A 144179-nucleotide genomic window follows, 5' to 3' on the forward strand; every position below is an offset into this window, starting at 1 on the left:
CTCAGCACCACATAAGCAGAAAAAAAAAGCCAGAAGTGGTGCTGTGGCTCAAGTGGTAGAACACGCTAGCCTTGAGGTGAAGAGCTGAGGGACAGCGCCCAGGCCCAGAGTTCAGGCCCCACAACCGGACCCAAAAAAGAAAATAAAAAGAAAAAAACCCAACTAAACAGTGCCCTGGACCTACTCGGGTGAAATGTACTTAATTTGGTAGGAGATGTCAAACAGGACGATTTAAATAACAATATTTTAGTGTCACAGAGATCTGGAGATGAGAAGTGGAATATCAATGTGTCAATAGATATGATCCCTTCTGAGGGCTGTAAAGGAAGAGCCTTCGTTGGTCTCTGTGCTCTGTGGGTGATTGTGGGTAACTGCAGGTAACTGTGGGTTTCCAGTCTCTTCTCTCTGTGCATATCTGTTTGAATTTTCCTTTCCTTTTATAATATTGTTTTTAGAGTCTTACTATAGCCCAGATTGGCCTTCAATTTGTAATTTCTTGTTTCTACCTTGTCAGTGATGGGAATATAGATAGATTACATAATAAGAGTCACCAAACAAATCTTCAATTTCTATAAAGACACTAGTCATAATGACCTCACTTCACCTTAGTTAGTTTTGGAATGGCTTTATAGTGTGTGTGTGTGTGTGTGTGTGTGTGTGTGTGTGTGTGTGTGTAAGAGAGAGAGAGAGAGAGAGAGAGAGAGTTCTATGAACACTTCCGCATAAGATTACAGTCTAAGGTACTAGAGGTCAGGATTCCAACATAGGTTTTTTTAGGGGGAAGATATAATACCCCCACATATAGCACACACCCACACTAGCATAACTCCAGTTTTCATATGGAGTTTTCTCAATGTAAGCATCTGAGTCCAGTTCTTTTCTACCTTCCCCTCCTTTCCTCTCCTTTCCCCTTCCCTCTCCACTCTTCCTGTCTCCTCTCCTCTCCTCTCCTTTCCCCTCCATTTTCCCTCCCTTTTCCCCTCCTTCCTTCCTCTTTCCCTTCCCTCTCTTTCTTTCTCTGTGTCTCTGTCTCTCTCCATCTGACTGTCTCTTTCTCTCTCTCCACTTACCTCTTTTTCTCTCTGTGATTTTTGCAGTACTAGACTTTGAACTCAGGGCTTTGAACATTGTATGCAAATGTGTTTGAGTCATGCTCTCAGCCATTTTTTTTCTTTAGCTACTTTTTTGGATAAGCTCTTGTATTTTGCTTAAACTGTCCTTAGACCATATCCTCATCTCCTTCTACCCACACAATGCAGATATCTGAGATGACAGATGTACACCACTGTACCTCGCTTGTTTGTTACAATGAGGTTCTCCCTAGCTTTCTGCTGGGCCTGGTCTTCAGCCATTTTCTGTGTATCATCTTTTCCTTTTGCACTATGGTCCTTAGCCACATGAATGATCCTATTCATGGGATCAATCTTCTTTCATTTCATTGGAAAAAAATTATAAAATCTCAAGCACTCTAAAAAAAACACAGTGAAAAGTTTCTTCTTCCAGAGTTTTCCCTGTTTGAATCCTAATTTTATCAAGTGAAAAGTTTATCCTGATTTGTTTCAGTTCTCTTCTGGATATGGACAAGCATCTGTGCTTATTTTCATTACTCATTTTATTGTAAGTGGGAGTGTAGTGTGTACTCTTTTATAGTTCATTCTTTACCTAAGTTCACCAAATTTTCCCACTGCATACTGATCGATATCTTTTCTGTGACACTGGGGTTTGGATTAAGGGCCTTGTGATTGATTAAGCAAGTCCTCTGCCACTTGAACCATGTCCCCAGCCCTTAGCTATCAATTTATTAAACAGTAATTTGTATTTTTTGTAATTTACCTACCTAAAGGAAAAAAATTCCATTTAGGAGATTGAACGAGGAAAAAATATATGACCACAAGATGGCACTAGCACGCAAGTTATTAAGGAGAACTAGAGAGATTTGCTCACCTCGGTAGAGGATTGGGCAGGCAGTCTCTCAAGGCTTTGTATCTTCTAAAAGCCAGAGTGCAAAGATCAGAGTCTGGAGAAGACGCCGTGTTTGTGTGATGCCACATCATATGGTAGAGTCTGTACAAAACTTGAGTAACGATGGCTTGGAGTCTGTCAGATCCCAGCTTTTGTTCATCTGTGGTATCCATAGCTACCAGATGTTGAGTGCAGATTGAGGGTATGCAAAGCAGGCAGGCTTTAAATGACTAACAAGAGACATTTTTGGTGCTGTATTTATGAATATGTAAAATTTTGGATTTTTGCATCCACAGGTCTTTGAGTGAATAGGCCCAAGCCTGCTGCGAAGTACACATAGGTTAATATACAGGGGCCATCTTTAATCATTTATGTTTCAACCAGCTTCATCCTGAAAGACATCTTTACAGTAGGGGCATGGAGGAGTCATACAAACAGTTCAAAATAAAACTCACTCTTTTATATTATATATGACAGAAGGCTAATTTTCTGAAAATAATCTGAGCTCCTAAGGGGGGGGGGGAGGAAAAAAAGTAGAAAAAAGTGATGAGGGGGAACAGGCTTCACTGAAAATGAGCCCTGAAAAGTGAATGAAGCATAAAAAAATAGATTGATTGGAAGAAAAATTCCAACAGTGGGAAGACAGGAAAGAACCAGTGTGATGACGGAGGAGACAGAGGAAGGTCTCAGGCATTGCTAGCGAGGAGCTGTTCTGGACAGTCTGTAGGCTCTGCAGTGGTTAGACTTGTAGATGTTTCTCTTGGACTTTGTCTTGAAAATGAGCAACATCATGGTCCCTCGTGCTGTAAAACTACCACCACCTATATTAAGAAATATTGCTTAACTGGAGCTGGGCGCTGGTGGCTCACGCCTGTAATCCTAGCTACTCAGGAGGCTGAGATCTGAGGATCGCGGTTCAAAGCCAGCCCGGGCAGGAGAGACCATGAGACTCCTATCTCCAATAAACCACCAGAAAACCGGAAGTGGCACTGTAGCTCAAGTGGTAGAGCGCTTGCCTTGAGCTGAAGAGCTGAGGGACAGCGCCCAGGCCCAGAGTTCAAGCCCCATGACTGACAAAAAAAAAAAAAAAGAAAGAAATATTGCTTAAATGGGTACTTGTGGCTCATGCTTGTAATCCTACTCAGGAAAATGAGGTTCCCAAGATCTTGGTTGGAAGCTAGCCCAGGTGAAAAGTCCTTAAGATTCCATCTTCAAAATGATCAGCAAACATTGGGGATAAAGTTGTGGCTAAATGGTAGGCCACCAGCCAGACCCTGAGTTCAAAGCCCAGTACCTCCTCCTTCACAAAAAATGATCTCTGTTCCTAGATCAAGAGTCTGCTGGCCACACATTCTTGTTTACCATTTAAACAACTGCTGAAAAGTAGGCATATAATATTCACTCATTAAAAAGATACCTGCATCCCTATCTAAGCATGCCAACTCTACTAGGGTTGGAGCTTCTTCCCGTGGCTGGTTTCCTTATTCAGGTCTCTGCTCACTACCAATTCTAAAAGTTTAGAGTGACCATGAATTATGAAATAGTTTTCTTGATCCTTTCAACAGTTCTATTTTCTTCAGATCTCAGATGGTATTTGAAATATTTGTTGGCTTTACTGTGTGACACCCTGGAATCAGAGCAAAGGTCAGGAGTAAAGATAGTGCTAGAGCATCCAAGATGTGTAGCATGAGGTCACACACAATATTTGTTGCATGAACTGCCTATAGAATGCCAACATTCTGTGGGGGTAAAAACCCACAAACTGGGCTGGAAAAGGCTTGTAATTATGAAAAAGAAACAGATTTGCTTTTTTAAGTTTTATTTTTATAAATTATCTTTAAGTAGTTGTACAAGGGGGTTTCAATTGAATATAACAATTTAGAAGTACAATGCATCTTGATTAATGTCACCCCTTCCATTGTTTTCCTCCATCTTTTCCAACTCAACTCTTCCCCGTCCCCCAAGTTCCCTGATTTTATTTCATATCATTGAACTTTTTACTGTATTTATCCACCTTTCATATTTCCATTCATCTACCCCCACTACCCTAGCCTTTGATTTCTCTCACTCTTGACAACACATTACAGCTTCCTGGTATTCATCTTGTTAAACTATTATTCAACTGTTCAAAAGTTACATCATTTTATCCTCCCCTGTAAATACCACACTTTTAGACACTAATGTCTATATGCTTTTATATATGTTTATAATTTAGATGTAACTTCTACATTTGAGAGAAAAATTTGTTTCCTTGAACTCTTTGAGCCTGAGTTCAATTAATTTTTTTTTACAGGTCCATCCATTTCTCTGTAAATGGCATATTATTATTCTTCCTGAAGGATAAGTGAAAATCCATATATCCATACATACATATGTATGTATGTATTCCTGATCTATTCAATTTTTGTAATGCATCTGGACTGTTTCTATAACTTGGCTATGGTGGATAGTGCAGCCATGAACACTGTGCCCTGACTGTAATCTCGGCCTAGGTATTTAGGTACAAGGAAAGGCAGATGGCAGAGCCTTTCACTGTAGTAAGGCCTGGTGCATATGTCGGAACTTGCCTCATTGAGGGGTTCACTGCCCACGAAGAGGGAGCCCCGCAAAGGGAAGGGTTGTCTGGGAAGGCTAGTAGGCTGTGGAGACAAGCTCCCAAGCAATGGCAGCCCACCCTCCCTCCCCAAGGCCGTTCTCCAATGCTCCTGCTAACCCACTAGGTAGGCCAGCTTTGGCCTAGGGCGAGAAAGTCCACCGCGGCCCAGTAAAGTCCAAGTATCCGATTCCGCGGACGATTTAGAGGGACGCGCTCGCCCCGCCCCTTCCTGTCCGGTGGGCCAGGCTTCCTCCGCACCCATGTGTATCCCGGAAGGAGCGAGCCCGCGCCGTGTTGCAGCCGAGGCGGTGACGTTGCGGGCCTTGGGGTGCGGAATTCTGCGCTAGGACGTCACGATGGTGGGTCCCCTCCCGCTTCCCGAGCGTGCTCGTTCCGTCCCCGGAGAGGCTCGGGTGGGGCAAGGACGTGAAGGGGTTAAAGTCGAGCTGTGGCGCCGTGGGTCAGGCGGCCGGGCGGCCGGGCCCGGGCGCGCATGCGCAGGCACGACTCAGTGTCAGTCCCAGTCCTTGTCCGCCACGGTCTGCGCACCCTGCCTGGCCCGTCACCCCCTCCCTGCCCCCTCCCTGCCCCATCCCGCCCTGCCTCCAGCACGCGGGGGCTGTTCTGTCCTCGTCGTGTTAGAAACCCAGTAGTTACAAGCTTGTCAGAGCAGTGATTGCCTCTAAAGGGAACTCTTCCCTTACTCATGTGACGGAGAGAATAAAATGTAACCGTCTGCCAGAGATGGACACACTCTAAATTCTAGGTTTGTTGGAAGGGCAATCTTCCCTTCAGGAACTCAGGTGAAGAATGTGTTTCCTTCCATTTTTTAACTTCCCCGGGCAGTCCCTTTATTCCTGGTTCTTGGCGTCTTCCATGTTCAAAGCCAGCGACATCGAATCTCCAGTGAAGATCAAGCCTATTCTAAAACTCCTTGATCTTGCTACCACCTTATTACGAACCCTTAAGATTTCTTTTGAGGTCTACATGGATGGTTCGAGCGAGTCTTCCCATCCCGGGATGTTCAGTTGATTTTATGAAGTTCTTTTCTCCTGTGTACAATGACACAGTCATAGGTTCCAAGAAAATAGGGCAGGACATTCTTTCGCCTGCCATGCACACACCCAAAAAGGAATTTTTCTTCCAGGTTTGTTGCCTGCTGCCCCAGTTCACAGTAAGAGACTCTTATCTGTTCCTAGCTATAGGTTCAGCTATATGTGCACATGCCAGCAGATACATAGGTCTTCTAATGCTATTCTAATTCTATTTATATATACAGTGTACTGTGCATGCTCCTGTGCATTTTGCTTTTCTCAACTTTGGAAATGTTTGAGTGTGGTCTCCCCCCACCCCCCCCAATTTCATGTATTGGAAACTTGAGTCCTCTGTGTGGCAGTGTTGGAAGAAGAGGACCAATGACAGGTATTTTTGGTCCTGGAGGGAGAGTAGATTAATGCTGTCCTCAGCCCCTTCTGAGCCGCAGGAGACCCTCACCAGACACAGTTGTATTGATTTTGGATTATCTGTCATCCTGAATAACCAGTCTCAGAGACTCTGTTACAGTAATAGAAATGGGAGGGTTGAGGGTATGGCTCAAAGGGGAGAGCATTAGCATCTCCCTAGCAAGTAGATGGCCCTGAGTTTAATGCCAGCTCTGCTCAAAAAAAGGAAGGTAAGGGAGAGAAAACCAAAACAATAGAAATTGTCCTGACTTGGTTTTTAAACAGCTAGCACCCCATTGTGTACTTTCAGAAATTTTATCAGATCTTTGTTGATCATTTAAACTGTTTCTGTTCAGTACTGCCAGTAATGCAACATGGTTGTATTGTCTTTTTCTTTTGGCATGTGTATAAGTATGTCAGTAAAATAAATGAAAAGATATAAAACCCCTTAGTCATAAAAAAGTATGATGTTTGTCTTGATGGAAACTATTACATTGCTCTTTAGCAGACTGCCACTTTGTTACCCACCAATGTATGAGAACATTAACTTGCCTTCACTAATGTAGTGTTAATTTCATAATGTTTCTTTTTTGTTGAAACAATTTACACTTACTTGAAACCAGAGCACCTATCCTTTCAAATCTGGTTTTGTTTTTAACAGATATTCTTATTAGTTGTACAAGTGGCCTTTCATTGTGATGTTTCCATCTCTTAACATTCCTCCAGCCCCTTCTGCTTTGGTTATTTTTGAGATAAGGGTTCTACTTTTTTGTTGTTGTTGTTTGGTCGTGGGGCCCAAACTCAGGGCCTGGGTGCTGTCACTCAGCTCTTCAGCTCAAGGCTAGCGCTCTACCACTTGAGCCACAACGCCACTTCTAGCTTTTTTTTTTCTTATGTGGTGCTGAGGAATCGAACCCAGGGTCTCAGGTTCTACTTTTTGATGGATCCTGGATCATGATCCTCCTAAATGGAAGGGTGCTTCCTGGTTAGAAAGACAGGCCTGTGCACCACTCAACTTTTATTAATTGGGGAGGGGAAGATGTTAGAACTTTTTTCTCAGGCTAGCCAAAACCATACTTTCTAAATCTCATCCTCTTCAGTAGCTCCTGGTGACTTGCCTGGCCACACCAGCTTCAATTCTTTAAGGCATTTCTTTTTATTTTTATTACTTGTATTTTCCTAATCTTTTATGTTAGATTGCTGATCTTTTTCCTACTGATCGTAGAACTTTTATGTAAAAGGGATTAACTATTTTGTTTGTGCTACAAATACTGTCTATAATTTGGCTTTTGATATGGTCTGTCATATCTTTTGTAGGCCAGACTTAAATTTTCATGTAGAGTTGTCAGTTTTTAAAAAAAATCTTCCAGATTTTATATAATGTTTAGAGAGATCTTTCTCAATCTGAAGGGAGAAACAAAAATCTCAGTTTTCCAAGACCTACATGGTTTCATTTTATGTTTCATTGTGGTCTGTAAGGAATTTTAAATAGACTAAGGAATGTTACATCAAACTTAATTGATTCATAGGCTGTTTGAGTGTTTAAAATGTTTTATTTAATTCAAATCTAAAACCTGAATGCACAGGAGATACTGTACCCTATACCCACAGAAAGTACAGTCAAGCTTTTGAGTTATAAAGGGTGAAAGATAACAAAAGCTATCTGCTATCTTAATGTGCGCTTTGAAAACTGTGCCTTATTGGTATTTTTATGTGTTCATCATTCTGAACCCTTGGCTTGAGAAGCAGTGATTATTCTCTAAGGTAAAGTACATTTGAAGTTCTAAGATCAGATTTAGAAATGAAATAATCCTAATCTGGAGCTCATTTATCCAATTGATAGAGTTTTTAGCCTCTCTCTCTCTCCCTCTCCTCTTCTCTCCCTCCCTCCCTCCCTCCCTCCCCCTCTCTATCTTTCTCTCTCCCTCTCTCCTCCCTCCCCCTCTGTGTGTGTGTGTATGTGTGTGTGTTAGTATGGTCCTTGTGGTTGGTGAATTGCTTTAAACTAGACAGCTCCTTTTACAAGTACTGGGAAGGGTTATTGTTCATCTGTTTGGGCAGTCAATCAACCTACTCTTTTTTAGCACCAGAAATAGGACAGAAAGTTGTTTTTTTCTAGGAGCAACTAATTTAAATAGAAACAGTTTGTCTTGACAAACTGATTGGAGCTGGAGTTTTACTGCTTAGTATATTAACATCTTACTGAATGTTTGACATCATGTTTTTCTTTGGTGAAGCATTTTTTAATTGTTCCTCAAAAATAATGAAAATGTCTGAAATGTAGTAAATCTTATTGCACATATTTCCTTGCCTTATTGTATATTCATATTCTGCCTTGAGGCAACCTTTTCATAAATAAATTACTACCAGGGAATCATTAAGCTACAGCTGAGTCGGAATACAAGTTGAGTTTTGTAACACTTTTTTGTGCTGAGTGTTGGAAGTTCTCTAAAGAACAAAAGCTATGATGATGTTTCCACATTCAACGGTTGTGAGTCATTTCTTTAAGTCTTTAAAGGAAATTTTGTGTGGACTTAGATATGTTGCTGAAGGGTAATGAGTATGTAACTTCAGTTGTAATTCCCTAACAGCTACCAAGAACCTTTGTCTCTTCCTCCCTTCCCCTGCCTTAGGATTTTGTGGGCTTTTTTGTTTTTTCTTTCTCAAATCATTTTAAAGCAAAGCAGTTTGTTTATTATGATGTATTAGGTCCAGATACCTTTTCATTGGATACATCTTTGATTTGATTTGATTTTTTTTTGTCCTTGCATGGATCATTAAATATTCCTTAAGACTGTGGCCTAAAATAGCAATGTAGTTATTTTAGTTACCTGGATGCTTTGCCTTAGAGGTTTTCATGGTTAAGCTGTGATTTCAAGGCACAGCTGGGAGAGAGAAGAAGGAAGATGGGAATCAGAGCCTTTTTCATAACCTGATCTTAGTCACCTAACCAAATGCTGACAGCTGACACTGAGAGGTAAGGAATTGCATGAGGCTGTGAGGACCAGGAGGTGCCAAGGCCTGGGTGACCATCCTAGAGGCTGCCTATCACGTGACCTGCAAGTTTTTACTTGATGCATCTTGCTTAGTATTAGTAGACTTTGTGCTCTTAAAATTGTTACCACATCATCCCTGGCATGCTTCCCCCTTGTGTAGAGATGCATAGGAGACTAGTGTGACATAGGCAAAGGGATGCAACTTTCTAGATCATGTTCTTACACGAATGGCCTGTGCTGTCTGAATTATCTTTCCTACTTGGCATTGACTGGTCTTAAGGTATTTTGGACTATATGGATTATGTAGTCTCTCGCAAGATGGTAGGAGCCTGGATCCTTAAGGGCTCTGTGGAGCACGGCTCTAGCTCCTGCTTTCAACAGGAGAGAACTAAACTTTATGTGGATTGAGCCACTTTTTAAAATTTGTGGTTTCTATTCTAAAGGACCAAAGCTGAGAGTTTTTTTCTGGGGTCGCGGTAGGGGATGTTACTGGATTTGGACTCAGGACCTCACACTTGCTAGGAAGTTTGTCTGTCACTTGAGCTACACCTCCAGTTTTTTGTTTTTATGTTTTTTTAGTTTTGTTTTTTGTTTTCTAGGTAGGATCTGGGCTGGTTTTAGATAGTGATCCTTCTATGCCTCCAAATAATTACAAGTATGCACTGCCATGCCTGGCTTATTTTCTGTGATAGAATTTTTCTGCCTTTTTTCCTGGACTATCCTCAAGCTGTGATCTCCTATCTCTGCTACCTGAGTACTTGAGATTACAGGTGTGTGCCACTATGCCTATCCAAACCTGATCAATAATACAGGTGGGAAAAGATACAGGAATGTGTAGGAGAAAAAATACTGAGATGTTTAGTTAGGAAGACTGAAGGAATTGTGACCTAGTTCCGTGGTAGACATTTAGGGGGGGATAACTGGTTCCCATTTGTATATGTTGATTTTGATATGGCTTCTGTTTTTTCCTTTGTTCCTAACTTGTACAGACCATGAGGCCAGCTTTGATTTTTTTTTCTTAGTTCACTGACCACTCTCATCCATGTGCTATGTCTACACTGAAATGCTCAAATTATTCACACTAATATCTTGTGCTCCCTACCCTTAACCTCCTGAATGGTAATACACATTTCCAGCCCAAGTCTCACTATTTGTATTCTAAGTACCTGCTCTGAAAGTAGAAGTGTTGAAGAACTAAATTTATTGGACTTGTCTATGCCTTTCTTTTTTGTCTTGCATCATTGGAGAATTGCTGTGAATATATCATTTCTGTTACAATATCCTGGAAGCAAATACTATTAGAATTACCAAACAAGTTATTTTTTTTATTGTGAAAATACTGTACAGAGGGGTTACAATTACATGGGCAAGATAATGAGTACATTTCTTATCAAGCATTGTAGCCTCCTCCTTTGTTTCCCCTTCCCATCCCTTCCTATCCTCCCCCGCCCCTCCACTGAATCCTTCCCCCCCTCCACACCAAAGTTGTAAAGTTCGTTTTCGACATAACGACTTGTACATCTCATTGTTGCAATGGGTCCACCTGTATCACTATTTAAACGATTTGTTTTAAATATCTCTTTATTCATAATGTAATGTTTCTGCTTTATTGCATTTTTATTTTTGTTCTTAAAGCTTATTTATTTATTTACTTTATTTTGTCAGTTGTGGGGCTTGAACTCTGGGCCTGGCGCTGTCCCTCAGCTCTTCAGTTCAAGGCTAGCACTGTACTACTTGAGCCTCAGTTCCACTTCCAGTTTTCTGAGTGGCTTATTGGAGTAAGAATCTCAGGACTTTCATGCCTGGGCTGGCTTTGAACCATGATCCTCAGATCTCAACCTCTTGAGTAGCTAGGATTACAGGCATGAGCTACTGGCCCCTGGCTCTTAAAGCTTATTTTTAAAGAAAATTTTTGTGACTAGATTCACTAGATTATGTTATATGTGTCCTTTATTTTTCTGTGTTTTAGCCTAAAGTACTAAAGGGAAAAAGTACAGGACGGGAAAAAAAGGTCATCCATCCCTACAGTAGAAAAGCAGCTCAGATTACAAGGGAGGCCCACAAACAAGATAAAAAGGAAAAGTAAGTATCTTTTCATCATTTGACATAAATTGGGCCATTTCTATATTATTTATTCCTTGATTTTCTCTCCTCCCTTCCTTTAACAAATATGTGTTCAGTGTTTTCTTTGTACCAAGGGAAAACTGAACACAACCTCTACTCTTATAGAGCTTATCAGAAATGGTTAAATAAATTGAAATCGCAGTTTGTGATGTTTTCAATAAAGAAGGATTCTGGAGACTGAAAAGAATGTTGTTTCAAAGATTCCTTACAGTGAAGTAAATACCGTATAAAAGATATTGGCTACAATGCTTGATAAGAAATGTACTCATTACCTTGTCAATGTAATTGTAACTCCTCTGTATGGTATTTTCACAATTTTTTTTAAAAAAAAGGAAAAAAAAATAAAAGGAATTCTTCCTCAGCAAAAAAAAAAAAAAAGATATTGGCCAGCTTTACATTATAATGGATGTTAGATGTATTTGCATACTAGCAGGTGGAAATCTGCGAGGCTATAACCTGTATGGTTATATGTTGATGCTTTGCCCAAGACCTAAAGCCTGTGGCTTTGCCTTTCCAACAAGTTTCCAGATGGTGTGGATGTGGTTGTTGCTGCGGTGGCACTTCCTGATGATATCCACTGTCCTGTACTACTACTTATTAGTATTTGAATTTTTTTCCCCTTGAATATCACTTTTTTAAAAAGATACTTTATCAAGTGTCTACTTTATCAAGTAGTCAAGTGTCTATCAATACTATTTTATCAAGTGTCTAATTTACCAATACTTCTTTATATCCAGTAGTTTTACGAGCTATGGATGGTCTGAGCCTTAGGTATGCTTGTGTTCTTGGTAGTGCAAAGATTGTTAAACTTACGTACTAACTCTTAATGTAATCTGTTCTTCGTGTAATCTGGCAGTATCAAAGGAGGATGGAGGAAAAAGCAACTTGGTTATTAGTGAATGGTTGGTTAATTCTGTGTTTTTTAAATCTACATAGTGACCATTGTGGTGCCAGTGGTATATGTTCAATATTTTAGGAAATATAGGTTGAAAGTATCCTTTATCAGAAATGCTTCATACCAGAAGTATTTTAGATTCTGGCTTGATACAGATTCTAGAATATTTGCATATACATCTATTCAATATGCATATGATGATAATCAAGTCTAAACACAGAATGCATTTATGTTTCATATATACCTTATACAAATAGCCTGAAGGTAATTTTATACAGAAGTTTTAGTGCATCTGTGTTTTGCATGAGATTAGGTATGAAATTCTCAAGGATGATGTGTTAGTGCTCAAAAAGTAAGTTAAATCAATCAAGTTAACACTTAGTGTTAACCATCACAACATTTCATGTATGACCTTTAGATCAAAGTTCTTTGGTCAGTGTTTCTTTTTGCTATTTTGATTTGGAAATTTTCTAATGTATGTACACTTTTCTTTCAAGAATGAAGAATGAAAAGGCCTTGCGGCTCAACCTTATTGGTAAGTGCATTTGCTTATTTGAAACCCTGGCTAGAGTATAGTGCATTTTTTTCCCAATGTCAATTTTTCTTTTTACTTGCTTTATTATTTTTGTTTGCCTGTACTGCGAGTTGAACACAGGGCCTCACACTTGTTTTCTTTGCTAGTGCAAAGAACCCTAGCTAGGATTTTTGCTGATTATTTTGGAGTTAGAGTCTCAAGGATTCTTCTGCTGAGGCTGAGTTTGAACTGTTATACTCCAGATCTCAGTCTCCTTAGTGCCTAGGGTTATAGGCATAATCTTAAAGGTACCCAACCAACTTTGAAATGTTGTTTTTATCAGTGCAGCCTTGATTAATTTCTAACAGACTTGTTTAAGTCTACGCAGAGCTTTATATTTAACATTAAAGTAATTTTGCTTCAGTTTTACACTGAGAGTTACAATGTACACCTCTTTGCCTAAATGATGACTTGTGGGCTAAGCTGTCTTGGTACTTGTTCATAGGTGAAAAACTGCAGTGGTTTCATAATCATCTGGATCCTCAAAAAAAGAGATATTCAAAAAAAGACGCTTGTGAATTAATTGAAAGGTAAACACTGGGCATATGAGCTGAGGATCAGAAAAGGGACACTCTAGTCTGTATTTTAAGAAGATTTGTAAAAGGACAATTAAGTTTTGTTAACAGAAAGTTCCTTGGTTTGTAATCTTTTGTGAGTCTCAGAGAGTATTACAATAGGGTCATTAGAATGACTTGCTAACAAAGTTTCCTACCACTGGCTCCTTGCATGTAGGGGTTGGTAAATAGAGGGAAGCTAAATTGAGGAGCCCAAGAGAACAGCATGTGTCAGACCCAGGGGTGAGAGTGAGCCTCCGAGGTTTTAATAGCCGAAATGACAAGTTCTGAAAGGTTAGCATTCAAGTGCTATCGGTGACACTTGGCTAATGAAAGCCTTGGCGGTCAGTCTAAGAGTTTGGACCTTATTTAAGGATATTAAGAGCTGTGGGAGACTTGCATAGCAAGGACCCCAAATGACCTTATTCGAACTTCAGGAAGGTCAAGGAGGAAAACCTACTGAGAAGGGATTTGGTTTTGCCAAGGAGGCTGTTGAGAGGCCAGCGTCACTGTGCACGTGTGGTGATGGTGGCCTCGGCTTGGTTAGTAGCATTTGATGAAGAGAAATGGAAGATTTCCAGAGAAATTACTCAGGTAGACATTTCACTCTTTAATGACAACTTAAGTGTAGAATAACAGGGAGATAGGGATCAAATAGGCTGTCTACTTCTCTTGCTTGGGCAACTGGATGAATGGGGAGCCCAAGAGTGGAGCAGGCTTAGTGGAGGAACTGGAGACAGACGCAAATTAATGTCAGGTTTCCTGTATGAGGAGGAAACTCTTGGAGACATCTGAATGGAGAGCCAGTAGCTGATTGGACATGTTCACTAGATAGCAGGATGTGATTTGGTCCCTAAAGTTAAAGAAGAATTGAGTAATCCAGTAAAGGGGTGAAGAGGTTTGAGGACATGATTAGCTCAGGAGTGTAAACCTTTAAGAACCGGGGAAGGCTGGGGATTAAGTTCTGCCTGAGCCGATGTGAACTCAGGTAAAGCTTACGTTGACTTTGTAACTCAAGTCATTTTTCTTCTTTTCAGATACTTAAGTCGATTCAGTGGTGAGCTGGAGCAGATCGAGTTACATAACAGCATCAAGGACCGGCAGGGCAGGCGGCACTCCTCCCGAGAGACAGTCATCAAGCAGACCATGGAGCGGGAGCGGCAGCAGTATGGAGGCTATGGCTTTGGTACGTTCTTGGTGATTTCTTTTCCTTTTTCTTTATCTATTTTTTAATTTTCTTATTTTTTTATTTTGTATTATCTTATTCATTTTATTCGTTTTTTTTAAGTTCTTATAATACAGAGTGTATCCACTGTGCAACTCACTTCGTGGATTTAGTTTCCTCTATTCTCTTGATTTATCTTGATCTCCTTTGTGAATAATTTTTGAATTGAAGTTTTTCTACATTCCCAACAAAATTTTCATTTTTATGACAGTGACAGCCTGTCTTTCTACCGTGTCCATAGTATTTTCCTTTCCTCCCTCGCATGAACCTACTTTTCTTTGTTATAGGGTTTTAAACTTGTCTCCAAATGTAACTTAAATTTCTTTAGATACTAACTCCTCATTTTTAAAAATCTTACTCTACACAGCTACTCTTACAATCATTTTTGGAATCTATAGAAATCAAAATTTAGTATTCTAGCATGTCTAATTAAGAGAACGATGCTTCGTTAGCCTGTCAACACTGTCTAATGAAAATTATGTAATAGGGGGGTATTTTGCTACTGGGACTTGCAAAGTTGCAGGTAAGTGGCTCTTCAACGGCTGGATGGCCTGCAAGAAGTAGTTAATTAGCTTATTAATTGTCAATATAAAAAAATACTTCCTGAATTTATTTGAAAAATAAAGGTTTTCTGGCTTCATTTAGGGTAAGAAAAGTCTGATGATTTGGTAGCATAATCAGGAATGGAGTAGCAGCTTTCACTTGTAGACTTGAGCATGTATTCTAATGTTTGTTAGGAACCTAACTTTTCTGTCACTCATATTACTTGACTTAGTGTTTATTGGCACTCAAGTTACATAGGTTTTTCTTGGATAGTATAATAAATAATATAGCAAAGTAAAAATTTAAATAAAACAACATGAAAGTATAGGACCTTAAAGGAAGTGTTCTGTGGATAAAACTAGAAACTTTGAAGAAGATGGTGTTCCTCATCATTGCTAATAAGTGAATTTCTTATAAGTACCACGCGCTAACCAATTGCGCCACTGGAGCTCCAAAAGTGAATTTCTTAACTGAAAAGCAACAAAAAAGTAGCTCTAGAACTAGATAGATCCACACATATATCCTTGTACCCTACTGTGTAATAAAATGAAATTTAGTTAACAAAACCTTGTTTTCCTAAGTTTACAAATAAAGTGTCTTAGCACTCTGGTAGCAGAGTCAAGAGAATTGTATGTCAAGAACAGGCTGGGCTACATAACTTCTTGTTCATGTTAGAATGTATTATTTAATAGCACTTTTCCTTTTATTTTTTGTTTGTAGTGCTGGAGATTGATTCCAGGCCTTTGTACATGCTACGCAAGTGTTTTCCTACTAAGTTATCCACATCCCCAAAGTTTCACTATGTAGTTCAAGATGGTCTGTGATTTAACTATATAATTTGAGCTAGCCTGAAGTTTCATTTTTCTTGCCTCCACTATTTGAATTGATAGATGACAGGCATAAGCCAACATGTCTTCTGCTTAGCATTCTCCTGAAATTGCCTTCTTAAACTAAAACCTGTTTTATACTTGCCAAGCTTACTTTTTTGTTTTAGCAATGCTTAAAATCTTGTTTTAGTGCTATTATTTTGTTTATCTGAAATAGTGGTGAAGAAGTATAAAATGATGTAATTTGGAAATGAACCTAATGGCTGTACATTATTTTCTTGTCCAGAGATACCAGACATTTTAAATGGAAGTAATCTTAAAACTTTTAGGTAAGTATCTTTTATGGTTCTCTGAAAGCTGGATGTAAAACACGTGGAGCATAAATACCTTCCTTTTGAATCAGTACATTAGAGCAGAAAGAAAACCAGGTCTGTCTTAACCTTTTGCATTTATTAGAGAAAGTAAAAATTTCCACATTCATGTTAATTTGAAACACCTGATAGTGAAATAATGATGCTGTACCTTTTGTTTTTCAAATCAGGTACTTTAGTGTCATACTTTAAAGATGTTTCACTTCCTCTCCAATTCTTACTTATATATTCATTTAAAAAAAAGTGAAGTAACAATATTAGATAAGAAGTCATACCAGGGACAGTGTGTTGTCATTAAGCATTCTTTGGTCTAGCAATCTCTGTAATTACAAATCTTATACTCAGTAAGTCCACTGAGTAGGATTTTCAGTTGTTTTTTGTTGTTGTTTTTTCATATAGAAATCTCTGTATTTATATAGTCTGCGGTACCTGGGCTTGAACTCAGGACCTAACAATTACTCTGCTTGCTTGCTCACAGCCTGCTACTGCTTGAGCCTTGCCTTGTTAATTGGAGATGGAGTCTCATCAACTTTGATGTTCAGAACAGCTTTGAAACATTACCCTCCAGATCTCAGGCTCCTGAAATTAGCAGAACTGAAATCCAGACATAATCAAATACAAATGTATTTCTTATTTCTGAAACACTTTATGTTTTGCCTCTTCCAAGGAAAGCCAGAAGTGAGAAAAAGATGGACAGGGTCTCTTAGTATTGATCAGAATTCAGCATTGGAGATAGTTTTTTTTTTTCTTTTTTCATTTCTACTAATGTAATTGAACAGAATTGTCACAGAAAATACTAAGTTTGAAAAATTGGAAGTTTCTCTTACAAGAATATCAATTAATCAAGATTCAACTACCATTGTGTACCATTGTGAGAAGAAAATCTTTTCCTTACTGGTATTTAGGAGATTTGCTGGGTATGACATGGTTCTTGCATTTGAGATCCTCAAGAACATATAGCTAGCATAGGGCATTATTTAGGTTAAGAAGAGAACTTACTACTTAAGAACTTAATACTTCCTGGTTTGAAGTTGTGGACGTGTGGGATTCCTCATGCAGCGTTGACGCTGTAGATTGAGAACAGGCATATGGGTATAGGAAAGCAAGTATCAAGTGTTGGGAGGCTGCTTTTGTTTTTGTAATTCTGCTGTGTTCAGATTTTTTAGCTTATCTTTACCTAAGCTTCAACACTATGTACCCTTCCTTTTGTCTAGGGAATGGGATTTTGATCTGAAGAAATTGCCAAACATTAAAATGATCAAAGTATGTGCTGATGATGCAGTTCCAAAGAAACACAAGAAGAAAACTAATTTACCTATAGACCTAGATTTAGGGGAATTGGAATTAGCAGGTCAGTCTGACTCAGATGAAGAAATGACTCCAGTGCCTTTTTGTCTTTCATTGAGTTGAAAATAAATAATTTGAAGATTTTTAATTCCACTCATTGTTGTAATTACCTTGGTGCAAGAATGTGGTATTCATTATTTCATAGAGTCCCATTTGCAGTTTCAAAAACGGTGTTAGCATTTTTATTTAAAAAACATAGGTTGCTCTTCATTTGCATTCACTTGCTTTAAAAATAGAGGTTGGATCAGTCATTTTTTTCCATTACTATCGTGAAATACCTGACACTGGGAATTCAGAAAAGTTTGCTTCACTCGTGGTTTAAGGGCTGATAGTCCAAACTGCATGGAGCCAGCTGTATCATGTAGTTACTGAGGGAGACGTGACCCATAGGGGAATCCCAGGCAATGTAGGAAGCTTTCTGTTGTCTCCTAACATTGTCACACTGGAGGCCAAGTTCCCAACATTTACACCCTTCTGGGACACATGTAAATCAACAGAGAAGTCTTTAGCATTGCCTAATCTTACATTTGGAGAATAAATCTATTTTTTAAACCATTCTTGGGAATGTTTCTTGAGTTGGGATAATAGCAAAATTGTGTTTTGTCAACCTAAATCTTCCCTCAAACATTACACATGTATTTTCTTTCTATATAAAATAGGAGGAAAACGTGATAGGGAATTCTTACTCAACATGCATTATTGTTGTCTGGTTTATAATTGAATCTCCCACATTTACTCTTCACAAAGAGAATTAGTGATTTTTGAGGTTCACTCCTTTCGATGAATTTTATTTTCTTCCTTACTGTGAAAAGTGTTAGGTTTTATGTATTAAGACAAAACTAAGAATTGGGGAACCAATGGTTTTACCTGTGCTGTTATTGCCAAGAGATGTTTAATTGAGAAGTAGCTTAGTATACAAGTCATAAAAACATGGGTGCTCTGGATATTTGTAGAGTGTAATAAATGTGAGCATCTGGAGAAGGTAGGATAATGGCAGATTGCGGACAGCCACCTCACCTCTGTCCACATCTATGGACAGAACAGGTATGTGGCTTAGGGAAAGGCCAGCTTAGGGGAGGACACCAGAAAAAGTATAGGCAAAAGAAACTAGTAGAAATCAAAATTACCTTACTTTAACCCTTTAAAACAAGGAAGGGAAAAAATTTACCCTGCAGATGGATCCAAGAGCAGGAAAGCCCCCGATGACAGTAGAACAGGAGAGTTTCTGGATTTTTTTCATTCTTTTTATTTTCTTTTGTCATCAGTATTTGAACTGAGGGCCTTGAGCCTGTCATTGAACCATGCTATCAGTCCAGCATTTTGTTCTTCAGTTGGAGATGGAATCCCGCAGACTGTTTCTGTCAGGGCTGTAATCAAAGTATAATCCTCTGTGGTGCAGCATCCTGAGGAGTCACGATTATAGACTTGAGCCACTGACACCCAACTTGTTTTTGTCTTTTGGTCCATTTGGTTTGGGTTTTATTTTTTGTTTTTCTCTTCTTCCTTCTCTATTTTCCTTCTGACAAGACGTACACACATAGAACACCTGTGGAATGGTGCAGCTACATGGAGAATAGTAAGCCCTGCATGTGGAAAAGGCAAAGTTGGGAACAAGCTAACATGAGTCCCTCTTCCCAAGCAGAACAGACAGATCAGGGAGCACCACTGGGCAACAATGCCAGCTTGGTTCAGAGGGTAGATTTGCATGCATGGTATCTCCACAAGATGAACCCCCACGTAAGTGGGTAGAGAGAAGAGCCATGTGCCTTGTGTCACTTGATTGTGTGGGTGAGTGTAAGGGAATGGCAGCAGTGCATCTCTCCTCATCAAGCAGGAGACAAGTGCTTCCGAAGCAGAGGAAAGTGCCACAGCCCACCACTGAGGCTGTCCCTAATTGGAGGACTCCACATCCAAAGCAAAAGCCTAGGGTGGAAACAAATGGCACTTTATTGATTCTTCTCTGTAATTAATGTGCTTTGTCCCTGGAACGCTACCCAGGAAAACCCATGTTACCTCACTTGAGAAATCCTGTAGCAGAGTAAAGTTCCAAATGGGAGACTGGAATGCCACCCATGCTGCGCCCACCAACATAATAGGCACCAGAGAAAGAATGCCAGTGACTTCCTCAGGACATACACAGCATAATCTAAGTAGTGCAAAGGGGGTGTTTCAAGGGAAGCAGAGCGATTTCTCATCCACTACCTGGATTACAGCTGTGAAAACAGGTCTTGGAGCAGGAACTGAGGCCAGAAGAGTGGATCCATTCTCATACAGCCCAACCTGCAGAGCAATTACCCTCCTTGAGGGAGTAAAGCTGCAACAGAGAACAGGCATTTGACTTACAATGGAAAGACAATCGAATAGCAGGTTTGTCAAATGAAGCCTTAAAAGCAAGGAGGGCTTGGGATAATGAGTTTCAAATGCTAAAAGTAAGCAATTGCTCACCCAGAATACTCTACTAAGCAAAACTTTCACAGTAGAACAAATAAAACCATTCCTTAATAAGTTCATTTACCATCACTAAGCCTGAACTACAGAATATACTCAAAGACATCTGCATGCAAAAGAAGAATATAAACAAACTTGAAAATGGTGGAGAATCTATCCTACCAGATGAGCAGATAAGCACAGGAGAAGGAAAATATCTAACCCTAAAATTGGGAAAAGGAAGACTTGTAGGAAGTACCACCTGCCTTTCCATTTTAACAGTCAATATCAATGGACTCAATTCTCCAATCAAAAGACAGAATGGTGATTTGGTTCACCAAAAAGCAAGAGCCCACCATCTGTTACCTACAAAAACAGATCTCGGGAGTGGTGCTGTAGCTCAAGTGGTAGAGCGCTTACCTTGAGCTGACAGAGCTAAGGGACAACGCCCAGGCCCAGAGTTCAAGCCCAACGACCGACAAAAAAAAAAGGAAAAATTATTAAAACAAAACAAAACATCTCATTGACATAGGCAAACATTTACTTAAGGTTAAGTGTTGGTAAAACATCTTCCAAGGGCTGAGAAGGTGGCTCAGTGGTAGAGTGCTTGCCTTGCATTCATGAGGCCCTGGGTTCGATTCCTCAGTACCACAGAAGCAAAAAGAAAAAAGCCAGAAATGGCGCTGTGGCTCAAGTGATAGAATGCTAGCCTACCACTTGAAAAGCTGAGGGAAAGCGCTCAGACCCAGAGTTCAGGCCCCACAACTGGACCCAAAAAAACAAAAAACAAAAAAAATCTTCCAAGCAAATGGACCCAGGAAGAATGGAATAGCTCTACTCATCTGACAAAGATTTCAATTCAAAATTAATGAGACAGTGTCACTTTATATTAATAACAGAAGCTTTTCATTAAGAGGACGTAGCAAATTGGGCACTTGTGTCTCACACCTGTAACCCTAACTACTCAGGAGACTGAGATCTGAGAAACTCATTCAGTGTCATCCCAAGCAGACAAAACTGAGAGATTCTTGTCTTTAGTAAATAAACAGAAATGAAGGTGTGCCTCAAGTGGTAGAGTACCATCCCTGAGCAAAAATAGCCAAACGAGAGCATGAGACCTTAAATTCAAGCCCAGCGATGGTCCACTAATAATAAAGACGATGTAACAATTGTGAACCTATGGCATCAGATTTTGGTGCACCCAACTTTCTTGAACACTATCAGACTTAAAAGCATACATAAACCTCAAACCAATAATAATATAACTTTTCAGTACTCCACTGTCATTAATAGGTCATCCAGGAAAAAAAATTCAAAGAAATCTCAGATTTAAGTGTTAAAATAGGCAAAATAGATTTAAAAGGTATCTACAAAGCATTTCATTCAGTAATTGCAGAATATACATTCAGCAATACACATTCTGCTGCAGCAAGAGCAGAGTTTCCTCCAAAATAGATTATACTCTAGGACATAAAGGAAGTCACAGCAAATACAAGAAAATTAAACTCCTGTATCTGGTCATATTATTATGTAATAGAATTAGGGGTTAAATGCAAAAGAGAACACAAAAGATTCAAGATACTAGATTTTGTAAAGATAAACAAAATTGATTGACTCAGCCAATCTGATCGAAGGGAGAAAAGAAATCACCCACATAAGTCTGACCTAAAGGAGAATCACCTAAATAAGTAAAATTAGGGATAACAGATGGGACAATTACAGTTCATAAGTTCAAATAAAGTTCAAATAAAATGGAAGATCTGGTACAAATCAGTCTAGAGATGTAACTGTGATCATCAGCTTTTGTAATCTGTAAAGATTATAGTTTTTATGATATAAGAAGCTAATAACTTTTTAAATTGTTAGTAACTCTTTGTGACTCATGTATTAAAATGGCTTTAAAGACTTTAGTCAAGAAAAGATTTAAGAGTAAAGAATCTAGTCTGATACTTAAAAGCTTACAGTGATAGATGGATGAATTATCAAAGCCACAGATGCTTCACCCCCTCAAACCTGGTTTTCCCTATTTTTTCTAGTTTTTTTCTTTGTTGTCAACACACTCAAAAAATATGACAAGTAAGATACACTTAAACATTTGTTAAATGAATGGATTTTCCATGTAAGAGCATAATAATCAATATTATATCTTCTTGACTGTGTCCGAGTAGCCTAACAGACAACTTGTCTTTAGAGTGATGTGATGTTTTAATACTTGTTCATAAATCAGGTTCTTTCAGTCTGTGCTGTTACTTTTTTCCCATTTATTTAGACTGTCCTTTATATCAGTAGCGTATCTTCATAAGATATTTTACGTAGCCCTTGGTCATAAAATGAAAAGTAATTGGCTCTGTTTGTGTGTATGTTAATACCGGGGCTTGAATTTAGAGCATGGATGCTGAACCTTAGCTTTGTTTTGTGCAAGGCTGGTGCTCTATCACCTGAGCCATATCTCTACTGGTTTTCTGCTGGTTGAATGGAGATGAGACTCTTAACACTTAATTGCCTAGGCTGGTCTCAAACTATAATCCTCTGCTCCCAGTCTAATCCTAGCAACTCAGCTCCCGGCTGTTGACTTCTTACAGAATTTTTTATAAAACAAAAGCCTATATGATCTTAGCTTTTGAGTTAAAGAATGCAATGTGTTTTCTTCTTCCAAGGGAAAAATCATTCCTACTTGCATTCCAGATCCTTGTATCTTAACAGACTATTGATCAGAAATATTCCTGCCGGGTGCCGGTGGCTCACGCCTATAATCCTAGCTACTCAGGAGGGTGAAATCTGAGGATCGTGGTTCAAAGGCAGGAAAGTCCGTAAAACTCTTCTCTCCAATAAATCACCAGAAAACCAGAAGTGGCACTATAGCTCAAGTGGTAGAGCATTAGCCTACCACTGAAGAGCTGAGGGACAGCACCTAAGCCGAGAGTTCAAGCTCCACAACAGACAAAAAAAAAAAAGAAATATTCCTGTAACTCTTTCTTGTTTTTTTCTCTCTGTCCCTTCTTCTGACCTGGTTTTACATTTACAGAATGAGAGTAAAAACCAAGGCTATCTCCATCTTTTTAGCCCTACCTGAGCTTGTATAGCTATATCGACAGAAGGTCCCTTCCTAACTAGGCTTTCTACCACCATTCTTACTCTTCTTGCTGGGGGTCTGATGATTTGGTGAGTAATTCACTTAGCCAAAGTAAAGCTTTGTTACTTGGAAAAATGTCCCGTGATCTCACTTTGGATACAAGCATCGAGGATGAGACTTTCCATCTCCAGCACAACTCACATACAACCACAGGCCATAAAACTAGAGTTGTAGGGACTCAGCATCTCAAGATTGTGTCTTACCTCTTGTCACTTTGCACGCCACCAGGCTGCCTTGCTGGCTGTATCTTCCTGTGGAAGGAGGCATAAGGAAGGATGACATCTTTCCCACCTTGTATCACCTCGGTGACTGTTTTTCTAATAAGATCTTCTTTCTTTGCTGGCTGAATTGGGTATTCTTGCTCAACATTTCCCAGTTAAGACTTGTTCCCTCTGCCTGCATAGCCAGTCAGAGTTTTTACAAATTTAACAATATCACTTTTTTTTGTTGTTTTCATCCTCGGGTCTGAGCTTAAAGTTAGTGCTTTCTAGTGAAGATATCCCTGCCCTCACATTCTTCCTAACTTTGGAAATGTCCATCCTGTGACCTCTTTCAGGATTCATTGACTGTGATGACTGGTCCAGGAGGATGAATTTGGTAGGAGAAAGGAGGCTGTGCGTTTACATAGCCAATGTGGGCAGATGGTTGAACTCAGACAAACTGTCAGACTAGTGGAAAGGCCTGGAGGCCAATGGAGCCAGGAGATCTGTTCATTCTGATTCAGGATTAGAAGTTGGGGCTTTTGCTGGGCACCAGTAGATCACATCTGTAATCCCGACTACTCAAGAGGGTGAAATAGCCGGGCGCTGGTGGCTCACGCCTGTAATCCTAGCTACTCAGGAGGCTGAGATCTGAGGATCGCGGTTCAAAGCCAGCCCGGGCAAGAGAGACCGTGAGACTCCTATCTCCAATAAACGACCAGAAAACCGGAAGTGGCGCTGTAGCTCAAGTGGTAGAGCGCTCGCCTTGAGCTGAAGAGCTGAGGGACAGCGCCCAGGCCCAGAGTACAAGCCCCACGACCGACAAAAAAAAAAAAGAGGGTGAAATCTGAGGATTGCAGTTCTAAATCAGTCTGGGCAGGAACATCTATGAGACTCTAGTCTCCAGTAAACCGAAGAGCCAGAAGTGGAGCCATGGTTTAAGTGTTAGAGAACTGGTCTTGAAGCCGGGCGCCTGTGGCTCACGTCTGTAATCCTAGCTACTCAGGAGGGTGAAATCTGAGGATCGTGGTTCACAGTCAGCCCAGGGAAGGAAAGTCCGTGAAACTCTTATCTCCAATAAACCACCAGAAAACCGGAAGTGGTGCTGTAGCTCAAGTGGTAAAGCGCTACTACCACTGAAGAGCTGAGGGACAGCACCCAAGCCCAGAGTTCAAACCCCACAACCGACAAAAAAAAAAACAAAAACTAGGCTTGAGCAAAAAAGCTCAGAGACAATGTCCAGGTTCCTGAGTTCAAGCCCTAGGACACACACACACACACACATAAAACACACACACACAAGGAAAAAAGAAAAAGCAGCTGGGGCTTTGGAAAAGGATTTTGTGTGTGTGTTACTACCATCAAACTTCTTTTAGAGGAATAGTGTTTTCATAAGTTTTTTGTTGGTTGTATTGGTTGTGGGGCTTGGACTCATGGCCCAGGTGCTGTCCCTGAGCTTTTCTACTCAAGGCTAGCTCTCTATCACTTTGAGCCACAGCTCCATTTCCAGTTTTGTGGTAGTTAATTGGAGATAAGATTCTCATGGACTTTCTTGCCTGGTCTGACTTTGAACCATAATCCCCGTATCTCAGCCTACTGAGTACCTAAATTACAGACATGAACCACCAGTGCCCAGCTTTGTAAGTTTTTTTTTTTCATCAATGCAATTATCATTCATTTATGATCTCTGAGTAGAAATGTACAGTTATATTACTATGCTATAGAATCTTATTTATAAGAAAATCTTCTAGGTTGTATTGTGATATTTCTTAAACTTAAAAAAATAAGTTTTGAAAGTCTACCTATATTATTTCTTCTTTTTTTTGGGGGGGGGCCGGTTGTGGGGCTTGAACTCTGGGCCTGGGCGCTGTCCCTCAGCTCTTCAGCTCAAGGCTAACGCTCTACCACCTGAGTCACAGAGCCACTTCCAGCTTTTTTCTTTTTGCTTATGTGGTGCTGAGGAATCGAACCCAGGGCCTCATGCATGCAAGGCAAACGCTGTACCACTGTGCCACATTCCCAGCCCCAACCTATCTATATTATTTCTGTGGGTAAATGCATCTATTTATTCTTCTTGATGATATCCAAGATTTTCCAGTATATATTTACTTTAAAATAATTACAGATATGTTCAGGGCCTGCCTAAAATTCCACTCCATTGTTAACACCTTAATGTAGGTATTAAGGGGGTTTGAATGTTGCAAATAATATGTGCAGAAATCCCAGTATAATAGCAAAACGTATAGAAACTACAACAAAGATTTGGATCACTTGTTTAATATACAAAGTCTTTTCACAGACAATTATTTTCTTTAGTTTTTTCTGAGTGCACATTGTTCACACACAGTAAGTTGGTAACGAAAGAGAATTATGTAAAACTGAAAAAGTACAAATGCTCAATCTCTAAAATTGCACACCATTAAAATAATTATGTTCTCCTTTGTCTTGATGTGATATCCAAATTCAGAATGGGCTGTCTTCAAATGTGGAGGAAATGCTGCAGCCCAAAAAAAACAACAGTACTTCCTGTCAACTGTATTGATATGTAAAATAGCACCATTGGGCTGATTTAAGGAAAGAAAAGTTTTCATCTCTCTTAATTAAAGTATAATCCTTACAGAATTATTCTATAACAAGTACAATAATAATGATAGTAATAAGTTTCAAGACTTCCTCTTGTTCCAAAATATTCATTAACAAGGCAAGGAAAGGTAACTAGCCTGGCAGATGGAATAATCTTCCCATTTTTCATTATGCTTTCTCTTAAAGATGTCATTATCTTGATTAGCTTTTGTGTGTGTGTGTGTGATACTGGGGGGTGGGGTGCCTGTCCTGGGGCTTGAACTTCGGGGCCTGAGCAGGAGTACTGTCCAGGAGCTTTTTTGCTCCAGGCTAGCACTCTGCCACTTAAGCTACAGTTCCTTTTCCAGCTTTGAGGGTGTTTAATTGGAGATAAGAGTCTCTTGGACTTTCCTGCCCAAGTTGGCTTTGAACTGTGTTTCTCAGATCTCAGCCACTTGAGTTGCTAGTATTATAGGTGTGAACCACTTGTGTCCCACTAATGAGCTATTTTTTTCCCAGCCATAGTATATATTTGAAGGGTAGTTCCAAGAGTCTTTTGCAAAACAAGAAATACAACTAATGAGGCCATTTTGCCAGGACTATAATCATGTAGAACAGCAGCTCCAAGTAAGTTTTAATGGTAGCACCTTTGAAAAAGATGCCTTCAATTGCTACATGATTGGGATTACTTATTTGTTTTTCTTTTTTGTGCATGCTTAAATTTTATCTACTTTTCTGCTTTACAAATGTTCAAATATTCCTTTTCAGTTTAATCTTTCATTCTGTATCATAAAATTGACAGTTTTTAGTTTAAACAAAGAACATCATCAATATCTGATTTTTGGTATTACCAATGCTATAAATTCATGTAGCATTTAAAAACTAGAGTTTTTAAACACTAAGTTCATTTCTAAATTCAGTCTTTTGTTTCAGTTTCGTTTTATTCTTTACACTAAAAGATTATTATTCTGTACAACATTTTTTCTTGTTAAAAGGCAAATCAGTTCACCAAATGTATGATCACAAATGCAAATCTTCATTGTTTGAAGGGGGCAAGTATGCCACTGCCACATAGAATGTCAGAAGAAAATAGTTAACAGTAGCTTTTAAGTGAATGTAATCATTTCAGATTGCCTGAGCCATAGACATCGTTTTTTTGCAAAGAAATTTGCTGTAGTGAATTTTACTAAGTGATACCCAGCTTAGGGTTTTGGAAGGTCAAATACAGTAGAATTAAATGTTGATTTTTAAGCTGTTAGGGAACTGTATATATTTTCTCACTTGATTAGAGCCAAGCCTATGAAAGTGAATTCCAAAATTTTAGATGTAGTTTTTAAAGCATAATTTTATCCTTTATCATTAATACAGCAGTTTGTCTTTATTTTTCTCTAGAATGCTTACTGTATGCTAAGTGCACCCCTGGATACAGTGGTTTTATTGTAGCCAATCATCTCCCACTGTGAATGAGAGGTGCACTTAATCTATTTTTTGAAAAAGTATTTTCTAGAGTAATTAAGCTCAATAATGCTTTTCATTCATTCCTGTACAAACAAAAGAGGAATCAACATTGTTTATGTGATGGTGACTATACTTTCTCCCCAGGAATATATATTTGCAGACAACATATTGGAAAATCATTGGTTTTCCAATTGGCTAAACCATTGGGAAACAAAATCAACTTTAGTTCCTTGCGGACCATTTTAAAATCACCCACAGCTCTATTGTTCAGGTGTGTCTTGAGTCTTTAAAATGGAAACCTAAGAGGAAGTTAATGCAAAGTTTTAATTTGTTTAAGGTTCATATATATATATATATATATATATATATGAATTTATATATATAACTGCCTCTTATATACTTATTTGGGTGATTTTTTTGGTCCAATCTAGTTATCTCCACTTGTTTGTCTCTGTCCATCTATTCCATGCCCTCCCCATTTTTAGATGAGTTTTAAGCCTTTTCTTTCCTTACTGAATACTTTAACATTTCTCTCCTGTATATACACATGAATACACAGACATATACACAATTGACTCCTTCCTTCCTTCCTTCCTTCCTTCCTTCCTTCCTTCCTTCCTTCCTTCCTTCCCTTCCCTTCCCTTCCCTTTCTTCATTTCTTTAAGTCTAGGAATGGACCATTTTTGGACTCAGTGCCCACCTCTGCTGATATCCATATTGTCTCCTCATTAAAAGGTTATTTCCCACTTTTCCTTTGTTAAACTGTGAAGAACACACACACACTGGTAATTACAAAGTGCATTGATGTGATAGCCAAGTCTGTGCAACATCATACCCATGCTTTGGTTCTTAGGGCCATCTCTGCCCCTTGCATGACAATAAATATGACAGCTCACAAAAATTACTTTTCTTTTTATGTCAGACATTTGTTCTTTCACAAGTTGCTATGTTTACAATTCTTAATCTAGCTCACATTAGTACCATTCATACTCCAGTTTCCTATGAATACTTGAAGAACATCATAGTGGCCCAAACTAAACAACCTAACTTTTTACACACCATAGAATCTGCTGAGTATTTTTGCTTAACTAAGCAAGGGGACTAGGGCCTTGAATTCTTGGTTATATTAGTGATCTGTCAAGTTGACATCTTCTGTGGATTAAAACAAAACCTTATGCCTTTAATTTAATAATAAAAATATTTAATCTTTATTTTCCTATCATAATTGCTTTATTGTAGCAAATAAGTTAATTTCACAATTTGACTAATTTTTCTATGCTTCTGGTTGTTTTCACCCTTGAGAAAAATGGCAGTTTCATTTAGTTCAAACTAGGATACTTCTCTAGTACTTTTAAAAATTATCACCCTTAAATAAAATTGTTAAGTAAAAGAATAGATTGAGCTGCTGTTTTGAAATATTCAACTATTAAATGAAGCAGAGGCTTATTCTATAACTTTAATTATTTACTATCCAATTCAGCTAATTAACATGGATGTGTGTTATAAAATACATACAGGATTTTGAAGACTTGGTAAAAAAAAAGTATAAATTATTTCAATAATTTTTACATTGATAACATAAAATCATTTGTATATATTGTCTTAAATAAAAATTATCAAAATTAAGCCATTTTTACTTTTTCTAATGGTGCTACTAGGAAATTGTGTGTGTGTGTGTGTGTGTGTGTGTGTGTGTGTGTGCCAGTCCTGCGTATTGAACTTAGGGCCTGGGCACTGTCCCAGAGCTTTTTTGCTCAAGGCTAGCACTCTACCACTTGAGCCACAGCTCCATTTCTGTCTTTTTAGTGGTTTATTGGAAATAAAAGTTGCAGGGACTTTCCTGCCTAGGCTGGCTTTGAACCATGATCCTCAGATCTCAGCCTCTTGAGTAGCTAGGATTACAGGCATGAGCTACTGATGCGCTCAACATGTACTAGGAAATTCAAAATTTACATATGTGACCTGCATTCCTAGCTTTTGCCTTTTGGACATCACTGTATTCAAAAGATCAGATAAAATACCTGAAAGCTGATTTCAACTTGGGAGAGGGTATTAAACAAGGCTAGTTTACCCTCAAATTTCTGTGTAAATCTTTTGTTCATGATTTAAACATAATTCCAAATGTTTCTATCTTCAAATGTATCTTGCATCCATTGTTTTTTAAAACATGCATCTGTCAAAATACCAGACACCACTATACCCATAAAAATCAGCTGTCAAAGTCTATCAAAATACACATCCTCCAAGTTTGCTTCCAAGGTGAGAGGGATAAAGGAGACAATTTCAGGTTTGAGACCAAATACATTTGTTATTTCCAGTTGAGGCCCTAAGAAGAAACACACATTGTAATCCAAGTCTGTATTCTTGAACTTTTCTCCAGCTATCCCAAAGAGCATCGTGTCCACTCATTCATTCATAAGCAATCCTTATGCCAATGTTTCCTTATTGTCTTAACAATCACTCTCCAGGCAAGCTTCTTGTTTCCACATCTCACTTTGACCCTGCTTCACAGGATCCTGGTCAGTTGGTTTATTTTTTCCTCCTTTCTTTTTCTTTTGAGCGAAGTAAGGGGGAAAAATGAGTCAGTAGGAGAGGGAGAAGATAAGGGAGTGAATAATGCAGGATCCCTTGTGATGTGTGTAGTGGCTGAGGGGTAGCAAGATATCCTCCAGTGAAGAAACTCCCAGCTAGTTCCATCAAACTGGTATAACCTCAGGGGGCCCAGCTTCTGCGGACGGCAGTGGATTTGTACCTGTTTGTGTTACAGGCACAACCACAGCATCCTTGATGTCCGTGTTGACATTACACGAGAAGTTCTTCTCCAGTTTATTGGCAGTGTCTGGGCAATTCTGCACAAAGATGACACGGTTATAGGCCTTCAGCCTGCGCCACAGCTGAACGTAGACTTTACACTGTACGTACATGAAGACGAGACCTCCTGTGAAGCCAATGGCCACCACAACCAGTTTTGTCCAGAATGGCCATTCAAGGACACCTTTGAAATTGAAAAAAAAAAAGAGGCAATGTTATCTCCTTGGTTTTTGCTTCTCATTCCTTTTGAAAGATTATACCTGTCTGCCACATGACATGGATCAGGGATACATTTTTTTTAATATGCTCTTTTGTTTATTATAGAATTCTTTTTTGGGGGGGGTCCGGTCGTGGGTCCTGAACTCTGGGCCTCGGCACTGTCCCTCAGCTCTTCAGCTCAAGGCTAGCACTCTACCACTAGAGCCACAGTGCCACTTCTGGCTTTTTTTCTTTTTGCTCATGTGGTGCTGAGGAATCGAACCCAGGGCCTCATGCATGCAAGGCAAGCGCTCTACAGAGATACATTTTTAACAACTAGTAAAATGTGTAACCCAAATAAGCTGAGCTACTTTCAGATATCCTAAATATATAGTGTTAAAATTACAGATGCGGAAAACTTGTTCTCATTGATCAATGCAAATGATCTCATTTCTCCCAGTTCCAAGTACATGCAACTAGAAGCCCCAGATCCCATGTTAGACTTTGGATACTGGCTTTGGCTTTTATTTCTAGTTATTATTTCAAATGCTTTTAAGCAGATGAAGGAATGAGTGCCACATTTCCTTCAGAGACCCTAAATGGAAGAGGGAATTAAGATGTAAGAGCAGCACATTTTTCTACCAGAGAATTTCTTGATTGAAGACATGCAGTTAGTCATTTGCATCATAAATCCTGTATCATAACACCAACAAGCATCATGTTCCTAGATGTCTGAATTTTCTCTGAATTTCCATCAACATTATGAAAAATGGACTTTCCTTTACAAAATAAGCCATTTTCCTTTACAAAATAAACCATTTTATGAATGAGTTCATAGGAGCTTTTGTAACCACATAAATGTTCACTATGTACACTTTAGGATAATACAGAGGTGCTTTATGCAAGAGGCTTTCCCATCAAAGTAAGGCTAGTAGGGTGAAGTCTAGGAGGGACTATAGAAGTTGATAGAAACTACAGGTTGCAAACACACAATGGTTTCATGTTGAGTTTTTATTGTAACCATGAATAGAGTCATAAAACTCTACTACTTATATTTTTGTACTAGTGATATTTGCTTTACACTGGACCCTTTTTCTGTGATGGTGAAGTACATTGGTGCACTAAGAGTAATCAGAAGTAATAGGGTTCCCTGTCAATTGCTTGTCTCCAAAACAGTGGGCATTTCTTGTAGGCTCCAGAATCCCCAGCAAAGACAATGCTATTCTTGGGTTTCACATAGCTGATGTGGCAAGTTGTGTCAAAATTTTTCTGGACAGGATAATCCTGTGATAACAGTCTGCTTTACCCTATGAGAAAATATAAACTTACTAATGATGGTCATTTTTCCCCATATTTTTTCTATTAAATAAATACCTGCTGTGTTAGCCATTTGGAAAGCAGATCTTGCATTAAGTCTGACTCCCTTGAACCTTAGAACACAAACTTCCTTTTCCTTTTTTTTTTCTTTTCTAAAATGCTTTACCTCTAACTCTTTCTTTGAACTACTGGGCAGGGGTAGGGAATCTCTCTGAATTTACTTGACATACAAAAACCTCTCACTATGGTTGATGTTGCATTATGCTGCTCTGTTGTACATCGATGTAAAATGAATTGCTTGATGTCAGGAATGAGGCTTAGTTTTCCAGTGGATCAAATCTCTTTAGTAGCAAGGAAGTGCAAGGGATTTTTTTTCCTAATTCCTAATTTTCAAGGATTAAAAAAAATTATTTAATACATAGTAATCAGTGTCCTGAACACACACTTGCTCTCAATGGAAGTAATATCACAAAACATGATTGTTAGCCAAAGCTTACACATGGAGAAATAAATAGTATGTTTATGCCTATGTTAACACAATCAAATGAACAATAACCCTCCAAAGTAGGAAGCAGCAGACACAAATGCTTTTCAGAGTGGATTCTACCAACTAATTAGGGTGGGCTGGATGACTTTCAGTAAATAGAGGCTATACCTGCTCCTGGATACTCTGCAATACAATGCCGAATATACTCTAGGAGCTATCGCTCTAGGAGATATCTCTGGGAATCTGCTCTCTCCACTTACTTTTATTAGATAACTCTGAATTGGTTTCCTCTGCCCAGCACATCCTTCATTTAGATGTTATTGGAAAGTCAAAGCTCCCACTAAATGTCTGGGCTGAATTTAGTGTGGAAAGTGTCTCCTAACTGTACATACCAAAGCCATTTGGGTCCAATGGGCAAGATTTTTCATTGTCAATATGAAATAAGTTATTACTGAGTGGTTATGAGTTTTTTAACCCTGTAAAACTCACTAGAAAGATGCTAAAATGGACCTCACTGGATTTCACTGCTAAGAAGTAGTTGCCTGCTTTTATGGAGACTTAGCAAATTGTCTTCATACACTGTTTTGTAGTTTTAGTTTCTTTGCTGTCTTTTACATAGAGGAAAGAATGTACAAAATAGAAAAGACAGAGATAAAGAAGGGAAGACAAAAGTCTAACATCCTGAGGATCCTTTCTACAACCTTAGGAAGATTTTGTCCTCACTAATATGTATACCAAGCAATAGCCACCACTGGGAAATGTCAAACTTTTTCTATTTTCTAGTTTGGAAGAATTTGGAAAAATACTTCAGGCAATTCAGTCACCAATTCATTTGTGGAACAGCAGACAGAAGCATCTCTACTGTTGCCTTGGTGCTTGAAAGCTTTCTATTGAATTTTCCATAAGTTAAGAGATATACTGTGCCTTTATCTACTTCCTATTCATTAATGGGAAATATAGTTTGGGAATTCTTGGGCAGGAGTGGATATTCTGCCTATCATTGTTTTGGGAAGAAATGGGAACCTTATCTTCCATAATAAATTTAATTGGTTCCTTCCCATTCCAGAGCACTAATTCCACAAGAATGGGCAATTGATTCTCATTCTATGAATATTAAATTCTTCCAGGCCTCCTTTTTATAACTGTGTCTATTTGATTCAGTACTTGAGGACTGCAGCATTGGAACATGCCATCCCAAAGCAATAAACATGCTAATAGGTTTTCCAGGAAAGGCATATGATGCACTGTAGTGTGGTCCTTCAAGATGCTGTTGAATGCTTCAGAACTTAGAGTTGGAGGAATCAAAATGCTACATGACTTCTTCAAAGTATGCTTCCAGAACACAGAAGTCGTTACATGAGTTATTGGAAAATGTTATTTAATGAGCAAGGGACAACACAATACCAGAAGACAAATCAATGGCTCATTCTAGATCCTTGGACTCTTACTCAGACACAAGCAAATGGGAGAAACTGTGGTGTCCAGGCAAAATTAACTACATATAAAGAATTTAAAATGAAAAAGTAAAAATGAATAAAAAGGTTTAAACTCTGTAAATTATTTAGTCACATTCAAAACACCAGCTATCTGCAGGCAAAGTGAATGATTCCAGCCATGCTGCTGGTCCATACCAGAAGAAATACTTAACTGACTTGCAGAACTGAGAGCTAAATGAACAGCTATAGTTTCAAATCACTAAGTTTGGGATTTTTTTTTAAACCATCAACGTCAACTGTGACAACATTTAAAAATGGAGGGAGGGCTGAGATGTAGCTCAGAGGGTTCGATCCACAGTGTAAAACAAGAAAAGACAAACAAAAAAATAGGTTTAAAGAGTATATATTCAGATTATGGAGTTCTTAGTGTTGTGCAGCCAATGAATTAGAAGTTCCTGACCTTGAAAGTGTTCTATAAATGGTTATCGTCATGATATAAGTTATTGACTGTGGCATGTCTTTGGCTGATTAAGCTGGAGATTAAAAACAGAACTTTCACTGATGTCTACTGCTCAGATCTCCCTAATATCCTGAGGCTTCAGCCTGGGAATCCTACCTTGACTCAGGAAATGGAAACCTCCAGAATGTAGGAGGGAACTCCAGTTAGCTGCCAGCCAAGCTTTGCGTCTCCTTACCAGTGCCCCTGCGTGTCCTGTGTAGTTGAAATTCTCTCATTTAGAAAAATAGTTCAGCCAGGTGCTGGTGTCTCATGCCTGTAATCCTAGTTACCCAGGAAGCTGAAATCTGAGGATCACAGTTCAAAGCCAGCCTGGGCAGGAAAGTCTGTGAGACTCTATTTCCAATTAATCGCAGAAAAAAAAAACCCAAAAAACAAAAAACAAGTGGTGCTGTGGATCAAGTGTCAGAGCGCTAACATTGAGCAAAAGGAGCTCAGGAACAGAGCCCAGGGCCAGAGTTCAATCCCCAGGACCAGGAAAGGAAGGAAGGAAGGAAGGAAGGAAGGAAGGAAGGAAGGAAGGAAGGAAGGAAGGAAGGAAGAAGGAAAGAAGGGAGGGAGGGATGGAGGGAGGGAGGGAGGGAGGGAGGAAGGAAGGAAAGAAGGAAGGAAGCAAGGAAGGAAGGAAGGAAGGAAGGAAGGAAGGAAGGAAGGAAGGAAGGAAGACAGAAAAATACTACAGACAACACCAAAAACAAAACAAAACAAAACACCCCCAATAATGTCTTAAAAACTTAAGGAATAATTGCGTGTCCTGACTATGTTAGGGTACATTTATTCCAAGCTTCCAGTCAAAGAACAATGACTAGTTCATTGGAATGTAACCACTGGACTTTTCCAGGTGCATCTGCAACAATTATTCTGTCTCAGGAAATGTATTTCCTTTAAGAATAGATTCTGGTCCCAATTCTGCCCTGGAGGCTCCCAGGCGGGGACAACTATGATGCCTCATTTTCCTGTTTTCTCTTTAAGTCAAAGAACCAAAAGACTCCTACTGGGTCTTTATAATATAGCTGGAGATGAGCAAATCACTTTAAATTCTCATTTGGAAAACAAAGATATGTAAGGTCTCTTCCACCTTTTGAAATCCGCTATGTTTTTCTGTCGTAGCTCATGTGGCTGCAGGCACCTGGTGTGTGTCTAAAAGCCTTTTGAAATCACCAAACAGGAGAAGAGAACCTGCCTCGTTGAGCAGGGACAGTGTATATTTAGACCAAGCATCTCACTGTTAAATGGGAGTGTTTTTGGCTCAGGGCTTAGGTTATACAGAGTTATATATGTATGTGAGAATTTTCTCCCCCACTACCCCTGCTGCTTCCCTCCAATTGAATAAATTAAAGAAAAACAGCCATTTCACCTATCTTTTTCTTAATCTGTTTCAATATTGCCTGGGGGTAAACATGTATGATATATGCATGCTATTTATATGAACATGTGTCAATTTACCTGAAGCAAAATCAAGTACTGACAAATACATTATACAAAGAACCAACAGAAGACACAAAATCCAACATTTTTAGTTTCAGGAATGTAGAAATTGTGTTACCAAGAGGTTATCATATTCAAGCCAGTAAGACAGAATTAGGATTCTGGCCTTCTAACACCTAGCCAGAGACAGTGTATTTATTAGCTTTGGTTTTCTGTGTATTTTACTTGGGATGCTCTTATCTACTGATTCAGCAGCCGCCATCAAATATTCTCAAGATTTTGCCAATGCTAAGAGCTCTCTATCATTCTGGGGCAACTTTTAATATCTGTCCCTACAGTCAGTCTCTTAAAATAGCCTGGGCTTCCTAAACCCAAATGCTCTAAAATTCAAAGCTTTTTGAGCACCAACATGGTACCACAGTGGAAAATTCTACCTCACTAGATGGATTGTGGTACAGAGCAGTTACATTATTATCTTAAGGATACGTATAAAGGGTTCATGAAACAAATGAACTTCATGTTTAGATTTAGGTTCTATTGCCAAAATAACTCTTTAGATATACAAATATTCCCAAATCTGAAAGAAAAAACCTCAAATTCTTGGAGAAGACACAATCAACTTGTAGTATAAGTTGTTGCTGTCATTTTTTCAGTCTTAGAGATTTTTGTTTTGTTTTGACACCAAGTACTATACTGAAGTGTTCATCAACAAAAGTTAAGGCTAAGGTAGGAAGAATAATTGTTGCACAAATTGGGGAATTTGTTCCAGAGTTTCAAGTACCATCTAACTGAGGTGGGGGGATGTCTGTGGGGCTTACCACAGGGCAAAGAAGATAAAGGGAGGAGAGAGGGAGGGGAGGACAGAAGAGGGAGAGGGAGAGGGAGATAGAGCAAGAAAACTTTGTCTAGGGCATCCAACAAATTTAATCTAAAAGAAAATAACATTTGAAAACACATGAATGATGTTGTTTTCTCTCAGCATTGTCATTACAGTTCAAATGATGTTGCCCCTTTATAGTCAACCTCAGTTCTGGTGGAAAAGGACTATTTGTTCCCCTTCATATATTTTTGAAGGTTTTCAAGATGGATTTAAAATATGTTAGCTTGTGAATTATGCAGTGTTCCCCCAATAGCTTTAAAACTAAATTCAGGATCAGCATTTGAATGCCAGAGGAAGATTAAAATCATAAGGACTTCAAGATATCCACACTCCCTTTAAGTGTTTTTGTTGGAAACTAAGGTTTCAAATACAGTTTGAGCAACAGCACAGGTGATGGGGTGCACAGTGGTCGCCGTGGATTCCACCTAGGAATCCATGTGTCCTAGGAAGGCCTGTTCTGTAAGGATGGCCTCAGCCTCTGTCCCAGATTGACTTCTTTCTTCTTTCTTTCTTTCTTTCTTTCTTTCTTTCTTTCTTTCTTTCTTTCTTTCTTTCTTTCTTTCTTTCTTTCTTTCTTTCTTTTTTGTCAGTCACAAGGCCTGAGCTCTGGGCCTGGGCCCTGTCCCTTAGCTCTTCAGCTCAAAGCTAGCGCTCTACCACTTGAGCTACAGCGCCACTTCCGGTTTTCTGGTGGTTTATTGGAGATAAGAGTCTTAAGGACTTTTCTGCCCAGGCTGGCTTTGAACCATATCCTTAGATCTCAGTCTCTTGAGTAGCTAGGATTACAGGCATGAGCCACTGGTATTCAGTGCTTTCTAATTTTAAAGCCCTGAATAACACATTTTAGTTTCAGTGAACTTTAAGGCACTGAAAATAACTTATGAATTATACATATGCCTATGTGTATATGTATATACATGTGCGTGTGCACACATACATAAAAGCTGATCCCTCATCACGACACTTGGGTTTGTTTTTTGCGGTTGGTTCTGGGGCTTGAGCTCATATGTTAAGAGGAAATAGAATTTGATCCAACTTGTGGTTTTGTAATTTGTCATCATTATATTATGGATCATGAGCTGAGAGTGGACAAAACTAGAGAAAGCCTAGGCAAAAGCCTAGGCAAGAAACGTTTGCAGTTTTTGAGTAAAAACATTAGGGCTTGCACATAGATTTTGTCCATGTGGAAGTAATTAGATTCTAGGGTGATGTGAGTCAGGATATGTGAGATTTGGTGACTGATTTAAAGGAAGGAGGGAACAAGAGAGAGAGAAAAAGAAAAAGCAAGAAGAGGAGGAGGAAGAGAAGGAGAAGGAGGGAGAAGAGGAGGAAGGGGAGGAGGAGGACGAGGAGGAGGAAAGCTGAGTATTTGGTTGTCGGATGTAGTAGTGTCTTTCTAATGGTTTCAGAGTGAGAAGTAGCAGTTACTTATGAGTTTGGACCTATGACCCTCAATGAAGGCATTCAGGAAGAAAGTAGATGCATGGGCTGGGGTGCATTATGAGCTGGAGATACCACTGGAAGGTCATCAGCATAGAAATGTCAGCTAAAATCCTAAGAATAACCAGAGCAGTGTACAGAAAAATGCAAGAGCTAGGGGTCTGTTGAGTTCTGGGGCTGTGGGGGTGGCTAACGTTGAGACAATTTAACTATTCACTGTAGAATAAATGATCCCAGCTTCCATGTGACTGAGAAGCACAGCGGAGTAAGTAAATGTTTTTGGGTCCGGTCGTGGGGCCTGAACTCTGGGCCTGGGCACTGTCCCTCAGCTGTTCAGCTCAAGGCTAGAGCTCTACCACTTTAAGCCACAACACCACTTCCGGCTTTTTTCTTTTTGCTTATGTGGTGCTGAGGAATCGAACCGAGGGCCTCGAGCATGCAAGGCAAGTGCTCTACCACTGAGCCACCTTCCCAGCCCCCAGAGTAAGTAAATGTAACAGGGCTTTTCTCAGGGGTGACTTGTAGAGGATTGTGTATGGAGGAAGCGCAATGCTGCCTCTAAGTGGTCTGTAGGAGAAGTGCCTGCATCTCTCTCTCCAGAAGAGAGTCCAGGCCAAGTCAGGCTTGACCACTGAGAGATGATGAAGCTACATCACCTCAAAGCAAACGAAGGTCCTCAAACACTGGGCTGTAAATCAGGTGTGTAAGTAAGAGAAGTAACTTGGTCTCTGGCCAGCAGGTGTGCCCTGGGTTGCTAGGAAAACATCTGAGTCTTCAGGTAATTAGCCTCAGGAAGGGATGTGGGGTGTGGGGGGGATGGGAGAGGGGGGTGTTTTCCATCCACACAAGATTCTGCTGCTTGATTTAGGGCAGTATATCTATATTTTTAAAAACCCTATGGTTTAAAGTTTTATTTTAAAAAGATCCTACCCTCAGGTGTATTTATTTAGTTCTCATGCAATATAACATTTGAAAACCATATCCTCAGAACAGAGAACATGTGGGGAAAAAAAAAGTGTAGTTTAAGTCAAGTGCTGGTGGCTCACGCCTGTAATCCTAGCTACTCATGAGGCTGAGATCTGAGGATCATAGTTCAAAGCCAGCCCAGGCATGAAAGTCCATGAGACTCTTATCTCCAATTAACCTCCAGAAAACCAGAAGTGGTGCTGTGGCTCAAGTGGTAGAGCACTAGGCTGAAGATCTGAGGGACAGCACGCAGGCCCAGAGTTCAAGCCCTACCACCGGCAAAAAAAAAAAGGTATAGTTTAATATAAATGATGCAGTATATAAAAGCGTTATAGTGCAACAACAACAAATCAAACACTTACCCTTTTTCTAGCATTTGGATTCAGCAGTATCTTCATTTTTTCAGGAAGAACGGTGGCATCTGTGTGTCTGACACTGGTTCCCCCTCCTCAGTCACATCAACTGTGTTCACAGTGCGTGTGGGGGAAGGCTCCCCACTCCCCCTCTCCCAGCATCTTCCCTGGCTTTCTAGAACTATCTATCCATGCCAGCACAATGCTGGGTATTGCTGCCACCAGCAGGCAAAGACTGGAAATGTAGGATGAAACCACACCGAAAGCAACACACTTTTCTCTCTCTTTTCCTCTCACTCTACCCCATCTTTTTCCTTCTTTAGTTTTCTTCTTTGGGGGAAGGAAGGCATAGACACTTTTCTAGTACCACAAATGTATGGTATTACCTTCTGAACAGCTTAGCCTTTCAAATTGTTTCTTGAGGGGGTGGCGGTGGGAAGATTTCTCACTGATTTATCAATTGTAATTTACGCTATATATGAAAGCTGTCAAAGGGCCTAAAATGAAAGTGAGTGCAACATTATTTTGTAGCCTTTTTGCTTCCTGGTTTTGCTTGTGTCTTTGTTGTGTATGTGTGGGGGGGGGTGGAGGGTGGGATGGAGAGAGAGAGGGAGGGAGAGAGAAAGAGAGAGGAGGGGTGGTGGAGGGAGGGAGGGAGAGAAGGGGGTGGAGGGAGAGAGAGAGAGAGAGAGACTTGCTATGTAGCCCAGTCTAACCTCAAATTTATGATCCTCTTGCCCAAATGCTGACACTCCATGTACGCACACTCTACCTGACTCTTCGCTTGAGAGAGTGAATTAAATAAGCCTTGGAAGCATTCCACGTGGTGTAACTATTCGCCTTTTATGACCAGGCAGAACCTATTGTTCCTCATCCATCTTCAGGATTCTCAAAACACTGAACACAAACACCACCAATGGGTTTCTCCCTGGTTCAGTTTTACATAGACTCTATGCACCTTAAGCAGGAACCCCATGGAGTCAATGCTTTTTCATGAAAGTTAGTCGAGGATGAGTTCGGGAAAGGCCCAGCGAGTGTTGGCTTTTGTTCAGGCATCATACCTGGATGGAGAGCCAGTGACGAGGCCCCCAGTGCGCTGGGCTCCAGCTGAGGAGACCCTCACCAGGTCGTGAAGAAGGCTCTTACCATTGTCATTGCCTTGCCTGATCTCCTCTGCCGTCCGATCTATCAACACGTACAGAGACCAGACCACGCAGGTGATGGCGATGACGTGGAACGTGACGGAGCAGAATATCTTCCTCCTCTCACTCGTGGTCATCTGTAGTTTTTCCCACTGTGATCAGAGAGAAATCACACACAGCCAGGCTCATCACTGGAACATTTCACTGGAGTTGTACCTCCCACACCTACACAGGTCACTCATAGAAAGAAAATATTGCTTCTGGGGGGGTCATTGTGCTTGATACTGTCCTATTCAAGGAAATCTCTGTGTGCTGGGTGGGTTGGGAAGCCACACAGGATTGTTAAATCTGAGTTAGAGATAAAAAAAGGAAGAGCCAAAGTATTATTTTTTCTGATTCTCCAGATGAATTAAATCAAGGCATCTCTGTTTTCCCACTCACGAGTGGGAGAGTTGTAAGATGGTGGAATGGTTGGGGAACTTTTACTCCATGTTCCTGCCCCTCACTTCTTTGTGGTGCTAAGTTAGGAGCAGGAAACACTGTCTCCTTGGAATATTATATAACTGGACACATTATTGCCTTCTCTCGTTTTCAAATGGAAGTTTCTTATTAGTGTACATAAATTGCACAAAGAGCTTTCATTGCGACATGTCCATCCATGCATATAATGAGTTCTGCTCAAATCCACCCCCGATTATGCTTTCTTACACCCTCTTTCTTCCCTTTTAAACTATTTTTAATTGGTTTCATGTGTGCGTAAAGTACTTTGATTTTTTCAGGTGTAGATTTCATATATGAGCTTTTCATAACCCATGATTCTTTATACTATGATGTCTGTGCTAAAGTGAAGTCTTTAGAGCTTCCTAAGACCTCACTCCCCCACCCAAGCAACAGGGTACAACTCCGTGTGCACAAGAGCAACACCATCTGCTTCCTGAAGGGCAGGGTCAGGACCTGTCACAGCTTCAGCTGTAAATGGAATCGCTCAGTGCTTAGGAGCTCCTGCGCCTCATTTCATGAGAAGGATATTCTGGTAGAGGCCATGACAGGAAGACTGGGTAAGGGAATTGCTACCTTTCATTTTTTCCTTCAGTGGGAGGCTAATCCTGCTAGGGTTGACATTGTGTTCAGACATGCTGCTTTTTTTTTTTTTTTTTTTTACTGTCTTGGTAGAGAATGACATTGAAATTCTTTCTACCAGGGAAATGGCAAAAGATATCTTTTCAGACATAAGAATTTTCCATCTGGGTGTGAGAATGGTTGTTGTTTCTTCTTGGTTACTGAGAAGTCATAATCATCAGAAAGACTATCAGCAATCCACTGTCAGGCTCGAGGAAAACACTTAGGAGTTGAAAGACTCGAGTCTGGCCAGCACTAGCCTGGCTTAGGACATCACACTGTGTGGAAGAAAGACAGAGCTCTGTCTCACAGAACCATCCCTGAGCTCGCTGCCACTTTTTATCAAATGCAATTTTCTGATAATAAGAATCAAATAGATGTTCCATACCTTCCTCTTCAGTCTGAGGGCCAACATGGTATAATTTGAGTTGTAAAAGAGCTGAATACTTAAAACTGGATCTGATTTTTGTTTTCTTTGGGAGTGACAGGCTCAACTTAAACCCAATGGGCCTTGGAATCACAATCCTTGACTCAATCTGGAATAACAGGCATGTGTCACTACATGATCCGTGGGTAGATCTGATCTTTTGGGGTCTGTAGAGCATCTGAAATGTTCAAGAAGAAACCCAAGGTTTTATTTGAAAATATCATGCCCTACTTGCTTCTTACTGACTGTCCATCTCTGAGATTTCCTTACAGGGATGTATTAGGGCAAATTAACAATTCATCTTTCTTCCTCTGTTTTTATCCAATAATAGTTTCCATATTATTTCAATGATAACAATGAGGAAAATTTAAAGCTTGTTTAGGGAATAAGAAAAGTGATTACCTGGAAAATTCTCATAGCATTTGATACCTATACCTAGCTTTCTTAAACAATGTCATGTGCCCACATGACATGATATAAGACACTATTATTGTTAGACCTGTGGAGGTAGCAGATGAGATTTGGACCCTTTGGTTTCTCAAAGTGTGTTCTTTGGCACATCATTTTCAGTGCCAACATTGCCCAAGCACTTGGAAGAGATGAGCACGTTGACTTTGCCAGCAGGGCTTTTCAGAAAATATGAATCATTGTCATGTTACTGATGCTGGGCAGTTCCCACCAATGAGGCCACCAGCAGGGCCACAAGACCCTGTTCACATGATCACTGTGGAGACAATTACTCACTCCTCCGTGTGAAGGAGCATCTATAGCTCTCCAAGATATGCTAAGAGGACCTGATAGAAAACAGGGAGCAGCTCCCTTTCCCTGCCCCAAGGCAGGTTGTTTGGCATGGCAGGTCACCACTGATCAAAGACTTCACCTCACCACTTCTGCTTGCCCTTTACTGCTCTTTAAAGTTTATTCCTTGAGAATCAAGCGTAGCAGCAAAAGTTGGCAAATCAGTTTCACAGAATGCTGGCACCTCCTATGTAGCTGGACTTGGACCTTGATTTAGGCTTTATATTCTCTGGGTCTGCCGTCCCTGCTTTGTTGGTATTTTCTCTCTTGTTGAAACTTTGAAACCATGGAACAAATCCAACAGTACCCTGACTTATTCAGAAATCTACAACAGACTCGTTTTTCTCTGAAAAGATTTCTGATTTGTAATAGAAATCAATGCAAATATTGTTGCTGTGAATTTTCCTGGCATTTATTCTGTCCTGGGAAATAAATTTGAAACTGTTGCCTAATCAAATAGATTTAATTTTTTTGTACATGTGAAGAAACAAGGCTGCTTAGTTGTGCGATATTAAAATAGGAGGCGATGACTACTTGGGCAAAACCATTTCTGTAAATAGCTCAATTTTGCTTCTGTTTTCCAGCAGCCACTGGATCCAGAATCGAGTTGTGAAATGATACTGCCAAAAACCACCATGAGGTGGCAGTAGGCCCCCAACAGTAGCCACACTAAGGCGGCCTAAGCAATTACTTGCAGGAGTTCTCTGCCAGCCAGATCTGCCCTCTGGCTATCATATCATAAATGCCATCATAAATGCAAACCTACATTTTAACTGTATGATTTTTTTCCTGATCCCATTTGGCATATAACTGAAGGGGTCTGTCAGGTGTAAACACAATAACCTCGAATAACATGTTTCAAATGTACTGCATTGCCTATCTACCTTCATTGCTGAAAGTTGTCAGTATGTCCTTCACAGGTTCTGGGACTTGTTGTCTTGGAGAAGTTTCTAGAGAATTCATTTCTGGGAAAACATAGTTCTCAAAGAGTGTTGAATTGTTTTCCAAGAGCCAACCCTGGGATTAGTTAGAAATCTAATATTTGGGGGGTGCCACATCCAATGTGCTGGGTTGGAAAGTTTGGGCCTCAGGAGCTGCGATTGGTGTTCACACACCTTCCGTTATTCTGGTGCAGTCTGAGGTTGGATGACACCTGGCAGAGCAGGGAAGTGGCCGCCAGGAAGTCTGTACTAGAAGCAGCACTTGTCACTTCTCACCCTGAAACGGTGACTAATCCAGGAAGAGGAAGACATCAGCACACAAGCTGGGCTACTTGTGAGAAAATCGCTCGGGTTGGCTGAGAAAAGTCACAAAGCCAGTGAACTGGTTTGAAATAAAATAGTTTTGAGTTAGCTCATTAGTCACTAAAACAAACAATTTCATTTTTAACTTTACGGTTCACAGTATTGTTTAGGTCGGATGAAAGCTTATTAAAATCTAATTGCAGCAGTTACAACTTCAAGGCCACTGGGAGAGAATGGAACCACCAACTGATTATTAACACCGAATAACTCTTAAAAGAAATTGCCAATGCTGGCTGTGCCAATTAAATAATTTCCCTCCTAACAATGTATTTAAAGACCCTGAAAGGGAAATCTGATGATTTTAGATATTGCTATAGACTTGAAATTGCTGCAAACTTGACGATAGCTGGGAAACACAGAAGCTGTATTGAGATTTAGATGATGGACACTGGTTAAGGTCACGGGTTAGTGGAGGCTTTTGCTGCTTAATACAAATCAAGAATTGTACAGGATGCAACTATGTCCTTCCATGGAACTGCAGCTGGTCGTGGACATGGGCTCTAGAGCAAGAAGTGAAACCTCCATTGCTCTACAAATATTCTGTGTGTATGATAATTTGCTAGAATATCTTTACCTTTAGTTCTCTTCCACTTTAAATCCACCCATAATAACAATTCCTTGACATCTTTTCTACATGTTCCAATCTGAAAGGAAAATGTGTGTGTGTGTGTGTGTGTGTGTGTGTGTGTGTGTGTGTGTGTGTTGCTTTCTGGCTGAATGTAGCCTCTATGCTTCCCTTGGTAACAAAAGCAAGAGGAAATCGCCTTGCACTAGCGGAAGTTAGGACACACAGCCAAAGGAAATTGAAAGTGGGAACAGGGAGCCATGGGCCCTGTGTCCAGATTCATCTCTTAAGTATTCAGTCAAAATAGAAATATCAGATTGCCATCCTTGGGATAGTTAAGTTAGAATTGGGGAATGTAGGAATTGATGTTCACGTTTGGGCAAAGATAATACTGCAGGCAACTGGCAGATTTACTTTAAAATGGCAAATGAGCTTCTCTAAAAAAAGAGGAATACTTAAGAATGTGAAATCAATTATTGTTTTCTGTCAAGTTTTTATGATAGATGAAATTCCCTAAAAGTTATGAGGTAGGTATTTGTAATATATATTTGCTGAATAAAGACATCCACTAGAGGGTGTAATGGCACTATACATGAAGATGATTTGAGAATAAAAGAAAAAGCAAAGGGAAAAACACATATAATATGTGGTAAGTAGCATATTTTCTGAAGAGATAGTTAAAACAGCAATTATTATGCTTTCATGCATATTAGGAGAGAGAAACTTAGGAATCTATTCTCTTTTTTTTTTTTAACCTTTTATGCTGGTCTTGGGGCTTGAACTCAGGGCCTGGGCACTGTTCCCGGGCTTTTGTGTTGGAGGCTAGTGTTCTACCAGTTGAACCACAGCTCCGCTTCTGGATTTGTGGTGGTTAGTTGGAGTCTCATGGACCTTCTTGCCCTGCTGTTTTAGCATCAATCTTCAGATCTCAGCCTCCCAAATAGCTAGGATTACAAGTGTGTGCCATCAGTGCCAGGTGGAATGTATATACTTTTTATAAGCATTACAAGTGATTTGTAATCTATGCTGAAGTTTGAGAAATAGTTTCCTAAGAAAAGGTTTAGGGAAATATTTTAGAGAGACACTATAACATCTCACACTGTTTACTAAGAGTTAACACATGTGTGTCTACCTCACCAAAATACCCCAACCAAAATCCTACTTCTGAGTCAGTTGCTATTATCATATAAGAACAGAAATTCATCCAAAAAATAATTCATGGTTGTATTTCAGACAAAAATATCTTAAAAAATCTTTAACCAGTAAGTGGTTGTCTGTTTTCTCTTGAGGTGCTGGTGAGAAATACCATCTCATCTCCTCTGGAAGAGAAGCCAGTTGTTTCTGTGCAGACAAAACAGTAGTATCATATCCATGAGAACACAACGTCATAAAGAAAACCACAGGAATAATTGGGTCACAGATCCTAAAGTGGCTGTTTCTCTCCTCCCTACAGATTGAAGCCTGAGACTAAGACTCTTGGAATGGACATAACCCATTGCTCAGTTTCATTTCCATTGTGTATGCATCCTTGTGTCCTCTTTACTGAGCACCCATAATCTATATGCCTTTATCCTAGGCAGGGGTCCCCCTCTATATGTAAGGATCATTGTAGCCACACCATCTGGGAGGAAGTTTTCCCATGCACTAAACAGAATCACAGAGACTGAAATATATATATATATATATATATATTTGTTGTTGGTGGTGGTGGTTGTGGGGCCTGAACTCTGGGCCTGGGCACTGTCCCTCAGCTTTTCAGCTCAAGGCTAGCACTCTACCACTTGAGCCACAATGCCACTTTCAGCTTTTTCTGTTTATGTGGTGCTGAGGAATCGAACCCAGAGTCTTATGCATGTGAGGCAAACACTCTACCACTGAGACACCTTCCCAACCTGAGACTGAAAATATTTAAGAGAGAAAGATTTTTCTTTTTTAATTTCTGGAGATTGAACCCAGGGCCACAGACAGGCTAGGTAAGTACTTTGTCACTGAGCTATATCCCCAGCCTGTGGCAAAGACCTTTGAGATGTCCTATTTGAAATGTCTCGTTTTTCTAGTGGAGGTCTGGAAATCAACCTAATATGCTCAGGGTGGTGCAATACATTATTAGCTGGTTGTTTTAATTTAAGAACTAATTATTGAAGTGTCAGACTTTGTTCAAGGTGTTGGGAAAGAAGATAGCTAAGATTCCTGTTTGCATGAAATTTATATTAAGGTTGAAATTGTGAAATTTTGTATGTCCAGAGACTGTGTAATGTTCATTTATAAGAGACACTCCCAATTGTGTGTGTGGGTGTGTAGAAATATCTTTCTAGAATATTCCTTTGGGTGGCAGCACACAAAATAAGTTTCTGCTTGGAACACTCAGTTTTTTATACCAACTTCAACCTCAATTCTATTGTCAGCCCATTGTCACTATTGATTTTCCTTCCTGCATCTTATTCCTCCCAGATTTAAGAGCAGTGTGATATCTGAATATTGTGTGTAATATGATTGGACTGAATTTTTTCTCTTACTCTCAGAGTCTCGTAGTCACAAAACTATTTGAAGTAAATCTGATACATGTATACACTACTTCATCTTAAAATGGCAGCCAGTGAAACATTAACCTCTCCAAGTATTGGCTCAAGATTTAAATGTAACAATACTTTGAAACAAGTAGTATTTTAGTTCCATAACTAAAATTAGTTTTGAGGATTTTGATGCCAAGCATGAATAACTGGCCAAATATACTCTATTGGAACACACTTTTGGCATTTATATTGACCAATCCTTTAAAATTTATTTACTAAAAATGTCTTTTGCTTAGAGGTAAGATGTTTTTGGTGGTTTCTAATAGTATATAAATTCTTTAAATGGCATGTGGAATATTGTGTGTTTTTCCTTTTTCTGTGAAAGGCTCTGAATTTCTACTGGATTCTCAGAGATCTGAGATCTTTTCCAGATTAGTGACATAGCCATTTACAAAGTAAGGAAGTCTTGGCCCAGAGAAGGGTTGGAGATATAATCTCAGAAGCTAGAAATAAAACTTGAGGTTCAGGGACTCCATATGTTTGGAAAACAAAGAATGACTCTGCAGCCACCCCTGGCCAGGTTTTCTTATTTACAGCACATAGGCTGGTGAGCACATTCCAGGGCTCGTTCCCGCTCAGTGGCAGTCAGAAAATGTACAATTTGCACTTGTGCTTATATAAGAATATTCAACTTTGTTTCATTATTTGGCTGTATAAGAAGTTATACTCTCATCCCATCCTGCCATATTCATATTGATTTGTTTTGTCCAATTAGGGAGAAGTTGGTTTGGACCAATACAATTTTGGGGGTGTAGGGAGGTGCAGGAGTAGCTCATTGTAATTCTGAGGAAATCAGAGTGACTTATCAGAGCCTTTGAGATTTTTTTACTTTCTTGTAATGTTCCTTTAGATCCACATGTCCTTTGTGTGGAATTCCTGAAGACACAGGTGATAGTCATTCATTTTCTAGAACATATTTTGTTTCTCTTCCCAAAGTTTAAGGGTGAGAAGTGATTCTGAGTGGAACTGTTATTCCAAAGTCTTTATTTAATAGTCTGTTATTTCTCTTGGCCTTTTCTTTGGTAATGTAATAAAAATTGTGTGGCTTTGCCTCTTTGCTTATATCCTTCCTTCCCAGATATTTATTATCATTTATTAATCTTGATAACAAACTCCAGATTCTTTGTCAATTTCTTTATTACCTGGATTCCAGCAAGGAGGTAGAAATTAAATTGCTACACTAATCTAATACTATTTTTACAATTTGCTCATATTAAAACAAAGAGGCAAAGTTTATCAAGCTGAAAAAGGACCAGGAATCATTAGTGCTCCCATTTAAGTCTCTTCTTTCTATTGGAGGCCATAAAAACCTTCTGATGCATGAGGTCAATCAATGCAAAGTAGGAAAGAAGAGAAGAGGACTTTCAGTGATATGAGAAGACATGGAATTGTGCCGAAGACAGATTGGTCACAGGAACCAGAGAAGAGGAAGTCTGAGCTCAAGGAGAAAGGATACACGGTGAGAAAGAAGAGCTATGATCATCAGAGGGACTGGGGGAATAACAAGTTCACATGTAGGGAGAATAGACAGTGTTCTTCCTAGAATTTGTTCAAAGAAAATTCTTTGGGGTATGAAACCAAGACCACAAGGGACACAGATGTAGGCTGGCCTCTCCTGGATAAAACAGTGGAAGAGAACACTTGAAGAGTATGCGATGGAGGAAATGGGAGAGATAGGGGAGGAGCTGGGGAAGAAGCAAAAGCTCTGGCTTTAGCCAGGGATTTCTCTTCTGCTAAAACCACAGAGGTAAGAGGATCTAAAGATGAAACCTATGAACTGATGAATCTTTGAACTCAGATTTACATCAACAAAGGACAGAGTATGTAGAAACAGACAATAAAAACTCCAAGCCCTTGAAGAACAGATGAGGGAGCTGTAATTTCCCACACCATGGTTGTGATTGGAACTAACTTGAAGCAAATCGCCAAACCCCGAGGGAAAAAGGCTTTGGGGTTGTCAGAGCTTTGAGAGGGTCATTCTTGGAGTTGGGAAAGATGAAACAGAGAACGATTGGCTACCATGTCCTACAGTGGTGCAGGGGCCAGAAGGGACCTGGGTCCTGACAGAGTATTATTAAATAGGACTTTGGTAGTCACATGGGTCAACTCCCTTAGCTGCTCATCCTGAGACTAAGTTTAACTGCTCTCTGCCCTTCACACTTCCTTTCTTCTTTGCTTAGAGAACAAAAGATCCCACGACCGCCCAAAGAAATCATTCCTCCAAGCTACTGACCCTCTATCTCTTCGTTGATTTATTTCTATTCATTTATTTATAGTTTCTTTGTAAAATTTATTTTTAACTTGTCTTTCTCTTTAGATCCCTTCCCTTCAACATGAAAATGTGTCCCTCTGTCTCCCCTACATTTTATTTCACAATAAGCCCTTACTTTCATCAATGGCCTGTTCATTGTAGGAAACTCCTAAAATATGGAAAAAAAATTAAATAGATGAAATGATCCATACTCTCATTTGCAATGTATGTCTTCTGTCTTGATTAGTGTGCATGCACACACCCATATACTGGCATATGAACATTCAGACCATGTTGAGACTGAATTTTAATTCTTGTGTAACTTTATGTCTGTGAGGCACTGGCAGAATGAGGCGGGGAGAAATGGAGTAGCTGAAGACTAGGATAAAAGAAAAGATGATTCCTTTGAACTAAGCAGAGGAGAGAGTATAGAGAGAGAAGAGCAAACAGTTTGAATGATGGCTGCAGGATCTCCCTGCACAGCCTCATCGCTCAGAAAGAACTTGCAGAACAGGTCTAAGAAAGGGCCACTTTGAATGACAGCATTAAAGAGAGTCACCCAGGGACTGAGTCACATCTCAAAGACAATCTTCTTTCCTTTCTTCAAGAATCTCTGATTATCTGTTGTCTCCCATGCTGCCTGCCATTCCCTACATCAATGGTGCCTGGGAATAGAAACTCACCCTTGGCCACCAGGCAAGAATGTCACCATGCCTTCCTCAGTAGCTATCTGTATAACCAGCACGGACAATTCCATGTCCAGTGCCCCAGGGTATTTGTGCCTATAGGAAGGAGTTCAAACTTGGCTATCTAGAGGAGTAGTGCTGAGAAAATCTTCTGCTCTATAATTAGTCAGAAGTAAGAAGGCAGAATGGAATAAATCCGAACCACTCAACCCCTGCTTTCTCCTTAGATTATTTGTTGCTCAAAAAAACACCTTATCAAGATATAATTGCCTCATATCCTGCACATGTTTGAAGCATAAAAGTTTATAAAATTTTTACGAGCTTATATTAATTGTACAAAGTGGTTTCGTTGTGAAACTTGCCTGTGGTCATCTTTCTGGTAAAGCCGGCTATTTTCAATGTCTGAGTTGTTCTTCCTTTGTGTATGTAAATGTACTATTTCCATGTCTGCAGCGTCCTCAAGTCTCTAAGTCTCAGTGGGAAGTGTTCAGTCACAGATCATACACAGTTCCAACAAACTGCTGCTCAGAGAAGTACTGTTCAACCCACCCAGGCAGGTATGGTCTCCCTCGATTCTGACCATAGAGCCAGTGGACAATAACACTGTCAACCATACACTTGAACATCACATTGATTTAATCTTAAGTCCAGCTATGTCAAACCTGGGAAGACTTCATCCAATTCTTTAACCTCTCTCACCCACAGTTTTCTCAACCATGACACTATGCAAATAATATTTATCTGGAAAGGATTCAGTGGGTCTATGTATACACAAAGCACAGTGCAGGGTTGGAAAGGCAGTAGGATCAGTGCCTTCTGGCTGATGATTGTGGCCATTAACGTAGTGTACAGTTGCTACTGTAAACCACAATTCCTTCTACTTAATGAAACCCCACGAGGAGTGTTTCCTTAGGATCTCTGTGACCTGACAGTCTGCGTGTTGACATTTATAAACATTTATAGTTATCTACTATAAGTCATTTAATGGATGACATTTCCCTCTTTAGTTTGGATGCTAAAGGTTTAGGAAGCAAATGACTCTTTCTATGTAACTGTGTCCAGGACCCAAGTACTCCTCTGCGTATGTTTGCTGTAGGACTTTGCACTTCCTACAACCTCCCTCACCGATCACCTAACATTTCGGTATAGATTTCTGTAATCGAGTTTAAATGCTTTTGAGCATTGGGATAGAGTGCAAATAATCTCTGAAGGATACAACAGGTGTGAGCTGAGAGAGCAACCTAAAAGCCTTTTAGTCTGACTGACATTTAAATGTCTCGTGTGTCAAATCCAAATAATGGAAAGAAAATAATGCCAGTTCTTTCCAAAGTGGATATGATAATTTGTACTAGTTTATCTGGAGGAAAAAAAACATTCCTTGGTTTATTGAAAGAAGAGTGACAGCTGGAAGGAGCTGAGGTATGTTTTATCTAATAAATATGCAACATGTAAATGCTCTGGACCATTAAGCCACAGACCGAAACTTCATTGAAAGCCACATATTTGTATTCTGAAGCCTTTGGGAATCCTGAAATGAAACATGATTCCCCTTTATGCAATCAACTTCCCAAAAGAAATGCAAGAGGAAGACAATCTTATAAATATTTGAAAAACTAACTGGAAGTTTAGACCCGCAGTCCTGGGTGGTTGATTAAGAATAATCTGAAATTACTATGCAGGCTAAATGTGGCTGGCGAAGTGTAGTGTGGACATTCATTTCTAAAAAAGAAGTCATTAGCTCTTCAAACCTCAGGGAGAATCTTAACCAAACCCAGATTTCCTGTACAGGGCAAGCTAGCAGAAAACTTCCTTCAAATATTTCTTACTGTCATTCCTTTGGGATTTTCTGTTGAAGCAACCCATCTGCAGCAGGATCTTTGAGGAAACATGTTTTTTTTTTATTCTTTGCATTATATCGTCTTTACGTAGTTATACAAAGAGATTTGAGTCCAGCCAGTCCATTCATGAGTATACTGTATCACCCTCTCTATTGCTCCTTCATCTTTCCAACTCCACCGCTGTCCTCAAATTCTGTGGTTCCATTTCCACATATGCACATTGACTATAGTGCGTGGGTTGGGAGATGGGGGGGGTAGAGGAGAAGGGGGGCAGAGGGGTAGGGAATGGAGGAAGCACTTCTGTTTGAATTCAGGTGTGATGCTGTTGAAATGTCTCTGAAAACTGCAAACCGGTTCCGTTTACATGAAAGGAAAAGACTCTCCAAATGAGGCTTTTACTCTTAAGAAAAAAAGGAGAGAAAATAAACAACAGGTGGGTAATATGAATCCCAGAAACTACTTTGTCTTCGTAGAGATGTGATTTCAAAAACTACGAGAAAGCAGTTGATTGCAGCCAATTTACATAGAGATTAGTCAAAATATGCCAACATTGATACCTCAGCTCCAAAAGGAAAAAAAAAAAAAGTAACTGCTTAGAATAAACAGCCTAGCATCTCCTGGGACCCAAGAGGCACAATCTAAATGTTATGGGATTATTTTAACTTGAATGCTTTAATATACACTTTATCCCCCAAGTCAAATTCTCTCACTGTAACACTAGGATAGCTCATAAAAGAAGGAACAGTTTTGTGCATATAGGAGACGTATTTGACCCCGAGTAGTCTAAGAGATGATTGTGATTTAAGGTTTGCAACAGTGGAGATGGTTTTCCAGAGGGAAGAAAACAGTGAAGCTGGTTGCCTTGGCAACATGGAACCGTTGCTTCAAGAAATCCATGGCGATGCAGGACCTTCTTCTGGTATGTCAAGATTTCACACTATTTACCAAATTAGGTTAAAGGAAAACGAATTCCACAGCAAACCAGGGTTACCTGACCTCTGCTATATTAGTTCTCACTTTTTGATCATGAACTTTGTTAGAAGAGAGATGGAAAAATCCCCATAGTTAAGGCAGCAAGGAGAGCAGGAGTAAAATGTCTGATCTTCTCCCCTTTAAAACACCACACCCTAGCTGGGGATCCAGGAGGTTCCTGCATTTTCCCTGCACATTGATTCTGCAAGGGGGGGAGGGGGAGATCTATTTTTGCCTAATTCTGTTGATTTTCTGAGCCCTCACCACAGAGCTGCTCCCTGGGGACTATCACTGTGCCTATTGGCTTTTCTTAAATAATGCATATAAATAATGATTTCTACAACAAAGCTGGTTATGAATGCCAGAGACAAAAAATAAACCATCCTGTTAACATATGTAACCTCTAGTCCAAGTACACTGGCAGGGCCAAGGAGAGATTTATTTGTAAAGTATCAAGCTTCAAACACAAAGCTTTGTTATTGCAAACCTACATTATTGAACAAGCTCGTTTCCATTGCCCAGCAAGGACCTCTCTGTGACATTGTTCACAGTTCACGGTTTTGTTGGCTTGCTTTTAAAAAAGCACCGTAAAGCAATTCTGAATAAGAGTTTGGAATGTCATCTCGCAAAATGGTATTTCTTTTAGGAAAAAAAAATCGTAAGCAGAACTAGGTTTCTCTCTGACTTAACTGCAGTATGAGGCTGGCTAGTTCTCATTACCGTTTCACACTGTGCTTCATCTGATATGATCAGAGATGGGCCTTGGGTGAAGGAGACACTTTGGGTAGCTGGGCTATCCTTGGCTTTTTTAAAATATATTATTTCCTGGCTTTAAGATTGTAGAAATGAATTGGGATCAGAGGGATACGTACTAGGGGCAATTGCCTTTGTAATATTGCCTCTGTTATAACAAAGTTGAGAAACACTAGGGAAAGCTTCTATGATTTGGACAGCATGCATCTGAAGACAATGGTAACTCCAACACATACAGGGCCAAGGTAACCTAGCAGACTGCACCATTGACCATGAAGGCTAAGAACAAGGAAAGGTTTTATTCCAACCAGCACTGAATTTCCTTTTCCCGGGCCTTAGAGGGATGCCTAAGTGGCGGATCAAGAACCTTCCTTCCAGGTGAGTGATACTCATTAGCTTTTATGCCTGATGGAGCAGCCCTTCCAATCCTGTGCATAGCTCAAAGTGATGCTGGATGAATGGAAGCTTTGCTTAAAAGTTCACTGTCTTAAAAGTGAACACACTGCATCAATGATGGCTCCCAGACTATAAGGCAGAAAGCAATATAGGCATCTTATTTGGGATGCATGTCTAAGAAGTACTCATAGGTAGCTTCTGATTTACAACTAAGCATTAGAATTTCTTCCCCAGGCTAAGATTGCAGAAAATACACAAAACAAAACAAACAAACAAACAGCTAAAGGCATCATGTATGCTAGCAAAGTCTTTGACATTGCAAGTTGACATTCTCACAAGTGCAACTTCTACACAAACACAGTTATAGGGCCATAGGACCAAGTTATTTTATCTAAGCAAGAACTCATTGTATGTCCTCTGGTTCACTTGGGGTCCTATGACATGAGAGCCATTTGGGTGACAGAGCTGAGTTCACTTTATACTTGCACATTTAAGAAGAGCTCTACTTCAGAAAAGAAAGTAGGCATCTCTAATTAGAACCTAAGGAAGTCAATAATGACTTACAACACAGAATATACAACACAGAATAAGATCATTTTATATACATGTATATATGATCAACAATTTTAATAGTCTTTTGACTCTTAGGAATTTTTCTCCCCTTCTTATACAATAAAAAGTTAGATTCAGTGAGTTCCAAGTTTTTTGTTTTTAAAGAGCACAGGACTTTAGAGTTCTTGTGGCTAAAGGACTAGAGTTTCAGGGGCTGTGGCAAGCCAAAAAGAAATGTCTTTAGGTACTTTGATTTTTATGCTCTTCACTCATCTGATCAGAGCATTTTGCCTTTTTCTTAAATCATTCTATTTAATACTGTAATCGGTGATTGCTTTTGGTGCTGGAGATAAAATCCAGGTGCGTACAAGCATGGTATCTCCAACACAAACCTTCAAAGCTGGCAAAATAGTTCCCATCACCACCCTTCCCTTCTATTGATAGAAAAGGAAGCTGCCTTGGGTCGCATGACTCATATAAAACCATAGATCCTGGTGCAGAGACATAAAACCCCATTCTTCCACACAATCTAGGTTCTTCCTGCCGCATTCCACTGTGCCCTATAGGTAAATATTCACAGAGCGAGGAGGAATTCTTACCCACAGAGATGGTACATTCTTGGCCTGTGGGCTAAATCAAGTCTTTAGAGATCTCTTTGGTTTGTTTTTTTTTTCTGTACAGCTTTCATATTTGAAGTGATTATCATTCATTAAAAAATTAAAAGTGATGAAATTAAATCTACCATTCGGGCTTCCTTTGGAAAGGTACTTGATGACACCACTCTACTGGGGTGGTGGGGCTGTGTTTCCTGTGTGTGTGTGTGTGTGTGTGTGTGTGTGTGTGTGTGTGTAGATGAGTTAGCATACCTGTGTCAGAACGCCACAGTCTTTCACTGCTTCTTGGGTTACCTGCTATTTGTCACCATGAAACCAGAATTCGTTAGTAATTTATAGGAGTTCGCTGGCTCCTAATGTAGAAGTAAATTGCCTCGGAGGAAGTGGCTTCTCATAGCCATTGTCAGTCATTTCTCTCTGCTAACCTGGACAAGGTTGTCTTTGTGCCTCTTCCTAGACTGGTCTCCCTACATGCATTCCCAAACCTTTCATCTTAATTTCCCTCCTGTCATGGAAGAGAGAGGCAGCTATGACATGGAATGTCCTTTTTTTTTTTTTCTCTTTTTCAAAAATTCCTACAGATTTCCCTTGAGTTATAATTTAGTCGTTGGAATTCTATTAATCCTGACTGGAGTTAACTAGAATGGTCCCCTATCCCATTTTCAAGTCTATTTTAAGATAATATAACCAATTCATTTTCAAACTCTCTACCTCCATCCTCATCTCCCTAGAATAGAAATTCTCTGAGGTCAGAGGACCGGTGTCTTACTCAGCACTCTAATTTTCATGCTAGGAATAGCGACTGTATCACTGTGGTCGCTCAGTAAATAGCTGTGCGATGCTAAACTGGGAGGAGGGACTCATTACTGGGCGGCCCTTGGGCCTGTACCTGTGACCCTAGAGACTCACCGGCTGTCAATGTCATCTTATACGTGACTAAAGTCTATTGGGAGCTGGACAGTGTTTCAGGAAAGAATCCATTTCCCACATGCATAAAAGGATATGGCTTCAAAACTTGTTAAATTTGTTTTTAACAAAAAGTGCTTCATCAAAGTATCACCTTTTGTACTGCGAGAGGTTAGTTGTATGTTTATTTAAACTCTGGCCTTAAAGAAAATAGGGATCAAAAACAAAAACAACAAAAAAAGAAAATAGGGATCAACTTTTTAAGAATCCACTAAACTGACTTACTGAGATGTTAAATGTGCTTTTATTTTCCATCCTGTGCCAAGCTGAGAAATGACGTTGAGCTCATCCAAGCTTCCTTCTCAGGGTCGAAGACCTTTCTTGTGTGCCTCAGGGCTACACAATAGATTTGCTGTCGGGGACCAATGAATTTCCATTACCTTGGTCTTTAACCCTCACGTTAGAACTTGTAAGAAAAGAAGTGTGGGCTGGGCTCAGACCTGGCAGAGACCTGGGCACAGACCACCTTCCCTCCTGCTAACGGCCCTCCCTTCCCTTCCTTCTGTTTGTTTCTTTCTTTTTCTTCCTCTTCCTTCCTGCTCTCTTCATCTTTTCTCTTCCCTGACTGAACATCAATCCCTTAAGCACTTTCTTTTCTTTTTTTCAATATAGACAAAGCATTTGCATTTCCCACCATGCTTTGCTTAAAAAGTAGCGAGTAAGATTAAACAGGCATGGAAGTTCCTACCAGCCTCTTGTCTTTGCTCTGCATCCTGTCCCACACAGCCTAGCCCACCACACATATGTCTACTTTTTGTTTTCTTCTTGCCATTTCTATGCATTTAACACAAGCACTTCCTTCCTTCCTTCCTTCCTTCCTTCCCTTTTTCTCTTTCCTCTTCCTCCTCCTCCTCCTCGTCCTCCTCCTCCTTCTCCTTCTTATTCTTTTGAGGTTGGTGTCACTGTATGGTCACACTGGCTTCACAATTGCCCTACTGTGGTCTCAAAGACAAATTGGACTCCTATCTCAGTATCTCGTCTTCCTTTTAAAAAAGAAGTGAATTCTTTACTTCTCTTTTCATGACCTCAAAGAATTTTAAACTGAAGGAAACTTGAAGGCTAAGCTTCCTTTTAGAAATGGCAAGCACTGCAGGAAGGCTCAGAGGAATTAAGCATCAGGACCAGAAGGAAAACCTAGTGTTCTGCTAGACCAGAACTTGACATGTTCAAAATCATTTCTTCTTAGTATTCAGTTATTTTCCTTGCATCTCAAATAAAAGGTGACTTCGTGATATTTATCATCCCGAGCACAGGATGCCCTGTGTGATGAGGTAGGAGGGAAGCATTCACCTGCTCTAGGCAAAACTCTTTATACCTTGATTCATGTATGCTGTGCTAGGTTCACCAGCAGAATAAGAGCTGCCTCTCTGTCCTCTCGTTCTCTATCAGAGCCAATGGGAAAAGGAACTGGGTATGATCCTGTCCCTCCTTCCCCACACTTTATTTTATCTTAAAAAATTAAATTAGATTAATTTTTTGAGGTAAGGGCTTACTACACATTCTAGCACTTGGGAAGCAAAAGTAAGAGGGTAACAAGTTGCAGACCAACTTGGGTACATTAATAATGCTCTCTCTCCTAAAAAAATTAAGTGAAAAGTATTCTTATATTTGATACAAGACTTAAAAATTGGAATAATGCATTAAGAAAAATACCCCTTAACTGGAAAAAAATCTTATACTGGAGGAATATTTAAATAAAAAAGCAATTTAAAACTCAATTATGAGATGATACTTTGGGGAAATCTTGATTTCTACCTGTGTGTATGTGTGTATTAGCACATTCTAATTTGATGCTGTTTGCTTTTCTATGGATCACTGGAATATTATTCCCTCACCTCAGTCATAATTTATGTGTGAAAAAAATCAGATTGTGCAATATGTAAGGGAAAAACATCTCTGTTTTGTGTCCCTGATATTTGTTAAAATAAAACGTTTTCTTTCCCCAGGGATGAAACTCAAAAATGGTTTCAGATTTCAATGGCAAGGATAATAATGTAAAATTAAGTGTCTATTTTATATTTATAATAGTAATATAAGGTAACATTCTTCTTGAGGCTGTATTGTTCAAGAATTAGTTTTCAAAGAAAGAAACAGAATTAAACAGTGTGTAATTAGATGAAGTAATAAAGAACTGCTAGAAAAATGTTGCATTTGATCAATCAGAACCAACCAATTATTCAAGGATTATTTATCCAAACCTAGATTAAATAAACTCTACTTGCTATTCCAATTCTTTTCTGTACATTCAGTTGCTGTTCTGGTGACCTCACTTATTGAGAACTGACTTCTAGATTAGTAGGAAGGAAAAAAGAGAAAAGGTAATCATTTTGCTACGTGCTTATAGTTTTCTTCTCTTGCCTTATTTACATATATTTATTTAGAGATAGTCTTACAAGGATAAATGGTCATGATGGCTAACTCTCTCCTTGAATTGTCATATCCCCCAGAGTGATACTTTACTCTCACCTCCTTTCCCATCCTATTGTGGTTTGTTCTCTGCATTCTGAGGTCAGGAATAGGAACTGTCTTGCTCAGATTACTAAGTAGATTCTTTGTACAGTAAATTGAGTGAGTGACTAAATCTTGCATTGCTGGGTCCCTTTAGAACAACTATTGGTACATCATTTGCTGGGGGCATGAGTTCAAATCCATCCAGAGGGAGGCCTGTATTTGCAGATGGGAGTTTCATAACAATAAACTCTTTGGCTGGCCAGAAAACAGTATTTCTATTTGAACACTATAATATTGACTCCAGATGCCTACTTACTTCTTCGAAACTTCTGAAGACTAATTGACCTAGTAGTATTTCAGTTAAAGACATTTGATAAATCACAAGTATCTATTAGAATAATCTCTGAAATACTTGTATTTTGCATCTGCTAAGTATTTGATACAAGACATCTTGGCATGTCATGTGCACACAGTGGATTACTTAACACATCAATTGTGGTCCTCAGAGTAGTAATTGAGGTATTAAATTGAGGAACTAAATGTTGTGGTACTAAAACAAAGATAGGAGAGGACATAGGCATTGAGGATTATGAGTACAGTTGGTTTTACCATGAAGGAAGTTTCACCTGGACTACACTGGTGCAGCTTTTACTTGCTGATAGACTTGTATGTTTATTGAAATGGAACAGCATTATCTAATCCTCAGAGCTGAGCTCTAGTCATAGGCGAATGCCTGAAGGTATCAGCACTTTATTACTGAGGGCTTTCTTGTGCAGCCCCCACTTCTTAGATCTCACTGAGAATCAAGCAGGATGTCCCCCACTCCAATCTCTGAAAATCCTAGAATGAGGTCAGATTATCCAAGACCAATAAAACACTTGACTGAAATCAAAGGACAATCTTGCTGAAGTCTATCCAGAAGTGACGTTCACCCTGGCAAACCCAGTTCTATAACGTCTGATTTCTATCATCACAGTGTTGTTCAAGGCAGAAAAGAAAGAGTTATGTGAAATCTTGAAGAAGTCTACTGAAGAAACAGCCAAAGAGTGTTTGATGTTCTTAGTCCATGGAAGAAGGAGAAACAACAGATAGATAGAAAGCCCTTCAACCATCTTTAAAAAGGCTGAAAAAGCAGAGTGAAAATAAAAATATGTGTTTCAAAACCTGACTAGAATATAGATAAGGGAGGATTCCAAGGGTGTAACTCCTTAGAACAACTAACTTAGAGTTCAAAGAATGAATACCAGGAACCTGAAATTTGCCAGAAGGAAAGGAATTCAAGTTGAGATAGATGGATGGAGAGGTGAAGGGTGGGCAAATAAGGTCATAATATTCAATGCGCATCTGTGAAAATGGAGCCGGGTACTTAGAGGGGATAGATGGAGTCGGGACAGAATGGAGAAGGACATTGATTATGATGCACTTATTCGTAAATTGGCATGCTGAACTGAAATCTCTTTGTACAACTACTTAAGAATAGTTAAAAAAATAAGAAAAATGTATAAAATACAAAAGACAATAGAAATGTATGTTTCAAATTATTGAGGTTCATCGTTTTCAGCCTGCAAATGAGTTAATGTGTATATAATGATGGAACTTAGTTGAAAGGCTATTGGATAAGAAGGAAGTGAAATATCAGAAAAGAAGTACTTGTTTTAGAAACATTTTATTTGAACGATTCCCATCAGAAATGGATTAAGTGGAAGCTAAAGTTTCTTTTTTGTGTGTGGGGCTCATAAGTGATTTTTTAAAATATTTTCAATTTACTCTTTTATGTCCTGTTATTCTAGGTAGGATGTTACTTTGAATCTCTTTTTCTGTGTTTATTTTTCCCCCAAAGACAATCTGGAGAATGTTTCTTTGAGTCCCTCCTCTTACTGTTTTAAAAAGAATCCTCTTTTATACACCCACTGCAAGCTCCATGAAAGATCAAAACTGGAAAGCTTGACTTTGTCAATAAAGCGTGAATAGGGACTCCAGAAATGCAACTTAAGGTTGTCAAAGAATCCAAAGTTAAGGTGCCAGTATTAGAGAAGGCAACCTTTACCACTGTCTTTATCAACCATCACCATCATCACCATCATTGTCGTTGTCATCATCATCATCAGCGTCATCATCATTTTTATTTTAGACAAGGTCTCATTATGTAGCTCAGGCTAGTCTCGAACTCAAGATCTCCCTGCCTCATTCTTTTGAGTGTTGGGAGTGTAGGTGTGCACCACCACACTTAAAATATGATCCTTCGTTAGCTATGTAGTGGCACCTAGCACTCATTGAGTAAAACTGTTAGAATGAAGGGTTTTGGGGTACATGATATTCTGTTTGATATGGTCTCTCATTTTCCTTACTTGTAAAATAGACTTGGTAAGCTTTCATAAGGCAGGCTTAATGAACTGAGACCAAAAACATAAGGATTGCATGGAGCTAAATGTTTTGTAATATTCAGTTCAGTTATCAAGAATTTCCACATGGAAAAATATGTAAAGAAATATTTTAGGAGAGGGAGAAGATTAGGGGTATTTTCTATGCTTACAGATTTGGCTTTAAAAACCCGGTTTCTTTCACTCAGGAAGATTCAAAACTGAATCTCAGTCAACTTCACAGTTTTAGAATCTGGTCCGTTTATGCTTCCTAATCAATATTGTATACCTTTCCAAATTTCACTTAGTCATTACTGTACTTTATTTGTTTGAAGCTTGTTGACTTTTCTGGGTTTGAAAAGTCACTTCTGACCCTGGAAAACTCAGCAAATTAATAGGACTTTTACTGAATGTCATAAAAGTAGTTGAGCTACTGACGGAAAGATGATTAAAATGGTTTTACTTTAAATAAACCACTGATTTTATTTTACCTTTATAAAGATTTTCTTCTGGAAACCTTGATGAATTTGCTAATTGTAGGTCTTGGTATGGTAACAGCAATTAGTTCAGTAAGGTTTTACTGATATCTTTAAAGACTATTAAGCCCCAAGGTTCTTCAGACTATGAAGATTTGTACCTTTCTACTTATGAAGTCATTTCATTTAAGCAGAATCTCCTGTCTCCATTGGGTAATGGCAGAAATTCAGAATCATTAGCTAAATTAATTGTTTCATGGGCTTTGTCTTTAGAATGTTATAAACTGTAATGGAATTACTGAGCAGAGAGCAATTAATTGGATATACTTCAAATATATTCCAACCAAATGCTATACCTGGCATTCTTTATGGCCACTTAAAATCTACCAAAAGAAAACTGTTGATGAATCCCAGTGCCATTTCAAAACAAACCACCTAGAACAAGGAAAACTGCCTCAGGTCTGGAGAGTTCATATTACCTTGCACAATCTGAACTCATTCCAGAGCCTACCTCTAAAGTATCCTTCCAAGTGCGCCTGAGAATTTGTAAAACTTTTTCCTTGGGTGTAAAGCCCCAGACATTCTAGAAGGTAAGACTGGAAGGCATAATCCTATGTTTAGGACAACAGGAATTGGACACTAGATCCCTATTCCAGGCCTGGATGTACTCAGGGAAGTGGATATGGCAGAAGGACTCAGAATCAGAACAAGAGTAAGAGGGAAGAGATGGGAAAAACTTGAAAGCAAATTCTCTCTTGAAGGGCTCAGCTACTGCTTAGCTCCCCTGGTTGTTGTCATATAGGGAATGAGCCCAGTAGAGCCAGAGATTGTGGTTTCCAAGTGAATTTTGACACCTGTAATTTGCTTGAAATATTCATACATTAAAATGTCAGCAACTAATAGTCAAGTTGTAAGCCCTGTGGCTCAGAGAAAACACATCCGTGGGATGCTGAAACATTGCCTCTAGGTTAGATTCTAACACTTCCTGGATGGACTTAAGTGTTATTAAAAATAAAGGATGTTGAAGTGCGGTCCTTCATCAATATTTATGCTCAGAGAAAGTTTTTCTTTTAAAAAAGACACTAGAATATCGCATTAATCAACAGTTAGTAGGTACCCATTAGGTGGCAGCAACATATTCATTATCATGAATATTTAAAAAGATGGATGTATTTGCTTCCTTTCTATTTGGTTTATAAATAGGTCAGTTGAGAAGGAATTCCTGGTGGAGTTGTAAATTATTGGTAATGGAATATTAAGAAAAGCTTCAGGTCGTATTTAAAAGATGGCTGACTCCCTGAAAGCTGAGGAGAGAACACATTTCTGTTCAGTTTTCCCACCAGAATCATGTTGAGTTTATCCACCAAAAATGGTAATGATGGGAGGTCATAAATAATGAGTTTGATTATGTCATCAATCCAGATTTTAGCCCTCAAATGGAAATGCTATGTTTGACAAAGTTGAAATAAAAGCTTTGGTTAGATAGATGGTAGGAGAAACCCAAAGGAATACACAGATGCTATAAAACAACTTGTAGTTCCCCGAGGGAACACAGAATGCCACTTAGCCCTCTAGACAACACGGGACATCTGCTTAGTGGATCAAGAAAGGACAAAGAAGAAACATCCATTTCTATTTTTGGCATTGGTTGCTCTTAAAGGAACAGAGTGTCATCTTTTGGTATTCAGGTCATTCAGTGTTAAAAAGGAAAAAAAAAGATAGCTCACACTTCAAAGGCACTCTGTGCATAATTTTTGACATCTATAAACCCCTTACTAAAGCCACAAAAGCAGGGAACATTATTCTCCCTCTTCTAAGTTTCAGAACTAATGACGAATTACAGTGGTCAGCCACCAGTCAGATGCCCACTGGAACATTCTTATTTACTGTACATCCTTGCTTATTCTGAAAGCCATCATGTTTATTTCCAAGCAATGTTCCCTCTATCCACTTTAGCTTTGCATTCAATTTAAATGAAAAAGCAGCTCTGGGCTGCTTCATTATTTAAATTGCAGTTTGCATACTCTCCTTTGGAAATTGAGGCATCCATATATATGTAATTCTGCAGACAGGCAAAAACTGAATAAGTTGCATGCTAAAATCCAGAGGCCAGCTCTCAAGTGTGAATTATATAAAGCCCAATGTCCTTGCTATATCCCCTATCACTAGTCCTGTGAGTGAGACGCTAATTTTAAACTTGACTCCAAAACTTACAGCCATACTTTCAAAAAATGTTGAATAAAGAATTTTGAAAATACACTTTATGGATTAAAAATATACTTATGCCTCTCTTACAGTGTGATGCACACTACTTCTTTTCTTTCTACTTACTCTATCCATATTAAACATCAAACCAATCTTCAAATACAATTAAAAATAAAAAGAGTCTGCACCTCATCTGAGGAAATCATTTGAGAATTAGCTTATAAACTTATAAGTAAATATATTGGGTGGCATGCAAGTGTACACAAGTGTATTCACTGAAATATGGTAGATTCAAGGGAGATCGCAAATAGTGTAATTCCTTAGAAAGGCAAAGTGCAGCAAAATAAACACCAGGAAGTAGGTAATCAAAAGGGGTGGGCGGGGCCAAAAGAGGTGGACAAATGAAGAGAAGACAGGGAGCATGCTGTCAAGACTCCAATGTATATCCACCAAAACGAAGAATAGTTAGGGCAGGAATTTGCGAGAATGTCGAAAGGAGCAACACAGATCAAGGTATATTGTACTCCTTAACTGATTTGTCAAATACCAACTCTTGTATAGAACTACTTAAAAACAGTAAAAAATAAAAATCTAGTACTTGGCTTTCAAAGAATTAGATGAATTCATATTATGAAATCGAATTTATCATTCTTGGGAAGTGACTTCAGTAAGTATCTTATTCTTACAGATCTTTACTGCAAATAACAATATCTCAGGTTCCTTGCATTAAATTACAGTTATATTTTCCCTACCTGTGTGTGTGTGTGTGTGTGTGTGTGTGTGTGTATGTGTGTGCATATGGTCTTTTCAAAGTCTGGAGACTGATGCATAAAGCATGGGGTCCTAGATTATAAAACAGAATAGGAGGATTGCCTACAAAGTCTTGCTGTTATTTTCACGTGGAGCCCAGCACTAGACACGTGTCCTTCGTGGGTATTACAGTCATCTGGAATCGAAGGCAGTGGGTCTGGAAGGACAGCCAGCCTGCCCGCCGCCCTGGCTGCCTGCAGGCCTGGCACGCTCTCGGTCCCAGCCCCGCTCCAGCGCCCACTGTACCTTCCGCAGCGGCTTCAGCTTCGTCTCCATTATGAAGTCGTACTTGCAGAGTTCACAGCAGCGCGTGTCGGAGCTCTTGATCCACTGGTGGAGGCAGGACTGGTGCACAAAGCGCAGGGTCCCCGTGCAGCGGCAGGGGGTGATGAGCGGGCTCTCTTCATCCCCTTCGCAGTGACAGATCCTGGGAGAGGACACAGCCCGTCAGGGTGAGAGGCCCCGGAGAACATGGCTCACCAATAGACTTACAGCCCTGTTTGCTTATTCCAGGCTAGAGAAATAGCAATCAAAATTTAGAACACTTGGACATTTCATTGGGTTTTGCTATATAACCCAATCTACCACTGAGATTAATTTATTTTCATCTGTTAGGGCTAGACTCAAGGCATTAGTCACTAGCTCTTCCAAAATATGCTGCCATTTCCTTCTTACACTGAAGGGAATTCTAAGAGCAATATTGAGCTAGGTTCCCTAGTTGGATCACGCTGGGTGTTAGATATAGAAGTTATGTGGCTGAGCTATTTGAAGGAATACTGTACACAGATAACTTTTTATTTTGAAGGCAATTCTATAGGGTTATTGTGTATAGTTCATTAGGCATAGTATCTTATTTGGAGGTATAACCAAATAATAAAGTGGATACCAGCCGAGTGTCGATGTTTCACACCTGGAATCGTAGTTATTCAGTAGGCTGAGAGCTGAGGATTGTGGACTGAAATCAGATGTGGCAGCCAAATCTGAGAAACTAATTAACTAACTAGTTAATTAACCGATTAATTACCAAAAAAGCTAAAAGTGGAGCTGTGGTTCAAGTGGTAGAATGTCAGCTTTGAGTGAAAAAGCCAAGTTAGAGCACCAAGTCCTGAGTTCAAGACACACTACTAGTACAAAAAGAAAAAGAAGTTAATACCAAACCTTAGACTAAAAATAAACAAATATTTTCCTAAAAGATGCACATCTACTATGTCACAATGAGCACCTAATACGTTATGATGAGCTGTCTGTAGTTATCATTGTATAAAACTCACAAAAAAATTACTGGAGACGTGAAATTTGAATTCAGTAAATCCTTTCATTTGAAAGTGTTAATTATCACCTCAGACAATAAATTGAGTGTTCAACTAGTCTCCCAATTATTATGAAATCCATTTCATAGATTATGGTCCGTGAAATCTTTATTGCTCTCATATTCAGATTTTTAAGGATAATTTATTTTCTTTTGTGATGATGTAAGCCTTTCATAACTCCAGGTAGTGAATTAAAATCTCAGCTTTGCAATAAGTCTAATAATTTAATCAGCAGTTAGGAGTTGCTAATTAATTCAGCCAGATATATTGAGTTTTGAATGCAACATTAAAAATAGTTTAAATTGGCAAAATTGCTTTGAGTTGGGTATAGTGGCAGGCTGAAAGAGTGTACACATTTTGGATACTTCCCTCCTCCTTTTTGTTCAGTCCAAGAGCTTGAACTCAGGGCCTGGCCACTGTTCCTGAGCCTTTTTGTGCTCAACCTAGAACTCTACCACTTGAGCCACAGCGCCACTTCCGGCTTTTTCTGCCCATGTGGTGCTGAGGAATCAAACCCAGGGCCTCATGCATGCGAGATAAGCACTCTACCACTGAGCCACCTCGCCAACCCTGTGTATTGAATTTGGAAGTCAAACTAACTAATGACAGCCAAAAAGAACATTGACCTCTACAACCCTGCTGTAGAAATGATGGAAAGAGAAAACAGGCAAGATCAAAATCAATGCCTGGACTGAGTTAGGACACGTCCTAAGGGAAATATGGGAGAAAACTGAAAATTATCTGAGTACCTATTTCCAGCGTCAATAGCTCCTTTCCACAGGGCTAAGGATCAGGAAATGAGCTTATGTGTATCAGCCTTGAAAGCCTCACAGTGTCACAGCGTTGGTGTTCAAGAGAATTGATTGAAAGGAGTAAAATTTAGCCAGTGAAATATATGACTTACAAAAGCAGCCATTGGAGACAATCTGAGCACCTGTAGCATTTAATTTGATCATTTGTTTTTGGAGCATCTGAAATCTCTGAATTGTAGAGATCAAGAAGATTCTTAAGCTCTTGAACCTTTTAGTTCAACACTTTCTTAGCATCCCTTTCTTTAATCAGGGGTCAGCAAATCATGGCCCAAGTTTGTCCACTGACTATTTAATCAATAAAGTTTTATTGGAACATAGCCTCCTTCATTGCTTTATAGACTGTTGACAGCTAGGTTTGCAGTATCACAACAGAATCTAGTGGTTGCAATAGAGACCGTTTAGATGCAAAGTCTAACATATTGATTACTTCATTAAGTATTGATTATGTGATTAAGCATTGATTTGTTTTCAGAAAATGTTTGAAAACCCCCACCTGGAAACATATTTGGTGATTTTGTGGTAATGAGAATGCATGAATATTATTGAAAGAATGAAAACAAATATTTACAAATAAATCACTCCAACTTCTGCCAGTAACAAAAACTGAAGACAAGATTAGATAGAGAAGCAATAATGACATAATCGAAATGAAAGCCCTGCTCAACCTTGCACCGAAGCCTGCTATTTCCCTAGACAAAATTCCTCACTCCACTTGGAAAAGAATTTTTTTGAGTTCATGCCATCTGATAATTTGTTCCTTAGAAAAGACTGTCAAATGTTCTATAGCGGCAAGAAGATTCTGAGGCTCTGATGTTTTATTAGCATGGGAAAAGTTATTTATAAGTGGCTTTAAACAAAGACTGAGCTGATTACCGAGTTCAAACTAACCTGACCAGCTTCTGAGTACAAGCCAACTTCCTGAGTCTCAAAAATGTCCTTTTAAAAAAATGATCCTCTGAAACACTGATATAGAACAAGCAGTACTATCATTTTTCTCACGAAAGTTAAAGTTATTTCCCATGGGAAAAAAATCAACACTTGGTTCATTTTCATCCTCATTTTCTTCATTCATTCTTCATTCATTCATTTGTACTCTGGGACTGGGGCTTGAACTGAGGGCCTGAGAGCTGTCCATGAGGTCTTTTGCTCAAGGCTAGTACTCCACCACTTTAGTCATAACTCCACTTTCAGCCTTTTTGGTGGTAAGAATCTCACTGACTTTCTTGCCCAGGCTTGCTTTGAACCTTGATCCTCAGATTTCATCATCTTAAATAGCTTAGATTTCAGGTGTGAGCCTCCAACAGCCAATGGCTTATTTCTGCATTTTATTTTTAGCATTTTGAATTATACCCCTAAATGTGAATCCTCAGAGTCTTTTCAAAGCAAATTTAGATAGCTAGATGAACCTAAGAGCTAAATATCAACTTCAAATGTCTACTAACAGTAAATAATAATAATGGGATAGTGCCATTAAAGAATTAAACAATTGTTAAAATTCATATACTTCACACAAATTACAATTACTGCCTTATAAATGAAACTATAGTAAGGAAAACATAAGCATGTTTTTTTTCCCCCAGAGAAAAGGATGTTACTGCTATAAAATAAAATCACATTCTAAAAATCATAATTTTGATGAATTTTTACCTGATGGAAACTGAGTCTTGGAAATTCAAGTATTACCTACTATAATCATTAGTTATCCACATTGGTACCTGATAATCAGTGAGATGAGTACATAATTGCCACTTACTTGTTTTAACAGTGTCTACAATCTAATCAGTATATGTTGAGATTTAAGAAAAATACCCAGGTCTAGACATAGTGACTCATGAATGTAATACCAGCAACTCTAGAGTCAGAGTTAGGAGAACCATAGTTTGAAGGTAGCATAGGCAAATGCTTGAACTATATATGAACAACTATATATAAACGAACTATATCTAAACAAAAAGAAAAAGAACCAGGGGTTGTGGGTCAAGAAGCATAGCACTTGTTTTAGCAAGCTTGAAGCCCCAACTTCAATCCCCAGTAAGCCCCTCCCCCTCAAAAAATAAGAAAACTAGACTTTTATTTTGGTATTGAAATAACTCTTAAGACTCTCCATTTCTTCCCTTACCACTCTTCATCCTGGTAGAATGACATTTTTATTTTTACATCACTAGTTTCTTAACTCTTACTTTCTGCAAACAAGTCAGACAGAGATAGATTTGGCGTGAAGGGACCTGGCTTGGCAGCTACTGTCATCATCCAGGTAGTGAGAACGGGGACCATCATGGTGACACGAGGAGGAGACAAGGGACCCTGAGCCTGTCTAGCCCTTTCTCTTTTGCCAACTCTTACTAAGGCTCTTCCCCACTTACCTCTCATCTTTCCTTCCATACCCTTCTCAGCAGAATGATCTCTTTGCCTACTGATAACGGAGATGGTTATGTTTCTGCTGAGTTAATCTGGATGGTAGTCATTCAAACTCATGCTACAGAGTTTTGCACTCATTCCTAGTCAGAACTTCATTTCTTAATCCAAAATGTTATTGGAAATATTTGGGGGGAAACCCATAAGTGAGAAATGAGTGGTCAAGTAAATAAGTGAAGACATATAATCTGTCCCTGTCTCTCTCTGTGTCTCTATCTTTTGAGACAGAATAGTAGAAAGATAGGATAGTAAAAAAAAAATAGTAGTAGTAGTAGTAGTAATATGATTACTTTATCCCAGCCAAGGACTTGAACTCAGGGCCTGAGTACTGTCCCTGAGCTTTTTCTAGCTCAATGCTAACATTCTACTACATGGGCCACAGACTCATGGGGTTTTCCTGCCTGGCTTCCAACAGTGATCCTCAGGTCTCAGTCTCCTGAATAGCTAGAATGACAAGCATGAGCCACCACCTCCTAGCCAGAAAGCTCTATTTTACTATTGATTAATTTTGTTTCTGGTATGAAAACCATGAAGTTGTTTATAAGCAGTTGTCATAGAGAATCTAATAGTTAGCACATAGTCAGGCAAGAGTTGTTAAAGGAAGATCACTGTGAGATCAAAATATTATAGAGAAAGACACACAGCAGAGACATATCTTTAGACAATTAGAAAAATACATGGAGGGAAACAGGCATTTTCCCCTAAGAGAAGGAAGTCAACGGAAAAATGATAATGATGAGCATATGGTAAAGGCAGAAGAAATTGCAGAAGGTATAGAATGAACTATCTTCTGTGATACAGAAGAAATTCTTGCTGACGTGGAGGAAGGAAGGCATAGGGTTAAATTTTTATGGAGGCTATAAATAGTTAGACAAAGCCACTTGGAGAATATGTAAAAGAAATAACTAAGCATGAATATAAGAATCATGGAGCCGCCTTGAGGTTTCCTGGTGAGATTAGACAGAGTGAATTCATAGGAAACACTGTTCCTGTTGTGCTGTGACATGGTGGTGGAGAGCCATTCCACTGTACAGTCTAACCAGGCCCAGTTTACTAGGTCAGAAACTCCTGACCCAGGGGAAGGGTTCTGATACATAAGAGAATACAGCATGAAGACTCTGGCCCTCGGTCCTAGACTCTGCACATGGGAGGCGAGTGAAACCTTCTCACGGTTATGTGTTCTGAGCATAGGCCCACCCTATGTGACCGGTCACCACTGTGACCGGAAGTCACAGTGCTTGTAAAGTACTGATGGTGAACTGACAGGCAGTGGCCACTGTAACCTCTCAGGATTGAGTTCATCTCTGTTTGGTTCTACTTTCCCCCTCCCTATTGTGACAGGAACAAATATTCTATAGAACTATTTGGCAATAGATCAGATCCTGACTCACCACTCAGCTCTTTGCTCCAGTAAACTGGAAAAATTCTCAGTGTATTCATTTGTCAAATTAGGTTAGATATACCTCTTGGCATGTCATGACCATTTAATGAGATAAAAGGGTGTAGCACCTGGCCCATGGTGAATAATCAAGTATTTCTTTATCTGATTCAATTACTGGAAGCACATACAACTTGAACTGACTGTTAATTCTATTAGCGCTAGTTATGGCGTCGTGGGATGACTGTGATTACTACTAATTCGGCTGACCTACTGCATTGCTGACCTAAGCTGCTGAATAGTTTTCGCTAATTGGTTTGTGAGAAGCTATGTTCCTATGCTCTAAGTTCTAAGTTTTGACTCCGTACAGATGAGGCATCTATTGAGCCATTTGAAACTCGTGGTTGGCCATGTCACAGACATATCTCAAAGAAAGCTAGGTGAAACAGCACTTTGGGGATTGTAGAGGGAAAATATGGACCTGAATTCACTGTCTTCCGAGGATGGGTGGCCTGAGACAAGTTTTTAAAAGTTGTTTTTCTTAGGTACAAAATCTCCTGTGGCCAGTAAGAGACTTGAATAAGATAATTTAGAGACTATCACAAAGGTGAAACACGATTCCCAAACAAAGGGATCACTGTCAATATAAAAAGATCAACAAAATCACAGGGAGTGTTGCAAAGTACTGTACATGCAAGGCATTTGTGGCTTTGTCCAGCCACTGAATTCCCACATTTTTACTTTATCTTTGTGTCATGATTCAACTCAAAGGACTATGGGGGAAGAACGAGCAATAGTTCCTCCATTTTTCTCCCTATGGAGATTATTCTTCCATATTGATACCCACCTTCTACTTATAGTCAAGTTAAGGACTTCTTTTAGTTCTTTATTTTTCCAAATATCCTTTTGCCCCACTGACAAGTCCTCCTGAAAGTGTCTTCATGTGGGGCAAAGGTGACACTGACTCAACTAAATTTAAGATTCATACACATTGTCAACTCACATTCTTACTGAAACACAGGCTACTTATCCCTCCTTGGCAATGCGCACTTCCTTTCTTGAGCTATCTTTGCTCCTAAAACCTAGAGCGGCAAGGTTGAGTTTTGACTCTTTGCAAATTATTTCATCGATGAGATATTCTTATATCCTTATGATAAGCTAAATACATTCATGTTTACTAATCATGGGGAAGGATTTTTTTATATGTTTGTATTGATATTAAGATTCATGTAAGTGGTAAGAGTATCATCAAGTCAGAGTAAAGATGACTAACCACTACTAGACTAACTCTACTAGACTGGAAAAGCTATACATTAGGATATTTCTCTAACACATGCACAGAGCACGGAGCTAAAGAACTTGCTTAGTTTCATGATTTAGAAATTCTCAGAGATGCGGGGCACCGGTGGCTCATGCCTGTAATCCTAGCTACTCAGGAGGCTGAAATATGAGGATCACGGTTCAAAGCCAGCCCGGGCAGGAAAGTCCAATGAGACTCTTATCTATTATAAACCACTAGAAAACCAGAAGTGGTGCTGTGGCTCAAGCAGTAGGGCGCTCGCCTTGAGCTGAAGAGCGCAGGGACAGCACCCAGGCTAAGAGTTCAAGCCCCACGACCACCACCACCAACAACAAAAGAAATTCTCAGATGTGATCACCAACGATCAGTGTTTTGTTTATGTTTTTGGAAATTTCACACAGTGAAAGTAAGAAAGGTTTAATCCTATGTCCCCCCCCCCACTTTAATTTGTATTTGAGGAACTAAACTGAGGTGTGCCAGTTTTAGCCTCTAACAGAGCAGTAGAGGAAGTCAAAGTGATTTGCAGTCAAAAGAAAAAAAAGGAAGTGCCTCTGAATAACCAGAGAAGAAGGTGGGCAGGACTTGAGCTCACTCTTGCTAACGGCGGCCTCTAGCTCCACCCACCCACATGGATTCATCATACACTTATGAAATAACAGCAAAAACATTCCCTTCATAGAGAGGAAAATAACTATTCTAACATGTCATTAAGCCTGAGAGTTCGGGCATCTTGAAAATTTTAATCATAACTAAAACTATGACATCATAAGAGTACACTGTCTTATAGACAACAAATACAATTTTTGTAATTCTAAATTTGGTTTCTCTGAATCAACAATTTTTCCACTTCTACAAATGAGTGACAGCTTTTCATACAGAAGTGATTTTTTTAAAAAGTCTATTTTCTCAAGGGGGTATTTTCAAGCGCAGAGAGGCTGCTGCATAGCAGGACTCCGTGAATGTAATTTCCTACCCTACTTGGTCAAAATCTCAGACCATCTGCATGGAGCTGTAGGGAATGATCAACAACAAAGACAATGACATAGCAATGTTCTTGGCTCTCCACTCTATTCCTGGAGCAAATCCAAATCCCCAGCTAATCAGCGGCCTTTTCTTGTCACCAGATATCCCATGGATGGAAAACAGTGCAGAAGATAATGATCACCTTGCTGTGCCAAGAATGGAAGCAGAGGAGGCCAACATTTATTTACACTCACAGACATGAGTTCTGCAAAGGATTGCATAGATTCCATTGCTGTTGTTCCTCTGAGAGTCTTCTCTGGAGATGGTGTGATACCATGGTATTAGGAATTTAAACCTGATTGGGCTGACGATCCAGTCACATAGTGGGTTAAGCCTCCTTGGAAAATATCTTTCCTTTCCTTCCTCCCTCCCTCCCTCCCTCCCTCCTTCCTTCCTTCCTTCCTTCCTTCCTTCCTTCTGCCTGCCTTTCTCCTTTTCCTTTTGAGACAAAGATTCTCATTCGCCCCGGTTGACTTTGAAATCATGACCTTCCTGCCTCAAATTCCCTAGTGCCAGGATTTGAGGGGTGTTCCACCATACCCAGCTTTGAGGGCTAAGTTTCCCTAGGCTTGTGGGACACACTAGATTCCACTTGTGCTCAGTCCCCTGTTTTTGCCTAGGAAGCAAATACTTATCATTACTTTTAGGATTAGCTACATCTGTGCAAGTCTTCCAAAGACAGATCAAAAGCTGTGCTGTATCTTTTAGGACATTTTCCTCTTAAGCAGAACTGTACTCTGCTGTTAAGCTCAAAGCACCTCTTTTGTTTTTCTTTTGTATTTATAAGACTTCATGTATGCCATGGGGATGTGTTATGTTTTCCTAGTGTGCTCCACATTTCCAGATCCTAAGTTATAAGCAAATGGATAATTAATATTTAATGATTTTTCTCTACCTTTTCATTTATCATAAGCATCCATTTTATAATATCTTTGATAATTTGTGTGTTTGTTAATAAGACTGAAAAAATCAAATAGAGATATTTCTAAGTGGATATTCTCATAACTATTTTGATAAAATTTTATTATGTGAATGCAGTGAGATGAATAGGGAAAACAAAGAGACACATAATATAAACTCATTTGGATTTACCATGCAGACATAATGAAAGAAACATGATCAGATAGGGAATAAAGCTTTGTACATCAATAACAATAGAGCTCTTAGACAAATCACCTAATTACAAGTTCTTAGTCTATTTCCTTTTCTGCATGTGAAAGAAATTCTTAATTCAAACTGATTTTTGATCATTCTTACTTTGCTATTACTAAGTGCTCCAAATCAAGTGAGCTCATCTTCAACCATGATTTCTTTCCAATTTTGTCCATGCATTCACCCCACCTGCCAAGCACTACATCAAAGCAAGTCTCACATTGCCATGGATAATTGTCAAAGCAAGCATTTTATTTATAGATAACAGAATGCTTTCGCTCAGATATTTTCCTCTGAATATGAATTCTGTGACATAGGCAGGTAAGTGTCTTAGAAAAAAGTCGGTCTCTTAAAGCAGTTCCCAACACTGAGTGAAGATTGCACATTCATTCACTCATCTTCTCAATAAATAACTTGTTGACTATGTACTACATATAGACTTTGCAAAGATGCTGTGATAAATGCAAACATTCATAAATTCTACTGCCTGACAGTTAGGGAGATTATACTATGCAGTCTCTATGTTGAACAGTTGCATGTGTAGTTCCAGTGAGAGTTAGAGTGGATGGGATCCATGTCAAGCTCATTTGAATATGAGTATAAGAAAGACCTTATAAGATTGGTGGGACAAGGGAGGTAGTTGAAGCCTAATGGAAGATGTGACTTATGAATTGCAGTACAGTTTTGGCAAATGCTGATAAATGTTTGTGGGATACTATGAGGCACAGGATGATAATTCTCAGTGAAAGCAAAGAAGTAGAAATGGACAGCTCATTTGTTTCCAATACATAGCCAAGTGGAAAAGAAACATAAACCCTTGGGCAAAAGCATAGTAAGACATAAAACCAAAAAATAAGGTAAGATGATAGAATCTTTGTAATTCCTTCACTTGGTTGCAACATCTACCCATACATACATACATACAGATATATAGGAGCCTTAAATATCAGCAGGAATATTGAAGAATTCCAGTAAAGATTATATTTTTTAGATGGGCCTTTAGGCAAATATTTCTTCCAAGAAATCATGCAAGTGATCAACACATGTGTAGGGAGGGAAGGAGAATATGTTCAACATAAAAAGTCACCAGAAAAGTACATATCAAAACCACAGCTTTGTATTTCCCCAGAACTATTGGAATGGCTATTATCAAAAAGAGACAATGGGTCCTCTTGAAGATGTAAAGAACTAGAAGCCCTGTAGCTTGCTAGGAATGTGAAATGTTGCAATGGATATTGAAAACAGTGAGTGCTCTGAAATGATGAAAAATAGAAACACTGTCTGTCCCTACAGTCTAACTCCTGAGTCACTAGCTAAAAGAATTGGAATTAAAACCTCAAGATAGATATTTGAACAATTGTCTTTATTGCACCATTCTTCACAACAGTCAAGATAAGAACCTGAGTAGCCTTGAAAATTAAGGGAATGTAAAATGCATATGTAGTGGATTAGAAAGAGAAATCAACTTTAGAAAGAGAAATCTTGCAGGGCGCTTATGGCTCAGCATGTATAATCCAAGGTACTCAGGATGCTGAGATCTGAGGATCACAGTTCAAATCCAGCCAGGACAGGAAAGTCTGAGAAACTCTCATCTCCAATTAACCACCAGAAAACTGGAAGTGGAGCTGTGGATCAAGACATAGAGTGCCAACCTTAAGGAAACCCCCCAGGCCTTGAGTTCAAGCCCCACAAAAAAAGAAAAAGAAAACAGAAATCTTATCTTTTGCCACAAAATTAGATTTACTTTTTTTACTTTCAGATAAATCTTGAGGAAATTATGCTTAGTGAAATAATCCAATCACATAAGGAAAAATATTGCAGTACATCATTTATATGAAGCATATAACATACTTGAACATGTATAGAATCAGAGAATATACTGATTTCTTCAAAGGACTAGGTGGCAATAGAGGTAATAATTGTTATCCAGTTGCTATAATTTTCAGTTATACAAAATGATTTGGCTCTAGAGATTTGCTGTACAGTATTATAACTATAGTTAACAATAAATACAAGATAGTATACTTAAACCTTATTAAGAGGGTAGGTTTCATGCTTTGTTATTAATGGCAATAAAAAAGTAAATAGAGTCTTTGCTAGGAAAAGAAGGAAGGGTGATTAGAATTATTAATCTGGCAGTATTGGCTTTGAAAGAGTAAACACAAAGAGAAGAGAATATTCCCAATATTCAAGTTCAATGTTGAAGACAGCAAAAGCTCTTGAAACTATGTGAGAAGGGAAAAAGTGGAGAGAGAAGTGAAAGTAAAGTCTGTAGAACTGAGGCATCCCATTGACAAAGGAGGGGGAGAGCTGTGGGAGAATGGGAGTCAGTCTGACGTTAGTTTTAATTAAAGTTCCCTGGGACAGGTGCTCAAGATTAATCTATGTTCAGGGCCTCTGAGACTTGTCTATCTCCACAGTTAACACTTGAAAACCTGAGTGCTCATGATCTATTTTTTAACTTAATTACAGTATATGAGGCTGGATAATTCTGAAAAACCAAAGAAGTTATAGACTTTATTAAAGACTTTATTGGGTTGGATTTGGTGGGAATGTAAATTTGTACAATCACTGTGGAAAGCAGTTTGGAGATTCCTCAAAAACCTACACATAGAACTAAACATAAAACTAAATATAGATCTGTGATACCTCTCTTGGGCATTTAACCAGAAGAATATGAGTCAGACACAATAAGTCATCTGTACAACCATGTTCATTTGCTGCACTATAGTTTAGTTATAAAAACAGCCTAGATGTCCTTCAGTCAATGGACAAATGGTTGGGGGGTGTATTTGTATCTGTCTGATTTTACTCATCCATCAGGAAAAATAATTAATGTCATTTTCAAGGAATATCTACCAGCTTACATATACACTGCTCATTTTCTGTTTCTATAAATATACAGAAGATCTAAATGCAATGCACAATGAATTTATGTGAGATAAGAGAAGGTAGGTTGTGCTTTATTATGTCTTTTTTCCTCACAGAGGAGAAATTATATATTGCTGAACTGATATAAATTCTCTAAAGGAAGCTATATTCTTGAATGCATACTGTTCTTACACTAAGAAGTAGTTAAACATTTAATACATTTTGCACAGGTCCTGGGGCTTGAACTCAGGGCCTGGGTGCTGTCCCTGAACTTCTTTTGCTGAAAGCTAACACTAGTATCACTTGAGTCACACTGCCACTTTTGGCTTTTTTTGATAGTTTATTAGATAAGAGTCTCATGGACTTTCCTGCTTGGGCTGGCTTCAAACCACAATCCTCAGATCTCAGCCTCCTGAGAAGCTAGGATTATAGGCATGAGCCGGCAGTGCCTGGCTTAAATAAATAATTTAATATATTATGAAGTATTTTGTCCTTTGGGATGATTGCATACTTACTCAATGTAGAAATTATTAAAGGATAAAATGTTTCTGAGTACAGGCTTATTAAAAACAACTGCTTAATTTGATACAGAGTTCACTGTATTTCCAACAAACAATACTAAACTGCTTAGCCAAATTAGCAGGTAATTACTCAATCCACTTGGTTTTAGTCATATAGAACAACTTACCAGTCAAGATAATCAGTATTATTGATACTGACATTCTATTCTAGGAGGATTATCTCTCAAACTGGGAAAGGCTAGGGGAAAAAAACCCTGCTCAGAATAAAGCATGCCTTTACAAGATATAAACGAAAGATAAAAAAAGGCAACTTGTACAATAATTTTGAGTTATTGTTTGTAAATTCTGTGTGTACATCGTCATTGTTTTTGTTCATTCAAAATAAAAATTACCGAGATAAATGCTGAAAGACTGGATAATAACCATAAACATAATATTACAACATAGCATGATGTTTATTGGAGTTTTTACAGAAGACTGCAATGAAGAAAATTACTCAGTTCAAGAAGAAAATTAGCTCTAAAACACCGTATCATGCTAGGAATGGTGTCTGGAGTGCATTCATATTCAATGGACATCTCATTTATCCCATTTATTTTTGCTTAAGTACTGAGATGGCAATTTAACCATTCCCTAGTAGAGAGAAACAAAAAGAGTTGAAATGAGTCAGAAGGGTTCTGACTATGTTGAATAATCTTCCAAGTGCTTTACCCCAGCTCTGTTGACACCTGTATTTCCTACCAATGCAGCTGCTATTTAAATGGACAGGACAAAGGTTGCTATTAATTTCGGCAAGACTCAACACAACAAAAGCCAAAGCCCAAGGAAGAGAGTGAATTTGTGAGCTGTCTCTAGTGTCTATTGCCTCTTAGAAATAAGAACTTCCTGTTTTCATCACTTAGGGTAATTTATCTCATGTGAACACCAAACAGTAGACAGCTCATCTTTCAGCCATGGGATGAATTTTGACAACAGAACATCAATCTCAGTTTTCTATAAAAATGCAACTAGAAAGAATGATCGAAATAAGTCACAAAAGTGGGACAAAAACTATCACTAAGCGATTATAAAGCTAGGGCCAACAGATAGGAAATAAAAGGAAACAGTATAAAAGAACATTCTCACCATTAGAAACTCAGAAAGGGGGAAAAAAACTGCTCCAGTAGGAAAAAAAAAGTCCGAGGAAGTAACAGATGCTATCCTATGCTAGTGTTCTCTAGGTCTTCAATGAACAGATGGAAAGGAACCATGATAATGGGTAGATGTACAAATGCCCAATGGTTAACAATGGCCTGAAAGGTTAAGGTGAAGGCCAGCACATTGGGAAACCACTTACTGAAATGCTATTTGACTCTAAAAATCTTATTGATACGACATGCTCTCCTCCACTTTCAAGTTGCCAATTTACCAAAGCATGTGCACATCAAGTTGGCAAATGATGTTTGTAGATACTGTATGATGCCATACTCTGGGCTTGGGGTCAGCTCCCCACTTGTGGTCTCTATATGATGCACTGCAGAGGTAGATTGTATTTCTTACAATCAGTCACCTTCCTAGGTATACTTATACAGGGTTTTTAGCAGTGCTTGTTTATCTTCCTATGTTTACCATTGCTAGACTTAGCAAAAATATACAAGATTTACAATTTCCTTACTCTAAGAAGTTAACCCAATAATTTAAAAATCTATAAATATGTATGTTTCCAAATCCATTCTTTTCCTTTTTTACTCCTACTGTAAAGTAAGACATCATTATTTCCTAGATACAGCTAATTCTTCCACTTGACATTCCATATTTTCCTACGTTCTCTCTGAGCTCAAGGATCATCTAAATTAAATGCAAAACAAAAAGGAGGGTCTACAGTTCATCTTGCTCTCCACCTATGAAACTTTCCTTGTTGCATAGCTTTTCATGACCATTATTTTTCTCTGTTGGCTTCATTTCCTTTCCTTGGGTCATTAATGCTATTTTATAGGGACTACCATTCCTTCATCTTCTTAGTTGAAAGATTTTTTTTGTTCCATAGGAGAACTTCACAGTTACCACTAGAATACTTGAAATCTTCTATACTACATCCAATGTCAAAAAGTCTCTTTGGAACTTTAAACTTTTATATATACCACTTCCTGGATATTTGCCTCAGAATATTTGTTTTTGGACCATTATATCCCAAACTGAGCGTATTGTTCCCTTTTAATTCTTTCTCTTTAGCGGAGCTTTCTTTCAATAGTTAAGGAAGGTACTATAATCTACCTAAGTCTTTAAATAAAAGACCACACTAAAGCTACCAGCACAGCTATGTTTATTGCAGCATTATTTACCATAGCTAAGATATGGAACCAACCCAGATGCCCCTCCGTAAATGAATGGATCAAGAAAATGTGGTATATATACACAATGGAATTCTATGCCTCCATCAGAAAAATGATATTGTCCTATTTGTTAGGAAATGGAAAGACTTGGAAAAAATTATATTAAGTGAAGTAAACCAAGTCCAAAGAAACATAGGACCCATGATTTCCCTTATTTGCAATAACTAATATCTGCCAGATAAGATGATGTTCAGTGAAATGAACCCCACTATAGGGACACAAGTGGTTTTTTTTCTTTCGTGCTATTGTTCTAACATATTTATAAGGTACCATGTGATTTTTTTTGTTGATTTGTATGTCCCTCCCCCACTGTATGAACCCTGTTTTCACTGTATTTGATGTTGGTATAATTTTGGGAGGGGAAGGGAAAAAACAAAATGTTTAAATAGGGATACAGGTGGACCCATTGCAACAATGAGGTGCACAAGATGCTATGTCCAAAAACAAACTTTACAATTTAGGTGGGTGGGTGTGGGAAGGGATGGTAGGGGAAAAACAAAGGAGGAGGCAGCAATGCTTAATAAGAAATGTACTCATGACCTTGCTCATGTAACTGTAACCCCTCTGTACAGTATTTTCACAATAAAAACATAAAAAAGAGAAGAAAAATGTGTATAACTGATTATCAAGTCTTGCATGATTTTCTTTCAAGATATTTTTAAAATCCCATCTACCTCTTTATTTTCCCCCCACAACTACTCTCCCCTTTGCTAGGATACAGTCTTGCCTCTCTAATTGGTGTTACCTCTCTAATTGACTTAGTCCTACCAATATGATTTTCTAACAACAGCCTGAATGAGTGTCCAAAACACAAACTGAGACTCACTGTTTTGCTTAAAGACTGCAGAAATGTTCCCCTGTCATTGGAAGAAAGTCCATACTTGTAACTATGGCTGGTAAAGGACTCTATGAATTATATATGAAATTCAGACTTCACTGGATGTTGACTTCTGCAGCCAACATGCTTGCTTTGAGCAGATGCGTCTAGTGGCTAGCAAAACCAAAGGCTTACGTAAACGTGAAAATATACACAGGGTCATATGCAGATACACAGAGATACACAGATATGCAGAGATGGACTGAAGTACGGTATACGTAGGAAAGTGTGCAATGGTGTAACTCCTATGTACACATAAGATGCAGTTAAAAATGAATATCAAAAAGCTGAAACGTGTGTGTGTGTGTGTGTGTGTGTGTGTGCATGCGCGTGCGAAGAGGAGCTGCAGTAGGAGAATGGGGAGAGGAAAGGTGATTGCAAGTAGTTGTAATGTTCAATGTACACATGCAAAAATGGTATCAGGCAACTTGAAGGAGTGGGTAGAGTTGGGAGAGAAGAAAAATATTTCTTAATAAAAATCGAAATATATGATACATAAAAGCTGCAGCATAATATTAAAGTATATTCTTAAATTCCCCATCCAGGCCAAGTTAGAGCAAAAAATATTACCAGGGATTATCACTTACCTTTGGGGTCCACCTCGTTCTTTTTTTTTTAAGGCCTGTACTGGGGTTTGAACTCAGGGCCTGGGCACTATCTCTGAGCTTTTATGCTCAAGGCTAGCACTCTACCACTAGAGCCACAGCTGTACTTCTGGCTGTTTAGTAGTTAACTGGAGGTAAGAGTATCACGTACCCTCCTCTACTGGCCTTCACTGATTATGAAGGCCATTTCAAAAGTTACGTTGGAGCTATGCAAGAATTGTTCTAAATATTATAGACTATTGTTCTGAATATCGAACAAAACAGGTAAGACATAACCCCTGTCTTCACCTATCTCCAAGAAACAATTCTCTAGGAAAAAGAGGATGAAAACACCTGAAACTGGAGAGCAATTGTGAAGAAGATACGTGACATGTTGATTATGCATGATATAGGAATTCCAAGAAGCAAAAGAACACAGTGGATCACAATAGCCTGGAAAAGCTTCAGACAGCAGGACAAAATTGAGAACAATGAAGCATGGCCAAGCTTGAGCATCTGGAGAAGAAAAGGAAGACATTTAGGAGGAAGAAGAGTTGCAAACAATGGCAGGGTATTTGAACACTTCTGTTTTCTTCTCCTGCCCCCCCCCACCTCCCCCTGCCCCCAGCTTATAATTCTTTTTACACCCATTTAAGAAAATTATAAGGATAAAGTGTCTTTAACCCAGTCTAATCAAATTAGCATTATTACATCTAATGCATATAAAACTATGGAATGGTATATTTTACATCTGGAGTATTGAATTTTTTTAAATCAAGTGTATATTTTCACTTCTGATACGGATATTGCTCTTTATACTATCACAATGTCCTTCCTCCAATTTATAAGACTTTGGAGGAGCTGCTGATAGTTGCAATTGAAATATAAGCTTCCTGTCCAAGGACTTCACCCAAGCATGATGCCCCCTACTCCTGGTAAATGACTGACTCAAGGATGACTGACCTGGGGCAGGCTGATTAAATCCCTGCCCTGGCACTTTATGCTTAAGCACTTGAAAACTGTAGGCTGTAAATGTAAACCTGTAACAACCTCTGCTAACTCTACATCTTCCCTCTTCTACGCAGAGGAAGCAGGTCTGCAGTTGGAAAAAATGGCAACACAAAAAGCAGAAGAGAGCTAAAGAGAGAGGAGAAAGAGAATAAAAATCATGAGTCACACAGTTGGACTTTTTTAGAGTCCCTGAAACCATCTGGCTTCACTATTTCTATGGTTAGTCCCTCTCTTCCGTAAGCTTCATTGAGTTGGTTTTGTCCATTTTAACCTCATAGAGAAGTCCTGACCAAACCAGGTAGAAGGTGAATAAGGTGGATGTGGGCAGAGACAGAAAGTACGGAGAAGAACCAGAACCTAATAATAGGAATCAGGAAGAAGGCACCGATCGGAAGCAAATTCTGGAAAGTGAAACAGTAGGACTTCGTTGGAGATGGGACACATCCAATGCAGAAGAATGAGAATTGAAATCTGAGAGATCGGGGAAATTTATGGGATCCAGGGTGGAAATGGGAGGGGTTGGGATGAGGAAGTGGTTTTGGGTGGAAGCAGCCTACCCAACCCTGAGTGCTGGGTTCTTGGAAGAAAATGAGGGACTCAGTCAGCTCATGGTTTTAGTGGCAGGACTCATGCTGCTCTGGTGAAACCCTGTGAAGTTAACTTAGTTCTCCTCTAATCAGCATTCCAGGGAACATGATAGCAAACTATGGACAGACATCACTTAGTTTCCCCAACTCATTCTTTTAGTTCCTCTTTCTCCTTTATCTTCCCACTTCAAAGAAGGAGAATTTGTGTCATACAACTGTCTTCTTCAAGGTGTAGTCCCTGCCTCAGAAACACTAGATCATTAAGAACATTTTAGAAGTTCAAATTTCATTGGTCCAGCCACTGAATCCACAGAAGGTTAGAAGTGACCTGGGTTCTTTATGTTAACACGTTCTGCAGTCAGTTGACAGTCACTAGGACCAGGATCTGTAGCAAGTGAGGGAATCCAGCATTCAAGACTATGATTTCACTAGTAAGCATCAGCCTCTCTGAAAAATTAATTTTTCTTACATTTATTCATTCAAAACTGATGTGCCAAGCATGTTCTGTCTGCTAGATTTTGCTTCAGATGTTTTGGATATAGTAGTGATCAAGTCTGGCATAATGAATCACTAAAAGTAATGAAAATTTAGGCTATGAGCCAGGCATGGTTGTTCAAACCAGTAATTCCAGCTACTCAGGAGGCAGACAACTGGAGGAATGAAGGGTGAGGCCAGCCTGAGCAAAAAGGTAGCAAGAGCCTATGTCATCCAACAAGCTGGGTGCAATAGCACATACTTGTCATCTTGGCCAGTAAGTAATCTGGTAACTCAGATGTAAATAGGAAGATTGTAGTCCAACCTGGCCTGGACAAGAATATAAATCTAAAAAAAAAAACAAAACCCAAACACCTAAAGCAATGTGGGTCAAATGAACAGTGGCCAGGTAGCAGGCATGAGGCCCTGAGTTCAAATGTCAGTACCACTAAAAAATAAAAATAAAAATTATACGATGGATGCCAGTGGTTCACATGTATGTACCCAAGAGACTGAAATCTGAGGATCACAGCTTGAGGCCAGCCTGGGCAGAGAAGTCCAGCTCAGGAGGGCAGAGCTGACAGGGAAATCCTGCACCTGCAGAATGAAAATCTTCAGAAAAATTGCACACCTTCTGGGGAGGACGATGCAGAGGCCACTAAGTTTCAGTCAGGCCCTGACATGGTCTGATCCGTATTTTTTTTTAATGTAAATAGTCTATCAAAAAGAGCAAAGACTTCCCCACAGCACACAGGTAGAGATATAATCGCAGGGTGATTTCAATCCTAAATTACAATTGGCTCAGAAGGAAGCAGTGAGGAGGGTATGAAAGCGGATATAGTCTCCAGGTGGGGACTAAATGCCCGGAACAGAAAAGGAGGAAGGGCCCCCGGAGCTGCTTCCGCTTTGCTCTTGTGGCAGAGCCTGTGCCTGTCTATGCGTGTCTAAATCAGCAGAAGTGCAAGTTCGGACTGCTTCCCTCACAGCCAGCTTCCTTCCCATGCAGGAGACCCAGATTGTAAATCTGCAGGCCTTTCTCCTTCATACGATCTCTTGTAATAACTCACTTTCTGATCATTGCTTTCACCTCCCTGAGGACAATGACTAAACCTATTCTCCCCAGTCATGAGAAGAATTTCCATGTTTAATATCTACTTCTCAGGGTCAGTGAGTCATGTTACTACTAACAATCCCATAGATGCGATTGATTAATGTTGTACTGTGTATAGTTCACGAATGATGGAAAATTATATTTCTCCAGGTCTGATTGCTCCCCTGGATTTCAATAACATGCCACGTATAGTCTGTGGATAGCTGACACTGGAAAGCCATTGGCATCAACTGATCTGCTTATAGCTGAACTCATCGTGTCTTTCTCAAGTCCACTGACCTCTGACCTCTCTTCCACATGTTCACAACCTTATCGTTGCTTGTCTCTCCCGAGCAAAGGATTTGGAGTCATCTGATCCATTTGTCTTGGGCTCTCACCAAATCTACCATGAAGGTTGTTGCTATTCATTTGGTGGAACAGAAAAAGACCATTTGTTCTTTGCTTCCATGTCCCTTCATCGTGGTATCCTATTCAACTCACAGTAGAGTATACCTATCCAAACTCCTGCTAAGTCTAGGATGCTTTGTCAGCACTTGGCACCCCTCAGAGACAGGGGCGGCTATGCTATGGGATTCTTCAGTAAGTCTTTTTAAGCAACAGGATTTATGTTTGTTCTTCCCACATCTCATGATTCTGGGGGTTTTAACTTGTGGCCTTATTTCTTTGTGATGCGCACTTGAGCTATATATCTAACCCTCTTCACTGTAGGTTATGTGTTAGAGTCTTATCCCTTATCCAGGTAGGCTGCAAACTGTAATCTTCTTTTTTGTACCCCTCCCTCCACGTGGCTGGAATTACAGATTGCTCTTATGATACCTATTTTATTTGTTCAGATGAGGGTCTTGGTAACATTTAGTCCAGGGTAGCCTCAAAGTATGATCCTTCTGACCTCTGCATTACAAGTAGTTGGGATTTACTGGTAGGAGACACACCCCTCCTAACTTCTGAATTGTTTCTCTTTGTGGAAGGCCCCAGTGTTCAAAGTGGCAATCATGAACATTCTTTGAAGAGAGGCTAACCTCCTCTCCTCCCTCCTGCCTTCTGCCTTCCACTTTTAAAGCAAAACCTTGAATGATGCAGTTCATTGAGTCTACTAGGAAAGTAGTGCACAACTTGGAATGACACTATATTTTCTTCAAAATGCCTTAAAAGTTGGTTGCTATTAGTTTCGATGGTTGCTATTAGTTTCTAACCTGGCGACACAAATTCACAATACATTCTTAAAGGCAACGTGAGTCACAAGCACATTTCACCTGATAACGGTATTTCCTCTGACCTGAGTGTCTGCAACATGGCCTGTACACTTCATCTAATCTCAGTTCGACTTTTCAACTCTAGTCCCTCATCTTCTGAAGGGCTTCTAAGCCACCTCACCTTGAATCATTTTCCTTCTGCAAATTCCTGCAGCGTGTATCTTCTTAGCTTCACCTTCTGCCGTCTTTACCTTTTTTCAGAGGTGCAATGAGTTTCACCACTTAGAAATCAGGCACTGACATGGAAAACCTCATCTCTGCCCCCACTTTATGTTCAGCACCTAGCATAATCTACTGTTCATCATACATATTAACTCACAGAAGGAAACAGTGCCAAGCCCATCACAAGCATTGTTTATAGAAATGTAAGGGAAACAATGCCTTTGCAAATGGTTCTACAGTGCAGTATTTGCGCAGAGGGGTTTTGATTACCATCAGGTTTAAAGCTAGTTTCTTTTGGCTCTCTTATGTTAGATTATGTTACGAGTAGGAAGGAGAAATAACAACAGGTAGGGAGTTCTTAGTTTAGAGCAGATATATTGTTTGGCCTATCCCCTAACTTTACAGAAAAGCCACATATTAATCATATTTCAAAAGGTTATAAGTAACTGACACTAATACACAAACCATCATGGTGTCACCTTACTTTTAAGTATTCTTTTAAATTCCCTAGCGTGTTTCACTTGGCCAGGCCTGCTTCTCCATCCTTATCTTCACGGTCCAGCCCCTTCCCTCACCACACCCTGGCCACAATAGTAGGCTTTCAGTTCCCTGGCCTGCGAAGTTCCTCCTCTTATCCTAGCTTCCTGCTAATAACATCCCCTGCTTGTATGCTCTTCCTGATTCTGCCCTTGATCAATTCCTGGCATCTTTTGATCTTTTGGCTGTTTTGTATTTCTTAAGCCCTTTCTGATTAGCCAGACTCCTGAATTCCTTATCATGATTATAGATATATAATAATTGTAATTTTTATATTGATATCTTGTTTCCCCTTAGATTAGAAGCTACATCATGCCATAAACAATCCAAATACTATCATGTCTCAAATAAAGCCCAAGGCACAGTTAGTGCTGAGATGAATCAATGAACGAACATTTTTAAATAACTGACTTATAGAACTTTCAGAGAACAAGTTATTCACAATCAGAGCCTCCTTCTACCTGCTCCCGCCATGAATGGACCAGGACCACATTCTCTGGGACATGTGATTCATATAAAACAGGCATAACATGTTTTATAAAGTAACTTCACATTGTATAACCACACACCCAAGCCACCGAGCATCCTGCCAGAAAACTTTCCACTTGCTCTCCAATAGGATCCAAACAGCTCACATGATAGGGCAGAATAGGAACGTTTTGAAATATTTGGGTTGCTTAAAATTTCCTCATTTCTGCCTACTGGTACAGATAGTCCTACAAATGGGCTTAAAAAAAACTCCCACAATACTGTTACTTGGAAAATGCATGCTATGGCTTTAACAGTCCAAGATCACAGTTTCATAGCAATGGAATGTATACATATTAAAAGGATTGTCCTTCCCAAGAGGCTCCAGCCACCCCACTGTGGTGTCTATGACCTGTGTCCTCGTCCTTTCAGCCTCGAGTTACCCTGCTGAGTCAGACAGTTGGGGAACAAATTAGAGACAACAGCAGAGGCGGTTTTTCTGATGAAAAAAAAAAAAAACAAACCCTGACCTTGATGGTCCCTAGCCTTTTTAACATAGGTGACTAGTTCATCAGATTTGCTTTAAACAACTAGGGCTCGCCTTTCTCTTTCTTCCACAAACTAGAATGGCAGGAGACACTTGGTCAATCCCATGGATTATTCTCTCACTCGTCTTTTCCCACGTCAGCAGTGTTTAGATCCAGTCAGACAAATGACAACCTGCTTAGACATTATCTTCCAGGGATGGGTCACCTCCGTGGGCCTAACTCACAGCAGGGAGGAGGAGGAGGAAGAAGAGGAGGAGGAGGAGGAGGAGGAGGAGGAGGAGGATGGGATGACATCATTCTTTCTCTCTACCACAGTTACTGACCTGCAGACTTTTAAATTATCGGCCCCTTTTTGATGGGCATCAGGAGGCGTCTGAACAGAGCTATTCACCTGCAACCCCGTGTCAACTGCAAACGAGCCGCCTTCTGTAACCGTCAAGATTTCAGTGCTGGAATCCATTGCTGCAAATCTGTTCCCGCTTGGTTCACGGTGCCCAAGTGTGTGCAAGAGCTGATCATCTCTGTGGCAGCCTCCGCCTTTGCTTCCCTGATGGATCCTTGAAGGTCTCTTGGCCTCCAAGGATCCTCTGGGTTGTGAAGAGCTGCCTGCTCGGTACCTGGTCACTTTTCCTTTGCAGAGGTTTAGAGAGCACCTCTCGCATTCCGTCAGCTCCCGTGGCTTCACCCTTTCAGATCCCAGCTCCACAAGTTCGATTCCATTCGGAGTGGAAGAACCAGCCAAGCTTCCGCTTGATTTAATATTATTTCGCCTTCTTCGTGACAAGCGGAATTTAACCTGGGCTCTCCTTTTGGCCTGAATCCACTGACTCTCATCTGTGGAAGATGAACCTGAAGAATCTCTATGAAGTTCCCTCCACCTGGGACTTGTGATGGGGAGGTGAAAGTCATTCTCTCTCTCTTTGGTTCGCTCTTCTGCATGCTCGTATCTCTCAGAGGCCCTGCGCCTCCTCCTAGGCTTCTGTTTTACTGGCTTTTTACCAGATTCCTTCCTAGCAGGGGTCAGCACCACGACAGGGGTGCAGTGCTCAAATGCATCTTCTGACATGTCATGCAAGGTGGCAGATCTAGATGTAGCAGCAGGTAAAGGATGGGAATGGAGAGGAAAGTCATGGAAAACAGGGAGAAAGAGAGAATGATGAGAAGTGAGAGCATGACCAGAAGTTGGTAAATGAAGATCAACAGAAGAAAATGAATTAAAAGGAAAATAAAATTAAGCCAATACAAGTTGTCATGAAAACGTAAAGCTGAAGTAAGAGCCACACATTCTCAGAATATAAAAGAAAAACACCAGACATTTGCGCTAAGAGACATTGAGTAACGTCATTGGCTCAGCACTTACCTGCAGATGTCCTGTGTGGATGGACAGACAGACAACCTGGAATGGCTCCTGGGAGCTGCTCCTGTGGTTGGACTGCTAGCCTGGAGAAACAAGTTAGATAGTTTGGCATCTTGGTTCAGGTAATACATGGTTGATATTTTGCTTTTTTTCCACATATTTAAAAAATTGCAACAAGCGTGGCTGCCAGTCATGTTGCTCATGATGCAGCTCACCGAATGTAGGAAGTCAGTGGGCTCATTTTGCAAAAGTAAAACTCAATTTGAGGAACTCGGAACAGCTGATAGGCTGCACTGCTCTGCTGTTGCTTCATTTGCGAGAGAGAGGAAGATGATTCCACAAGTTTCTATTCTATTCACTATCATTCTTTGGGGGAAGGAAAAATCACTTAATTTGCCTGGGAAACAAATGAGTAACTCTGAAGATCCTGTGATATCAAGAACTAAAATGCTTTGATACAATAAAGATGATAATATTCTGGTGAGGAATCAAAGAACCATGAGGGTGTTAGATACTGCCTGGAGTTAAACATCAAAACAATACTTTAAAAACAACACTGAAATATTTAACATCCCTAAGTTACTAGTATTATTTCATTAGTGAAACTAACAAGAGCTGCCCACGTTAATGCTCTTAACTTTGAATATATTTTTAACTCTGTGACATACTGAGCCTTTGGAGAACAGCCAAAATTGAGTACATTTCACTACATTCCTACTTTTGAAACAGCTTTTAATTCTTTTCTTTTTTTTTTTTTTTGCAGGTCATGGGCCTGAACTCTGGGCCTGGGTGCTGTCCCTCAGCTCTTCAGCTCAAGGCTAGTGCTCTACCACTTGAGCCACAGCAACACTTCCGGTTTTTTCTGTTTATGTGGTGCTGAGGAATCAAACCCAGGGCCTCATGCATGCAAGGCAAGCACTCTACCACTGAGCCACCTTCCCAGCCCGAAACACAGCTTTTTCTTCATTCTATTGGACTTCAATAAGTCAAGTTGGGTTAAATACGGATGATGATGATGATGAAAACCAGGATATATTGATAATTTACCACGTCAAATTGTGATGTGGTCCAGCTCTGTGGTCTTTATTTATCTTCCCAGGTCCTTAATAATAATGTTACAAGCAATAGTTTATGATTTGGAGTGGCTATATGCCAATCATCACTTTAAGCACATTCTCATATATTCAGTTCATAGAATAAATATATGTGCTAATTGTTGTAATTATTTTTATGCTACTGTTGAGAAAACTAAGAAAATGGAGCAGGTTCTCACCAATAGGTGGCTAAACATAGATTTGGATGGGGAATCTGGCTCCAGCCTCTGTTTCTGTTTTCTGATTCGCTAGAAATGTAGGATCTCCTTCCTTCTTTCTTTCTTTCTTTTTTCTTTTTTGTCAGTAATGGGGCCTGAACCCTAGGCCTGGGCACTGTCCCTCAGCTCTTCAGCTCAAGGCTAGCGCTCTACCACTTGGGCCATAGCACTTCTGGCCTTTTCTGCTTATGTGGTGTTGAGGAATCGAACCCAGGGCCTCATGCATACAAGGCAAGCGCTCTACCACTGAACCACCTTCCCAGCCCCAGGATCTCCTTCCTTTTTTTTTTTTTTTGTTGGTCATGGGCTTGAACTCTGGGCTTGGGCACTGTCCCTCAGCTCTTCAGCTCAAGGCGAGCACTCTACCACTTAAGCCACAGCGCCACCTCTGGTTTTTGAGTGGTTTATTGGAGATAAGAGTCTTATGGACTTTCCTGCCTGGGCTGGCTCTGAACCATGATCCTCAGGTCTCAGCCTCCTGAGTATGGATCTCCTTCCTTAATCAGGAGGAAAGCAAGGAAGTATGGATCAAGTTTGAGGCCTGCTTGCATGCAAAGGTGCAGTATGAAATTTTATCACCAAGAGGTTGACATTTATGCGGAGATAGATTAACCCCACATTTTAAAGTCATTCTCAAAAGTCCCAGGTAAGAGGAAAGAGATGCTAATGCTGATGAGATTCCAAGAAGGGAAAAAATAATTCTAACTCAAGGCATTAAGAAAAGCAATCAGTAAGTAGATATTAGATTGAAAAACGGCCTTCTCAGTGTATCTACACCCTAATCTCTGGACCTTGTACATACTTATCCTTACCTGGCCATCTATCTATCCATCCATCCATCCATCCATCCATCCATCCATCCATCCATCCATCCATCCATCTATCTATCTATCTATCTATCTATCTATCTATCTATCTATCTATCTATCTATCTATCTATCTATCTATCACTTTCAGATTACTGTGAGTTATCTTGGCAGGTTCAATAAAGTCATGAAGAAAACAGAAGAGAAGGTAGAGAGCAGAAAGGAGGGAAGATGCTCCACTGCTGGCTTTGAAAGGAAAGAGATGGCAGCCTGAGCTATGGAATGCATGTGTCCTGGAGACCTGGGATGGTTCTTTTGTAGGGCCCGCAGGAGAAACGTAGCCCTATTGTCACCTTTATTTCAACCCAGTGTGATGCAGGTATAGCTTTTGATCTTCAAAACTATGAAATCTAAAGGCAGGGCTGGGAAGTTGGCTCAGTGGTAGAGTACTTGCCTCACATGCAGGAGGCCCTGGGTTCGATTCCTCAGCACCACATAAACAGAAAAAAAGCTGGAAGTGGCGCTGTGGCTCAAGTGATAAAGAGCTAGCCTTGAGCTGAAGAGCTGAGGGACAGCGCCCAGGCCCAGAGTTCAGGCCCCATGACCGACAAAAAACAAATAAACAAAAATTCTAAAGGCAACAAGTTTTTGGTAATCTTTGTCTGTTTGAAGGTTTTTATGCATTGTTTGCTTTTTCTTTCTGGAAGAACAATCTAGAAGAACTGCTTGTATCCAACGAAGACAGACTGTAAATTAGATAGGAAACTTCTTTGATCTAGTGCCCTTTATTATAGAACCCAATTGAGACAAAACGAATCCTAGCTTGTTTCACTTTTGATTCTTGTGCCAGGAAACACGAATTAAGGGTCGATTATGTAATAGACTTAGTCTTTCTTCATCATCTATTTAGTTGAGGAGACATACAAGTGAACAGGCAATTTCAATACGGTTTGACCCCTATTGATGAGTCCGTCTATCACCCCCCACTCCCACCCCCACGCTCACCACCACCCGCATCATCATCTATCCATCAATCTCTTCATAACGTTGCATTTCAAATCATGAACAGAGGTGAGTTATTCAAGAAATGCTATTGAACAGATGATTAATCACTTGGAAGAAGGTCATACTTACCACTTACATTACATTTTAGGCGAATGAAAGACTTAAATGTAATCAAACAAACCATAACGGAGCATATGTATAATATTGAGCATGGAAAGATAGTTAATGCAAGAAAAGACAGATAAACATGATGAGTTCTGGTTTATATATAAAAAAGAGACATATACTTTAATGCATCAACTCAAAACTATAAGAAAATGCCATGTTTATAACCTAACAAATATCTCATCTCTCTAGTACTCAGAGGTCTCTCGTACACCAAGTGGGTAGAGAAGCATGTAGGAGCTGTGGCATGCGATGATAAGATATGTAGTTATCTAATACTCCTAGGCTTTGATAACTGCTTTGGAAATGTATTTGAAAGTGAATGGCAAGTTTAACTGAGACAGCTATCAACCAAGGACACTCTAAGTATTCCTGTGCTCAAGTGTAACCCGAGTTTAAAGATAGCATCCCTAGGCAATCCTCAATTGAAAGAAGGCAGGAACTATATAAATACACCAGCTCCCTGTCAACTCTTCACGTGTCCAGTCCTTTACATTTCTTGCAAGATCTTGATCAATGCAGTCTTGTTGGCATACCAGTGTCTTCTGCATTACAATCTTTCCATTCCTGTTTCTGGCACACTGATTTTTTTTAAATCACTCCTTCCTAATGAGCATTTCTCAGGCAAACTCTTTGCATGGGCTCATAAGACCTGCATTGGGGGAAAACAAACCTAGATACTGGTAGGTATGGCAGTAAGGGTTGGTGGGTATATGGCGTAGGAGATGAAGTACATATTTGGAGCATACATGGATGGATTTCAGTCACTGAACATGCTGGTCTGGACTATTTTTATGGTCCTGTGTTTGTATGTATTCCTAGTCACCTGTGTGCCTCTGGGGTAGGTCTGGGGACTGATCTGAGTCCCACTGCAAGCAGATCACAACACACATGCTCACCTTTCCTCAGTTTGATACCGTTAATTATTGTTGAGAAATGCACAAATTAACTCAACACTTCTCACTGCTTCCATTAAAAAATCTATAGTCGAATCAGTTTTGAGATTTAGTTCCTTAAGATGTCACCTCAATCATTTCCTTCTCCATTCACAGAAGGTCTTCATAGTTCATTATTACCCAGCAAATTAAGTATGGTTTAAGAGATAAAGAATTTTATGTTCTGATTTTCCCTACTTCTAGCATTCTTTCCATTCATTTCTCTTAATTCCTATGTCCAGCCGAGTTCCATTTATTATGTCTAAACACACCCATATTTCACTTCCATGGCTTCAGAGAAAGAATTTCCCTCAAAGTGCAGCTAATTTTCCTAGCTTTATATACATTCTTTCTTTCCCCTGAACTCCCAAGAGCCCCCTTTTGACTTTTCTTATAGTATTAATCTTGCTCTAGCATCTATTTTTATCAGCTGTGTCCTTGTCTACCTATTTCTAGGCTGCCACAATGTTCTACACCTAATCTCTTTCGCTTCACTACAAAACAAAGGGAAGAGGCCATGTCTTACTCATTTTGGAAAACTTCACGGTGTCTTGTATGTAGCAGATAACTAATAAAGAATTATGGGGTCGAATTGAGCTTGGTAATTGTTGAATGGAGTTGAGCTGAGCCTGGTGATAGATGAACAGAGTTGAATTGACCTTGGTAAATCCTGTCCTGATTGCAGTCCAGATAGAGATGACAATCAATCCCCTTACAATGAACAAAGCAAAACAGGTTCCACCCTCCACTGAAGAAGAGGCAATTCTGCCCTGTAACAAAATCAATGAACCAAGGCTGAAGTTTTATCTGAGTCTTGAGACCCTCTCCTTGGATTCTAGATTTGAGAAGCAATATCAAATAGATGTTCATCTTCTGGGTTTTTTTTCTTTTGAAGATTTGGATTTTTGCTTAGGAAATGATATAATTATAATTTTTAGAGAGGAGCATGCTTTTAACAATTTTGAGGCTGGCAGGCCCCGGTTCAAAAGAAAACATGGTAATTGAGGATAAAAGTGAATTAAAATCTTTTAAATGCAGAGCCCCATTCAACAACAATGTATTGTTTTAATTTGCTAGTTGGCATATTATGAGAACTCGGTAATTTGTTCATCTCTTTAATAGGCACAAGATTGAAATGGGGTTGGGGAGGGAAAAATAACAATTGGCTGGTTGAGTAGAACAATACGTTCTTTGAAAATAACGCATTCCTTGTAATGGATGTTTATTTCAGATGATTACATTGTACAGTGCATTCAGATGGGGAAAACAAACAGGAGGCCAGCTGCACTAATTTTATCAAAGTTATTTATATCAGCAGTATAATTAAAGGCAGTAATTTCAAATTAGATTTTTGGAGAATCCATTTATAGGTAACACAAGGCAACTTGTCTCCGTGGCATCTAGACCATGATTATACTCTGGGGGCAATGTTAACCATTGCCAATTGGCCTTGGCATTTGGAAAATTAATTATTGTTTCAAAAGAGTCTGAAGCTGTTGCCTTTTGCTGCCCTAACCAGTTTAGATGCTTGCCCCTGGAAGAGCCCTCTATATAATGTATGGTTTGCCAAAGAAGAGCCATGTATAATCATTTATAAATGGCTACTCTTATTTAGGAATACATTAATAATATCCCATGGAATATGATTTTAGAACTGTAGATGGAAATGCTGCAAAAGCTTCTTTTTGTGAGTATCATGTTGAACAATTAAGTACTAAGTGAAATGTTATATTGGTTCCACAGAACAGAAATTTAGTGGAAAAAGTCATTTGAATAAACACTTTCTGGCTGTGAAAAAAGAAGATATTTCTCAATTAAACACATGAATATTGAGAATGTATTTAATGTAGCCTCTGGCCAGAGGAAAGCTTACCTGTAAGGGTGTCATGGACTAGCTTCCCTTAGACTCTGTGATCTAACTATGCCATTCTGAAAAAGTGCCTATCTGACTCCTGTTGAGTCAGGATGAGGGAATTCATCTCCTTTGTGCAGGTTCAGAGTGCTAACATTATATTGAAACTTGTTTTCTGTGCTTTTCATCTTGAATTCTCATTGTATCCCATAGAACCACCCAGAATTTTCTTAACGTCTGCTCCTTTTTATTTCATTGTCCTTTAAGCTTTTTGATCTTCATGTGTCCCCTTCTTTCCTTATACCCCACATCTGATTCTACCTTATTCAGATAAGCAGACAGCAAATCTGTGAAGAAAGCTCTTCAAGGATGGGCCTTCAATGCTCTACATACTGGTCAAACTTATTTGATATGTGATCAGTGAAGGAGTCTGAGTAACAAGTACAATTGATGATAAATGTAATTTAAAATGAAAGGAAACCAAAAGGTCTGTACTAACTCATCAATAAGAGACATCAGAGAACAAAGAAAGAGACTCACATGAATAAGGTCAATGGATGTACTACAAAGTTAATAAGGTAATTTATTATTATTAATATTATTATTACCATCAATATTTTTATAGTACTGGGGTTAGAATCCACGGTCTTGGACTCAGCTTACTTCTTCAGCTAATGCATCAGTGGAGCTTGCAATTTGAGATAGACATTTAAATGTTATTAGAATACAGGTTCTGTGTTCTCCAAGGGTCCATGTGATTGGAATTTTGGTGACTGCATTGTGAGGCGGTGGTCTCTAAGAAGCAAGCTTTAGTGGAAAGTCCCTACGTTTTGGGAATTTGAAGCATTCTCTGAAGACCGTTCTCATGAAAGGCTGTAATGAAAGGAGCAAGCCTGTCCCTGTCTGGCCCTCCAAACTTCCCACCTACAAAACTGCGAGCTAAAGGAATCTCTTTACTACAAAGTTAGCACAACTCAGGTATTTCGTTATGGCAACAGGAAGCTGACACAGTGAACGTACTTAATACTATGTGCTTAAAATTGGTGAAGGGGACGGTGTTTGTGCCTTGCACAAGGTAACACAAGCAACAAAATAAATGTAATGACACAAAAGGAGAATCAGAGCTGACATGATGATTTCCAGTGAGTTTTTTTGTTTTGTGTTTTTCTTCTGAGGACAATGGTCAGAGAAGCAATTCTAATTTGGTGTTAAGTAAGTTTCAAGCCTCTGTTACAAAGAATTATGTCCATAAAATTATAAGAAACATAATAATTAGAACCATAATTCTGGTACTGAGATTGAAGAGAGCCTTTACTTCTGGGTGATAATTTAAAATAAATAAACACTAATATATCCTTACATTCAAAGTGATTTGAATAATGAAGATGGCAATGTCATAGGTCTATTATTACTCTCCAATGATAATAAGGTAAAATTCAATGTAATAAAATATTAGCTGGGTGTTGGTAGCTCACACCTGTAATTCTAGCTATTCAGGAGGCTGAGATCTGAGGATCATGGTTCGAAGACAGCCTAAGCAGGAAAGTCCTTGTAAGACTCTTATCTTCAATCAACCACTCAAAAAACAGAAATGGTGCTGTGGTTCAAGGGGTAGAGACATAGCCTTGAACAGAAAAAGGCTCAGGGACAGTGCCCAAGCCATGAGTTCAAGCCCTACCATCAACCAAATAAAAAGAAAGAAAGAAAAGAAAAGAAAAATATTACTTTGTTGTTATACCTGCAGAAAAAATAATGAGGTTGTGTTTGAAATTTGTTGGTTTATTCATTTTAAAATATGCTGAATGGTTACCTTCCCCCATATCTCCCTTTAAAAAATCACTGCTTTTCTATCAAGTCTTTGTTGTGTTATTTGGCTTCGCAGATAGTTTGTGTTATGGGAAAAAGAAAGATGGAATAGATTTCTCCACCAAGCAAAAGTTTGTAAAGGAAGTAAATAAGACCTAATAAGAAAGAAGATTAGAGATAGAATGATAAGATGTTGAAAGCAGTTCCAAGAGTTTGTGGGTGAGACAAAAATGAGCATCTATTGAGGACCTGAGGATAGAGATCAGGGGAGGAAATCTTTAGACATCCTTATTCTGTGTTCTTTGACCTGGATCTAACCTTTTCTTTACCCCTGCCCCAGTCCACAGACCACCCTCACAAAAATCTTCATGACAGAGCTCACTAGTGCTTGGAGAGTCCTGTTTTCATTTCTCTGAATGAGATTTTTGTGTTAAGATGGGATTTAAATTAAGAATAAGAAAGTCTGTATTTATTTAGGTTGCATAACTGAAAAGCAACTCCTCAGAACAATAACACATAGATGGGGACCTAAAGCATTCTTTTCTATCTGTGTTCACTCAGGAATCAACTTTAAAGCAAGGAATGTGAATGATCAGGAAACATCATAATTGTGCCTCAAGAGGGTTGTTAATGAAATGAGTTCAGAGTAATATATTCTTGGACTCCGATTCCTTAAAGACATTAAATGTTGCCAGCTAACTGTGGATCCAGACAAGGTGAGGCAAATGTATGCCACTTATTCATACTAAACAGCTTATTTAAAAGGTGTGTCTAAAAAGAAAAGCTACCAGACAGCAGCAATGATGTCAACCAAAGACATACACATAAGTCTTGCTACTGAAGAGAAGAGACAAAAGTCAGATTACTTTAGTCTAGGACAAACTCAACACGTATACAGTCGTCTTTTTTCTGTGTTTGTACAGAAAAATATTAGAAAACTGCCTTTATTACATTTAGCATCTTGAGCTCTCATCTTCTATTACATATACCAAGTTAAATTGATTGTCACCTTCATACCTTGATAATTGCATAAGCTGGATGCTTATAGAGAGTCATTGGCATTTTAAGTCTTAGCAAAATCACAGTTAATTGTAGAGCAATCACCTTTCAGACGTTTAGACTAATAAGTTAATAATTGGGCTGTATGTCTGTTAAGATCATCTGTATATTCATTCAAATAATTTTATATGTGTGAAAAAGCATGCCCATTTTTCCATTTCAAAGGCCAAAGGAAGACCAATGGGCAACAAGACACAGAATGTAAAAAATAAACTTAGCAATACTTATTTCTGTTTCATAGTTCCTTCATGTATTTTAATGGTTTAGCCTAAAATTTCACTATGTCAACCTTGTCCCTGAAGTCATTTTTTTAACATCTGATAATGCTTAGTGTTATGTCAGTATTGCGTTTTCATTCATGCTAATTTCTAAATTGCACCTACTATATGGAGTTAAAGAATATTTAATATCTACATCATTATTTCCTAAAATCTGTCACATCTAAAGAATAAAATGATAATTTAACTTTGATTGAGAGAGAATAGGGAAATCAAGTAAAAACACTTTGGGAGAGAAGAAAGAAAAGCATTAATGTTGTTACAGTTCCTATAATTTAGTTATTATGACTAAGAATAGTGTTAAGAAGATTATGAATATAGAGGGAAAAGGAAACATCTACAAGAAATGAACTGCTATGGTATTCATAGGTTTGCAGTTTCCAAAGGAAAAAGGGTAACCCTTTCCTTCTTCTGTTAAATCAACCATCTACTATATCTGGTTATCCTTAGCCCCATTTGACCAGGAAGAGCAAAAATCAGGGAAGTTGTTAATTATGTTGTTAAACTCAGGGCATAAAAGTACTAGCAAATATATTTAAATTTACTTCAATTCAAAGCAAATGTTTATGTGCAAGAGTCATAACAAAAGTAGAGTTTTGGCTGATAGCTAATCTTGATCTGTTTGTCAATTTGATTAGCTCAAGAAATGCCTAAGAGACTAATAAAATGTCTGTGAAGGTATTTCCAGAGATGTTTAACAAATTGGAAGATTTAAGGTGGGCAGCAAAATCCCTTAGGCTGAGGGCCCAGATAGACGAAGAGGGAAAAAAGAAGAGAACCAGTTACTACGGGAATTTTTCTACTCTGCTTCCTATCTATCATATGGTGAAGAATCTTTGTCACTACATGGGCAATAATGTTTGCTCTAGCACCTAGGAATAAGCAACTATGGACTGAACCCTCTGAAACAAGGAGCCAATGAATCTTTACTCCTTTAGGTTGTTTAGGTCAGGTATTTTGTCACAGTGATGAAAACAGTAACTAATTTGATTGAAAAACATAATTCATGTATATTTAAGAGTACCAAAGAATCCCCTAAATCAACTTCCTACCTTCTTATACTTGTCTCTTTTCTCTTTGATTTTCTTTCTTGCTTTTTTAAAGAGCTGAGCCTTGTACTTGCCAGGCAAATTCTTTCATTGAGCAAAATCCTCAACCTCTCTTTTTGATTTTCATGTCTTCCTTGTTCTTTATAGTCATTTTCTCAAGACCAGTGTTAGAAATAAGTGGGATGAGCAATGAATCTGGTTTATATCCACTAAAAATTATGTCTCATAATTAAAAATTATAAAAAAGTTAGAATTTCTTTGGCTTCATTTGCATTGTACAAAACTCAACAAGAGGGCTGGGAAGGTGGCTCAGTGATAGAGCACTTGCCTTGCATGCATGAGGCCCTGAGTTCAATTCCTTAGCACCACATAAGCAATAAAGAAAAAACCAGAAGTGGCACTGTGGCTCAAGGGACAGCGCCCAGGCCCAGAGTTCAGGCCCCATGACCAGACCAAAAGAAAACAACAACAACTCAACAGGATATGTGACTTGAAGGTCAAGATAAAATTGATGCCTGTGTGTCTACCAATGGAAACTTTGTGATTCTGCTCTTGTAGACATTTCTCTACTACTTGCCTCCCGTCTTCCATGCTAACACCATTTTATTTTCCAAGAGTTGTGTTATCTAGACCAAATGTGTGATTGCATCGAGCAGATTACAAGAAGTCAGTTGGCATTCTGACTTTATTTGGATCAAGTACTTTATAACTTTAACTGAGCTTAATATATAGGTATTCATAAATAATGCAACATTTCTTGTGATCGTACTTGTTTTTACCCTTATCTGGAGGGAAGATTTGAAAGCAGTCTTTACATTTTTCTTATACACCCATCCACAGGTGGGGCTAAATTATTTTATTTTTTAAAAGATAATAATGAATTAGTTCTCATTTGTGAATATTTAATTGCTTGAAAGCCTCTTCTCTTCTCTATTTTGACAGTGCTGAAATATTTTACAGAGTACTAGATCACCTGAACTTATTTTCTAATAAAATTGAAATGACAACTCTAGTTGTCAAAGTTAGCTTAAAATTCACTTCATTTCTGGGTGAATCAGTCTCATTGTGTTTATAAATCATTGCCATGTATTGTGATTGGCTTGATTGCATATTAGTCTTTTGATAAAGGAGGAAAGTTAGCTAGGTAAAATTCTTTTCCACATGGCTGTTAAAATTAGATTGTATTGTGTGCTCTGAATCAAGTGTATGGAAAAGAAATGAAAAAAAAATTAGAGGATGGTTTGCTCCCCTTGAACTCAAGATTTATTCAATTTAATTTGGAGAATTCAGGTATTGTGCTTCTGTGAGGCTGTCCGAGTAATTTTCCTAAACTCATCTGCATCTACAGAGCACAATGATTAGAATTATTTGACCACAATGAATATAAATCATTTACTACTATTCTTAGAAAATAAGCAGAAGAAATTTAGATCAAGAAGAAGAGAGAGCTCCTTCAGTTGAGGTGAAGCACTAACAGAAACACTGAACTGTTTCTACGTTTTTATGTTCTGTGTTGTTAAAGATGGTCAAAATGATGACCATAGGCTACAAGGAAGAAACTCATTTATGTGAGTAAACAATCCCCAAATATTGGCTTTGAAACAGTCAAAGGCAAATGAAGATTTAGTTTCTCTTGTCATAATTTCCCAGAGAATATTGTAAATAGTTGGCAGTGATTTCAATGGTTTTCATTTCTTTGAACATTCTTCCCTAAACTAAGGAAAGTCTTTGACTCTTTCACAGTAGGCTTTCAGTTCATTTTTTTGTTGCTGTTTTATCAGAATAGAAAGAAAATCACAAGAGGGAAAATGTGGAAGAATATCATATATACACATATGTATCTTTAAAATAAGTAGAATGGAACTAAGTTGGAACTGGAGATCCAAACATTCCCGTATCACTGTGGGCTCAGTTATAGCCCTGTATGATCTTCCTCCTGCCACCCAAACCATCTGTTGGTGATCTATGAGGAGTCAGGCAAACTCCAGGCTTGGGATACAGACGCATACATCTTTGTATTGACTTTGAATCTTTTAATTAATTAAAACTCATTTACTTACTAAAATGTCTTTAAGGTCCTACCTACCAGACCTTAAAGAAAAATTGTTTTTCTTGGTCAAAATAGGAAATTCAGCAGGTACCAGTGGTTCATGTATATAATCCTACCTACTCAGGAGGCTGAGATCTAAGGATCCTAATTTGAAGCCAAACTGAGCAGGAAAGTCTATGAGTTTCTAATCTCCAGTGACCCATTAAAAAGTTGAAAGTGGAACTATGATGCAAGTGGTAGAGCTCTAGCCTTGAGCAAAAATGCTAAGCGCCATTGCTCAAGCCTTAAGTTCAAGCCCCAATACTGGCACAAAAGGAAAGAAAAGAAATTCAGACTAAGTATTTATTTCCATAGAGATGCTAGATTTTAGACTGAGTAGAAAAAGTAGACCCTTATAAAATGATCAAGACTAATTTTAGATATTGACTCCTAATGCACATTGTAGAGAATACAGATAAAGAACAGCATATTTGACTGGTTTATATTGTTAAACTTTGGTGAGTTAGCAATTTTAAGGCATACCAGCTGTGACACATTTTATGACCTATGAAGTTAAACGTATTTACTAAGTGTTGCTTCATAGGAAAAAACGTGCCTGATCTAAATAGGTACATAGCTAAAGCAGTAGAGCATCTGCTGAGTAAGCACAAGTCCCTGTGTTCAAACTCAAGAACTGCCAAAGGGGAGGGGGGAAGCATATATAATGTCAGAGGAAAAGCCAACAGGATTAAAGATCTAAGAAGCAACTTAGAATTAAGGAAAGAACTAGATAAAATTACCATCACATTATACATGAAAACTATTAAATAGCCATTCTAAGAGGAATTCAAAGGGGAATTGATGTGATTGGGCAAAGGAAGTGATAGAAATTTTGATATTTGGTCAGAATAAATGTAAGCATGTATGTAAGTGTGCAATGATAGCAATTGAAGTTCTTTGTCCTTCCCAGTGGTGCCTTTAAGCACTGTTGGATGCCCTAACTTCAAGAAGAAAATACAAAGACCCAGGAAGTTCCCTGAAGCCTATTTCCCCAAAGTAACTGTATTTTGAGCTTTTCTCCAATCATCCTGGCTATAGAAGACAAACAGTAGTACTTAAGCTGAATGCCTAGAGCAAGATCTATGGCTTGTATACCTCGTTTTTCTAGAATATGCTGCACTTAACTTCATCTCTGGTAAATTATGTACCCGGCTCAGCACAATCCTAAGAATAAGTTTTTCTTTGAGCACAATGCGCTGTATTTCACTGGATATTCTATTAAAATGAATAGATTCTCTGCCCTGAAAGAGGCTCCTAGAGCCCACACATTGACTTACATTATACAAAAATGCCAGCATTTTCCTGAAATACATATATTTTAAAATTTTAACTGTAGTTATTTTCCTGGAACCCCACAGGAATTTCTGAGGCTACAATGGAAAAGAAATTTACAAGCAGGGAGTTATAAATGACAACCACATTGCACAAAAGAGAAGATTCTTGGAACAAGTAATTGGTGATGATTCACATGTTTATCCAAATCTATCCATCTGAAAGACCGGTCTGGTAAATGTTTAAATAGATTCTTTAGGATAAAAACAATACCTGCAACATAAAGCCTGTATCTTTTGGTTTGCCAATCCTGGGGCTTGAACTCAGGGCTGGGAACTGATCCTGAGCTTCTTTTGCTCAAGGGTAGCACTGAATCACTTGAGCCGTACCATCACTTCTGGCTTTTTCTGTGTATGTGGTACTGAGGAATCAAACCCAGGGCTTCATGCATGCTAGGCAAGCACTCCACCTTCCCAGCCCTACACCATGCAACTTGCTGGTCTCTAAGAGTGAAAGATACAAAGTCCAGCATGTGAAGGCTACGACACAGGGTATGTTTCCCCTGAAACACAAGCCAGAACTCTTTTTATAATCCTCTTTGGGATGTCTGCTTATTTAGACATTTGTCCTTCTAATTTATGTGTTTTCTTTTCTTTCAGGTACCTGCAGTTAACTGAGCCAAGAAATATTAAATGGAAAATTGCAGAAGTAAACAAGCCACCAGAGCTAAATCGTCCAGTATTTTCAGCCTCCCTCCATCTCCCCAAGGCTGTGGGCAATCCTTTTCCCAGCATACCCATGCTACATTGAATGCCATCCCTTAGTCACTGTTTAGGTTATCAGATTAGCTATCCAGGTATTGCAGAGCTATGCTCCCGAAAGCCCTCCTTTATGAAATATAGTGATTGCTCTACCTTATTATTAGTTGTTGGTGTCACTCTCTTACTGTGCTGTATCTGTGAATTACACTTTACTCTGTGTAGTTAAAAACATAGACTACATAAGTACCCCAGGTTCAGGCATCCACTGTGGGTCTTAGAACATATCTTCCGCACATAAGAGGATACTGATTCATGCTTTTCTCACTTTATTCTTGCTATAGCTGCTTCCATAAGATACTCTATTCCCCAAGTCAAGAAAGCAGAGAGAGGATCAATTTGAGGATCAGCACATAATGAGTGGCTGAGAAAAAAAAAAAAGAAAAAAGTAACTAAATACGCACAGCCCACTTCTGTGATGACTAGAGACAGAACTATCTTTTACTCATCTACATGAGAAGATCTGAGCAAGGCCTTGACAGGTTGGGATGTCTTTCACAAAGAGACATGTGTTTGTCAGTTTTCTGTTACTATAACAGGTGCCTGAGATGTTCAACTTACAAAGAAAAAGGTTTATTTCTTGCTTATGGAGCTAATGAGTAACCCAAGAACAAGTAGTAAGTGGCAGAGCCAGGTTCTCTGCCACACTGCCCCATCCTTTCTCCAAATAATGGGTCCCCAGATCTCTTCAGCTTATGAAGCATTCTGGCCTTAACATGTTAACACATATGAGCTCATGCTAATATCTGTCATCTTATATTCAGAAATAGGGAGCCCGTTTAGAAGCTAAACTCTTCAAGTCTAATATTTAGTGACTTCCATTCTGTATAGTTAATTTCCTCTATAACCTCTTGCTGCTAGATTATTCGTTAGAACTTTGAACTGTTAAGAAAGCTAAGTCAAGCCTGCAATAAGCTTGCCAAAAATAGCATAGTTAAAAAAAATCTGACAAAAACACCAAACAGATGACAAATGCAATCAGCTGTGATAAGTGAATTTGCATGGTTCAAGCAGAGATTGGACACTGAAAAATAACCAGTCTCACTACCATTTTTCTCAGAGATAATAAATCCAACAGCACTTGAAATTCTAAGAGAGCCCAAGAAACCATTTTGCTCAACAAAAGAATATGGAGACTATGGAGTTTGTGGCCATGAACCTATAAGCTTCTGTCTTTACTTCCCTATTCTTGGACAATAATAAACATACTCCACGAGTTAGTTAAATCAGGACTTCAGCATTTGTGGTGGTCTTATCAAGCACATGTTCCTCACTATATGGCTAGATGTAGATTGATGATAGCAAGTTCATTGAATAATATATTGAAATAGAGAACCTGGTGGTTTCTCTTAGAAATAATCTACACAGTCCAAGTCAATTATTCAAATTTTGATTTAAAACAGGGAAATATTTTTTTCCAAACTAAGTATTCATCGTTGTCATCATCATCCTCTTCCTCCCACATGCTCCCCATCCACTTTTCTTCTTTTGTGAAACACCTTCTGGCTGTGTAGCCCACGCTGGCCTTGAATTTGTGACCTTTACCCTTAAACCTCCAAACTGCCTGGATTATGGTGTGCAATATGCCTGCCTTAAATTTCATACAGGATGGAAGATGTTCTTTCTGCCAGTTAATCTAGAAGGCACACTAGAGCCAGGGCTCAGGACTTGTCATAATATAATTTTAAAGGACCATGAAAATACTTTATTAAAAAAACAGAAAACCTAATATAGTTTCTATGAATGGAGAATGATGAATCTGGAGCACCTTGGTATATGTTTCTGTACAAATATAGTCACAAAATATAATATTTGTGTTGCTTCTGAGAAGAAGGGGTCCAGTGATACATGAGCATCCCAGGTCCACAGGCATCAAAGTATGCCAGTGTCGAACACTGATTGTTGCTGAGGGCATGGGATGCTTTGACCCCCTGGTCCTAACCATTCCAGAACATTCCAAAGGGTTGAAAGCAATGCGTTTCTCTTGCATAGGAGAATTCCCACGCCATTCGTGGTGTCATAATCTCAAGCAATCCAGAACCCTGCAAAAAATAGCTGCATGTATGCAAATTTCAGTTTTTATACATGGCTTCAAAGGTTCTTTCAATGAGATAATTAAAAACAGAGGCTGAAAATAAAATATCCTTGTGATGGGAGTGTTGATGGCTTTTGCTTCTTCCAAAAGAGTCAGATGCTCCGCATGGTAAAAAGACTGAAATAAAAAGGTATGCTAGCTCTTCTGTCTCAAAAGAGATCCTCTTCAAAACCATTCTCAGACATGACAGGCGACCAATGACCGTCTCCCACCATGCACCATGGGAGGCTCCAGTTAACGTTCATTATGACACTTTTAATATATGTAAATATATTAAATATGAAAATATTCAGAGCTCTTTTGACAGTATCACTACAGAGTTAGGACTCACCTTCTTCATCAACTGTATTTTCCCCCTTTATTTCATATTTTTTTTCTCCACATAGAACAATAGCAAACTCTAAATAGAACATTGACCGCTGTCATCCTCAACCTGACATGAATACATCTGTGACAAACCTCCCCCCCCAACAAACTTCTGTTTTATTACAATCTCATAAAGGACATAGGAAGTTTATTTTTAATAACTGCAAGTGGCCAGTTTCACTACTTCCTTGGGCCTACCATGATAATCTCTTAGAGCAAGAGGATTTTGGGTAAATCATGAGCTTTTTGGGTATCTTTTCCAGGTCCCTTCAGACACAGCGTAGCATTTGTGCCGGCTTGCAAACATGCCCACTCAAATCTCACACAATGAGTTAGAGATATTCGATTTTATTTAATTAATTGTTGAGGATGTCATACACATCATCATCCTAAATATGGAAAACATAATGGCTGCGGATTTAGCTCAGCGGAAGCGCCCTTGCCTGGCAAGTGTAAGGTTCTCAGTTCAGTCCTCAGCTCTGGAAAAAAATAATATATGGAAAATATATATGGAAAACAAATATCAATAAAAGCCCAAGTCAATGACATTTCTACCTGTGTCTAATTGGAAAGCACAGAACTAGGCTTACTAGAATACCAGAACCATTTGTTCATGTGTCTTATGAAAAAGATGAACATGTCACTTGTTAGTGTCATGTGATATGATAACGTTCGGCTGCTGCGTTTTGGCTTCATGAGGTGGGCTGAGCACCTATCAGGTCTTTGCTGTCAAGTTTATTTGTGGAGGGCAGTTTGCTCCGAACAGGATGTCCCATGACAAAACGAAATGTTTTTAGAAATTTGGCGTTTGGTCTGTTTTCATAGACTTCAGTTCTGCTTTACACTTCCTGTTATTAACCACCATCGAATGTTCTCACTTTAAAATTGATTTTAAAAACATCCTAAAATTCCCATTTTAAAAAGGTAAATAGAAAAGAGACTCAAACCACATACCTCAGTATGTTTGCCATTCTTTGTGTTCTACCTGGACTCAAAGCATTTTAGTAAAGAGATTTTGTTTTTCCTCTTGTATGTCTGCACTGTCTTTTGGTCCTTTAATATTCATTGACTGGAATTATAATGCAGGGGGTAGGGTGGGGGGGAGTGGCGGATTTTATGAACAAAAATTTGTTCATAAAATTTTTAAAAAGCCAGATAGAGGTGGGAAATATCTTAAAAAGCAAATGGCAAAAAAAGATCAAGGAGGGTGCCTATCTGCAGACATCTCGGCAATGTGCATGGTCAAGTTTCAGAGCTCGGGTTGCAAATTGAGGTGATGTTGAGAGCTGGGCATTACCGTACATGGCTCATGCTGTGCACCTGACTGGAACCAGAGTGACAGGGACAGGTCCACAGAGTCAGCAACCAAAGGCAACACAAAGCTACATTTCCCATCACTGAATGGCCTGTCTTTCTCACACTTGCTGAAGTTTATACTGTCCATAAAAAAATACCCTAGAAAATCTTGCAATTAATATTCAACTGCTTGGGCATAGCAGTCATAAATTATAATTTTTTATAATCTTTAGTTAAGCCTAGAATTAGGACAGAAGAAGCCACAGGATACTCCTAACGAGATCGCTGTCTGTTTTTAAGGTACTTTTATATGATTATACAGCTAAATTATGTCCACCCATGGATTGGGAGAAGATCTTCATTAGCCATACAATGGACAAGGGTTTCATATCTAAAATATACCTGGAACTCAAAAAAATTAAGTCCCCAACAACAAATCTTCAAAGAAACAACTGCCTAATAAATAAGTGGACTAAAGACTTAAAGAGAAATTTCTCTGAAGAGGAAAGAAGGATGGCCAATAGACACATGAAGAAATGCTCAACCTCCTTAGCTATAAAAAAAATGCAAATCAAAACAACATTGAGATACCACCTCACCCCAGTTAGAATGGCTATAATCAAGAACTCTAACAACAACAGATGCTGGAGGGGATGTGGACAGAAGGGAACCTTCCTGCATTGTTGGTGGGAGTGTAAACTTGTTCAACCACTTTGGAAAGCAGTATATATATATAATGGAATTCTGTGCCTCCATCAGAAAGAATGACATTGCCCCATTTGTTAGGAAATGGAAAGACTTGGAAAAAATTGTATTAAGTGAAGTAAGCCAGGCCCAAAGAAACATAAGGTCCCATGGTTTCCCTTATTTGCAATAACCAGTGTATGTCTTAATCAAGCAGAAAAGGTCAGATAAGTTGATGTTAGGGGAATGAACCCTAAGATATGTATTCAAATGGTTTTTTTTCTTTCATGCGATTGTTTTTAACACATTTATAAGATTATTTCTTTGTTGCTTTGTATGTCCCTCCTCCACGGTATAACCCCTGTTTTCACTGTATTTGATGTCGGTATAATTTGTGGAGGGGAGGGGGAAAAACAAATCATTTAAATAGGGATACAGGTGGACCCACTGCAACAATGAGATGTACAAGTCGTTATGTTGAAAAACGAACTTTACAACTTTGGTGGGGGGGGGCGGGTAGGGGAAGGGGGGAGGGTATAAGAAGAGATAGGAAGGAGAAAGAAAGGAGGAGGCAACAATGCTTGATAAGAAATGTACTCGTTATCTTGCCCATGTAATTGTAACCCTTCTGTATGGTATTTTCACAATAAAAAAAGAAAAATAAAATAAAATTGGAAAAAAATACAAAAACTTTTAGATTCAATGCACAAATATATAAATGTCATTTTTTTTCAGGTTGCTCCTGGGTGTTTGTTTGTCTGTTGTTTCTAGTTTATGATCCCAGAGTTTGATTTCAGGACTTTGTCCTTGCTAGGGAAGAGCTTTACTCCTTAAATCATGATTTTTGCATTAGTTACTTTCCAGAAAATAATATGTTTTCACTCTGACCAGCACTGGACTATGATCCTTCTAAAATACTAAGAGAATAAGGCCATCCTAGTAAATATGACTGGCTCTTCTATCATATTAAAACAGCTACTCCATGAAATTCAAGTGACCAAAAAAGTGAGATATTGTAACACCTAATAGAAGCATGAATAAAGCAATGAATTCCTGGAGAAACCTATAAGCTCTATGCTACAAAAAAGCACAAAATTTTTTTAAAGTACTTGTCATATCTCCCCGACTTGATGAATTAAATATTACTTTTATAATCTATCATAAATGCCATTCATGAACTGAAGTTGGAATATATGGACACTACTGATTCATCAAAGCAACATCAGCAGAAAAATAAATTCCCACTCCTTTTAAGAAGGTAAACAAGCATAGATTGCTCAGGACCTTTTCCTCTTTTTCCAAAATAAAATGTGTAACTAGCAAAGGAAGAGTATGGGATTTGAATTCCAGGAGCTGACAAACAGCAATCCAACATGATTCACCCTGGGCAAAGTCCCAAGGCCATGACCCGGCAAAGGCTGAGCTGGGTGGAGAGACATCAAGTCTCCTCTAAGCTTCTCCCCTTCCCTGTCCTAGGGGAGAATTGCTGCTTTCTATCTCAATATCCAAGTCATTATCAGCACCCAGAAGGCTGATCTAAGAAACAATTAGACTACACAAAGGGAATAGGGCAAAACACAAAGGAGAAGGGCACCAAACTACTGGACTGAGAAATGACATCCAGGGGGACTGGACAGATGCCTTCAGCAACTTTACAGCCTCTGCTTTCCCTTTTCCTGGGCAACTAGCTTTTATTCTAACAAAGTAGGTTTCCTCTTTAGGAAGCTTCCCTGCCACAGCTCAGGGGAAGAAGTGACAAGGAGCAACAAAGGCAAATGGAGGGGCTATCAATAGCAGTGTGAGCATTTGGCACACCCTGCCTGGGTTTTTATCTGTACTCCTGGGCATTATCCATTCTCTAGCGCCCCCAGATGGAAGGAGCTCATACTTCCAGGGAAACAGGAGCCAACAGGATAAACACGCGATATTTGAGTAACATTATTATAAAGGAAAGGTCCAAATTAGATAATATATAGAATTTGAATCACAATAATCAGAGGAAGAATTTTAAGCACAACAGGTATAGTTATGTATGAGCCATTAAGGTAAGATACTAGCAATATAAAAATGCATAAATAAATCCTATAGTAGAAAATAACAGAAACTACTCAAATCACAATAGAAGGTAGAAATATCAGGCTGGAGATACCTGAAGATATGCCAGATATTTTTAATTAGTGATCTTATTGAGGAACTAATATTTTTTATATTATTAAATAATAATTATTGAAGAACTAATCACGAATATTGAAGAACTCTTCCAGATGGTGGAGTTAAAGAACAGAGATCCAAAATATAATTTTCCAGGTTCTGGGAAGGTGGCCAAATGTGTTCTAAAAAATATAAGTAAAGGGGAAATGAAAACAACAAAAGGATATAGTCTGATATAAGGAAATAGTTTTATATTGATGATTATATTATATTGATAAATTTAAGAAAATTGATGTTTAAAAATAAACAGTTCTTTAGCTGAGGTAACTACCATAAGAACAGCACAATTATGCACAGGTTCAAAATGGAAGCTAAATTATACCTATCAAATGAAAGTAAAAAAAAATAAATAAAAGTAAACAAGAAAAATAATTACGTTCATATATAATTGAGAACAAAAAGTTACAGTCACTGACACTGGATTAAAAAATTAGAATGGAGACTGGATATGGTGGTGTATGCTTGTAATCTTAGCTACTTAGGAGGTTGAGGTAGGAGGATCATTAATTCAAAGTCAACTTGGATTAAGTTAGAGAGACTTTATTCTTTATAACAAAATAAAAAAGAGCTGAGGCTGGGCACCAGTGGCTCACACCTGTAAGGCTACTAAGAAGGCTGAGATCTGAGGATCACAGTTCAAAGCCAACCCAGGCAGGAAAGTCTGTGAGACTCTTTATCTCCAATAAATAAAGAAGTGGTGCTGTGGATCATGTGGTAAAGTGGTAGCCTTGAGTTGAAGAGCTGAGGGACAGTACCCAGGCCCAGAGTTCAGGCCCTATGACCAAAAAAATGAAGAAACAGTTTTGTAACCAAAATTCTTCTAGCCTCAGTTTTCTCATGTGTAAAAATCATTTCAAACAACTTTGCTAGGTTGAAAGAATAAACTCTTGAGTTAATTCATATAAAATATGGAGAATGGTGGCGCTTGGAATAAATGGATGATAGTAATGAAGAAGATTGGGTTCTGGTCCCTTCTTCCTTAGCTCAATTACCCTTGATATCAAATTATTAGTGCAACTACAAGCTAAAACGATCACAGATAGAATTTTTTGGTTCCCTGACCTTGCTTATTTTTTATAGTAAAACTTGATTGCTATATTCAGGTCAGAAAAGCACTTGAACTTCATTTTGATTATTATGACAATGTTATCAGGCCTGCCAGATTAAAACAACTGCTCTCTCTCTATTGTTTCTATGCTCAGGCAAAGTGAATGGTATACATTAAGATTAAATAACGGGATCTGTTATGCCTTTTGCATAGAATTAATTTTGGTATAGCTTCCATTTCATTAGAGGAGCACTTTAAAACAGGTCAAGTGTAACAAAGACTAAATGGAAAATGCATTATTCTATTTTGGTAGGCTCTCCAAGCTGATACATATTTAAAGCGATTCTATAAGGAAGTTCAAATGTCAGGCAGACTCCTTTCAGGAAACAAATGTCTCAAGTCTTCTACGACATAATTTTAGAATAAACACCCAGTATATCTCTTCCACTATCTTGGAGCATTTTTGCAGGCAGAAAATAAGCTATTTGTGTGAGTTATGTGGAATAAAACTGGCAGCAGTACAATGAATACTGTTCTCTTTATTGGCTGTGTCTCTTTGGGATTTACTTTATGTTTCCAGGAATACTCTGTATTTTCCTACATTTTTCTTCCTGGGTATTGAATTCTTAGCCTTGTGGAAGTTTAATGAAATTTAGGGTCCTACCTTTCTGTGTACTCACAGATGATCTGTTTGATTTAGCAGGCTGTTTCATCAGCTAGACAAGCATAGTAATTTTTAACTGTTCACTTAGTGGAAAAGCTGCGTGTAGATGAACCATTTTCTTTGGTAGTAAGCGCTTGTCAAGAATTGAATGTTTTATTTACAGAACTGTCATAATCTTTCAAAAATGAGGCATAGACTATGGAGCTAGACACCGAGGTGTGTGCATCTCAGTGTGGGAACCGCACGAGAAAGAAGTGGAGCTGGAGGTGTGAGGGGGCTTGTGAATGATTACATGGGGAGTGTGCCTCTCACAAGACCCCAATCCACTAAAAGCAGAGAGAGCTGAGATTGCTTCCAGTCCCATCCAAGTGCTTAGGGGACTTGTCAAATCAGAATCTCTGTGTCTCGCGTTTAAACTTGTGCCATGAATCCCAAGAATTCATTGGATTTTATAAAGATATGAAGATCCCCTAATCTACTCTTTCTTCCAAATTGAAAAATAAAATCTCTGAGCATTTTTGCTGACAAATCCATTTTCTCTGCAAGCCTAGATTCTCACACTTGAGTCTACTCCCACTTAAAAAAAACACAACAATTTACACAACACCTCACAATCCCTTGTTTCTGTATTCTCTTCTGCAATACATAGCAGCACACCAATCCACACATGGTCTTGGAAACAAGGACAGAACCCAAAATTGCATCTCCTCTCTCTTCTAGCTCCCAAACTCCCAAGTCTTTACGTTATCCATTTTCCACCTCTTAAATAGTAGCTCTAGCCAGGAACTGGTAGCTCAAGCCTGTAATCCTAGCTACTCAGGAGGCTAGATCAAGGGGGTTGTAATTCAAAGCCTGGATGGGGAAGTCCCTGAGACTTTGTCTCCAATGAACCATCAAAAAGAACCCAAAATGCAGTTGTGGCTCAAGTGGTAGAATGTTAGCTTTGAACAAAAAAGGCTCAGGGACAATTCCTAGGCCTTGAGTTCAAGCCCCAGGACCAGCACAAAAATAGATAGAAAATAAGTGGTAGTTCTATTTTACTTTTACTTCCTATTTGAAACTCCAGTGTTACCCTCAGGCCAACTACCATTGTGTCTAACTAATTCTTATTTATTTATTTATGTATTTATTTATTTATTTGATAGATTAGGCCATAGTGCTCTTACTAAAACTGAGATCTTCTCATATTACAGTCCTGTTTTGAGTCTTTAGATGACTCTTTGCCTAACTCTCACAGTAAGGTCCTCCTTAAATTAGTCCAAGGATGGAGTTTACTTATCTCCATCCTCATTCCTTTCCCGAATGCAACCATTCAGTTTATCCATTAGCAGGTCCAGGACATGCTGTTCTATCTTTCTATAACTTTGTAACTTATTCCTAATTTCTTGTTACTCTTCCTTTAAAAGTCTGGTTGAGCTTGACCTACTCAGAAAGACTTTGTAGTCTGGCAGCCTAATTTAGATTTTTCTTTATGACCCTATAATATCTTTTTTGTGTCTTATCATGAATTAAGGATCCTTTCCCTGAAAGTGAGGCTGACTGTTGCTTATATCTGTGTCAAACTTAATGATATTTTCTCAGAGGTAATCCTCCCTAAACTCCAGGAGCTTTGCTGCCTCCAACATCAGCTTCTTAGGAGACATACTTGTTTGCTATTCTGTGTCTGTGCTTTTCCTCACCTACTCTTTTTTCCTTGTTACTTTCCTTGTTCTCTGTCTCTCTCTGTCTCTGTCTCTCTGTCTCTCTCATCTCTCTCTCTCTCTCTCTCTCTCTCTCTGATTGGGGTACTTCTTGCAACTCTTATGTTCAGACTTTTGGACCCTTTTTCTATATATCTATTCCCTATGACATCATCTCCTATAGTTAGAACTTCCACCTCTATAGAATAAATTCCAAACTCTATTTTCAATCCAGATTAGTATTTCAAGATGCTCCATCATGACTAAAAATTCCCTCATGGTACTTATCAAAATTTGTCATTATATACTTGTATGATTTTAAGATTTCCTAAATGACCCTTACACTGGAACACTATTGTCTATAGTTGCATGGTACTGTGTGTGTGTGCGCGCATGCACATGTATTTATGATCCATACTCAGACACACATTAAGTACGCAATAGACACTAGATGACTAAATGGAAGTCAATCAGATGATCAACGGTGCCATCTTGCTTCTGAACTGCACCTGAGAACAGGTGACCAGCATCCTTACGTTTTCCAGGACTGTACTCTTTTGACTTTCCTATCCTATAAGCTAAGTTTATGCTAAATGAAAAGGAGCTATTTCTATGAAGGAAGTGGTTTTCAGTAGATTGAGAAATGTGTTCATCCATCGCATGTCAAGTGACAGAACCTGTAGGAAGACCTCAAGCACTCTCAGGGATGGCCTGAACGGTTGTGCAGGTTGCACATTGCGCCTTCAGGATCTGGTTCACATAATAGCTATGATAGTTGAGTGCAGAGAAGTAATTTATTAATCAAGTAACAATAAAATATCTTGTGCTAACAAATCAGCATAGTATGACAATTTAATAGCATGGAATTCAAAGATCTTAAATGAGTGGTGTCTTTTTCCTATTTTACACAAAAATACACAATGGCCAGGCCTGAGGTTGATGTTCACCATTCAGATTTTGGAAGCTCCATTGATTATTGTCTGTCTCTCATCCTTAAAAGTTTAAAGGTAAGTGGGGCGCCAATGGCTCACACCTGTAATCCTAGCTACTAAGAAGGCTGAGATCTGAGGATCACGGTTCAAAGCCAGCCTGGGCAGGAAAAGCTATGAGACTCTTATCTCCAATAAACCACTAGAAAACAGGATGTGATGCTGTGGCTCAAGTGATAGAGCGGTTGCCTTGAGCTGAAGAATTCAGGGACAGTGCCTAGGCCCAGAGTTCAAGTCCCATGACCAACAAAAATAAAAATAAGTAAATAAATAAATAAATAAAATTTAAGGATAAGAGGCTAACCAAATCTAAGTGCAAATGCAGACTACAGAGGAAAACTAGTTGAAATAAGATATATTACTGCTGATAAGGAGTGAAGGTTCATTTTTCTGTGGGTTTCAAACAAATTGGGCATTCCTGCTTGGGCAAAGTAACTTTATTGGAAAACATCTGGATGCTTTTGTGCTCTATTTCCAGTGACAAAGTAACAAATCACTCCCAAACTTAGTGGCTTAAAATGATAACATTTATTTTGTTCATAAATCTGCAATCTGGACAGGGTTCAGCAAACGTAAGTTTTGTATCCATTTGCTGTCAGCTAAAGAGGATTGAAGGCTTGGGGCAGGAAGTATGTGGAGGTTCACTCATCTCTGGCTGCCAGCTGCCCTGGGAAGATGCAAATAGCTGCGAGCCTGCACAGCTGTTGTGGTTCCTCTGGCCTCTCCTTCCTCTCCCTCTCCTTGTCCTTCCTTTCCCTCTCCTCTCCCTTTCTCTTTTCCTCCCTTCTCCCTTTCCCTCCTTCTCTCTCCATACCCTCCCCCTCCCTCTCTTCCACACACACCCCTCAACTATGTGATCTCTCCAGCAGGGGCTGAAAGTGCATCTCAAAGCCCTCTAGGAGGGGACCACAAGAGAAGGAAGGCACATCAGCCTCCATGAATCAGTCTTGAAGCCAAATAGAAACATTACTGTTACTTTCAGCTGGGGAGAAACTTTCTAAGGGGAAGAAAGACACGGTCCCCTCTTGATAGAGGACTACCAATATGGTGTTGAAGGAAAAGCATGGGATACGGAGTATCTAATGATGCAGCCTGTTAAAGAAGCCCTAGAAGGATTGTGAGATGCGAAGTGGAAAGAATGTTGCCCCTGTGAAGGAGAATTCCAGTTTGGACAGTCTCCAAAACACCAAACCAAGCTCAATGTGTTTACATGACAGAAGAGTTTCGAAAAACAGCCAATGCGTCACACGAAGGACCTCAATGCCCACATACGAGAACATCAACAGCGATTCTTTTTACCAGGCCAGAAATCGCTCCATACTATTTTTATTTCTTCCTCTCTTTATATTCCACCCCTTGCTTCTAACTAAATCAGTGTGTGTCAGCGCTCTATTTCAAATATCTATCACAGGCACGATTTTCTGTCTCTCATCCTCACCAAGCTTGCTCAAGTTCTCAAGAACTCATATGCGATTCATTGTGACACTTCTGAAGATATCTTTTGCTGCCAGTTCTCAAGATTTTGCTATATATGCCTCCCATTTTATGAGAATCTCAAATAAACATGAAAGTTGAAAGAGCTGTGGAATAATAATCAGGTTATCCAATACACAAATTTCTAACATTTTTCCTGTTTTATCTTATTCCATAGTTATTCATTTATCCATTTGCCTACCCATTGCCCATCTTATTTCCATGATGCTTGTAAAAATATGCTACATACAAAAGACGCCAGTCCTAAATAATTCAGAATGCAAAGCATTAATATTCAACCTATTATTGAATTTTTCATTTGGCAAAATAGTAAAAGAAGATTCAACTCACATTAGAAAACATTGTTCAATATGACGTTTACCCATGTATTAAATGAGTATGTTATTGTCATTCACTATGCAAGCCCAAGAAAAACAAAAGTCAAAGGAAGCATTTGGGTAAATGCCCAAAAGTGGGATTGCTGGGTCATAGGGGAGTTCTATGTCTAAAGCTACCAGCACAACTATGTTTATTGCAGCATTATTTACCATAGCTAAGATATGGAACCAACCCAGATGCCCCTCAGTAGATGAATGGATCCAGAAAATGTGGTATATATACACAATGGAATTCTATGCCTCGATCAGAAAGAATGACATTGCCCCATTTGTTAGGAAATGGAAAAACTTGGAAAAAATTATATTAAGTGAAGTAAGCCAGGCCCAAAGAAACATAGGTCCCATGGTTTCCCTTATTTGCAATATCTAGTATATCTATGAGTCAAGCAGAAAAGGTCAGATAATGTGATGTCAGGAAATTGAACCCTTAGATATGTATCTTAATGTTTTTTTTCTTTCATGCATGTGTTTCTAATGCACTTATAAGATTATCTCTTTGTTGCTTGGTATGTCCCTCCCCCACAGTATAACCCCTGCTTTCACTATATTTGATGTCAGTATAACTTGAGGAGGAGATGGGGAAAAACCAGTTGTTTAAGGATACAGGTGGACCTGTTGCAACAATGAGAAGTACAAGTTGTCATGTCCAAAACGAGCTTTACAACGTTGGTGCGGGGGGGGGGGGAGGGGGGGAGGGAGGAAAGATTGGGATGGGGGGGGGGGGGGGGGCGGGGAAGGGATGGGAAGGGTAAACAAAAGGAGGAGGCTGCAATGCTTGGTAAGAAATGTACGCATTATCCTGCCCATGTAATTGTAACCCCTCTGTACAGTATCTTGACAAATTAAAAAAAAAGAAAAAAAAAGTCAAAGGAAGCATTTACAATTGCTTAATAATTATGATTTTTTTAAATTATACGTTAGTCATCTTTTTCTGTTCTTAGGATCAATTGGTTTTTATAAACCTGAACCTTCTTATTAGAACTTTAAGTTTTAAAGTTTCCCTGATAATTCATGAATTAGTGACTACAAAGTTATTGTTAGTTTTTCAGTGCATATGTTGTTGCTCAGTGTTTTTAGATGGGACATCACAAAACTAATTTTTATATATTATTTGTATTAATTTGAACAAAACTATCTTGCAGTAGTGGAAATAATATGAGTATGAAAATCAAGAAAAATCTTAATATAACTGGGTTATCTATCTAGGCTTTTAAGACCAATATGCATTTTCAGAAGCCATATTCTTTTTTCCTAGTCCACACATGTAGAAAAGATCTTTCCTGAATAATCATTTCATTATGGCTTTATCAATTAAAAAATTCACTGATAGATTGAAGGCCTGTGATGAGATATTAATTATACTGCTATTGTTCTGAAGAAATAAAGCCATTGAACCTGAGAACTTGGGTGTTTTGAGAGGAGATATGTTGTATTCATAGGTTTTAGGTAGAGAGGATACTGAATTCCCTAGTTCATCTTGGTCCTGTTGACCGAAATGAATAATATATATATTTTTCTTTTTGTCAGTCATGAGGCTTGAACTCAGGTCCTAAGCTTTTTTTTTTTTGCTCAAGGTTAGCATTCTATCACTTGAGTCACAGCTCTGCTTCTGACTTTTTAGGTAGTTAACAGGAGATAAACTTCAATTCTCAAATCCCAGTCTTATTAGCTAGGATTATAGATATGAGCCACTAGCATCTGGTAGAATAATGTAGTTTTATAATTCCTCCCTTTCTTTGCTTTAGTAGAAAGAAAAGAAGGGAAACAATGCCTAAACTTATTGAATTTCAGTTCAAGTCATTCTGTTTATATGTCATTATTTCTTCACACAAGTTTGGTTGTAAATTTTAATGAAATGAGAATCAAATGAGGGAATACATAATGTGTCTCTGCAGTAATTAGTGAGATGGAGATTTGACAATTATCCAGTTAATCTGATCAACAAAGACAGCCAAATGGGGTAAACTATCCAATGTCTAAAATGGATTTGTTTAGCCTAGTCAATCCAAATTGATTATCCATGTTAATTATATTAACAACACAGCTGCCAACATTCTCCTCACTATAGGGTTCATGGAAAGAGTTCAAAAATAGAAGATGATGAAGGACACAACAAACAGGTAATCCAAACTGAAGGTAGCAACTAACCAAGTTAAATGTACCCAGAGAAGCAGAAGCAAGACTCAATGTTAACATGAAAAAGGGGGGAAAACCAATCATATAAAAATTAAATAATATCTACTAATCTGAGAAATGAAAGGAAAAGAGAGAGGCACCAAGATGTGATGGTGAGATCCCATGAAACATATCACCTTTTATATAAAAGGGAAAGGATTAAAGATGATAAAAACTCATCCAGCTCCAGTAAACAATACTTCCTTGAATTTTGAAATATTTGAACTAAAGTATGTCCAAGTTTTTGGCAGATAATTGATGCAGATGGGAAAAACTAATGAAACCTGTCATGAGTTGAGAAGTATGTAGAATAATTTTTTCCTAAAATAAAATCATAGGATACACACACACACACACACACATGCAACTACCAAACTATTATGGTAGACACTTTAGAAACAGTGTTTCTATGTCTAATGACTTCAAAGAGATTCAAAAACAATATCAGCTTGTCTCCAGATTCATCTTCCTTGTGTCTGGAGATTTTAGGTGGGAAACTCAGAGACAGTGCCAAGTAACAAAATTTATTCCTCTTTCTTTGAATATTGTCTCCTATCTTGACCGCCTCAAATCTCAGTAAACGTGTTTATAAACAGACTTTAATTTTATATTCCATTTAATTAGTGATTTGTGACACAGAAATATAGGAATATCTGCACACATTAGAAGTAAATTGAATGGAATATACCTGGCTTAGAAGAAATCTCTTCTAGGGGCTGGGAAGGTGGCTCAGTGGTAGAGTGCTTGCCTCGCATGCATGAGGCCCTGGAAGTGGTGCTGTGGCTCAAGTGGTAGAGCACTAACCTTGAGCTTAGGGACAGCGCCCAGCCCCAGAGTTCAAGCCCCACAACCAACAAAAAAAAGAAAGAAAGAAAGAAAGAAATCTCTTCTATTGGAAGAGATACTAAGAAAGCCAAGTTGCTTTTTGGTTCTTTGCATCATATGATGAGACTGAGATGTTCTATACTGAGAGCCAATTTCCATCCTTGGCCCCATGAATTTGCATGTTAGGCATTTGCTTCCAGAGTTTTAATGGAAGTCAGATACTGGTCCAACATTACTCCAGTACCACTGTCCTAACAAATAGAGCTGTATCATTTACTCCTGTGGGTCCCTTCAGGATCATTTAGCTCAATGCAATTGAAAAGATCTTTAAAATGCTATGATGATGAGAAATTGAAATTTAAATATCCCTCTGTGGCTGAAGGCTACTGTACTGGACAGTGAAATTCTAGAATCAAAACCCAACTATTTGCAATGGAAAATTCACCTGTGTGGGATATTTTTTCCATCTGTTTCCTTCTGAAATTATGTTTTTGTGCCTGTGGTAGGGCTTGAACTCAGGTCCTGGGTGCTGTCCCTGAGCTTTTGTTGCCATAATTCCACCTTTGCCTTTTTGGTAATCAATTGGAGATAAGTGTCTCATGGATTTTCTTGCCTGGATTGGCTTTAAATCATAATCCCCAGATCTCAGCTGCCTGAATAGCTAGATTACAGTTGTCATCTACCAGCGAACAGGTCTTTTTAAAAGTTTAATACTGTTTTTCATTATTTATGAGTAGTTGTACAAAAGGATTTCAACTCAAAATATCAATTTATGAGAACACTGCATCTTGATCAGTGTTGCCAGGTACAGTATTCTACCCCATCTATGGCCTAATGCAGATCTTTTTCACCTTGACCTAAAGGGCCAAGTCTCAGAGAGAGACATCTTCAAATAACCTGTGGAACTGGCAACAATTGCCCACGATATCAGGAACATTAAAAAAAATCACACACCATAATGATATAAATCCATCTCACGAGGCTCTAATATATCTTATAACCAAAAGAGGAAAAAAATTTAAATAGGGAAGCACAGAGGAAAGAGCTTAACGTCAAATTAAAGTGGACACTTTATCTATGTCAACAACCCAAATTGGCATGACCACTCCTCTAAATTCTTTAGGAGCCTGTGTTTGGTTGGGCATTATGTCAAGAGCTCTGGCAATAGCGTTTTTCAGCTGAGAAGACGGATAAGTTTAATGCCAAGTGCCAACAGCAATCCGTGCCCATTGTGCTTGAGTTCTGAGCCAACCTACAGCTGCATTTCTGAATTTCAGCTCCACAAACACAGTGCTTTTTAACAACCCACTCTGTTTTCAACTAATGCTATCTTGGCTCAGGACCTCCGAGGGAGGCCAGAGTGGCTAGGCAATACAGGGAAGAAACATTGAAAGGAGACTATATCCAACTACTAAGATGTTGGAGGAAATAAGACGTTATTGATCCTAGCTTCTTTGTGGGCATTATATTCAGCTTTAGTAACTTACTTAAAAGTGAGGCTAAAAGAGGCCTTAAAAACTGTGAAAAGTTATTTTCTTATTTTAGAGGTGAAATCCTTTCACTGTCATCCCAAAGGTTCGCAGAAAATCCATTAGAGCTTCCAGTTCTTCCAATTATCACAAGGAAGGCTGAGCAAAGTGGGAAGGGTTCTAATGTTTTTTTTTTTAAAGTGGACATAATTTAAGGACTATGGATGATACAGAAGGACAAGAGAGAATGTATTTCACACTCTGCTACACCTATCACTTGCCAGAATACAAGACAAAACCTCAGATAGATTCTCCCAAGTTAATCAAGACTAGCCTGAACGCAAACAGACTTCTTTACTTGGGCCATCATTATAAAGAGACCCAAGTGGCCAGATGGGAGTCTTAGCTTTACAAAGACTCTCTCTGGGCTGCACTGGGGGAGTCCCTGCCTTCAATCCAAACTCAAACATCCATAGATCTCTCAGTGACAGCTGTGGGGGGCACAGATTCCTCCAGGGAACCACAGACATGCTGCTGAGGGTCACTTTACTTTCCCCCTTAATGTCTGGACCTAACTCCAGCACCCCCAAGGGGCCAAGCACATTTTATGGATGTTGCTATATGAATATATTGTACTTTTGAGATTTATGGCATCTCCCTGGCTGACTTTCCTAAGACTGATGCATATTCAAGAGTCTGGATGATGGCTGGATGAAGCCAGCAAGCTTTTGCTGGGAGATCGTGTGGATGTCTTCATCTCACATCTGATGCCTTATTCTTCGTGCTCTGAAGTAGCTTTGTGGTTGAGATGATGCTTGGAAGTCTTTCTTAAAGGAACAATAAAGAGGTTGAGCATGGTGATTCATGCCTGTAATCCCAGTACTTGGGAGGCTGAGGAGTGAGAATCTTGAGTTTGAAGCCAGCCTGAATTATGAACAGATACTCTCTGCACAAAGCAATCAATCAGTTAATTAATAAAAGTGTCATACATTCATTCATACACACCCATCCATCCATACGTACATATAAGAGAGAGCTCCTTATTGATAAGGTGATATTTGGACAGAGCAAGGAGAGCCAATCACACTGATGTCAGGCCAACAATCATTAGGGAAGCAGTAGCCTAAAGGACAAAACCCAAGTTTGGGGACCAGTAGGAAGTCAGTGTGCCTGGTGCTGAGTGACAGGAAGAGTGATAAGGGCCTGGCCCCCGTGGCTCACGTTTGTAATCCTAGTTACTCAGGACGGTGAGATCTGAGGATTGCAGTTCAAGGCCAGTCCAGGCAAGATCTGTGAGACTCTTATTTCCAATTAACCAGAAGTGGTGCTGTGGCTCAAGTGTTAGAGCTCTAGCCTTGAGCTGAAGAGCTAAGAAACAGTTCCCAGGCCCAGAGTTCAAGTCCCATGTCTGACCAAAAAAAAAAAAAAAAGGAAGAGTGATAAGAATACATTTGGAGGAAGCGTTCAGGGATTGATTATGACTTCTTGGCCACTGTCAGGATTAATGACATAAAAGAATTGGAGGTTTTGAACAGTAGCAAGACAAATCCTACTAACTTGTATTTGCTAAGGATTATTTTGGTCATTATGTGAAAAGTGGGCTTACAAAGATGTAAAGATAACTGCTTTAGCATGTCAGCATTTTATGTCTGTCTGTGTCCTGCAGAATCTTGGTGGTTCAGGCAATAGATGGTAGACCCCAGTGAATATAACCAGGCCAGAGCTCTATTGAGCTGAGTGTCACCTGTGGTGCCTCTGATAGAATGGATCGATGCACTGTCTGGCCTGGGTATCCGGCCATTGCTCTGTAGTGTGTTATTTTCAACACATGTCGAAGAAGTCCGAAAGCAGTGTTCATGCACCTGACATGGAAATCGATGTACATTACTTGGTCCTGCCCCAGGCACGTATCACACTGCAGATTGGAGCTGACCTCAATTGACTGGCAATTGTCAAGCAGCAGAGTTATGCATTATATTAATGAAATAATCATGTATAATCACATCTAATGAGCAGAAAGGGCCGATACTCTGGACAGTCCTTTGGCTTGTGGACAGTTCATCTATATGTAAGGTGAGTAAAAGTGTCTAGGATTCTTCCTCTCCCTGAACTGATGAGTGTCAAGTGCTGGAGAATAAAAAAAAACCTTGCTCCCTGGCCTGGGTGTGGAGGAAGGCAAGTTCAAGTGAATTTTACAGGCTGGAGTCCCAATGCCTGGCCAAGGGGCTCCTCCTCATTGCTTTTGCCTATTCAGGCCTCTTTTAAACAATGTTCTCATCTTATCATCTCTGGACAGTCTCACCTAAGACCTCTTCCTATTATGCAGTTAATACAGAAGTTTTGAGTAGGCTATTTGAGCCTGGGATTCATGGCCAACACTGGATGAGACAATCTGAGAGTTCTGGACCCGCTGATTATGTATCAAATTGTGAGGTTAGATGAGACCAGCTGAGGAGTGAATTTCTAAAAGCTTTAGGACACAAGATATGCTCAGCTTTTATTATTTATCCCCCTATAGCCTTTACTCATTCAATTTTGGCTTTGGGCTGGATCTTGATTGAGGTTCTAGTTAAATCCTCAAATTAGTTCACCTCATTTCCAGCTAGTCCCTAATTTTACAACCTGCCTATCAAACTTAGCCTCTGAAGGAATATTGTCTGAGGGTATGGCTGATTTATAGGTCCCTAGGATTAGCCAACCAAGATGGATCTCTCAATAAATCAGGACATTAAACACCTGTGCAGAGATGCAAATGTGTGGCTCAGGTTCAGCTGAAAGAATTCCCGGCACATTTTACATAATGGGAACATTTTCACCTTGACTCTTTGCTGAAAATAATTTGGATTCTTAAAGGCAAATGTGGCAGAATATGAACAGCTAAAGAATTCTAGAAGTAAAAATGAATATTTGACCACAACAAAACATCTGCTTAAGATGTTATGATCTGTATTAGTGCTTTGTACATCATACACCCTCCAAAGTATTGTTGAATTAATTGTATTGACTATATTATACACTGTGCCTTCATTTATTGAAGAATGAGTGCATTATTCATATAGGAGAAAGAGGAATACTACTTGATAAAATAGGTAATGTATTCCCCTTGTCTAACATCTTTCTATGCAGAAATTGATTAAATAGTTTAGAGGAACCTTTGCAAAGTCGAGGAAATCTGAGGAACATGCTAAGAAATTATGAAAAATAGCTAAAATATCATTCTGTTAAGACAGTGGCTTTTGATTTCTTTTCATAAATAGATTAGATATTGTGAACTGCTTTAACACACCAAAAAGACTGTATTGTATTTAAAAGAAAATTCTGTTGAACTCTAAATAAAGGCTTTGTTTCTTTGGGATAATCTGCTTTCAAGAATTTTTTTTTCCTTGTGAAATGCCAGTTGGATAGAAAAGCCTCTCATGGACAAGAGATCAAAGAAAGGAAAATTCTTTTAATCTAATTTTTTACCTTGAGGAAATTATTTGTGAGCCACGTGTGCATTCAATAGCAACAAGAACTAGTAATCTCTAAGCCATTTTTTTTAAAAAAAGAAAGCAAGGATTAATGCATGCTGCTTTCTTTAGACTAACACTATTAAACAATATCATCTGAAATGTGTGTGATTTCTCTGTAACTATGTAACTTTAACATATCTAAAGTATACCTAATCTCCAAAAAAAAGACTTATGGTCTATTTTTTATTGGCTAAAATGAACTAGAAATATAAACTAATATGGAGATGTTGAAATAAGCAGAAAAATCAAAGTGTATTGCCATTGGAGATTACATAGAACAAATATTCAGGAGCAATAACTATGTACGTAATTTTGATGTTCTCCAAAAGTTTAAAATTTATTAGTTAATATTTGGAAGTTTCCCTGTTTACCATACCAGGATCCTGTTTATAATAAATGCTCCTAAATGGCAACTTTGGTAATTTACTTCCATGCGTGTTCACAAAAGTAGTAGCAGAGCTCAAGGACTTCGTTGGGTTCTATATCCACCTCTATTGTCAAGCCATTAACTAATGGTATGGGTTTATATACTCTAACTATGACTTCTCAGAACAAAAATATACGAAGAAAAATCAGCAAAGAGGAAAGGCACATGGGCTGCGGTCAGGGGAAACAAACACTTGCTCCCAGAAGTTCTTCCTAGCAGATTGTACAGGATGTACTACGTTCTATAACAGTCAGCTATAACAAAACTTATGCAGCATTGTTTACCCGGAAAAAACAAACCATCACTGGAGACTCAATCCTGTGGGCATCCATTTGAAGGCAAGCACGTGTTTGGGCTAAGATATGGTTTAGTCATACAGACACCAATGAACCATTTTTATCAGGTGGGGTGGCGCTCTACTCTTGAAATCAAAGTTCTTCGATGCATGCCAGGACCAAACTTCCAACAGATCTTTCAGAATAGAGGGTCTCCAGCCTGTTAGGCCATTTGTTCTATGGACATGCTGCTGTGATTTTCCTCATTGTATTTATATGTGTACTTATACATATGTACCATGTATATCATACATACAATATGTGTATATACACACATTGATCTGATCTATTGAACCTTCTCGGTTGATATTTCTGAGGAAGGAATAGAGATTTCCACACCCCCATCCCTCCACTATGGTATGGAACAAGGTTAAACAAGAATTAATGACTGGGAAATCTGATCTTTCAGTAGCAAGCTGCAAGGAAGAGGCAGGTGAACAGACCGAGAGCTATGATGGAGGAGCCTTTGCCATTCCTATTCTGGAGAGAATTCTCAGGACTTTCTGACATTTGATGGTAATAATGATAGCATGAAACAGAGAAAAGATACAAGAAGACATTCATTCTGAGTAAAACTAACACTGACCTATGTGAATTCACTGCTGTTCACAAATCTATATTTAAGGAAACTGGAATATATAGTAAAACTTGAAAGAGGAATTCATGGAAGGGAAACTATACTTGTGATTCATTTTCTAAAAACCCATAAATAAAGCTAACCACTGTAAACAAGCTGCATGATGTAAACTCAGCAGTTTAGAAAGTAAGAGTTTTACTCCTAGACCATGATACTTGATGCAATGAAAGAATTGTCAGTATTGTTTACAAGTATCTAAGGTGTACGTATTCAACATCTACCTTCAAGATCAGAAAGATGTCACCAGAGTGCTGGTTGTGAGCCTAGGCTGGAATGCATTGGAAAGGCATTGCATTATTTCATATATACTGAAGAGACCCTCCTTCAGGTGATGAACATTATCATCCTTCATCACAGCGGAGGGGACTATGCTTACAGATGCTAAGGGAATGTCCCAGGGTCATACAGATAGGAAGTGACAGGACAGAGACTAGAACTCAGCGTTTGGTCTCAACCCAGAGGTGGCCACATTGGTTTTCAAATATCTCTGAGGAAACCCAAATTTGAATCGGAGACATTTGAGGTATCCGTTAGCTTTCCATTACAATAGCCAAGATGGAAGATCATTTGCTTCTGTGGAAAAAGGGATTGTCCAAGTTTTCACTTTTGGAAGTTCTAAGCCTATGTTAACAGGAAGAGCCCATTGCTTTGGGGTCTGTGTTAAACTGGAGTTTTCATCCAAAGATGAGGATGAGCTGTGGGACAAAAAGTGAAGGGGAGCCTGGACAGGGAGGAAAGTTCCCACAGCTCCCCTCCAGGGTGTGGTTCCCACCAGGCCCTGTCTTTAATGGAATCTACTGTCTCCAAATTGTGCCTCTTTGGCGTCCAAGCCAGCAACACCGGAGACTTCAGGGGCTGTTTGCTATTCAACACAAGCAATGATCAAGTGTTGTACCATTCTCTATGGGTCTCTTGTGTCGCAAACACATTGCCTGCTTTTGTTCTGGTTTATCTTTCAAAGTATACCTTAGTTGACAATGCCTTGCAAGATAGAGACACAGTCTCTGGAAGGAGAATGGGCAGGCTTGTTTACTGTGTGTCAACAATTAACCTTAAAACCTTCATAGGTTTCTAACCTCTGGATTCGGCTAGTATAACCACCTTAGTATATGTGTGTGCACAGGCCTCCTGGTCGTTTGACATTGTTCTGTAAGAACGGGACTTGGAAATCCAATGTAAGAAAATATGGATATTCTTGCTACTCTTGTTTTGCAAAGAGCAAGTAATTCCTTTGTTTCTGAAAATAAAAAACAAACCCCTCTCAATTCAGAGCTGATGTAGTATCTGCAATGCCTAGAGCTTATTATTACTTTCAAGGTTCTTTATAAGGAAAGTGATCTAGAATTACTAATATAAAATTAAGGTCAGGGATGTGGAAAAAGGCTAACTAGTCAGTCATCTGAATAGCAAGCTCTGTTCACAGGGACTTCATCTTGATTCTAATAAGATTCTTAGAAATCAAAATTTCCCCTGTTAAGAAATAGGCCTTATGTTGCTTTCAATTCTCAAGAATAACACCACACAGCCCATGGTGCCTGAGTTTAGAGAACGGTTCTTTTAGGCAAGATAAATTCTAGATTTTCTCTGACTTCAGAATCTCTTCAATACTCTGAAGCCTGGTCTAAATTTTCAGAGAGTCTCAGGAGTGTTTTGTTTGTAAATGTGATGACTCAATAACCTAAACATGACCAAACTAATAATATATTTCCCAAATTGATTTCTAAAATTTACCTTGGTGAGGAAAATCAATTCTGATAGGACTGAGTCCAAGTTCTTAAAAAATTAGATTTATGGGCATATGCCAAGTTAGATTTAACTTGGAGTTGTGGCACTTTGGTGTTTAAAGTAAGAAAAAATACCATATTTTGCATTACAAGTCTGTAAGCAGCAAATCATCTCTATTCAGCAAAGAAGAGGAGAAATACAGCTTCACTTATTTAGTGCTATCAAATCATGTATTTTTATACAACAAATAGTTAACACTGGAACAGCTAACACTGTCAACAACTTTGTGTTGTTCACTGATAACAATTCCAGGTCAAATATTACAAATCTTTATTGAGCTCATGAAATGTAGAAATCAATAAATGAGAACAGGAATGTATTTCACCTACTTTTGAAATGTTACTCGATCGACTGGCAGATCTCCCCGGGGATTTGTCATTCTGAAAAATAAGATTAGAAACACTGATTAAAAGACAATGTGGCAATGCTGTTTACCATTGAGAAGAGAAAGCACAGCCTAGGTTAGATGATTGAATGTTCTCAAATAGTGGTTTTTTTATGATTGAGATACAAATTGCTTGTAGAGAATGACTTTTCTCTTCAATTGTATTTCTCTCATAAGAAGTTTGCTTTTGACAACATTTCAGTTATCCTCTCCGTAGTCACTAAGTTTAGAGTATTCATTTCCAGAAAATGATTATTGCTCCAGAAAGAAATTGCACAATTTCTTTGAAAATAAAACAGACAAGACAAATATACAATCCTGTTACTTCCACATTTGTATTTGGAAATTCTGAGTAAATTCTGGTTCTCAGTGCCAATCATCTGACCCTGTCAGCTTCGTGGGAGACACCTTCATCGTGTTCTTCTAAAATACATTTGATTGGTCTTTTCTGTGATGTGACACACTTTGAAATTTTAACACATTTGCTTTTTAAACTTTAAAATGCTCTTTGAGTTATGTTTTAAAATTTAAAACTTAAAAGTGTTTTAAAAATTAATACCCTGTTCTCATCTTAAGGGCTTAAGAGATCCCAGTTTCAAAAAAAAATAAGAAATAGGAAAAATGGTATTTTTGTAAAGTCATGTAATTTTAAAGTAGAAAAAGACTGGGAAGTTGAGCCCCTGTTGGAAGTCAGCGAGCCTTTGTTTCTGGCAATCACAGAGTTTGTGTCTATGTCAAGCCCGCCCTAAGGCTAGAGACTAGGCACCTGTTCGTTCTTCCTACTCTGCCAACTACTCTTTAATGGATCATTGACTACAAAAATCAAGGTGTGTAGCATTCTACGTTTTACAAGTAGAAAGAGTCCATCTCTTCTATAGAGAAAATGCTAGAAAGATCATTTCTGGATACCACACATTTGTGAAGGATCCATATCAACATTTGCATTGAAATGTTTACTCGGGGTAAGGATCCTTCCTCTTTCTTTTCTTTCCTTTTCGTTCAGCTTCTAGATTCTGTCTCAGCGTGGACCTGTGGTGTGTTTTGGCAGAGGTCATTTCTGAGAAGTGAGCTGCTGTCAGGGCGTCTGGGTCTGAAGTGGCCCAGGTTGGCTACTGGAGGCAGTTAGAGAGACGTGGAGAGAGCAGCCTCGGGCAGAGGGGCAGCTGTGCGGCCCAAGCAGCTCCCTCACTGCGAGGAAGAGGCTTTGCAGACAGCCTTGCGGAGCAGCACTCTCCTTCCCATGCAGCATCCATCTCCTCCAACCATGGTGTCATGGCGGAACATGTTATTACAGACTGAGATGAGTCACAACAAGGCAATTAGTTACAGCTCACAACAGCCCCCTCCCCAGCCAGCAGGAGATGAATAGATGTGCTACCCACTGACATTTTTCCCTGATTAACTTTCTCTGGTGATGGAGAGAGGCACTTTTCTACTGACATCTCAACTCCTCTTCTAGACTCCAGCTAACAAAATCAATCGATCACTTCTTTGCATTGAAACTCAGGGTTTTGACAGATGATTGTGTAACACAGAGGTAAATAAACCACATGCAGTAATAGACTTTGGAAACAGACTTGTCCTAGAGTCTGTGTTGTTATGTTTCCTTTATTCCAGTGATACTCGAGCATGTGGCTAAGGAATCAGAATTGAAGCTGCTGCAGAAAGTGAGAAAAAAGCAGTAGGACACTTCCATTTGATCACTTAATTTTTCAAACCACTTTGAAAGAGATTCCCTCCCTTCTCAAATGTAAGCTCAGCATCGGGGTGGAGTAAACAGGCGATTTCCTCATTCTTCACCTGTATCCTACAGTCTAGTGGAGGGGCAGCATCTGTTCAATATTTTAGTATTTCAAAAGGTCTTTTATAGTGAAATCCACTGGCTCTATGTTCTCCTAACTCAAGGTCAAACATTGAAAGAAACAAACTTAGGTGAAGGTTGGAAATTTTTCTTTTCAAGGACAAGTTTTCTACGGTTCTGTTCAGCGCATAGACAAGGCAGGTACTCAAGGGTGTGAGATGACAGTCGTGTATTCTCTTGTGCTACTGTGATATGCAGGTAGCGTCACTTTTGAATTAGTTCACACGGGGGGGGGTGAGCTAGCTCTAATAGGAGTGGATTGTTTGACATTTGTGAACTTGAATTTCATCTCTACACAATAGAGAAGTAACGTCGTGGAGCAATCTTATAAGGATCATAGAAGTTATAAGAGAAAATCTCTTGTCAATCACAAGGTTGAAGTATTTCTATTATTTTTTACAAGTGACAAAGAACTTCTCCACAAAACTCATGGCCATCTTTGCAGGTTCCTACATGGATGGTTTTCTCGTACACATCTCGGTTTCCCTATCTTGAAACTCTGAGGTGCGTTAGGTTCTGGCACATAAAATTTAAGAATGAAACAAATATTGCCATTTTTTTTCTAGCCAAGGTTATTAAAAAAGTTGGTCGGTCTTGCTTTTCAAGCAAAGTGTTGGAAGCTCTTTCTGTCTTGGAAGACTTCCAAAAGTGTCTGTCCAATTTGCTACTAATTAATTGGTAGCTTGTCCCATTACAGTTACAATGACATAGTCTTCTTTGTAGATTAGTCAATATGGTTGTCATATCTCATTATGATCAATTTAAATACTTTACTTTAGATTAAATATAAGCTGTCTCAGAATCTAACAATCTTCCTGCTACCCAAATTATAATGACCTTGTCGGTCAATAAAAGTTGGAGCCAACAAGAGTTCTTGTCAGGTCTGCATAAAAAGTATGGACTCATTAGGTGGCATTGTTGGATATTAGAATGTCATTGCCAGTATAGAGAGACAAGCAGTTCTCAGAATAATATTTTATTTTTTTCAAGGAATGTATTCTCTTCAATTTATCATTTGTTACTGTTAGTTTATTTTTGCCATTCTTCATAGTATTTTTCCTCAGATTTGATCTTAGTAAACATAGTTGGATTTCTTTTTCCATAATAAATGACTGCCAAATCAGGAAGTCACTATCAAATTTGGTTTAAATGTATTTTTAATGCTATACTCTAAGGAAAAAGACATTGTTTCTCTTTAAAATGGACTGGTATATATTAAAGAATCTGCAACACAATGAGTCATGCATTATCTACATATGATTATCTGTGTATTAAACTATTTGATTGGAATAACACAGTACAGAAACTTGAAGTTTTTAGTGTAAATTTAAAGAAAAATGGAATCGTCTTGTGTGAAGAAGCCAGTTTGAGACATTTTCACTGAAATCCTTGACATGATATACTGTTCCCCTCCCCCACTCCCTGCTTAAAAGTTAATAGTATTTCAAAGAAGCACAAGATGAGGTAACTTGAGGGTCATCTGAAACATTTCCAGTAGTATTGTCTTTGAGAATTAACACTTTGAATATAAGGTGTAAGTGTGTGTGTGTGTGTGTGTGTGTGTGTGTGTGTGTGTGTGTACTTGTATTGAACTTGGGGGGGATTCATATTGATATCAATTTTGAAAGGTTTTAAAGTTGATGTAGTAAATACTTCTGGACAACTGGCTATTCATTTGAAAGTATAATCCACGCCTCTATCACATGTATGCATTATCATGAAGTCTTATGCATTCAAATAAAACCATTGAAAATAAACCTAAATTTGAAGATCCATTTTAGGTTTGGCAAACCGAGCAGGAATCAGAAGTGATGATATCAGTGTATTTAATTACATGCTGTCTGAAGAAATATGAAAAAAAATCAAAGTGAATAAGCAAATAACTGTTAGAAAACCATGGAGTTTGACTTCCTCAATACAAAAGAGTTTCAGCTATTCAGAAAAAGGGGACAGAAAGTAACCCAATTTTTTTTAAAAAATGAGCAAAAGATTGAGACAGAAATTCATAAAATAAGACTGCAAGTTGTCAATAAAGATAGGAAAGATGGTTAAAGTCTCAAGCAATCTGGAAGATGTAAAAGCAACCTGACATTGCTTTCCACATATCATGCTGGGAAAATTTAGAAGAGTAATCACTTCTGTTGCTGATGAGATAGGTAAAAAGAATACTCTCAAAAACTGCTACTGGGAGTGTGACCGTTTTTTTCAGTATTATTTGAAAAGAAATCTGGCAACACTTAAGGTTAACAAACCTTACTTGACGCAGTAATCTCGCTTAAGCATCTATGCCAGAGAAATAAAAGCAGAACATAAGGATGCACGAACAAAGCTACTTTATTCAACTCTGTTCTTAAATGGGAAAATTAAAATCCTGGCAATAACGATGACCTGATGTCTCAAAACTGAAGGCCATGCTCCTACATTCTGATTGGTGACAACATCCCAGGGTCTGTCGGCAAACTCGGATCTAGAGCATTCAGGCTGTGACCACTCAGTGGGTACCACCCAGTGAAGGTCATGCAGAGACCTGTCAGTGTCTCCTACACGCCATCTGCATTGCACACTCCCTTGTGAGACAAAACTGAGAGCACCGCTAAGGTCTGGTAGGAACTCCAGGTCCAGACTAAACTCCATCAAGAAAATCATTACAGAAATGAAGACCTTGGCAGCGGCCTGGGGCAAAAACTTCACTAAGCTAAGTTCAACAAGGCCATGAGTCTGCATTTAGTAGGGAAGAGGAAATCACAGTGTGTGGAAATTGAGTGAGGCTGAGTGAGGGTCCTGTAGACTTAACTTCTCTCCTCCACTGAGAAACCAACCAAAGGCTGTCACTGTCATTACAGTGAGTGGAACACTGCCACCTGCTGGACACCATGATACAAGGACATCAACAGCCACCTGTCCGCCTTTTTTTTTTTTTTCAATCTAAATTTTACTTCTTGAATTATTGTATCTTTCATTCACTTATTTTTGTATTTCTGTACATTCAATTTGGGTATTCTTGTTCTCTCTTTCTTCTTGGCTCCCTTTCTCCCTTTTATTTGCAGTCCCTGTACATGAGACATGACACTCACCTTTCAATATTTGACCTCAAAACACATCTTCTCCTGCCCTCTCCAGTCACCACCCCATCCGTGCTTTCTTTCCCTCTACAAATTCAATAGTACTCCTGGTTATCCTTTCTTCTACCAATACTCTCAAATCAGAAATCTTGTGTTATCTATATGTTCAGAAGGTCATGGCATTGCCAGATCATTTTTTGTCGATCCATTGTTTATTAATCTAAGGACCCTTCTTTTCTTCTCTTTTGCCTTTTTTCTTCAACACATCACTGAGCAGGCCTTATCTACTTAACACACTCCATCCACTCTCTCATTAGCCTCTTCTGCTAACCTCAGCCACTACACTGGCTGCCTTCCTGCTACACACACACACCATGTAATTGTCACTAGCTTCATCCCTCTTGGGTCCATTTTATTACCACCCTTTCTTTCTAAGTTCCAGTTTTTCACAAAGGATCATCTTGGCTCCTGTATTCTTCCCAACATACCAGAGCTCTGGTAGTGCAGTCACAGTGTGGGTCAATGTTCTTAGTGATTTTTCTCTACAGCTACTTTTCTTCCTGTCTCAGTGGACTAGGGTTCAGGACTTAGTACCTTGAACACAGTGGCCTAATTATGTACTGAGCTGAATCATCCTCCAAGAAAAACAACAACAAAAATCATCACAACCATATTATAACCCAGCTGTACTTAAATACTAGCAAATACCCAAATCAAGGTTAAAGATTAAGCCTTCTAAACCAAACGTGTACTTAGATACACAAATTTCATAGAAATTTTATTCATAGAAATTTTATTGTGCTAAAAAGGAAATTTATCTCTTCAAAAGGCAAATACTGAAAAGATCAATGAAATGAGGGAAGGGATATATAAATGCTTGATTGAAATCAAAGAAGATACAAATAGATGGCTGAGCTGAAAGAAAATCCCAACAAACATGAGTAAAGGGATGCATACAATGCAGACTATGAGAGAGGAATTCAATAAACACACAGACATTGTGGGAAAAACAAAAATAGAATCTTAGAAATGGCATTGATCAAGATGTATTGTATTCACAAACTGCTTTGTTAAATGACAACCCCTTTGTATGATTAAGATAAAAGAAAAAAGAAAAGCTCAATGATCAAAACCAAAAGCTCAACAGAGAGTCTTGCTAATAGAATAAAACAAACTGAAAATAGAAAATCAGGGATTAAGAAAATCTGAAGGTACTATATCAATCAGAGAAAGATGAAGACAAAATGTGGTCAATATAAGTGGAACATACCATCAAAAGACCAAATCAGCCAGCACCAGAGGCTCAAGTCTGTAATTCTAACTACTCAGGAGGCTGAGATCTGAAGATTGTTGCTCAAAGCCAGCAGGGCAGAAAAGTCCCTGTGACATTCTTATCTCCAATTAACCACTCAAAAACCGGAAGAAGCACTGTGGTTCAAGTGTTAAAGCGATAGCCATGAGCACAAAGAGGCTCTGGGACAGTGCCCAGGCCTGGAGTTTAAGCCTTATAAAACAAAAACAAAAACAAAACCAAACCTACAAATCATGGGACTAGATGGAGGACAGCTATAAACTAATGGCGTAGGTAACACATACAGTAAAATAATAGAACATTTCTTAAAGCTTGAGGAAGAGAAGGTCATTTAGGTTGAGGAGGCTTACAGAACACTCAACAGGCAAGACCACAGAAAAAATATGTCCAGGCATAATATAGTTAAAACCTAAAATAGAACCAATAAAGAATATTGAAAACTGCAAAATAGAAGCAATAAGCCACATACAAAGGAAACCCCATTACAGTAATAGCAGCAGATTTCTCAACACAGACACTAAATGCAAGGAGTGCATAGAAATATATAACCCAAGCCTTGAAAGATAATTGTCAACCTATGACAATGTCCCCAGAAAAACTATCCTTCATAACTGAAGGACAAACAAAACTTCTCCAGGATAAACAAAGGCTAAAGGAATTTATATCTACCAAATAAATAAACACTAAAGAAGATGCCTAGCAATCTTATACAGAGAAGAGGAATATAAACAAGAAAAGAGGGAAATACAGGCAGGAATAAACTCCAACTGATGAGTAGACTAAGAATGAAGGCATAGCAAAAAAGCAAGCATCAAAAACAACAAAATATCAGAAACTATGACATTAATAGTGAATGTTCATGGTTTTAGCTGTCTGATAGAAATGGATGGAACTTGGAGTCGGATTAAAAAGCAAAACCAATCATTTGTTGTTGACAAGAGATGAATCTTAGTTTCAACAACAAACATTGGCTTAGGGTGAATGGGTAGAGAAAGATCCTAAGCAAGTGAGCTCTGAGGACAGGCATATCTGATAAAGTACACTTCAAATCAAAATCAGAAGAAGGCCACTTCATGCCCATAAAAGGAACAATCCATCAAGAGGGAATAACAATTGTTAACATATATGCACCAAATCTTGATATACTCAATATTATTAAACAAATACTAATGGACTTTGAAGTAATGATTGACCACAGTACAATAATAGTTGAAGACTACAATGACACCAATAGATAAAACATTCAAAGAAACAAAAAAAAAGAAACTTCAGAACTTGATAACACCTTATATGAAATTTATTCCATTCATCAGGTCTTATTCTTCTAAGTAACTCATAGAAGTTTCTTTATGGTTATTGAAAATCTGTTTTGTTTAGTACTTTAACTCTATTCCTTGGAACAGTGTCTAATATGCTGTTCACTGGATGAAGTTTAATTGCTCCAAACAAATTAACAAAACATTAAAATTTTACTGTTCTGTACACTGTTGCATTAGAATAGTTTTTGTCATCCCTTTAAGATTTTTCTTCCATTTTTAAGGATATAGATTAGGTTTAGAATGTTTGAAAAATTCAAAAATATCTCTCCCAATACTACCAAAGAATCATGCTGAAATGGATAGCAATGTTCAAAACATATAAAACATCACATGGTACCTAAGGATTATTAGGTTAGAACTTTATAAATAAGAGCTATAACAAATAAATTATCAGTAGATGACACTAAACCCTATCATATATAATAAATATAATAATATTTCCACAGTCCTCACCAAATGTGTTTTTATTCTATTATTGTCAACACATAGCTAATTTTTTTACCCTTATGAGCTAGAAATTATTTTTCAGTTAAAGCCTAGTATAAAGTATAATTCACTTGGTTCATACTTTTTAAACTCTACTGCCTATTTTTGTTTTCTCCCTTAGTACACATAAGTGAAAAGCCGAATAAATTTTTATTCAGTGGTACCTGACACATAAATGTAACCAATGAGTGAAAAATTGATGACAGACGTGCAGGCCTGGGTCTAAACTTCTTTCAACTACTTTCTCATAGGTAAGGCACAGAGGAAGAGCCACCTGAATTTATAGCGAACAAAGTTGTCTGCCAGTGGAACTGCACTTGTAGATGACCCCTGTGGCTATTTTCAATTTTTAAAGAGACTTCTCAGCACTGACTGCTTTCTTAAATTGCCCTGGAAAGGAGTTTAGACTTCCTGGTTGTGTGGATGTTGGCTGTGTTAAAGAAGACATGGTTAGGGTTGTGTGCTTATTGGAAATCAGTAGAGTGGAAGGCTCTGTGGAACTGGTTCCATGGAGGAAACATTTGCAACTTTGACTCTTGTTAGTAGAAAAAGGATGAAAGGAGACCCCAGTAGCTTATCAGATTGAATTGGTATAATCAACAGAAATATGGCGAGGATATATTTTACTGTCATTTCAAGTCCCTGACGCCAATGTAAAGACTCTCTGTTAATAGTAGAAATGTCCAACAGAACACTAAAACCTGTCTCTGAGACCTTTTACATTTCTTAGTAAAATAAAGCTGCGAGGTTCTGGGCTTGGAATTGTTTCACTTATGACTCCGATGGAAAAATACATTTACCATCAGGGAGCTTTTGCATAATTTTGTATGAATTGTCCATCAACTATTATTATCGGTTAGGTGATAACACACATGAGAGTTCACATTTGAATGTGAAACAGATCATCTTCAAATTGGGGAACAGTATATCATTAGCCACCTAGGACAGTTACTAGACATGCCTCCAACAGCCTTCTCTACCTAGGAAAGGGCTACATTTCTTAATCAAAATAATGATTACTTTTGGAGGGGATAATAATGGGTTTGCATATTCAAAATAATGATTACTTTTGGAGGAGATAATAATGGGTTTGCAATAAGGTTTATGCTTGCTAGATAAGTGCTCTACCTCTTGAGCCACACCTTCAAACAGAACATTCTCCTGAACATCAGTTCTCACAGATGCAAAACAGAACAGTGTTTCAGTCTCTGTTCAGAGTCAAGATGGTAAAACTATTTCGCTGTCATAAGGACAAAAGTCATAGCTAAAGAGATGGCTAGAAAAACACTCATTAAACTTTAAAGCCTATAGCACATTATACATTATGAATTATTTCAAATTTCATAAATATTCCAGGTTCTCAGGTCCGATAAGCAACATCTATCTCGTTTCTAACTGAAATGACAATTGCTTCTTATACAATGGGGGGAATGAAGAAAGTAAAGAACAATTCCTGAAATCCATGGCGGAAATTTCCTTTTGGTGAAATTCTTTTTAGCCTGGCAAATCCTTACTCAATGGAAGAAAACAGTACTGGGGCATATAAATCAAATACACTTAATGCAATACTTCATAGTACATAATTTTCTAACAATTTGTTTTTCATTTCTTTTCCTTCTTTCTTTGTTTTCAGTGCTGGGAATGGAATCTGGTACCTTGTGGTTCCAGGCGGGGTATTTCTCACTGAACTGTATCTCCTATCTAGTTTCATTTCTTTACTCTAACCCCCCCCCCGATTTATTTGTGTGTTATGGTTTGAACATGAAATATATCCCTTCGTTTCATGTGTCCAATACTTGATCCCAGCTAGTGTTACTCTTTGGAGAAGTTCTGGAAGCAGGAAATGGAGTGGTGGTTGGAAGAAGTGCATCCTGATTGCATAGGTAATCCCTGATCCTTGGTCCCGTCCTTAGTCTCATTTCCTGTCCAACATAAAATGAAGTACTTGCCATTTTCATGATTTTCTATCCAAGCACATGGGCCAAGCAACCATGGATGGAGATCTCTGAAACTGAGAGCTGAGTTAGTCTCCCTGCACGTTAGGTTGTTTCTGTCACGTATTGCCAGCGGTGTTTGTGTCTGTCGAGTTTTCACAGTGATCAGAAGAGTAACTCACACAGAAAACGGTACAAGGAATGGGATAGTTACGGCGATGACCACCTGACTCTGTGTTTAGAAAAAGCTATTTTTGAAAATTGTTTGTGGGGACTGGGAAGGTGGCTCAGTGGTAGAGTGCTTGCCTCGCATGCATGAGGCCCTGGGTTCGATTCCTCAGCACCACATAAACAGAAAAAACCAAAGTGGCGTTGTGGCTCAAGTGGTAGGGCACTATCCTTGAGCTGAAGAGCTGAGGGACAGTGCCCAGGCCCAGAGTTCAAGCCCCACAAAAAACAAAAATCGAATCGTTTGTGGGAGGAATTTGCAAAACAAAATTGGAAAAGTAGGCTAGAGAATCACTAGAATAAACAGATCTTAAAGTGCAATTCAGAGTACCAAAAGGCATACTGGACTGAGGACAAGGGATGGCCAACCTCATGAAGTTTCAGGTGGAAACAAGGACTTTTCTGAGAACTAGACTAGAAGCCATGCATGGTACACTCTGACATAAGTAAGTGCTTGTCTATCCCTGAAAGACTTCATGTACCTTACAGTACACTGATTGGTGAAAGAAATATTTGAGTGACTCCCTAGGTGACCCAGCCCAAGACATCTTGTAGGGTCCCAACTAAATCAGACTCTCTTAAAATACAAAATCAACTGATAAGGATTTCAAAAGTAAGTTCAATGTCATCATTGGACAAGTTATTATTCACAAATTAAGGAGGCTGATTATTACATATGAGAAAACTCAGTATACTGAAAAGGACACCGTACACTTGACATTTACCTCAGAGAGAATGGCAAAATCACTTGTGTGGTGCGGGTGGCAGAGCAGCAATTTCAAAGTACACCATATTCTTAATAAAAGAACAATCAACGGAAATGTCACGAACTCAAAAAATCTCCTCACAAAAGTTTTCAAGAACACTATTCAGTATTTAAAAACTAAAATAGTATAAGAGATAATCATGTAAAATTCACTAATGTGACATTCAGAATAAATCCTCAGGAGGAACTAATTTTTCTCTTACAAAAAGTTTTCAGTTATATTTAATTGGCTCAAGTTCTTTTATGTGCTCATTTTTAGACATAATCTTTACTTCATATTCTGAGGTTAAGATTAAGGTACGTTTTCTTTAAAACAGCTTAGTACTTTGTACTTAGTACTTTGGAACTTCACAAAACATTATCACGTGGTAAAAGTCCACTTTTCTCATCATGTGCTGTTCAGTCTAATTCTCCCTGACATGATACTCCATTTTTAAGTCCCCAAGTCTGACTATGGTTAGAAAAATAGTTGTGACTGACTCACCTTTCCTTGTCATAACATCTTTTTGTTATTTACTTATTATTCATGTGTACATCATCTGACCATTATAGGCAGACTGCATCACTGAATGAAACTTGGTTCACCATCATTTAGGATGAGAGACATATAATCATCAATATGATTATATACCAGCTGAGGAGCACAAGGGATCTGAGTTCTTGAAAAAGACAAAGTACTTGCCTCCATGTGCCACACCGCTGTCACGCTCCCACTAACTCGGTGATTCTGCCTAAGTCTTCTCTGGACAGAGCTCATGTCTTGTTTGCCAGTATACTATTTGGCCTCACTAAAGATCCTAACTCAGCCGGGTACCAGTGGCTCATGCCTATAATCCTAGCTACTCAGGGGGCTGAGATCTGAGGCTCGCAGTTCAAATCCAGCCTGGGCAGGAAAGTCCGTGAGACTCTTATTTCCAATAAAACACCAGAAAACCAAAGGTGGCTCTGTGGCTCAAGTGGTAGGGTGTTAGCCTTGAGCTGAAGAGCTGGGGGACAGCACCCAGGTCCAGAGTTTAAGCCCCATAACTGACCAAAAATACACAAACAAACAAACAAATATCCTGACTCACCTCATTCCTTTCAAGTTGTAATAGTTGTCAAAAAACAAAAGCAAAACAGAGAACCTGGGGAGATTTTAAGCTTTCTGGTAAAGACCTGCCTGCATTGCTTCACGGATACAGACACAAGACACGAGATTCATGGGTCAGAGACAAATAGGTTATGACTTACAGTGGCCTCAGCCAAAGTATGCCATGATACTGGTTCTTCATGGTTCGAACTACAGTTGGAAACTGGGTTCTATAAATGGGGGAAAACCCTGGAGTTTTAGGGAACTCAAATCAGTTGTCATGGCCAGTAACTAGGCCTACCCTTTGATGTGGAGTTAGGCACTTTGCCTCTTTTCCAAGACTTTTTTTTTAACTATACCTGCATTCTTTAAAAGATAATGAAGACCACAGACAGTGTCTGTATTAGTGAAATGTGCAGATATATAATAAATTCACAGAGAATTGTATTCCTATATGATTCAAGTTTATGTCTGTGTTGCTGAGTGAAAGAATAGCTCTCCCCATTTCTATGAGACAACACCTGTTGGTGTGAACACTTCTTCCCTAGGAGTGAGGAGGCCACATGTCGCCCTGTGAGTGACATTTTTATCTTCTGCCTCTTGTCTATATGTGTGGGGCTCTCTTTCTGACTTAATTCCCACAAAGCAATGTGTGACATAAAACAGACTACAATATAGAAAACGAGGATATCAAATTTTGAGCACTGCTCTGTTACCCATATTTTCACTTGCTCAGGATTGTTGTTGAGTGTGCATGTATACATAACTTTGTGTGTGTGTGTGTGTGTGTGTGTGTGTGTGTGTATGAATAGTGGGATAGAGAAAATAATCTATCAAATACCTATCAATCAACAAGTCTATCTCTCTGAGAATGGGATATTTGCCTTTATATTGAGATATTGCTTTAATGTTGCTTTTCATTTGTCCTTGAAGGGAAACCCCAAATTCTCATTAATGTAGTGATTATAAAAGTGCTATAGGGTAAAGGGACATTCAAACGTTTTCAAAGCATATAGATGTATTTTGTTCAGCCACTGCGTGGAAGCGACTCTGTCCATTGTGCTTAAATTGTACAAAACTCCTCCAATGATTGCCTCCCTTGCTGCCTCCAGAAGGAGGGGATGGGATTTGTCCTGGGGATGGAGACATGGATCCGGACTCGAAATCTGCCATTTTCTGCAGTGTGATCTTAAACAAGTTTACATCCTGTTTTTAAATTTTTAGTTTTCCCATTAATAAAACTGGAATAATTATCTACATCCTGAAGGTTTCCCGAGGATTATAAAATGTTTGATGTCTGGGTATATTTTTGAAGTAAATAAGTGCAAATTCTTTCAAACTTGCCTTCCATTAAAAAATCAGGAAATGTAATATCCAAGAGTTTAGCAACCTCTCCAAGATCAGAAAGCTGGGAATATGTTATTTTTTTTCCCTCAAGTCTCAGAAGTTTGCTGATGGAGTTCTCTCACAAGAGATCTGGCCTTGGGGCTGGGAAGGTGGCTCAGTGGTAGAGTGCTTGCCTTGAATGCATGAGGCCTTGGGTTTGATTCCTCAGCACCACATAGGCAAAAAGAAAAAAGCTTGCTAAGAGTTGAGGGACAGCACCCAGGCCCAGAGTTCAGGCCCCATGACTGGACCCTTCCCCCTCCCCCCACAAAAAAGAGATCTGCCCTTGTGTAGTAGGGAACAGAGAAGGTTTTTGAGTGTATTTCCTCTTCTTTTAAGTGTCTTATCTCTCCAACAAGGCTGCAGGGCACATCAGTCATTCTAGACTGATAAAATTTCCTCTTGACGTTCATATTAATATTGCAAAAATTTTGCAATTATGATGAAATACACCTACAATATAAAATTTATTATTTTAGCTATTTTTAACTACCAATTTACTTATTTTAAGCAATTCAGTGGCATTCGGTACTGAGCTGGCGCAATATTTCATCACTTCTATTTACTTCTTTAACCTTATTTTTCGACCTTCTGTTCAGGACTTGTGATATCATGAGAACATTAATATATGTATTTTAAATTATTATTTTTTAATATTGATACAATGAGAGCATGTTTGCAAATCTTTTTTTTAGGAGAACATGGCCCAAAATTATGGCTAAAGGGAAACCATTTGTATGATATTCTACCAAATTCAGCTGTTTTCCCTGACTGTCCCATTAACCCCTTAGGCCTCTTCTTCAGGCTTGCTATGAACATTGATGAACATCAACCATGACAGTCAACTGACCAGTACTAAAAGTGATGATTAGATAGATTAGGGCCTGTCACCTTGTATAGGAAAGACTGGCTTACAACAGACAATTTCGGGTGCCACTCCACAACACCAATTCCATCTCCCCACAGAAATGACTGCAGCTGTTTCTCATGGGAACAGAAAAAAACAAACAATGAATCATGGGAAAGAAAATCTATACTGTCAGCCCCTCTACTTGTCCACAAGTACACAACTTAGTACACAGATCATTTACATTATACTATTATTCTATTCTAAAATAATCCTGGTTAAAATTGGGTATGTGCACTTCAAAGGGGTTAAGTCACTTAATGGGCAGGAAGAGTATCTGGAAGTACTGTCTGGCTTCATGGTCCTGCCTCAAGTTATCTCTCTTCTTTCCAGAAGCCTCTTCTACAGGAAGGTACTTGAAGAAGCCATGGGAAATCATGGAATGGCCAGAGCCTAAAATGTTCTGTGGCCTAAAGGCTAGAAATGGGCAATCTTTAAACCTCACTGAAACACTTATTGAAATCATAAATTCTCACCACTGTCATGTCCTGTCAAAGATTATGAGTTTATAGATATAAGATAGTATCCAGAAATCTGTATTTTAAGACATTTTTTCCAAGTAATTCTGTCAGGTTTTGAGGTAAACTATAGAGAGATGGAACAAAATAGCATTTTCAAGTGACATTGTGACTTTGTATTGAATTTTCACATGGTTGGGAGTATAAAAGTGGGATGAGAAGACTCAAAATCCTTCCAGAGTTTGAATGTGGAACTTGAAATTCTTAAATCGAGTTACTATAGAAAAGAACATATACATTATAGCAATTTAAGAAGTATAGACATACTTTAAATGAACAACTTATTTTGTTCAGTAATTGTATTAATTACTTGGTACCACCATGACCAAATAATGTACACAAACAACAAGGTGAGGAAAGGCTTCTTTGGGCACACAGATTTGGAGGTACATGTGACAGAGCAGAGCAGTTCCCATTTTGTTAACCAGAGAGAGCAGAGGGAGGAGATCAGGGACCAGGTATAACCTTCAAAGCAAGCCATCTAGAGTCTATTTTCTCCAGCTAAGCCCCACCTCAGAAAGTCTCTATACCTTCCCCAAGTAGCACCACCAGCTGTGGGAGGCATTTCATATCCAAACCATCATAGTAGTGTAAATTAAGTATGTCTCTGCCTCAGAATCAAACTTCAAATAATTACGATCGTGTGTAGTCTAATTACTAGGCTCTCGCGTCCCCCTAGTTTAGGATGAATACCTTAGATATTAAGTTACTGGCTGCGGATAGGAGTGACTACCCAGGGGTGACCCAGGGGTGGGGTGGGAGCAACAGAGGACCCTCCCTCTATCATGCTGGAGCAGAAACGCATGAGCCTTGCTCTGAGTCAGGATAGGACAGGTCTTCTGCACTCACCTCAGTCAGGCTCTCTGGGGCAAAGGGAAATAGTGTTCAGCGTTGTGGGATACTATTACTTACTATTAAATGTTATTCAAATTGTGAGTTCATGTTAAGCGTTCTTTGTTTATTGCCAACACTCTTTAATGCTTTCCGTGAAGGAGGAGAGCCACACAATGCGCTCTATCCCATAGGCCCTTGCCTTACTTTCAGCAGCTAAGCGGCTCTTCTGCTAGCAACTGACTGGACTACCCTCAATCTATGCCCAGATGTTTTAGACACTTCGCTATCACTCGAGGACACTCAAAAAGTGGCAGAGAACAATTACAACCACAGATGGAGACATGCTTTACTCATGACTGCTCCAAATAGCCTGGACCAGCCTTGGACAAGCTTTGGTGAGCTCTGCCTGACTCGGATTACCTGGCAGCCATCTTCAACTCAGGACAGTGGGGAAATAGTTTTCCTGGAGACCAGTCGAAGATGATCATGGTACAAACTCTATGTTTCATTTGCATGGAAGACTGTGCTATGATTACTGTAAGGCAATTCTTCACCTCTATGAAAAATTGCCAAGACTGGTGCACACATCCTTGCTATAACCCTCTATCCAGTTATATAAGCAGACTGCTTTGCTGACTTTTCTGGTTATTGATGAGATTAGAACACAGATCTCCAGTGGCTGTGATTCTCTCTCTCTCTCTCTCTCTCTCTCTCTCTCTGTTCCTTGGTCCCACTTAGCAATACTGGAGTTTAAACTCAGAGCCTTGTGCATGCTAGTCAGATGATCTATTACTGGAGCACATGCTCACCCCATTTAGCTTTTTTAATTTTTCAATAGGGCCTTGCTCTTTTTTTATATAGGCTAACATGGACTGTGAACTTCTTATTCAGGCTTCTCGAAGAGCTGGCATGACAGGTGCTATTGCATTCAACATAGTATTGGTTGTGATAGTTTCATGAAAACATCTTACCTAATATGGCCTTACTCCACCAAGGCCTGAACCACTACATCTGACAGCCTCCCATTGGATGGGCCAGTGTTTTGATGGTATTTAAACTTGAATCCAGAGCCCGACACTTAGTAGGCAGTAACTCCACTATTTGAACAACATCTCCAGCCCCTGGGCTGCAACACTAGGCTTAGTAAA

The 144179-nt window shown here is 38.9% G+C and overlaps 2 protein-coding genes across 4 annotated transcripts; one reads left to right on the forward strand and one right to left on the reverse strand.

Annotated features, from left to right (window-relative positions):
* Positions 1-4803: 4803 nt before the first annotated feature.
* On the forward strand, positions 4804-17549 carry Tma16 (translation machinery associated 16 homolog (S. cerevisiae)). Its single transcript, XM_013026633.1, has 7 exons — positions 4804-4917; positions 10966-11078; positions 12513-12550; positions 13035-13119; positions 14181-14329; positions 16025-16067; positions 17324-17549. The coding sequence occupies exons 1-7, from the start codon at positions 4915-4917 to the stop codon at positions 17517-17519; spliced, it is 627 nt and encodes a 208-aa protein (XP_012882087.1). The 5' UTR covers positions 4804-4914; the 3' UTR covers positions 17520-17549.
* Positions 17550-29091: 11542 nt separating this feature from the next.
* On the reverse strand, positions 29092-88653 carry March1 (membrane-associated ring finger (C3HC4) 1, E3 ubiquitin protein ligase). Of its 3 annotated transcripts, none has more exons than XM_013026238.1 (4): positions 88454-88653; positions 64574-64754; positions 40216-40363; positions 29092-30231 (listed from the first exon to the last, which is right to left on the reverse strand). In XM_013026238.1, the coding sequence occupies exons 1-4, from the start codon at positions 88651-88653 to the stop codon at positions 29933-29935; spliced, it is 828 nt and encodes a 275-aa protein (XP_012881692.1). In that variant the 3' UTR covers positions 29092-29932. The 3 variants fall into 3 exon arrangements, with proteins under 3 accessions (XP_012881692.1, XP_012881675.1, XP_012881684.1); XM_013026221.1 differs by lacking the exon at positions 88454-88653 and adding an exon at positions 87417-88436; XM_013026230.1 differs by lacking the exons at positions 29092-30231; positions 88454-88653 and adding exons at positions 31105-31552; positions 87417-88436.
* Positions 88654-144179: the final 55526 nt, after the last annotated feature.

Source organism: Dipodomys ordii, unplaced genomic scaffold (assembly GCF_000151885.1).
Source record: "Dipodomys ordii isolate 6190 unplaced genomic scaffold, Dord_2.0 Scaffold4, whole genome shotgun sequence".
NCBI lineage: Eukaryota > Metazoa > Chordata > Mammalia > Rodentia > Heteromyidae > Dipodomys > Dipodomys ordii.

Bases quoted from the DNA above. Each gene is read 5' to 3' on its own strand.
- Tma16 (XM_013026633.1), top strand. The intron at 11,079-12,512 runs GTAAGTATCTTT...TTTTCTTTCAAG, and splicing joins AAACAAGATAAAAAGGAAAA to AATGAAGAATGAAAAGGCCT. The intron at 16,068-17,323 runs GTAAGTATCTTT...CCTTTTGTCTAG, and splicing joins AGTAATCTTAAAACTTTTAG to GGAATGGGATTTTGATCTGA.
- March1 (XM_013026221.1), bottom strand. From the start codon at position 88,159: ATGTCAGAAGATGCATTTGAGCACTGCACCCCTGTCGTGGTGCTGACC. The intron at 64,755-87,416 runs GTCAGTAACTGT...GTCCTCTCCCAG, and splicing joins GATAATTTAAAAGTCTGCAG to GATCTGTCACTGCGAAGGGG. The intron at 30,232-40,215 runs GTAAGAGCCTTC...TCAATTTCAAAG, and splicing joins CAGGCAAGGCAATGACAATG to GTGTCCTTGAATGGCCATTC.